The following is a 142,513-nucleotide window of genomic DNA, read 5'->3' on the forward strand; positions in this document are numbered from 1 at the left end:
AGACATTTTTCCAAAGAAAACATCCAGGTGGTCAATAATTGAAACCACAATGAGATATCACTTCCCACCTGCTAGATCGGCTAGTGTCAAAAAGACAAGAAATAACAAGTGTTGGTGAGGATGTGGAGCAAAGGGAACCCATGTGCACTGTTGGCGGGCCATTGTGGAGAACAGTATGGCAGTGCCTCAAAAATTAAAACGGAAATACCATAGGATCCATAGATTCCACTTCTAGGTATTTAACCAAAGAAAATGAAAGCACTGACTTAAAAAGATATCTGCACCCCCATGTTCATTGCAGCATTATTTACAATACCCAAGATATCGAAACAACCCCAGTGTCTATTGGTGGCTCAGTGGGTAAAGAACTCATGGTACACACACACACACACACACACACACACACGCCCACACACTGGAATATTATTCAGCCATGAGAAAGAAAGACAACCTGTCATTTGGGACAGCATGGATAGAACCAAAGAGCATTGCACTAAGTGAAAGAAGTCAGAGAGAAAGACAAATACCTTGTCATCTCTCTTATATGTGGAATCAAAAAAAAAAAAAAAAAGAAAAGAAAAAGACGCAAGCTCATAGATACAGAGAATAATGGTTGCAAGAGGCAGGAGATTGGGAGAGTAGAAATTGATGAGCTGTTCTGTTTTGTTTTTAGTTTAACTAAATTGAATGAAAATTTAAAAATAAATATATACATTTCACTGAAATTACCAAAAAAAAAAAAAAAATTCCCAAGACGCTGTTTCACCCTGAGTCACGCTGCTGGTGCTCATATGTGGCTGCCCTTCAGCAATTGGTCTAAATTGACATCACACCCAACACTTCTATTTCCTAAGGTTAAAGATAATAAGCCCAAGAGTGCCGGCAAAGAGCAGGTGCTGGTTAAGTGACTGTTAATGAAACGTGTGTTCACTAGACCTCTCTGCTGGGATGACTATTTCTGAGAGATAGCACGATACGTGTGTGAGATCTGGACCTGCTGACTTAGGATGGGTTCCGCAGGGGAGAAGCCAACAGCCTTGGCACCAGATTCTGCACTGGGATGGGACAGATTCCCCGGGGAAGCTGCAAAGATGCTCTCTCCAGTGGGAACACTATGTGGAAGGGACGCAAAGCTCTCCAGACATAGCTCAGGAAATCTGCAAGGTCACAGAGAGGGGCTTGTTGATGTGTGATGGGGAAAGGTCAGACATTGGGCAGGAAGTTAACATGGGTCCGAGTGGATGGAGGGGGCACAGGGATGTGTTAGGTTTCAGTCCCTGGGGTGAACGCAACCCCAGGAGGTCAGGGCCATAAGCAGAAGTGGGATAGACACTAGACTCAGTACTGAAATGAAAATAAGGCCCAAAGCCAAGATCCAGGTGGAATGACTCAAACCTGCAGCGGGTACAGAGTCTTGGAGCTCAGAAAGAAAGGAGGGTCATTTATAACAAGCCATCTAGTTGGTCAGACTAGTTGCAAAGGGCAAACCTAGCTAAGCCTCTCAGGTTTGGTCTGGCCACGTTTAGGTATCTGTCCAAGAAGGAAAATGGAGAGGGTCGCGGGGTGGGGGGAATGTCCTTGGGACACCAGTTAAAGGAAGAAGAGGAACTTGAGGCTGGGCTACAGAAGTGAGAACTGACACGGAAATTTGCCATTAGCCTGAAGTCATTCCACCAAGGCTATGCCGTCATCTACCTTGACCCAACGTGATTATAACACAGGGAGAAAGGGCAGGAGGCAATAATTAGGATTTGTCCCAAACCTAATTGCTTTTAAAATCAAATTTCTTGGTGTAGTGCATATATATATATAACCAAGTGGAGACAATTACAATGAGACTTTTGTTTAAAAACATGTTATATAGACTCAGTTCTCTTTTTGTAAAGACTTCATTTATTTACTTGACAGAGAGCGAGAACACGAGCAAGGGGAGCAGTAGACGGAGATGGAGAAACAGGCTCCCCTGCCAAGCAGGGAGCCTAATGCGGGACTCAATCCCAGTACCCCGGGATCACGACCTGAGCCAAAGGCAGATGCTTAACCATCTGAGCCTCCCAGGCGCCCCTAGACTCTGAATTCTTAAATCACACCTATCACTTCCTACCAGAGTTAGGAAAAATTTTGGAAGACTTTGAATTGGACAAAAAAGAAGATTGCTGTGTTAGCATATCTCTCCAAGGTCACTGTCTTTGAGCTATTTTACAACTCTGTAAGTTGTAGAAATGAAAACCAATGCAAAATTTTTTTGCCCGTAAAAATGAAAATTAGTTGTGTCTCCTGGAATGCAATTGATTGCCGATCCACTTGCATCTCTTTGTGAAATCAGTTCTGCATCTTGCCTGCCTTTATCTGTGTGGTCTTTGGAATTCTCCTTCCAACAGGTTGTAACATCTTAGTGGTTCCCCCATTCACTGATGAGCTGAATAAAATGTTGGGCATGTGTTCATTCTATAGCAGTATGAGAGTCATAATGAAAGCTTCCTTTGAAGATTCTCTGCTCATGCCACAAAAGGAGTGAGAATACTCAGCCAATTGGAAAGACGTATTTATGTGTATTGGAACAGAAATAAATAAAGTCAAAAGAAACAGCGTTTGTGACAGAAGTTCTGTGAACCAGTCATTGGAAGACCTGGCTCCCGTCCCAGGGCTGGCATCGATGGTGAGACCCTGGGGAAGTCCGTGCCTTCCTCTGGGACTCGGTTTCCCCCTCTGGGGAAATGAAGGTGAACGACACTCGCTCCAATTTCTGTGATCCCACACCATCAAATTCAACTTGATTTGTTTTTGAACATGTGGCTCATAGTCAAACACAAATGTAAAATTCTTTTGTATCCTAACTTATGAATCCAAATCATCAAATATTGCGTTGAGATGCAGTTTTCTAAATATAAAGCAAAAAATCTGTTTCCCATCACTGAATAGGGGTGCAGAGTGCTACCAGCAGCCAGACTTCAGTGCGGGCTCTCCTGAGCAAGAGCCACATAAGCAGCTGAGAGATGCTCAGAGGACTCGGGTCACTCGAAGGGGGGCACGTGGGAAGGGGGACCACACAGGCAGTGCCATAAGCCCAGGATTCAGTGGCTGGTGGTTACCACGTCCAGAAGAGAGGTCTTAACGCAATTACCCTACACTAGTCCCACAAATTATCATTAGTCAATTAAGTAATCAACAGACATAACAGCCCTGGCAATTTTTTTTTTCCCGAAGTGAAAGAGAGCACACATGCAAGCATGCACGCACGCACGTGAGCCGGGGGATCGGGGGGAGGGGCAGAGGGAGAGAGAAAATCTTCAGCACCGAGCCCAACACGGGGCTTCATCTCATGACCCATGAGATCATGACCTGAGCCGAAATCAAGAGGTGGACGGTTAACCAACTGAGCCATCCAGGGGCCCCAGCACCGGCAAATTTTAATTTGAAATAAAGGAGAGGGTATGACTGAAATGACAAACTGAAGTCCATTAGCTTGGAATATATTTGGAACTGCTAACAGTGAAATGTTCCAAATATCCATGAAATTTTTAAAAGTCATTCATTTGCAAATTTTTATTGAGTATTTATGGGCCCAGAGTTAACTGGGCAGAAAGGAGGAGAGTGGGTGTAAAGATGAGTCACCAGCTGGTCGCCGCTTTGGGACAGGCTGCCTGTCTCACAGGACAGCTTTAGAGACGTTTTCAGAGTGACTACAAATCCGAACTGTCCACCCACGGGGAGGAGAGGAGAATGGAGCTCCCAGCTTCCATCCCTATTAGTCAAAGCTACTCACCAGAGCACGCGGCCCTGAACTGGTGGGTTGGGTATGCAGGTGCCTGGTGGGTCCTACGGGGTCAAGCCTCGGTGACGACAGGGATGCCGGAGGCCAGAGACAAGAGACACGTGGAGTGAGTGTGAGGCAGGGCACTGTCAGGTTCTGCCCTCGGGCCACAGGGAGGACCCGGGCAGCCACCTTGCTAGGTCCCTAAGGTGCCTGTGGCCTGGCCCCCTGACACTGCCAAGGCCGCTCTGGTCAGAAACCGAGGCACACACACAGATGTGGGGAGGTGCACCCATGGTCCAAACACATGGTAACGTCCCCGTGGTCTTTATACCTAATTCTACTTGGCTTCGTTTGCTCTCTTCCTTTTTCCATGAGAAAAAATGTCTGATCACTCCCATATTCATGCCTCAAAGGAGAAGCCTCAGTTTTTTATCCCTCTCGCTTGGCTTCATGAACCAACATGAAATATATTTTAGAACAACTCTGTAAGGAGCGTCGCATTTTCAGCATGTTCACGAGCTAGGAAAAATCACCTCTTATACAGGGAAGTTCACTGTCATATAAGTTTAAATTGTCCCTAGAACCAGTCAGATCCTGTTCCTAGAACCTGTATATATTTTATGACTCGTATCCTGTTACCGGGGCCCTAAATCTTCTGTAAAGGAGTCATTAAAACAGAGGAATGCTAACCAGCAGATGGGCCTCATTCTCCAGTGTCTGGAGCAGTGCACGCTTATACTTGGATGCGTGGCAGTGGTTCTCACTCACCCCTTCCGGGTCCCGTTTGACACAAGTCTACAGCTGTGTGCAACAGAGGCCTGGCCTGATTTCTGAGTTATTCTTTCGGCAACATTTCCCAAGGATGTTATTTGTGGTCCCCAATTTTAGGTGTCATGCTTACGGTACTCCTCGTTGATGCAAAAATGTGTCCAAGAGCAAACATGAGCTTCCTGGCCTGTGTTCATTATAGCATAGCAGGTGACTCAGCATGACAAATGAAAAGTACCTGGTCAATTTTAAAGAGCTACGCGAGGTCAGTGGCCCAGGTAACACCACTCTGGAGATAAATTCAGTCGCAATAAATCATTCCCAGTGATTTTTTTTTTTTTTTTTTTTTTTTGGCCGCCATCTGCTCTGTGTGCTCCCAGCCCTTCCTTCCACCCACTTCACTACAGTCACGGCTGGGTATCTACCAGGGAAGCCTCACGTAGATCACGTGCAGAATCTTTTTTTTTTTTTTAAGATTGTATTTATTTATTTGACAGAGAGAGAGACACGGCGAGAGAGAAAGCACAAGCAGGGGGAGCGGGAGAGGGAGAAGCAGGCTTCCCGCTGAGCAGGGAGCCCGACGCGGGGCTCGATCCCAGGACCCTGGGATCATGACCTGAGCCAAAGGCAGACGCTTAACGACGGAGCCACCCAGGCGCCACCCCCCCCACATGCAGATTCTGATTTCTGTGCTGACCTGCAGCTGAGTGTCTAGTGTCATGGCGAACCCTCATGAAGTACCAATCACACTCACTAAAATACTTAAAATTATAAAGACTGACAGTAGCATGTGCTGGAGAGATGGTGGGGTGCTGGCATAGGGTCTGCTGTGCACCTTCTTTGGAAAACCAGCCAGCAGTGAGACATATACCACACTGCACCCCGCAATGCCATGGCTGGGATCCGTCCAAGATTAATGAAAGCATCCTTTCACAAGATGTGTGCAAGAATGTTCATAGCCCCCTTTTTTAGTTGTCAAAACCAAACTACAAAACTCAAGTATCCATTAACAGGAGAACTGAAAAAGAGAACACTGTGGCGTATTCATACACTGACTCCTACTTAGAGATAAAGTCCTGATTCACTACTGATTCACATAACATGGACCAGTCTCACAAGCATGTGAACCCAGATGCGTATTGCATAAAGCTGGAGAACCGGCAAATAATCCCTAGTTTCTAGGAATCAGCTGTGGTGCTTCTATTGGGCAGAGCACTGACCAACAGGTGGCAAGAGGGAAGCTTCCGGAGTGATTGAAATACTGTATATTTTGACTGGAATGTTGGTTTTGCAACTGTCAAACTCATCAAACCCAACACTTAGGATCTGAGCACTACATTGCACGTAAATTTCTCCAGATGATACGAAGGTATATTTTTAGGGATGCGAAAGTCAAAACAAAGAAAAGATTTCATCACAGAATGAGGGTAGCCCATGTGCTAGAGGGGAGGTAGGGAGCTGTTCTGGGCAAGAGACACATTTGGGGTCTTGGAGTCCTGGAGCTTGGAGCACTCTCATTCCCCACCTTGGACAGGATTTTTGGTTTCATAATCATTTGTTAAGACACGTATTAACATTTTATGCTGTTTTCTGTATGTATGTCACATTTCATAATTTTAGACATTTTAAAAAATATTTTATTTATTTATTTTTGCGAGAGAGAGAGAGCTAGCACGAGTGGGGGGAGAGGCAGAGGGAGAAGCAGACTCCCCACTGAGCAGGGAGCCCGACAAGGGACTTGATCCCATCCCAGGACCTTGGGATCATGACCTGAGCTGAAGGCAGATGCTTGACCAACTGAGCCACCCAGCCGCCCAACTTTAGACAATTTTTAAAAACTATAATGGCCAACACTCTGGTTCTTAGAGGTCCTTCATCTACTTGCACTGCTCACAGACTCCAGCAACACTGCTCTGAGCTGCCATCCCCGGTTACTGCTCTTCCCCACTCTCTTGTATATTTCAACAGGAAGCAGATTAGCTCCTAGCTTTTTGGTTTTTGTACCTCACCCTGTAACACCCTCAGGGTTTTAGATTTTCATCAAGTAGCTTATCACCGTACATTCTTAAATAAAGACAGCTCCCTGCCTAAGAATATCTAGGCATTAGATTCATACAATTGACACATTCCGACACAGATGAAAGACGATAGATGGGTAGATGGGGGAAGTGTAGATATAGACAAATATAGACATTCTTAAGAATACTGCATTTTCAGGATCCTAGGATAACACGATCCTAATTATTTCACTCTCTGTTAAAAAGCCCCAGTTTCTATGGCGATGTACTACCCCTTGCCATAACTGCCTTTTCCTGAGATTCCTTATAATTGGACTATGACATTTGGTATCAAATCCTTGATACACAGCTGAGTGAATAGTACATCATTTTTGACAATGCATTTTACCATGAAATGCAAATGTCTATGCATTCAGATTGTACATCACACACACTTGTAGGGTGTTAAATACTCAGAAAATGGACATGCTTAGTGCTCTTCAGAGCTCAGACCCAACCTCGGGAGAACAGGGGTAGGTATAAGCAGCCTCCATCTCTAAGTCCAGTTTAGAGGCAGATTCTTGGAAGTACCAGGGGACCCATAATTAAAACTTGCTTCCCAACATAACCCCAAATCATAGAGTCTGTTACTAGAACAGAAAGACTCCAATACACCGTGTTATGTTCAGCCTATTTTTTTTTTTTAGGACACAAAGTATGAGGAATCATGAGCATTTTGTATTTGTTCCTAATTTCTTTCCATCTCTCTATAGAAATTGCATTCATCCATATGATTTTAGTCCCTGAGTAATTAAAAAAAAGAAGACAAGAAAAAGCATGAAGCATGGGTCTCCACATCCGAAGGTGGCCTCACGACTTCTCAAGCTCAACCCCCAGGACTGAGTCAGTCACGCGGAGGAGCGGGTTCAGGAGTGTCATGCCAGATTTGGGAGGCCATTCTAGCACAACATGGTCTGTCATTCTGTGCAGAAACACCTGTGAAGCGCAGGTAGGGGCAGAGCCCCAGAAGGGCTGACTTAAGAAGGCAGCCCTTGCATCAGCATCCGTGGGCCAACTCTGCCCCATCTGCCTGGTCTGTCCGTACCCTGTCCTAGGACCATAGACAAGTGAAGAGCCCATCCTTCCAATGGTGCATTTTACAGCGATACCCCAGGGCTCACTGTTCTTCAGAGATGAACCAACAGAGACAGAGAACAGAGTTGCTTGGGATGAGCCAACAAGGAGCCATGCTCCAGCCCCCGATAAAGGAGGGCAGCATGGAGTGCCCAACCCCCCACTGCCCTGCGAGCCACGAATGTGTCGTCCCAGTGGCCCAGTCTTCGGCAACAGGGGCAACAACACACCTCCACCATCCTGACCCAGTCCTGTGGTCAATTCTCTGAGCATGAGAGCATGCCCTCTGCACCCCAGCTCCAGGGCGTGAGTCCTGCCTGTATAGAGCGGTAACGGTTGTCTGAACGCTCTCAACATGCCAGGTGGGACTCCATACTCCTGATTCTGATATTTGTTCAGGGCTGAATTGTGTCCCCTCAAAACGCAGACATTGAGTTCTGAGTACCTCAGAACATGAAGATGACCTCAAGAGTTCTATGAACATAAGATCTTAAAATCTGTTCTGTTGCTTTACGAGGAGAGTAGCCCATTGAATTGAAATTTACTGGAACTCTACTCCGGGTAGGCACAGTTCTTGGCACGTGAGAGGAGTGCCCTTAGTAAAAAACATAGTCCTTTTAATTGAAAAGATGAAAAGCAAGCATGCAAAAAATTGAATAATTAAATTTCTGACTAACAGCTAAAAGTAGCAGTTGGGCAGACAGCATATTACAGCTCAAGAACAATCTCCAGATGACCTAAAAGATAAAATTGCCATTTGAAGAATATCGAGTTTTAGAACAACTTCCCCAGACATCTAGGAAACATACTTTTCAGAGACCGAGTAATTAGAACCAAGATGTTAAGTGGTCAGTTTTGCAAAATTTGGGTGATTACCAGTCACCGTTAGGACTTTGATAAATTATGACATTTCTGTACTTGGACACAGTGTTGGTTTCTGTCTGTCTGTTTTTAACCAACACTCAACTCAGGGAGTGGGGATTATCCAATTTGTGGATTTCTAGTATAAATATTAGGTTCCAGTTTTTCTTCTCTAGCCACCTTGGAACGGTTTCCTGTGACTAGCTTGGGCTGGCTCAGCACAAAGAGGAATGTGCACTCAGCGTTAATACCCATGGAAGAAAATACAGTCGGGTGGGACGATCGGCTGGAGACACACAGAGACACGCTCTAACGCTGAAGGTAAAAACCATTAAGTTTTGTGCCCATTTTGCATTATCTTCTCATTACCTCCTCCATGAGCACAAATAATTTAGTTTTATAAAGTACATCAAAACTACTACACAAGCATGAATCTTATAACAAACCATCTCCTTAGCTCTGCTGAAAGGTTTCCACTTCCCAATCAGACATCAAGTGCTTTTCCCAGAACTGCCTCTCTCACCCCAGGGAGAAAGGAAAGAGCTGAAAGCATTGTTGGCAAACAAGTGACATAATGCAAGCCTTCTTCAGCTTGACTCCCCCAGTTACACTTGACCAGATGATGCTCACAGGCGTGACACAGCCCGGGGGCTTTGCCGGAGCAAAGGAGCAAGCCACTGCTTGCTGGCTGTCACTCAATTCTTCTCATTTTCCAATCAAGCAAAACGGATGCCAGTGAGTGAAGATGCTGCCTTGGAGGGAGCAGCTCTAATGTATTTGGAAGTAAAACATTAGCCAACTTTGGTCCTTTACGTATTGGTAATACACCAAATGTGTAAGAAACCCCTGTGGGTTGCAACACCCCTGATGAAAAGAGCTAACACAGAGGACAGACTAAAACAACCCCCATCATTTGAAGTAACACAGTCCAAAGAAAAACCAAGAGTGAAATTTATTTTGCAGACAACTGCATCCACAAAACTTTAGCCCAAAGCCTCAGAGAGTTGGGTGTAGACATGCTTAAGAGAACCCATTCTCTCTTACCAAGTAAAGTGCTGATGGCACCTGTTATGGAGGGTCGCAATTTTCACCCCAGAAATCGGAATACACCTGCTACACCCAGTCAGCAAACAGACTAAATATTAAAAATTGCAAATGGTCCTTTAAGGTCTAAGAGATGTCGTGAGGTCCGACAAGGGAAGGGCTGTGCTGTTTGGCCAATATGGGGACCAAAGTTGGACAATTAGAATGGAAGAAGTTCTGGAGAGGTAGCGGGGACCTGAGGGGCTGCCCCATCCATGTGAGCATGCGGGGTGCGCGTTGCACGCCCTGGCACCTAGCGCGGCCGCATTGGGCAGTGTCCACCCGCCACAGCTATGATCCAAGAATAGGAATCCCCTTCTGTGATTTTCAGGTGCCACTCTTCTCCATGGGACTCTGAGGAGGGCCCCTCCTGCAGACGTTTGCATGCGTCTATTCTTGGATAAGCATTTCTCCACATGAGAACCACTGCACAAAACATGACAGAACCGAATCTGTTGGTAAGATAGTGGGGATGCCAATGGCCAAACTTTCACTGCCATTGTTAAAACCACTCCAGGCCTGTGAAGTGATGTTGCCCTCACTTTCCCCTGGCAGTTTTATAAACTGAACTTTGCAAGGGGGGTCCTGAAAAGTAAATATTTAGAAGGCATGTTTGGTGATAAAAATACTCCATTAATAAATATTTAGGGAAATGGAAGTGTTTCTGTAAATGGTACCAAGATGAGAAATTCTTACAGCAAGAGGAAACATGTCTTAGGTTAGTAATAAATGGTGAGTCTGTTTTCCTTCTTTATTTGGGGAATCCAAACTTACTCAACAAAGTTGAAGAAATCCAAAATCTTAGGAAACTAACATGTACGCAAAGTTAAACCTTTGGGAGGCCAAAGAAAGGGATACAGACAAATTGAAAGGCAGTGGAGGGTTGTGAGGAGTGGAGGTGTTCCAGAATGATCTCTGTAGAAGCTGGCCAAATGGAACACACACACACACACACACATTTGCGTTTTGTCATTTTATACTGCTTTTTAAAATATATTTAAAGGAGCCGATTTTTGGAAGCTGCCTTGCTTATTCTGGTGCTGTTACGCAGCACAAGAAGGTTCCTGACTCTTATGCCATCATTCACGTGTTCTTTCGTTCAACCCGTACTGACTGAGCGGGAGACAGTGTGGGAGAGGGTGGAACACACCCGCAGACACCCCAAGCGCGGCCTTTATCCTGCTGGGCTTGGAGACAAAGGGAAACAAAGAATGGGCTCTCCAGGCCTGGAGTTACAATCTGTGGTGAGCCTCGCAGACGAAAGCAGCAGGACGTGGCCCTTCTCCGTGACGGAGGGACTCTGGCGGACCAACCCTCCTGGTGTGCCCGGGGCTGTCCGTCCAGTCTAGCACTCGAAGTCCCCGGCGACGCTGCGGTCCTGGATCAACTGGAACGGTCGGTCAGCTGGCAGGTCCTCGGGTCAGGCAGGGACGGGGTAGGGACATGACAGGATAGACCGAACCTGGGGTGTAAGTTGGGGATGGTCGGCGCACAGATGACAGGTGGACGGCCCCTCCCCCGGGGCACAGTGCGCATGCCTCTCGCACCCGCCTGAGCAGACCTCCGTTTTCCCGGGGATGCGATGCGGTTAACACACCCTTCCTCCCTTCCCTGCTCTCTCCTCGCTGGTGCCTATTTGCCTCTGCTCATCCCTTTCTCACCACGTTTTAGGCCTGCCCTTTGCGAGGAGCCTATCATTGGATGTTGTTGTTGTTGTTGTTTTAATTCAAATTTTTTCCTTTTGCTTCAAGAATGAACCCATTTGTACTCATCGTCATCATTTCTATTCGGTGATGCTTCTGCATCTTGGTTGATGCTCTTTTGTTTGTTTTCTGATCGGCTGCCTTCTATTCTATTTTGTTTGGGTGGGAGTTCCCCCTCCCCTTTCTTCTGTTGCTTCGTGATTTGTAGGGCAAATAGCCTTTCAAGTCCATGAATTGTTACATCATGGATTTTAAAAATGCATTCTTAACCTTAAGGGAAACCGGCCCTTAAAGTCAGCAAGAAAGCAGGCATTGTAATATCCTCAGAGGGAGCCAGTGGGTTTGTTTTAAAAGTGGCCTAGCTTTATCTTGGTGTGTTGACCTCTGCTTACTGCCTGCTCTTCCAGCCACGATTTCCTCAATTCTGAGGGCTAAATGAGGGTGATATATATTTGAATCCCCTATTTTTTTTTCTATTACCGACTTTGGTCCATGTCCATTCTGGACTCTTGCCTCTGAAATGCTATTGTACATAATCCTTAGAGCTGTCCCCCACAGTGTTCTTCCTTTCTTCCTTCCAGCCAGCTCGGTTGCTACCACAAACACCACAGACACTGATTGCTCACAGTTCCAGGGGGCTGGGAGTCCCAGATCGCCCGCTGGGTCCGCGCTGGTGGGAGTCCTCGCCCAGGTTTGCAGCCCGCCCCAGCCCCTCCGTGTCCTTATGTGGTGGGGAGCAGTGAGACAGGGAGCTCTCCGGGGTCTCTGGCTCAGGCACTAATCCCAGCAGGAGGACTCCACCCTCATGACCCAACACTTGGCAAAGACCCCACCTCCAAACACCATCACGCTGCAGTGGGGTTAGGATTTCAACATGCAAATTTGGGGAAAACACAAACATATACTTACGTCCTCCTCTATTAGACAGCGGGCTGTGGTCCTCCTATTTGCTTCTATCAGCACTCTCCCCAGCAGAAAACAGATATTTACCGAAGCCAATGTTCTCAGAATACCACTTAATGGGAATCAGGAGCAGTGCAGGGGATGAGGCAGGAGGGGAATCTCATCCAGACTCGACCTCAGACAGATGAATGGCTAAATACTGGGAAGAGAGAGAGAGGCAGAGCCACCATGAGAGTTCTCATCACCCCAACTTCACGGCCACACCTTGGTTCTTGCCACCATCGGAAAGGCCTCCAGCTCGGGAATCGTAGTCTCCAAACTCCCATTCAGACTGTGCCCCCTCATTTAGCTGAATATTGTACCCCAAACCAACACACAGCAAGCTGGGCAAAAAAAAAGTGGTCACCTTCTTGCTATTGTCTTCTTCGTCTTCACACATTCATAGCCAATTTCCTGAGAAAGTCCTCAATGCCGGTCATCCACCTACACCTCCCACGCCTAGCCCAGTCCACTGCCATCTGCCCTCTGCCCCGCTGTGCCTCTGCAAGGGCTCCAGCTAAAGGGATCCATTTTCCTACTGCCAATCCAATGGACGTTTTCCTACGTTTATCTTTTGAGCCACCTTGCCAACACCTGACCCCGCTGACCCGCTCTTATGCTTGAAATCTTTTCTCTGCCTGCCTTGAAAGGATCCTATCCATGCTGACTTCCTTCCTATTTCTTTACCGTCCCTTCTTAGTCTTCTTCCAACTCCTCTGTGGATGCTCATTTATTCACTCGGCAAACAGTAACGGAACACCAACTATTTGCGGGTGCATAAAGCAGTGACAGTAGCCTCTTTTCTTGAGGAACTTACAATCCAGCATGGCGGGGAGGAGGGAGGAAAAGCAAGGAATGAGTGATAACCAAGGAATGAATAAATATGTAATCTGCTGTCTAAGGATTATATGTGCTAGGCAGCAAAATAAAGCAAGGCAAAGTTGCTCAGGGGCAACACTTGAGGAGGTCTCTAAAAGGAGAGAGGTGATCAGAGAAGACCTCTTCAAGAAGGACACAGTTGGTCAGAGATGCAACAATGTGAGGACCTGGGCGGGGTGGGGGGGGGGGGCGGTCTGACAGAACAACAGGTCTGAAGATGCTGAGGCAGGTGCCTACTAGACCGGAGGGACCGTGAAAGTAAGGTACCAAGGTGTAAGTGACAAAGACCCCAGCACACCAAGGAAAGAATTCCAGTGTTCTCCAGGTTGCTGTCATGCCTTCTCTCTCTGTACATTTCATAAAGGGGCCTCAGCCCTCTTCAGTTAAGCTTCAGCTAAGCCCTTCATCCCGATGACTCCAGATCTACAACTTCAACCCGTACCTCTCAGTGAAGCATCAGACCCATAGTTAAGGCATCCAAGACATGACATGTCTAAACCTGACCTCAGCGTTTCCTCCAGAACCTCTGGGGTTCTCCATCCCTTGGAGGGAGGCACGGTCCACTAAGTCAGCTAGGCTGAAACTGAGGCCCTTCATTTGGCCACCAAACTGTAGCTTCTGTCCCCACAATCTTTACTGCTTTGGGGGGCATGCAATTCAGTCCATAACAGCTCATAAATATTCGTTAAATGAATAAATGGACTGGAGTCTTGGGGCTTGTGGGGACTTCAGAGATGATCTGGTCCCCCTGCTGATTTGACCCAAGCTGAGAGAAGAGCAGGGAGCTATCCAGGGTCATGCAGGCAGAGGGCCACGTAGGACTACATAGGTCTTACTTGTTAGCAAGCAGTAACAGGTGCAAGACTAGCTGTGAAGGACATCTGATGTTAAAGAGACCTGGGTTCAAGTCTCTGGTGCGCCACTTTCTAGATATACGTGATCTTGAGCAAACCTAATTAATCATTGAGAATGATTTCAGTAAAAATGAAAATAATATGAGGGAAAGTATTTAGCATAACTAGCATTTAGGCCCCCTGTCCTCTGACCTTCCCGAACCCTGATGTGGTCTTGTCCCGGGAGAGCAGCGGGGCCCCTCAGGCTGATACACTGAATAATCAGTTTAAAGGGTGGCCCCTGGAGAGGGATCACCCCAAGGCCAAGCCCAGAGCAGGCCACGTCCCAACATCATCCCCTCCTCCTGTGTAATGGTCCAGCGGATGCTCGGCACTCTGCTGACCAGAGCAGAAAGTCTACTGACAGCTTCTGGATTCATCTCTGGGACGGAGCTGCCTGCTTTCAGATAAGCAGTGAGGTCTGTTGGCAGCCAGAGGAGAATGAATCATGAGGTAAAGACCAAGATTACCTTAGAGTCACACCAAGCATGATCTCCCTTGATGCCAAGTGGACCAGAGAAGCGGGTCTCCAGGCACTGAACGGTGGCTGGAAATTCAGATCCTGGAGTGAGGCCGACCTGCAGTCAGCTTCTACCTCTGTTCTAGCTGTGGTCTCATCTGAATCATTCAAATTCTCTGAGCCTTCGTTTCTGTATAACCACAACTTTTATTTTCTGGATTCTGATACTTTGACATTTACATCCGCAAGATAGTGAACCACTTGCCTGCAAACACATTTTTCAATCAACCAGAGCTCATACGCATCCACATCCTTGACTGTGCGTTCCACTCCGAGCCACTATCTGGTGGCCCTAATCACCCCACGGCCAGGTACCAGACAGCTAGTGACAGCCCTTGGCCCCAGAGCCTGCTGCAATCACTCAAAATAGCAGATCCCAAGCCTGCTTGCCCTGCCTTGCTCCTTCTTTCCCGTTGCTGGCCCTGATCTCCCCACTCCCTCTGCCTCCCAGCTAACCCTAGTGCTTCCCCGAGAGGCCCTGTGGGTCACACCTCCCGTCTCTAGGGAACTGTAGGATAAGCTTCTTCCTTCGTGACAGTCACTTGCATGTCTGTGTGTCTTTCCATGCCTGATGGAAACAAGTCCTGGGGACTCTTAAAACAGTTCCGCTAACTTTGAAGTGGGGGTGATGAGGATTATGCCCACCTCAAAGAGTGGCTATGGGGATTGAGTATAGTTGCCCAGGTATGGTACTTGGCACAAGGTCCCTGCCAGGGACTATAAATCATGGCGATGATTATCATCTTTGTCACCTGGAAATCTCTATATCCTAGGGCTTCCCATGATGCTGCCAGAACATGTCTCTCTCCATCCCAAATTCCACCTTCCCTTCGAGGGCTGGAGCCCATTCTGGCAACAGCAAATGGTCACCATGTCTCCACACAGCTTCCCTCCCAACACACTTCCAGAAAAAGCCCGAAGTTTATGTCCCATTGGCTGACTTGAGTCACGTGTCCATCCCTAAGGTTTGGGGGTTCTGATTGTCAGAGCCTGAAGTTGGGGATGGGGTCATGACTCCCCAGAGGAAAACTGGGTCATGTACATGAATGAGGGGGTTCAGATGGCAGACCAGAATATTCCAAACACACTGGAAGCCAGCAATTCAATGCTTGTTGTTAACTTCTGGGGGGTTAAAAGCCACATGCTGACCAGAACTTTATCTTTGCCCAGTGAGAAGTGTGCTATTGAAATAATAATCTCAAGTCCCAGGAAAGGGCAATGAAGACAAAAATGTGACTAAGTTGACAAAGAGACCAAGAAAGCTTCTTATAGCACACAGAAGTAAGAGAGGAAGTAAGCGGGATGCCTGGGTGGCTCAGTCAGTTAAGCAGCTGCCTTCGGCTCAGGTCATGGTCCCAGGGTCCTGGGATCGAGCGCCACATTGGGCTCCCTGCTCAGCGGGGAGCCTGCTTCTCCCTCTCCCACTCCCCCTGCTTGTGTTCCTTCTCTCGCTTTGTTTCTCTCTGTCAAATAAATAAATAAAACCTTTAAAAAAAATAGGAGGGAAGGAAGGGAAAGAGGGAGAGAGGGAAGGAACAGGGGAGAAGAATGCTTTTCCTGACACATAGAAAAACCCATTCCACCAGTAGACACAACAGCCAAACGGAAGAAAAACTTAATGCCTTGCTAAGGAATCTCTGTCCTAGCATTTCTCAGTGCTCTGTCATTAGGAAGAGATTCAAATGCTGCCTGTGGCCATTCATCTTCCCTATAAAATAAAAAATTTACATTGGTAGTTAGTTTTTTTTAGAAGATTTTATTTATTTGACAGGAAGAGAGAGAGAGAACACGAGCAGGGGGAGTAGGAGAGGGAGAAGCAGGCTCTCTGCTGAACAGGGAGCCTGACGCAGGGCTCGATCCCAGGACCCTGAGATCAGGACCTGAGCTGAAAGGCAGATGCTTAACCGACTAAGCCACCCAGGTGCCCCTTGGTAGTTAGATTTTATCTAAGACATGGCTTTTGGACCAAGGTACTATTTTAAGGTATAATTCTCCTTCTCTTGCAAATAATTATTTTTTATAAACACTAATTTCTTCCTGCAAGACTGTAGACACTAGGATCCTAAAGGTTCCCCAGATTCTGCTTCCCACAGCATGGACATATCTGAAAACCACCTAACGGTCTTTCCTAACTGGCTCTGAACAGGAAGGGTAAGCAGCGTGCTTTGTGGTGAGGGCACTGCAGAAAGGAATTAGCATTCCCTACTACAGCATTTTGATGGTCTTCACAGGTTCTGAAAACCCTAACCCTAATTTAAACCCATATTTAAGCCCAATTTAAACCTACGTTGGCATGACCAGTAGTAACTGATTTTTTTTTTTTTTTAAAGAAATAAAGCTACTTACCCCGGGCCATGTGGAAAAGCCATGTGCTTACCGTTGAATAGATCCAGGTAAATATCAGACCTCCAGGCAGACTTTTCTGCTGTTCATGCTATTTTCTACTCACAAAATTGGCCATGGTTTGCAAAACTGTCATGTCTCCCGTCTATTCCCAAACTGACTGAGCACTTTTATTAAATTCTCACAGTTTGACATTGAAATACTCCCTGTGGGGAGGCCTGGCCTTGTGCAATTGGGGTCCCGGGCCCCACAGGACTCCCTGGTGTTGGAGCTAGCCTGTGTTTGTGTCCACAGACACGTCGTGCCCCATGCCACACGCGGCAAGCTGCTCCCTCCCTGCCCACAGACCCTCCAGCCTCCAAGCCTGGCACTGGCAGGCCCCTCCTGGATGCCGCCCCTCCTCCCGTTTCTATACCTGTAACAATTACACCCAGCCGTGAGGATGCCCACCCCCACCTGCATCTAGGCTGGGTCAGGTGGCTGTCCTGGCACGTGTTGGACCACTAACCATGCTATAACCTAATTGCTTGTTCCCCAGCTGTGTGCTTCTTAGATAGAAGGATCTAGAATATACCCATCTTCTTATCCCCAGCGTCTAGCACACCACCTGATGTACAGATGTACAGTAAGCATTCTAGACATAATCGTTAAATGAGTAATTGAATACATGAGTGAGAAAATGAATATTCACTTAGAAGTATTTCTAGAAGTTTCCTGAAAGTCACAGAACTCCCCTCAGCCGACTGTTTTCTCGACATCCCTTCTGGATTCTGCATGAGAGATTCGTGTGCTCCAGTGATGCCCTAGTTATGCCCCTGTGTGTATGGATTAATTAAGGACAACAGCAAGTTGGAGTGCTCAGTGTTACAGCATCTAAGGGCATGCAAGGATGGAGGCTTCCCAGAATGGCAAGCGGGTCACCCAACATTGCCTGACAACAGGCACTCTCACTTGTAAAGCTAGTGCCTGATAGAATTCTTAGCAAAGCAACTTTCTCTGAGCTGCTGTAGGAGTGGCAAAATATGGAGCAGCATCTGAACGCCCCACATCCCTACACAGGCAATGGGCTTTGGGGATCCAGCCCCCACCATCTGCCCGTCCTCACCTGTCCCCATTCTTCATCTCACTTTTTCACCCCAGGCACACAGGGCGGCATTTCAGTTTCCTAAAGGTGAAAAGCTCCTTCTGGCCTTGAAGCCTTTGTACCTGCTGTTCCCTCTGCCTGGCATGCCCCTCCCTGGCTCCTTTCACTTTGGGTCTGACGTCACCTCTCCTGAGAGGGCCCTGGCTGGCTGTCGTACCTAAGGCAGCTGTCTCCTTTCTCAGCCCCTGGCGCTTGCCTTTGGAGCACGTACCACCGGCAGGTTGGCCCCTCCCCTGTCTCAAATCACCGCTGGACTCTCGGCACCGGGAGACCCGAGCTGATTCTGTCTCTCCCAGCCTCAGATTCTCAGGGCCTGGCACACAGTAGGTGGTCAATAAATACTTCTCACATGCACAAATCTCATTCTTCAGGCTTATGAATCATGCGAGGACCACCTCCTCCCTCAACTTAAATCCACAGAAGGCGTTTATCCAGGCTACAGTTTTCACATTCTGAGCCACAGACAACAAATATGAAATTCCATTCAGCCACATTGATGATTCAGTGCCTGTTTTATGTTGCCCGCTAAAAAAATAATCCCAGGCTTTATGCTCTTCTTTTCGCCCATAGCTTTGTTTTGTATCTTTTTATTCTATTTTCCTCTTATCATGGGCATTTGGGCCACTACTGATTTCACTTCACCAAAAGAACATTACTCTTTTTATTTCCTCTTTGAGAATGCTCTTGTCCACAGAGAGACACTTTGATGATGGGTCCACATGCGATTTCAGAGTATTTCCACCCTAATGGGAAGTGTATCTGCTAGGTGGCCAGAATGCTATAGCCTGAGCAAGCTTGGTAGAGTTCAGTACAGTATGTGCCCCTAGGAGTTTTATTGTTCGAGCGGCTGTCTGGCCCCGCTGTGTCTATTTTGAGAAGCCCCTAGCATGAATCTTTGGTGGTGGCAGTTGGGGTGGATTAGCTTTAACCTATTGTTCATTGAAATAATAGAGGTGCATGTTGACAGAAATAATAGAGGTGCATGTTCCAAACCCACCCCACCCCCTTCCTCTAACCTACCTATGCATTTTACTTTCCTACTTACAAGAGACCTCCTAGAACAGCACTTGCCCTGCACATGGAGTGCATGCCTTTATAAAGGAGCCCACACTCAGGGAGAAACCTGGCAAGTCTGAAGTCTGAAGTTCACGTTCTCAGACTGTCTCATCAACCCTTCCGCCTCGGAGCAACGTGGTCGCCCCCTTGATAACTACTTGAGTTATCAAGGAGCCTTGAAAAAAAGATATTTCTATGTACAGCTGATGCAAAACTAGGATTGTTCTCTAGGGTTTTATGTGAATCAAAGAACAAGTTGTAAGTATGTGTGTGTATTAGTGATAATGACAATAGCGTATGTTTATAGACAATCTGCATGGATTGTCTCACTTAGTCCTTGCTAGCAAGTACTGCCCCCGTTCTCAATGTATTTGAGCATGTGTCTACAGATATGGGAGTGTGTATACACGTTCACATCACACTCATATATAAGATAGATACATGTACAAACACACTGACACATCTGTAAATGTTTAGGAAAAGTGTCCGGATGGACACATAATAACACACTGTTCACCATGGAATCTTGGGAGAGGGTATGAAATTGGGGATCGAGGCCCACTTGTTACACTACACACTTCTCTAATCATTTGTATCCTTTGAAACAAATGTGCATTAGTTTTGCACCTAAAACACTGTTACTGATTTTGCTGTATGTGTTCCCACTAGAAATGCTTACTAAGTAATTGAATGTTATGAATATCTTACGGTTTTTTCTTTTCTTTTGTCTTTGGAAGGACAAGTAATAAAAACTGGTGGAACGAGAAAGCGTACATTCAACTGGAAGCAACATCTTGAGACCTCCTTGCCTTCCAGAATAGGAAAGACGAAATGGTCCGCACACAACCTCCACCTAAATGTATAATGTCACCCAGCTCATACCAGGCTCAAGTGCAATTCAAACTATGGTAGTAAAAATATACATAGTATGCTCACATTTTTTCCTCCAGTTTTTAGACCTTCTGACCTCTGAGAATACCTCTCCTAAGAAGTGGGGTGGTGTAAAGATGCTGATGGCACCATGAAAGCAAGTCCCCTTCGAACAACTATGGACACCATCAGGCATGCTCTCTGCATGCCCCCAGGCAAAATGAGCAGGCATTTTGTTTTTTCACGCTGTATCCTGCATGTCCACAGTACTTTGTTCTTTGTGATTTTATTTTCTCTTCCTTACTGCTCATTCCTCAATGAGCTCAGCTTCTCCCAGACTGGACTCTGTCTTTCTTAATTGAATATCTTTGTGTGTTGCTTTTGGGCCCTGTATCAGTGTGGCTGCAGAGCTTTTCATGCTTTGGACCATTTGTGGCACCTCTGGGCATTGTCTTTTCATACCTTTTGTTTATTTTCTCATTTTCTACTGGTTTGTCTTTCCTATGCATTACAGACATTCTTTACACAGTAAGGATGTCATTCGGAATAGCAATAATAACAGTGGCTGAAACTTACTGAATGCTAATCTGTGCTTACCTGCTAAACACTTCACAGGCAGCATTGAATTTTCATACTCGTTTAGGAAACTGAGTCACAGAGAGGTAAAATAACTCTCCAGAGATTGGAACCCAGCAGGCTGCCTGCTGGGTCAGTGCTCCTCACACATCCCTATACTACTGAGAACTCCCTGGGCCCCCGCCATGCCCCCTGGACGTCCTCTTCCTCTCTGAGGCTCCTTTCAAAGCCTGCAGCATACATTTTAGGGCTAACTGTATCCATTTTCAGGAATTCAGTTGCCCACACCCAAATCAGAACCCCGATCTCCACCCTTCTTGAACCGCGTCTCTGTCTTCCTGTGAATCCTTCTGAAAATGTAGCGTGGGCTCAAATCAAGAAAACGATTCCCTAGGGAAAAGGGAGATCTCCAAGACAGAGGGAGCAGCAAAGGCTTGGGATTCGGAAAATCCAGGGTTTGAATTTAGATTCATGTGCCCCATGAGATCATGATACAGCACATAAGGTCTAAAGTCACCCATAAAATGAGAGTAAGAATATCTGCCTTGCTAGGTAATGGTGAGAAAAACCTCCAGGGATGTCTAGACCTGGATCAATAAATGAGAGCTTTTGTCCCAGGGAAGACCTGTGATTCCTCCAGGTCTCTGCATTGTAGGGGGCCTTCAGTCCTGCAGGGGGGACTCCAGCCCCGCAGTAAGGCAGCTGGTAGTCCCCCACGTGGTTAGGGCACAACCTCCAGAGTAGCCTCAGGTCAAATTCCGGTTCTACTACTTTCTTGCGGTCAAATCAACCCTCGGAGCTTCAGTCCACTCATGTGTGAAACGGACTAAAAAGAGTAGTCATGTACGGGCTTTTTTGAGGATTAAGTGTGTCATTCCATGGAAAGTGCTTGCCACATAGTAAGTGGTGGTTCAATTTTGTGAGCATTTATTGAGCATCTGTTGAGCTCTTCTTAGATGTCAGGCATAGGGACACAAGTGGAAATGGTTATGATGCTACGTATTCCTCCTGCACTCTGCTCAGCAGGAAGTTCTCCTTCTTTGTAATGTTCAATGTGACTGCCCTTCTTCTCGCCTTACTTACCACAGTCCTGCACTGCTTTCCTCCCACCGTGTGTTGGAAGCAGGATTCTCAGCATTAGGTACCACCCTCCGCGTCCTGGCCGACGCTCGCGGAGCCGTACCTCACCCAGGGGTCCCCGCGTGGGGTTCCCCGAGAAGGGATGGGAGGATGGGGGGGTGAAAGGAACACAGGAGCGCGACCAGAAGGTAACGAGGAAGCTGTCGTATCTAGATCTGCTTGTTCCAGGGACCACGACCCCGGGGACGCCCAGCGGCCGGGACCCCATTCCCCGGCTGGCGCCCGGAGGAGGAAGAAAACGAGGCACCGAGGCGGGGTCCCAACTGGGGCTCCGGGAGACGCGGCGCCACCCCCTGCCTGCGCGCTCGCTCCCGGGCGGGCCTCTCCGCGGCCCCGGCTCGGCCTCGCCCCTGCGCGCACGCCCAGCCCCAGAAAACCACACCCCGCCCCGGCCTCCGGATGGCCCCCGCTCGGCTCCGCCCCCTTCTCACTCGCCCCCCCCCCCACCCTCGGCCTACGGGCACCAAAGGCTGGGCCCCGCCCCCTAATTATTCACATTCCCCCCTCCTCGGCCTGTCGACGGCCTCAGCTAAGCCCCGCCCCTCCTTAGCCCTGCCCCCCTAATTATTCCCACCCCGCCCCGGTCTAGCAGCCTCCTTGGCTAAACCCCGCCCCCTCCGGCCTCGGCATTTTGCCCCCACACCCCCAAACCCCCGCAATTCGTCCACAGCCCGGGCCTCTGGGCCACCCCCGATCGGCCACGCCCCCTCCACGTTTGCCCCGCCCCCGCCCGGTCGGCCTCGGGGAGGCGGGCACTTGGTTCCCCCTCCGCGTCCCCCTTTCTCTCCCGCCCCCTGTCTCCCAAGTGGCCTCGGCTCAGGCTCCGCCCTGACCCCAGGCTCCACCCCCGCGGAGACCACCCCTGTCCTCCCGCCCTGGTCCCCGCCTCGCGCGCCCCGCCCCTCGCGCCCCGCCCCCGCCCCCGCGGCCCCGCCCCGGCGCGGGGACCACCCTCCGCCCCGGGAGGCGCGGGCCGAGCGCTTGGGGCACTCTCGGCTGTCCTGGCCGCTCGCCGCTGCCGCGCGGAGATTCGCGCGGAGATTCCCGCGGAGCCGCGCGCGCCCCCGGCCGGGCCGAGCTCCCAGACCGCGAGGAGAGCCGCAGGAGCCCGCGGGGACGCAATGCGAGCCAGGTAGGCAGGCGGCAGTCCGGCGGTCCCCTGCGGGCCGCTTCCGCCCAGTGGCCGGCCTCGCTCCCACGGCGCCTGCCGGGGCTTGGCGGGCTCGCACCCTCGTGGGCGCCGATCGTTCCCCCGCCGCCTGAGTTCGGGGCTCCGGGTGCCCGGGCACGGCTGGCGCCGGGCTCGGGAAGCCTCGCGCCCCTCGCCGCCGCCCGGGCGCCTGGGTCACCTAGGCGCAGGCGGGCGGGCCGGGGTTCCCGGCGCCGAGCCTCTGTCGGAGCCCCCGCGTGCGCCCGTGGAGCCCCCTCCTCCGGCCCTGGAGCCTCCCGGGCAGGCCCTGCGGGGTGGCCCGGCGCGGCGACCGCACGCGTCCCCGGGGCGCCCCCTTGCGCGGTTCTGGGGAGGGGAGGGGGGCGCGCGGTCCCGGGTTAAACTTGTTGGTGACAATGCAGATTTCAACTTAGGAGATGCCTGGTTTTAGGATGGTAATGCAAATCCCGGGTTCTGGCTGGGCCGTCCAGTGAGCGAGCAGCCGCGAGCTGACAGCGCGGGCTGCCGGCGGGTGGGGACGGCTGGAAGAGAGGCACGTTGTTCTCTAAGTGATGTTTCCCGGGAAGCCCGCTCCGCGCTGCGGATTGGTGGTGCCCGGGAGTGCGGGCGGCTCCTGGCCCCGGGCCGCTCCTGCAGCCGGGGAACCAGGCCGGCGCTGGCCGTGCCCCCGGGTGCGGGGAGGTGCGAGAGCGGCGGGCCCTCTACGGGCGGAGAGGCTTACGCAGCCTCACCATCAGTGAGATTTCGAAGGGGGACGCCGGGCTGGGCTGGATTTTATTCGTGCTTTTTCTTGGCAAGTTAGTGCTGCGTATTCGTACTGTATCCTTCATCAGTAATAAGTTCGTGTAACTTTTGTTTAGTCACAAAAGCAGTATATGCTTTGGGTAGAAAACGTGGTAATGAAGACAAATATAAACAGTAAGACAGAAGCCATCCGTGATCCCACTGTTCCTACCGGCCTTTAATATTTGCATTCTTGGGGTCACAGGCTCACCGATTTGATGAGTAAGTTACAACCGGAGCTTCTCTTGCCTAAATCAAAGTAATCCTTTATGCAACTCTCCCCTCCCCACCCTTCCAAGCGTGGTGGTCTCTGAACACCTAAGTTCAGCTTTATTGGCCTGGCTGCCTTCTCAGCTGGCTACCAGTTCCCTTTCTGTGGGCCTGAGGTGGAGAGAGAAGGAAGCAGTCAGCCTAGAACGTTGGGTAAGACTGCATTGGCCTGGTGCCTCTCCACCTTCCCCTGTGGTTTTGGTTCCTTGCCTTGTAAAAATGAAGGTAATGATTCTCAATGTGCTTCTCAGGCCACCATAAAAATTAATGGGTGGTTTGTGACGCGTTTTGACATCCTTGGGTGGACAGCGACTGTACTTTAAGGGGCTAGGGAGCATTTTACTCTTCCACGTTGTTGTCATCATCCAGTTAAACAGTCTACCTTCCCACCTGGCCATCCTGACCAGGAAACAGACTCCAGGAATGTCCGGTGGAGCCTGGAGAACGTTCCTGGTTCCCGGCTCTGTGCATTCTGCCCAACAAAGGGGGGTGGGCGTGGGTGGGGGCTTGGAAGGAGACCACACTCGCCCATGGGCCTCTCCCTTCTGCTTTCTGCATATGGGTGGACTTGGAGAGGGTAAGGGACGGGTCCCCCGTTGCCCAGGCCCGACGCTTGTCCATCTGTGGAATGCCAAGGCCATGCTGATCCAAGAGGGAACAGTTAGTTCTGGGAGGACTCGGAAAGTGAACAAACCTGGCTTCCTAGGGATTTGTCTTATGGCTCACTTGTTTACTAAATGAACAATGAGCAGCTCAGATCTGCGGTGCCCCAGAAGCTTCTGTGAGCTTTAATTTTTTCCTGTTGTTCCAGGACTCAGGCACCGCACTCTGTGGCCCTTTCCAACAATGAATAGGGACTCACACCATTTGTTAATGTCAGGTATGCAAAGCCCGAGTAGGGAGAGGAGCACACAGGTTGCCTTTTGTTCTCCTGGCATAGAAACCATGCTGGAAGAGCCTCTCCATAGCGGGTCTGTGGGGCTTCAGTCTGTCATTTGATAGTTTTCATTATTTTATTGTTGGATCCCACCGGCACTTTGATCTGCCCGAGGTCTAGTGGCTGATCCCAGCCCAGACACTGGGGGATTTCCAGAAGCACCCAGAAAGGGGGCTGGACAAGTTGCTGTTAAGTGTCCTTAACTGGGCTCTCTGCCAGTTAGTATTATGCTCTTAATTTTCTTGGTGGAGGGAGGAAGAGGGAGTCTTCCTGGATTTTCTCCCTTGCTGTTGTTTGCTAACTTGATTGCTGGTTACCCAGCAGCCTGGACGCGCTTTCCTGTGGCTGCTGGAACGGACTTTTTCTTATTCTAATGGTTTCTCTTCTGTTTGTGAGGTAACGCTAATGTGAATGGGGTTTACGCCCCTGGGTCCTGGGAGGCCACTCCCTCCCCCATTTAAATCTTCGGATCCCAGCCAGTTACTTGTGGGAGGAGGCCACCTGGCTTCCCTCAGCTTCTTAGGGGAGTCCTTGGCCCTAACAAGGTGAAGAGCCATGGAGCTCGACCCTTGCTGACCTCCTCTCTGGCTCCCTGTTTCGGGTATCAGCCTTGTTTTGACTGAGTAGAAGCTGCTGTTTTAGCAAGTGGGGCCTTGGGCCAGCCATGTGGGTTTTCCTTAGCTTTGTTATTTTTCAAGTTCAGCACCTGAATTTGGACCGTGGTGTGATTTCCCCTCTGAGAATTTGAGGCAGGCCCCTGGGATATTTCTGAAGGACGTGGAGCTGGGCACTAGGACTTCTTTGTCCTGAGGTCGCTGTCTGATGAGCCGGAACCGGGAAGGGTCACCAAACCCAAACAGCTACGGAGACTTCACCCAGAGTGCTCTGCCCAGCTTTGCTCCTGGCCTGGAGCGGAGCCCGGGGCCACCCAGTGTCGACCCGCAGCTCCCCATGCAGCGCAGGGCCGCCTGCCTTCCCAGCTGTTGGCACAACAGAAGCCCCACATTCCGCCATCACCCTCTGGAGGAGTGACAGAAAAATAATTCACCGAGTCCCCAAACACCCAGGGAACAATCCTGCTACTTATGCAGGATGTCTCAGGAAGCCTGAGCCTGCTTTTCAGTGGGCCCTGGGGGCATCCGCGTGTTATGTAACAGCACCTGATGCCATCTGGCGAGCATCTTAAGGGAAAGGTTGTCAGTATTCAGCCTTCCGAAGGCCAGAGCACACAGAAGGTATTTTAGAAATCCAGGGGTGGGTGGTATGTTTCAAGGACGGAAGGGTGAATCCCACAGAGTGCATCAGCGCCCCCCCCACCCCCATCCGCCAGGTGGACTAGTGCCTGCCCAGACCGAACTGTCAGTAAGCCAATAGGATGTCAGGAAGGAGAGCGATGTACTGAGTTCACCTAACTTAAGTTGAGATTTGAGGTGTTTTAGGGGTAGAAAAAGGTATCATTTGCTGAGGGCTTACGAAGCACCGGGACTGGCGTGCACACTTTAAGATCCTCACCCAAACCGTGCGGGGTTCCATCATACAGGAAAGCTATGAGGATTTAAGTAGTCCCCAGGCACAGTGGTCCCAAAGTGCTAGAGCCGGGAATTGAACCTGAAAGTGCCTGAGCCCAGCGCTCTTAATCACATCTCCCAGGGTGGTGAGATCAAAGAGGCTCCTGCATTCCGGTGGCATGAAGACAGGCGCGTGAAGCCTCCCCTACACAATTATAGAACTTGTACTCTGAAGGCGACAAAATCTTTAAAACCTGTAAAATGTTTGCAGCCTAAGGGGAAGGCAGCGGGTTGCACCTTTATTCCTGGGGGTCTGCTGTGTCCTCGCCCTGTCTGCAGGGTCCAGGTTGGTTTCTTTGGAAGACTGAGATGTTGCAGTTGGGGTAACTTGCACAGGAGCCCCCATGAAGTCTGTCCTTGTACCATGAAGTGAGGGTATTCGGGCAGACCGAGGTCACGAGAATAAGATAAAAATTATGGGAAGTCTCTCAACTAAGTGTAAGATAAGGATTCCACCTTCCACTTCACAATGAAATAAATGACACACTGAGGAGATTATTCTTATCTGCTCATTAAAAGCTCGTCTCTGGAGAAACTCTCTGCCGGTTCCTGTTAGCCCAGCGCTTTTGAACAAATTGAAAAGAATACTTCCTGTGGAAGGATTTTTGTGGTTCCAGACTCCTGTGATTCACCCTCTCCTCTCTCCCTCTTCCCCCTTCCCCCAGGCTCTGGGACTGAGGGAAACCCTGCCCCATTTTTAGGAACATGGAAGCCTGCTCTAGTCCCCAGGCCTGAAGGGAATATAGGTGTCCTTTCCTGGATTCCCAGTGTAGGAGGCCCGTGTGCTGATAAACCTGCTCGGAGGAAAGGAACAAAGAACCTTCACTGTTGCACCCGCTGGTTTCGGTGGTGTGGTCTAAACACCCGCACTGTGGCCACTGGGAAGCTCCCAGGGCCGGCATTGTTGAACCACCCTGGTGAGCCATTGAGAGCCGGCTGCAGCTCGCCCTGAGCCCACCAGCTGGCCCCCTTTACAGAGCGGGCCACATGGTTAACTGGCTTCTGCGGGGAACCACGCCTGCCCGGCAGCTGGGTGGGGAGAGGGTTCGGATGTCATTGGGTGCTATGCTTTGGCCAGTTTCAAAACATACTGTATGTTGAAATCACCTGGGAGGTTTTTAAAACTTTGCCAGCCTGATCCCCAGGGGAATGCAGATCTCTGAGGGCAGGGCCCAGACCCCGGCAGTTTCTAAAACCTCCCCGTCGGAATCCCTATTCTCATATGTATCCAGGTTCCTCTACGCTGAGGTAGGGAGTCTTTCAGAAGGAAACTGGAGGAGTGGTGTAGGACTAGGGACGGCAGATCCTATATTTGAGGCTGGGAGTTGCAACTTTCCCTTGAGGAGCCAAGGAAGGTTTTTAGGGCCAGATTCTTGGAAAGGCAGGCAGAGGCCCAGATCTTTCCAGTTGCCAACTGGAGACCTTACTCCATTGACCCTTTCCTTCCATGGGTGGTGATCGACGTACTTGTTCTGCCTTGGTTGCTCTTGCTGGTCTAGAACGGAGAAGGGTCTTCATGGAAGAAGGGGTCAGGATGAAGCCAGGAGCTCTGTCCTTGGGAAGACCGCTCCTTGGGTGGGTTTGATGAGCTGATCTCTGGTGTTAAAGCAGAGAGCCAGAGTCTAGAGGAGCTTCCTGGGACCACCCAAGTGAAGACAGGAGAAACTCACTGGTTAAGGGCTTTGTCAGTCTGAACTTGGTTGCACACATAACTCTGATTATTTTTTCTCTATCACAATTAGCAATAAAATTATTTTAAAATGTGAGAGCTCCTTGGGAGGCAGCAAGCACATGGGAAGGGGGGAGGGTCCTTAAACGTCTGAGCCAGCCTTGTTAGCAGGTCTGACACTAGCAAGAAGGAAGCCAGGCCCCTGGGGTGCAGAATTTAAGGAGGCATCCCTGGAGTTGTTCACCTGCGGGGTCTGCCTTACTGATACGAGGAGGGCCGAGAACCCTTTGAGAAGGCTGACTTGGGCCTCATTTCCTTACGGTTGAGCCCGTGAGCGTGCAAGAGCTCCCTGGAGACTCGAGCATGAACCGGGGGCCTGGGAGCATGCTTCTGGCTCACCTCATGAAGATGGGGCAGGAAGACCAAAGACGGAGTAGAGAAGCAGCTGGAGGAGGGAGAACAGGCAGGGTGTGTGTCCCTGAAGCTAGGCAGAAGGTGGGGGTGTAGAGGAAGGCAGTTGGGAGCCCAGTGCACACAGGACAGTTGTGGGGTTGATCAAAGAAGCAACAACGAGAAGACAGGAGGCCACTGCGTTTGGCTTGTTGGAACCGTGTGATTGTGGTAGTTGAAAGATTCTAGAAAAGGTAGAGAACATGGGAAAATATTAGTGGTAAAAGAAACGGGACTGTCATTTGATGGTGTTGAGACAGGAGGGACCCAGGGCTGGGTCAGACGGAGGGTCTGGGATGGGGGGGGGGCCAGCCCACAGTGGTGCAGGATGGGGAGTGCCCCCACGCCCTGTGAGGGAAGGAGATGGATGTGGGTGGTTGTCTTCAGGAAGAACAGATTAAAAGACTTCCCCAAATGCCTTTTCAGGCTGCTGTGGCTGGGGGAACTCCTTGGTCCCTAAGACCCAGTTCGTACTCTTTCTCAGGAAACCTTTCCTGAGTCCCCGAGGTCAGGAGCTGACCTGCTGCTTCCTGCATGTCCGCTGTCCTGCTAGGCTGGGTGCTGCTGGGCACCGGTTACATTTTACTGATGGCCACATCCTCAGTGCCAGACAGGACGTCCCATGGATGAGGGGATTGACAGGTGGAGACAGGGGCTGACCCAGGTGACCACTTCGGGTGGTGCCTTACCGTATAACCATTTGGAGGCAGCATCGATAGTCTCTTCTTAGACGTCTTAGTTCCAAATACACAATATGTGACAGAAGTAATTTCTGGCTTTTAAGAATTCTGGCCTGTGAATAGTAATCAGCTTACTCATAAATTCTGTCAAGTGGCACCCCCGTCGCTCTGACATTTAACATTTCATTCAGAGAGGCTCACCCCACCTCTGTTTACCCATTTTACGCCGCTGCCCACTTTGAAAGGATCCGAATTTTTAATAAGTTTTGGATAGAAAGAAGTAAATGGAATATCTGAAAAAATGCAGGTGCGTTCAAATATTTTTTATTACCCTGAGAATCGTCGCTTTGAGAAGTGGTGTCAGATGTGTGTATGTGTCCTTCGTGTGAATGGAAAATAAAAGCACTGGGTGGAAATTTCACTGAAAATAATTATTGGAGCTGATATAATACTTACAAATACTTCATGTAAAGTGCTGGGCCCGAGGCTTAAGACTAGAATCACTCAGTCGACGGTGGTGGGTAAACCAGGTCGTCGGCTCTGGTCTGGTCTTGCTGTTCCTCCCCGTGGCCCCTATCCCAATACCCCTCGCAGAAGTTGGGGTGTTTTTTTTCCCTTTGTGGTTTCAGAAATCAGTGTTCAAGATGTTCACAAGAGGAGAGCCCTATCCCTCAGGGTCCGCTCACCTTTGCAGGCCTTGTCAGAGGGTGCCGACGCTCGGGGATGTCACGGGAGACAAGACACTGGCTGCACATCAAAAATGAGCTCTGGTTTATGTAGTGCATGTAGTTGGCTTGCATTTTGTTAGAGTTTATGTAGTGCATGTAGTTGGCTTGCATTTTGTTAGAGTTTATGTAGTGCATGTAGTTGGCTTGCATTTTGTTAGAGCCACCTCTGATTTCGTGGCTGTTCATTTGGGGAAGAGCGTGCGTTCGTCTCAGAGACAGACGCTAGAACCTTCTCTGCTCCGTAATCCGTAATCCGGGCTGTGGCAGACACTGGCCCAGCCAGTCCCGGGGAGGGAGGGAAACGGCCCCCAGGAATTCCTTTTCTCCAGGCGGGAGCTTCGTTGGTTCCTTCACTTGGTATTTTATTTATAAATATTTTAAAAACGTGAGAAATTCAGTTTCAGGTAATTTGACGTTTAGATGCTCAGAATCTCTCAGATTCATTGTTACTATTTGAGGACATACGCGCACACACACTTGAAATACTCCTACCCACCTCTTCACATAGGAATTTTTCTGTGGCTTCATCCACTTATTGGGCTTTTCCTCGGTGTCAGGCACTGTGCCGGAGTCTTCTGTAAATGGCTCTTTCTTTTCAATCAGTCCATGATGAAACAGTCCGATTTGCACAACCAAAAGTCGTATGTGCTTCAAGGAAAATCCTTATTAAGAATTAAGTGGCTAGGGGCGCCTGGGTGGCTCAGTTGGTGAAGCATCTGCCTCCGGCTTGGGTCATGATTTCGGGGTCCTGGGATCGAGCCCCAAGTTGCACTGGGCTCTGCTCAGCAGGGAGTCAGCTTCTCCCTGCCTCTCTGCCTACTTGTGCTCTCTCTCTCTCAATCCCACGCACCAGTCTGTGTTCAAATCTTGGGCTTCTGTATACTTCCAGTTTTGACATTGGACAACTTTTTGGACTCCTTCAAGACCTGGTTTTCTCATTTGTAACATGGTGGCGATAGTACTTACTTCTGGGCCCTGGGAGATGTCAACGTGGAGATGTGGATTTTACTGCATCATCCCCCTGCGTTGGGCTTTGGGCCCCATACCCATCCTGGGGAGTTTTTTGTGAGTCCTGTGTGCACTGCGGATTTTTTCTTAAAAATTGAGTAAATATTTTTTTGGTGATGTTTCACCATCTGCATTAAACAGGAGTGCAGGGCTTTGATATTTTTAGGTGTTCAGTCTGACCTTTGAAATGTGTGCGGGCGCAGACTAGTTGCATGATGTATGGGTGAATGTCTCAATAAGGATTAGCTTCCCCAATCTTTGCCCCATTCCTCAGATTTCTGGGAGCAGGAGGAAATGCAAGGGATAGAGTCAGCAAGTTGTGCCCCAGGCTCACACGTTGGACTGACTGTGTGGGGACCAGCAGCCAATTGCTTGAGGCCACCGAGCCTGGGTCTTCCAAGGCCTGACCGTGAGCAGGGGATGAGAAGTGTGTTGGGTTCAATACAAGTACTTTCTAGATAAACGAATTGTTTAGGGAATATTTTCTTGTGATTTTTCCTTCTTTTTTCTTAAAAAAAAGAAAAAGAAAAGGAAAACCTTTCCACTTGAGTTTTTTCTAATTACCCAAGTAATTATATGTTCATCTTGGAAATATTAGAAAATGCAAAAGGAGAAAAAAGTTGACATCGCTGGAACTTTGCCACTCATGAGAACCAGTCTGGTCTGAACTGGATGTTTTTCTCTGAGTTTCCAGTGTTGTCACATGTAAGTCTAGAAACTTCCAAACAAAGCAGGATCATAGAGTGGGGACTTGTTCTGTGCATAGCAATTCTTTTTATATGGATCTTTCGAATGAATGCTATGCTTTTTAAAAACTGCTTTTTATCTAAAATTGTTGTTGACATATTTTCACACCAATAAACACAGATTCAGATCCTCAAATGACTGTCAGATGGTACCCGGATGCACCCTATTTAACAAATCCTTATTCATAGACAGTTTCCAGTCACTTTGAAATTATAAAGAGCTCTGCAGTGAATATCTTGATGCATACATCTTTCAAAACATGGAAGTTTTTCCTTCGAATGAAATTTTTTTTTTGCTACTATTGTGCTTAAAATCTACAAAGAACTTCTAATTATATTAATAGCTGGATGAATGTGTAATCGCTACTCAGAAAAGCATCTCCAAAGGCAGTGACCTTGGGAAGAGTTTCTAGGACTATGGTATACAACTGGCTGAACTTTAAGACCAGGTTTAGAAATGCCTGTACCGCATTTGCGGGGATTCTTTCCTGACTATCCAACTGCTCACGCTCTGCATTGTGAGCTTTTGGGGTGGGCTTGGGAAAGCACAGCTCAATTTTAGGATGTACACTTACACACCCAGTTTCTTTTCTTTTTTTAAAGATTTTATTTATTTGACACAGAGAGAGAGAGAGGGAGGGAGAAATAGCACAAGCAGGGGGAGTGGCAGAGGGGAAGGAGAAGCAGGCTCCCTCCCCACTGAGCTGGGAGCCAGACATGGAGCTCCATCCCAGGACCCTGAGATCATGATCTGGGCCGAAGGCAGACGCTCAACCGACTGAGCCACCCAGGCATCCCTACTTACGCACCAGTTTCAGAAACATCAACACATGGGGGAAGGTGTGTGTCTGAGAACGCAGGAAGTGTTTCTGTCCGAGGTCCTCAGGGCCCCCTCCCTCCCAGAGGTGAATGGCTGATGATTTCCCTTAGGTCAGCTGCATGCACGGTCACTATGCGCCCCTGGGGTCACGTCCTTCTGGGTGTCAGGAGTGCTGTGTGAGGTGGCGTCTTGGATCCGCTCTGGCGAGGTGGACTGCAGTTGGATCTGGCGCAGGGCCTCACCCCAGACTTGGTTTACAACTTCCAGGTTCATTAAGAGGAGAAAGTGCTTAATCCCTTCCCTGGACAGGGAGGCCATCTTTTTGATTTCTAACTGCGGTCTGCTGTCACAGGACTTCTTCATTCTGGCAAGAGAGGAAAACTAAATTATGGGTTGAATATATTTTGGCCCGCCTCCTGAGTGTGGCTTTGCAGAGGGGCCTGGCTGCCGCCTCTGGTCTTGGCACCACCGTGTCCATGAGTCACTGCTCACCTATTTTGACATGAGGCAGCACTTTGGGGGCTGCTGGGAAGGCCAGAGGACTGCTCATTCACACTGGTGGTTTGTTTTGGGGGGTGGGGAGCCCCTAAATTGGGTCTGAGAGCTGAGCCTTTTGTAACTGTCTGGGACGCTGTCCCTGGCCCTCTTCCCCTCCTGATGAGCTGTTGGACTCACAAGCCTTCATTCCCTCACTTGCACTGAGCCTGCTGTGTTCCGGGTGGGTGATGGAGAAACCACTGGGGAAGGTCTCTGCCCGGGCAAGTGGCCACCAGTACCCAGGAGGAGAGGTCAGGGTTCACGAGGTGTACTGGGGGGTCAGGACACACGTCGTGCAGGATTGGGCAGGCACCTGCAGGGGTTTTGGGGGGGGGGGACACTGGGTGGTTGAGTCAGTGCCAGGAACCAAACGAGGTGACAGCTTTCTGGAAGCACCTGTCAGGGGATGCGAGGGGCAGGTGGCTGGAGGGAACAGCCCTTCTGGGCTTCATTCAGCTTTGAACTTTCAGGCACTGGAAAAACTTGATTAAACGTGTAGTCATGACTTGAAAGGGACCAGGGAGGTGCCCTGACACCCCGCCCCTCATCCTGGACACCTCCTACTCCCTTCATCTCCCCTCCCCCTCCCCCCCTGGGGGGCTTCTGTGACCCCACCCTGTGACCCACACGGCTGCCTCTCCCTCCCGACTTACTAGGAGAATCTCATAAGATCATCTGATTGAATGACCCCTCTGCACAGTGGTAAGGGTTACCTTTGTTAGCAAAATGACACTGGAAACTAAGCCAGCCATCAGATGATTAGGAGAGCCACGGCATTTTTATATTCCAGAAAGGAAAAGGTATTGAGAAAGAAGGGGAGGTTTTCCAGTGAAAGCAGCACGGGAGGGACCCCGAGAGATAGATTGGAACACCTCTCCGGGGTCGGCTGTCTCGAATTGTGCCCCCGGCCCATGGCCCTCAGAGCGGCACACAGGATGATCCCCGGCCTTCCTTGTCAGGTTCTGAAACCCACCAGGCTGGGCCGTCCTTCCCCTCCTCAGAGCCCCTTCTCGGGCCGCAGGAGCCTGAGCTGCTGGGAGGTGGCGGCTTTGCTGGCCATCCAGCGGATTTCTGTGTTTAACCCACATTGACCCGGCTAATCCTGGTTCTACTTGGGAAGGACCTTCCATGCCGCCTTTTGCCCCGGGAGGACAACCAACTGTCCTCAACGTGCTCGGAGTAAAACCATACGTTTTTCAAGGTTAAAAGAACATATCTAAGAGCTGGAACATGATGTCATAAACACCACTTTTTTGTCATTAGTGGCATCGTCAAGAAATTGGCTGCTTGCTAAACTGGGAGCCTGATGATTTTTCTGGGAAGAAGCCGAGTTATTTCGATGAGCAGGAGCCCGGAGAAAATGGCAGGGACCCCCTCGGGGAGTGCGGTGTTGGAGGCCAGGAGTAACAGGTGAATGAGGCGTGCACGACAAAATGCCCATTTATGGCTTTGAGGAGGACTGTAAGTTAGGCACTACGGGGAAGACTTGAGCGAGTGTGACTTTGAATATGTCAGGTTGTTTGTGGTTGTCCTCTGCCTTCAGATTTTACCGCCGGGAATTGCAAGTAGGCAGCTCTGTGGAGCCCGAAGACAGGCCTGGAAGGGAGTGCACAGAAATCATGGTTGTTTGGATGTGAAAATTGGCGGGCGGGGATCGGGGTGGTCATCACCTGTCCACCCCCAGCCCCCGCCATTTTCTTCAATGAAACAAAGTCTTGTTTACATTTAAAATATTTGGGGAGAGAAGAGGAGACCCGGAAGCAGTAGCTAATACCGTCTGCGCCGGGGCCTCTCGCCCAGTGGACCCTTGTGGAAACCCAGGGGGTAAGTGGCTTCGTTCCTGTCTTACCGGTGCTGACACCGAAGCCAAGAGGCTCATGAATGTGTCCACGGACCTAGCGAGTATACGCAGTACCAGGGAGTAAAGACTATTACGCGGCGCTGATGCCTGGGTGTTCACTGACGGGAGGGATGTTTACCCAAACACTTGACCGTGAACCCGGGGCTTGCGCGTGCAGCAGTGGGCTGTGCATACGTAGACCGTCGGCGCGGAAGGACGAAGATCACCGCGAATGACTCCACCCCAGACGTGTCGTCGAAGGGCATTTGCTCGCAAGCACTGCAGCGGGGTTGACTCAGTTTGACGAGCGTCTCGTTTCCCATCTCGCTTCCCACGTTGCGGGGCTTCTGTGTCCTTGACCCCCGTGTCTGGCTTTGAACTGTAAGGATCCTCGGACACTTCGGAAATAAACTCATTTTCGTAGACAGCAAATAGTCCTGGTGTCAAATTAATGCGAACGTCGCCTGTCTGGCAGAGAAAGTATAAACAGCCTCTTTAATTAGGTGAACATTATACTTGATAAAAAAGTATTAAAAAACTATGGAATGCCACTTTGCTAACAAATCACGTTTCTGTAGTTCCTCTCTTCTTTGGATTTTTTCTGGGCGTCTTGCATAACGCAGATATGTGACGCTTATAATAGTAGTAATAGCTAATAGTGGTAGTTAAGACGCCACTGACATTTTGCTGTGTGCCATCCCATGGCTTTGTCCTTACAACCGGTGTGGGGAGGGACTCTTGCCATCCTTGTGGAACAGGGGGAGAACTAAGGCACCAGGACGGTAGGGGACTTGTCTGAGCTGTGTGCGCAGAAGCCAGATTTGAGTCCAGGCTATCAACCACTACACTGCTCTGCCCCACATTGGGCGTCGGGTCTCCCCCAGGGCAGAGGAACCCTGGGGCGAATGAGCTGCTAACCAGAACCCGACCCGGGAGCAGTGTGGGGGGCAGTGCCGTGAGCAGCCAGGCAAGGTGAGGTCTCAGCTGAGATGAGAAGGGGCAGGTGATGGCCGCATGGGTGGTCTGGATGATTCCAGTCCACCAGCAGGAGCCAAGGCTTGAGGGATTGGGAGGGGGTGGACGACACCCTAATGCCGGGAGGGTGAGGAGCTGGGCAGGAGAGAGCGTCCGTTCTCTCTCTCTCCCCACTGCACCCTCACACTTGGCAAGCACGCGTGATGTGGGGCTGTGTGATCACGTCCCCCTTGTTTCCATCCAAGCTGTCGTTTGTCAAGATGCACACTGCATCAGGCACTGTACGGTGCTCTTGTTTGAGATCATCTGGAATCACGGATCCTCACGACCCTGAGTGGTAGATGCTCAGAGATGAGTCTTTATACCTAAGAAGTTTGCCCTCAGATATCTCCCATTTTGTGGTGCCTTTCTGATTAGCCGCTATATACTGAACTAAGAATTAGTACAAGATGAGAAGCCCCACTGGGCCTTCCCTCCCTCAGGCCCAGGGCCACCTGGTCCTTCATAACCGGGCCATGGCTGATGGAATGAATGGCAGGCTGTAGTAGCCCCAGAAGGTCTGGAACTCAGGTTAGCTTTGTGGTAAAGGTGATGACCAATGGAAGGTTCCAGAATGTTTGAACCCAGAGGGTATAAACGGAAGGGGCAGCATCAGTAGAACCCTGGTGGGGATGCATGGTTACAGTTGTGTTTTCATAGTGGGGGCCCCCAGAAATGGTCATGTGATGACTACCTGGAGCCAGCAGGACCCTGAGCTTGCTCTTTCTGAGGAGTCCTTGGCTCCTATTTTAATATCCTCCTTTTTTTTTTAAGATTTTATTTATTTATTTGAGAGAGAGAGAATGAGAGATAGAGAGCACGAGAGGGAAGAGGGTCAGAGGGAGAAGCAGACTCCCTCCCGAGCAGGGACCCCGATGCGGGACTCGATCCCGGGACTCCGGGATCATGACCCGAACCGAAGGCAGTCGCTTAACCAACTGAGCCACCCAGGCGCCCTATTTTAATATCCTCCTTAACTGGGAGTTATTTTTTCAAGTATTTCATGTTTTTCCTTTTCTATTTTTCCCTCTTTCTTCCCCCTTATTTTCTGGTTAACTTCTGGTATGCCTGCACTGGGGCTCCATAAAGGCTTCAAGAATGCTTCCAGTGTTTTCGAGTATTCCTTGGATACTCGCACAGCAACTGCATTTTCTCCAGGGTAGGGAGTTTGATGTAGGTCGATTAAATTCAGCTCATCGGTGATGTTGTGTTTTGTGGTGGGTGCCATATGTTCTGGCTGTGGGACTATCGGATTTCGGGAGCTGGGCTCACGTTCCCTCACATGACTGCGGGGAACGTCCTTCTCTCCGGATCATCGCTAACCATGTCTTCAGCATGATAATCAGATCTTTTTGTCACTTTACAGTTTTTTCAGTGTAAAAATCCTCTCTAGTGTGTGTTCAACGTTTCTGGTCCCGTTTTCTGATACTCCACTGTCCCCCTTTGTGGGTCGTCTTGCTTTAGATGGATTTCATGATGTGTGTAAGCGATTCTTTTCACTGGCTGAAAGCCCCCTTTCTGGGCTGTTCTTCTTCAGTGTAATGATGCTACCATTGGTTTTGTCGCCACCTGATCTGAAGAGTTTGCTTCTCGGCCCTCTTGGTGAGCTCCTTCTCCTGGGTTTGGGGTTAGAACGGAGAGCATGCCCACTGGAGTCACGAGAGTTTCAAGAGTGTGTGTGGGGTTGGTTCTCATGGACTCTGTTCCCTGGGCCACGTGAGTCTCCTGGCCAGGCCACGTCCTCCATCCCTCCTCTTCCCACGGCCCAGTTTTCACTGATAAGTTTGACATGTGTGTTTTTGCGTCTGTTGTTACACGGTTTTTGTTGCGTGGGGATATCTAATTAGGTGGGTTTTGCGGTCTTGTGTGCATATGGTTTTGATTGTGTATGTTTAATGCTTTCATCTGGGGATGACTGTGGGCTCTGGTGAGGGTCTGGGTCCCCGCCCCCGCCCCAGTGCTCAAAGCCCCCCCTTTTCTGTACTGGGGATGTTGTGTGGTATGTGTACTGCTGGGTTTCTGTGGGACTCCACAGTCACGTCACGTCCCGTGTGTGCTGTGAGTGGAGTGGCTCTTTGACCCCGCCCCCCCTTGTTCTTGCCACCCATTCATTGATTGAGTTCTTCACGCACACCAGTGGCTTCAGCGTGCTGGACACGGTTCACCCGTGGCCTTTGCTCTTTCCCAAGTACTGAAAACACGATGTGGCCTGCAGACTTCTGAGGCCTTCCTGGCTTTGTAGAGTAAGCCTAAACTTTTCGGCGTGACATGCCTACAGGGACTGGCAGTCTCGCCTTTGAGCACTTCCACCTCCAGCCTGCTCTTCCCTGCATCCTCCAGGCCAGCCCCTGAGATTCCACCATGGTTCTGGAAGTGATGCATGTTTGTACCGCTGATCCTTGTTTTTGCTGCCTCCTGCCTGGTGGGACTCTCCTCCCAAGGCAGGCCTTAAGGCTAAATATCCCCCCTTCCCCGTGGCATCTGTCCGTCTGTCTCTCTCACTCACACAGCGACCCTCAGCATCCTGATGTCTCAGTTCTGGCTGCTCTGGGCAGAACTCCACATTTCCCCGCGCCCCCATCTGTCTGTCTGTCTGTCTGTCTGTCTCTCTCTCTCTCTCACACACACACACACACACACACACACACACACACACACAGAGTGAGCCTCAGCGTCCTGGTGTCTCAGTTCCGGCTGCTCTAGGCAGAACCCTGTAGTCTCCAGCATCAGTACTGAGACCTGGCACAGGCAGCATCCTTACTTTTCTTGTGACCATAGGGGAGGTCTTGGCGAATCTCTAAACCTCAGCAGGTTTAGAATATCACCTGTGAAGGTTAAAACTGATCGCACAGGTCCCTCCCCTAGAGAGTCAGTTGGCCTGGGGCTGGGGCCTCTGCATCTCTAAATTTAAGAGCGTCTTAAGGTGACTCTGCCCAGGCAAAACAGAAAATCACCAGGTTAGAGTGACCATCCCCCCAACCCATTGGAATACGCATCTCGGTTATCATTCCCAAGATGATGTTTTTCTAAGCTTTTGGGGTACCTAAATCCGTTTTATAAGAATAACGAGTGCTTTTGTAACAATTCCAAGTATTACAGACACATAGAGGGTGAAACGTGAGTCTCTCTTCTCCCCCTGGAGCGGGCCGTCTCCCAGGGTCTAGACCACTTTCCTTGGTTAGGTGACCTTGACTGACCTTGGCTTCTCAGGCTGATTCCTTTCATCTGAGGTGGATTCTGCTGACCTGTACCGCTCAGGGTTCCGTGTCTGTGTGTTCCCAGGTGGCGTGCGGGTTGAGTTGTCTTTTTTGTTTATTAGCTTAGGGGGAGCAGGGTCACTTTTTGCCACATCAAATAGTTGGGAGTGGAGGGTTTTTTTTTTTTAACTGCTTCAGACCTGTCTTGTGGGTACCAGGCTCGAATTGAAAACAGTGTGTGTGTGTGTGTGTGTGTGTGTGTGTGTGTGTGTGTGTGTGTGTGTGTGTGTGTGTGTGTTGCTGCAGGGCGCTGCCAGATACATATTTGTTCAGAAGCAACCTGAGCAAACACAGTAGGCTACGGTATATATGACCTCTCTCTCTCTTTTTTTTTTAATATTTTATTTATTTATTTGAGAGAGAGCACAAGATGGGGGAGGGGCAGAGGGAGAAGTACAAGCAGACTCCCCGTTGAGCTGGGAGCCCCACCCGGGGTTCAATGCCAGGACCCTGAGATCATGACCTGAGCCAAAGGCAGATGCTTCTCTGACTGAGCCACCCGGGCGCCCCTATGACCTCTCTCTCTTTTTAAAAATCTTAATGACTTATTTTTAATTGTAAACAACCACATAATACGAAATTTGCCATCTTGATGGTTTTTAAGTGCACAGTTCCGTAGTGTGAAGTGTATGTACCTTATTGTGCAACATCCCCCAACTTTCTTCGTCTTGCAAAACTGAAACTTACCCATCAAACCACGTGTCCGCATTCTTCCCTCTCCCCAGCCCCTGGTAACCACCTTTCTGCTTTCTGGCTCTATTATAAACGTGACTGTTTTAAATCCCTCCTACGGGTGGAATCGTGCAGTATTTGTCCTCTTGCGACTGCCTGCTTTCACTCAGCGTCATGCCCTCAAGGTGCGTCCATGGCAGAGTGGGTGACAGGACCTCCTTCCTTCCAAGACAGGATAATATTCCATTGTGAGGATAGACGCCGTGTTCTTTATGCGTTCAAGTACACACAGACATTCGGGTTGTACTTCTTGGCTCTTGTGAATAACGCTGCTATGAACGGGAGTGTGCAAATACCTTTTGAGACCCTGCTTTCAATGCTTTTGGATGTATACACCGAGAGGTGGGATCGCGGGGTCATATTGGTGGTTCTGTTGTTAATTTTTTGAGGCACTGCCATGCTGTTTGCACCAAGGTTGCACCTTTTTACATTCCTAGCTATAGGGCACGAGGGTCCCAGCTCCGCAGGGTCCCCAGCACCTGCTGTGTTCTGTCGGTTTGATAGTAGCCACTCTAATGCAGGTGAGGTGGTACCTCCTGGTGGTTTTGATTTGCCTTCAGGGATTATTGACGGTGAGTGTCTTTTCATGCTTGCGGGCAAGTCTGCTCCTTCTAAATGGCACTTAGTTTCTTAGATTTTCCATAAAGCATTGTCAACAAGCCTTTTTCTTTACTATATAGGTACAAACACGGCTTGGGGTAAAAATGAAAACTCTAGTGAATTGTTCTAGATGTTCGGGGTTTTCTCCTATCACACAGTTGCTGGGGGAGCTTATTTCTGGAATAGACCATTTAGAAGGAGACATTTCTTCATGAAGAGGGAACAAGCCCTCTCCCGGCATTACTCCCAGAAAGCCACCTTCCCCCTTGCAGATTGTTTAAAGAACCCATATAATGGAAGTCCAATGTGAGGAATAACATCTAAAACACCCACATCACCCTGGGGACCTGGAACCTGAGGCTCGAAGCTGCCCAGGGCCCATGAAGGCTGGCCGTTCATTGTCCGGTCTGTTTGTGTATGAACAATCCGTGCTTCTCGTAGACTCAGAAAATGCAGCCTGTAGGAGAAATTAAAAGTCACCTGACTGCCTATAGGTCTATCACTGTGAGATAAATATCACTTGGACATTATTTCGGAAATGGGGTCACTCGCGCTCAGTCCTGCAAACCTGCTTTTTCGCTCAGCAGTGGTGGGAAAGCGCTGGCTGGCCACACTGGCGTCCCCTGCACGTGTTCGGCGACATCGCCATCCCGGCATGAGGTGGAACGCTGTCTTCCCTGGGGACGTTGTTGGCGGTACCTCTTCGCGCCCCCCGTGGTGACCGAAAGCAGGAGCGCACCCACTCCTGCGCACTTGGGCCAGTCTTGCTTGTGATTTCGGCAAGCGACCCCAGCTCGATAGGCACCCTCGCTGGGCAGAAGCTGTGCAGTGCTCCCTCTGTTCTGAAAGCAAGCCAGTGAGGCATTATCAACCACCCTTCATGGGGTGGGCACCAGCCCAGCAGCTACTCCAGCTTTGGGGGAAGAAATACACGCTTCGGGCCCTCTGGAACAGACAGTGAGTGCTTTCTCTCACTTCCTTCCACCCTGCTCCTCTTTCTGAAGCCTGGATTTGGGGGGGGCTGCAGGTAGCACCGCCTGCATGGAATGTGAGCCCCTTTCGAAGGGCTTTTCTGAGCCTAGCTTGACAGGTGTTGTTGGGAAACTTCTCCTGAACCCCCGAGAAGGAATGTTTTCCTTATTGTGGGCCAGCTCCTCAGCAGCCATGGGAAAACTCGTTCAGAGATCCGTGAACTTGACCCCACGTGCTCCCTGTAAGATACTGTGCTGGGCGGATGGGGTAGGATGGCTCTAGGACACGGCTCTAGGCTAACCGCGATCCTGAGTCACGACTTTGAGGCGGGAGCTCCTGGAAGCTTCAGCCTGACTCGGCCCTGAGGCTCCTGCCTTAGTGATGGGCTTGCCCTTTCGGTGCTCAGGGAGACCGGGGGCTCCTGCCCTTGCTGGCATGGACGAGCTTTCCTAGCTCAGAAATAAGGGAGTCATTCCTGGGCACAGCTTCTCCGGCTTCTTGCTACTTCCTCCCTTCCCATGGCGCCCCGTGTGTTGACTGGGTGGTGTTCGGGTGCTTTTTGGCCAATGAGTGGGAGGAGGGAGGGAATTAGGTGGATCCGAGCCAGCTGGTTGCACCCACACTGGAGGGGGATACAGTTCATCTCGAACCACAGCAGGCCTGCCCAGCTGGGACACGTGGCAATTTGTAATGGGGATAATCATAAAACTTACCCTGATTACAGGCGCGTGTGACATGCGCCTGGTACACATCTTGGCCTTGCCCCTGGGAGCAGGTCAAGCGTGGCCCAGCCAGTAGCTGCCTGGCGCTTTGCAGAGTTCAGAGCCTGGACAGGTGAAGCCTGAGGTGCGGGGCAGGAATTGAACTGTCACAGCCACAAGGAGCCTCGGGAGACCGACTAAATTTCACGTGGTGTCCTGGATGGGATCCTGGAACCAAAGAAGGATAGCCGGGGTTGGGGGGGGGGGGAGCGCCAAGGAAATCTGGATAAAGAATGGACTTTAGTTTATTATAATGTGTCTGCATCTGTTCATCCTCTGGACAAATGTGTCATCCCAATGTGAGAGGTTAGTAATAGGGAAACTGGGTGTCGGAAGGTATATGGCAACTCCCTGCATTATCTTCACAACTTTTTTATAAATCTGCATCTATCCTAAAAGAAAGCTTATCTTTAAGAATAGACAAAAGAGTGTCAGGGAAGGCAGTGGGCAGTGGGGGCCCCCGGCGTGGCTCTCGGCTGGACTGGCCCTCTGCAGGCATGTCTCTGTTATGAGGCCCCACCCCTGCTGGTGTTAGGGTGCGGGTGGCCTGCTAATGCTGGCCAGTGGTACCAGGCGCCCCCTGCCAGGGGCAGCCCAGGGCCCCCACGCCCTGGCCAGAAACAGCCCTTCTCTACAAAGCCAAGTGCGGTAGGCCCGGTCCACTCCAGCTCGGGCTGTGGCCTGACTCTTTCCGTCAGCATGTTCTTTGTTCTCCCCTGGACCAGACCTTTAGAGGTGAGCCGCTCTCCTGGCCAATGAGCAAGCTGGCTTCCAAACACAAACACAGATCATCTTTTTGCCAGGTGAACTTGAGAAAGGGAGCAGAGCAGCAGGGACAATGGGCCCATTTATAAGCTGCTCTGACATTCAGAGTCCAGAATGTCGGGCTTCAGAGTGGGGCAGCAGGTGCTGGGGTGGCGTCCCAGGGCCCCACTAATCCTGTTAGCAACTCGAGATTGATGTATGGACAACAGGATGCGATTGTCTCCTCCGTAGATGGCCGATTAATGTATGTACAGAATACACACGGCTGCTTTGAGGCCTCTGTCCTTTAGATGTTTTTGGTTTATGCAGTGAGTCGGGGCACAGGGATTGAGCACTGTTACGTGCCCAGCACTGGGAAAGCCACCAGGGGCACGCATGCACACACTCACAGACACGGGGTTTGGAATCTCAGGCAAGAAGTCTTTCTTACAGGACCCGATGTGAGGAGAGTGTGTGGGCAAACACTGGTCTCCGGCTGCACCTGCCATCTCCCAGCCCAGCGCTTCTCAGATCTCTGTGCTCAGAGATCACCCGGGGGATCTTGTTAAAAGGAAGATTCTGGGGCACAGGAGGTCTGGGGGAGGTGCTTTTCTGACCTGAGACTGCACTTTGAGTGGCGGGGCCTCCGTGGTCGGCAGAGTTTCTGTTTGGGCTGGCGGTGGTGGTGCCCCCTGGGAGGAGAGGGCTCATGCTTCACAACTTGTCAGAAATTTTGTCTGAAGGATGAACTGAGAGATAAGGCTGAGCCTGAGTAAGGGGAGGAGATTGCAGAGAGACGAGGGGGTGGCGGGTGGGAGGAGCGGGAGAGCCGGGCGCGTCTGAGGTGGCCTGTGTGTGTGTGTGTGTGTGTGTGTGTGTGCGTGTGTGCGTGTGCGTGCACACGTGGGGTTCTGTCCTGTGAGCTCTGAGGTGGCTCTGACCATGGACGTGGCACTGTTCTAAGCACTCCACACCTATGATTCACTCCCCACAACAGCCCCGCAAGGTGGACACCGTTTTTGCCCCTTTCCAGAGAGGAGGGTGGTTCGCCTGCCTGCTCAAGGCCCTGCAGTTAGGCGAGGGTGGGAACCGGGTCCTGAACCCTGGGCAGTCCCAAGTGTGCACATCAGTGCTCAGGTGGGACAGGTGGCGTTTCCCGGGTGATGGGTTCGCACTCATGTGCGTCGAACCAGAGTTTACAGGCCCTGCCCTGGTGAGCACCCACCACTTGTGAGCCTCTGGGGTCCACCCTTCTCAGAGATGAGCCCCGGGGCCCCAAGGGCTCATGTGAGGTGACCCAGAGCTAGGATGGCCCCCTTTTCAGGGTCTGACTGCACCGCGCCCCCCACCATGGCCGGCGAGGCTCTCCAGCAGGTCCTCCCCCAGCCTCCCTTTGCTTCTCAAACCTGGTTGTCTATCTCTCCATCCCCAGCCAAGACTCACAACACATTTCAGTTAAAAACCACAACATTCCCCATACGGTCATGGAGGAAACTCGTCCAGATTCTTCACGTGCTTTAAGGTACCTTAGAGAAAACAGCTGCTGGTCCCTTCTCTAGTAGGAACAGGCTGTGTGGTTTGTGGAGGATTTTCCCAGGGAAGGCCTGGATTTTAGGGGGGCTGGACTTCCAGAGTTCTTTATTCCTTTGTGTTCCTTCCTCCCTTTCAACATGTTGCCTGGCCGTGGGACAGGAGTCAGGAGAGCGGGGTGGCTCCCGCCGCCACGGGCCTTGCGGGGGGTGGGGGGGTGGGCGGTGCTCTGCCGCCAGTGGTTTGGTCCCTCTCCGATGATCCATTCATAGTGTGCATTTCCTCACGTCATCTGGAGAGGTGCTTCGTTCACTCATTCACTCCACAGCTATTTGGGATCCTGCTACAACCAGGGTGTGCAGGGCCGGGCAAAATGCAAGGTCCCAGGCACTGTCCTCCCTCTCAGCCCATGGGCTCAGGGACCGATGCTCTGTCCCTGCTCCCCCAACCCCCCTCAAACCTTGGAGGCCTCGCTGGCCTGCCCTCGGGCTATTTGTGCCCACTGACCAGTGCAGGAACTCTGGCTGGGCTGGTTCCCTGCCGCTGACATCACGTCTCTCTTCTGTAAGTCTGCGTAGAAAGTTCTTTTGTTCGGCAATATTGGCATGATTGAATCAATGCTGTAGCCAAACAGGATGTGGTCTGGGTGACTCCCAGCTTGCAGCCACGGATGGTTCTTGTTTTTAGTTGTCTCAAGAGGTAACACCCACCGCCACCACCACCACTACCACCACCACCACCACCACCGTGGGCTCAGGGCACTTTGGGGCCCTGGAGGGGAGCCCCTGGCCTGAGGAAGCAGGGGGTGAACTCTGCAGGGCCTCTGACCCCACCTTTAACTGCAGGGAAGGGAGTCGGGGAAGAGGTGGGGCGGATTCTGAGTCATAATCCAGCCCTGGAGGAGAAGGCTTCCAGGTAAAGCTTGGAGGCCTTTGAACTTGGTTTGCTGGGAGGAGAGAGAAGGATTTCCAGGTGGGCCCTGCTTGCGGATGGAGGCTGGTCTGTTTTGTTTGCCGGGCAGGGTGCACGGGAGGCGGCGGCAGTGTGCAGGGTGCCTGTCCTCGCTCTTTCACGAAGTGCCGGAAGGCCAGCCCTGGGGTCCCTAAATGTTGAGTAGATACAAAGAACACTTTGGGGGGTGTGAACAGAAAAATCAGGAATACAATGAATGCCTGTAGAGGCTTGTGTAGCCACTACCCGGGCTGAGAAGTAGAACTTCACCTTTGAATTCCTGCCCCCCTCCATGCCCATGTCCTCTCACCCCGTCCCCAGTGTGTTTTACCCAGTCTAGCATAAGCTTTTAAGTAGCCCCTAACTTGAACTTGGTGGTTTTCCCCTGCTATTTATGGTTTCTCCACATAGCCAATAAACACTGGGTCCTTCAGCATTGTCCATTGTTTTTCATGTTTGCAACGTACATGTACATGGAAGCATGCACTTTCTGTTTGCGGCTGGCCAGCCCTGATGTGGTCCCCAGGGGTCCCCACCTGTTCCTCACACCCTTCAGTAATCCCTTCCCCTGCTGTGGCTAGCCTAGCATCCCACTTCTGAGAGGGTTCGCCCAACGATGGACATCCCTTCATGGTTAGGTTACGTAGGACGATAACTTCCTTCGTGAAGACAGACTCTGTCTCTTGCTTGTTTTGATCAAGCACGATGCCATAGCGAGAGTCCCACTTGGCAAGGACCTGAGGCCCGTGGTCCGATGGCCGGCAAGGGACTGAAAGCTGCCAGAAAGTACACGAGCCTGCAGATGAGGCCAGGCCTGGCTCAGGTCTTGACTGTAGCCTGAAGTAGAGGACCCAGCCAAGCTACATCTGGATCCCCGACCTACAGAAACCGTGAAGGAGGTGTGTTGTGTGTGGTCATTTGTTACAAAGCTCGGGGTTCCCTATGCGTAATCTTCTGAGAGTTCCTTTTTTGGCTGCACATCATGTTCCTGAGGTTCACCTTGTGTGGATGGGGTCTAGCTGTAGTTTATTGACTTTTACTACGGTGTGGTTTTCTACTGTATGCTCATACCTCTGTTTTCTTACTCCCTTTGCCCTCGAGGGCCAGAGCTTGTTCATAGCTCTTGCTGTTACCACCTGCACGCAGATGCCTGTCTAAGGGGATCCCGTCGCAGGGAGCCCCACAAATAACGTTTGGGTCATTCAGGTTGCTCTGCATCCCCGCCACCGTCCCTGTGGTCAGACTTGTCATTTTGGGAGGAGGTCTGATGGAAGGGAGAGGGTATCCTATTTGTTTTAATTTATGCTTTCTTCTGGACGAATCGCCATAAACTTAGTTTATCAGCTCTCCCAGTGTTTCCAAGGTAAAGGTCCTTTTCTTGGTTTTTAACTCCTTTTCATTATTGAATGGCAGGATTTCTTTGAATTTTCTGGAAAAAGAGCCTTTCTTGGCTTGAAGTGCTGCAAGCTTCCCCGTTTGTCATTTGGCCTTGCAGACTTTCACAGTCCCAATAAGTCATATGCCGAATCCTGTCGCAGGGGGCTCATTTGCAGAATTACTTTCGAGGGTGCCAGTTCTGGCCCGTCGAGGTCCCGTCTTTGGACGGCCTTGGCTGTCCCTGTGAAATTAGGCCCCTGCTTACTGTAATTATTTGACTCTGCATCCCTGTGGCGAGTCTGCCTGCTGGGTCTCCTGTGGGCCGCCCCTGTCCTGGGAGTACTTTCTGCTCAAGGAGCTGGTGTCAGCCTCCGTCATTTTGGAGAAATCCGTGAGTCAGCACTGGGCCTGGGGCTTGGGGTGCGCCCCGCCCGCCAGCCACTCTCAGTCTGCATTTTGTTCTGCAGTCTGGAGGTGATCCCTCCACTGATGGAATGTGGGTCCGGGGAGACTGTGCCCCGCATGTTTAGAACAAGTACGTTCCTAGAGAAAGTTAAAATTAGAAAAAGCGGTTCCATTTCCTGCCATTCAGTGGCAGTTGGCTTCTGTTTGTTTGCACAGGGATTTTTCTGGTAACAGTCTGTAGTCGGTTTCTGGTGGAATGTGAGGTGAAGTCATGATTTTCGGAATGGAGGTGCTCTGTTTCCATGGCGATCTTTGTTGTTGGAAAGTGGCTGCTTTGTTTGTGAGTTCTTGCAGATGATGCGGGAATGGAAAAATATTATCGAAACTACCTTTTTCTCCAGCCAGCAAGAATTGTTTTATTTATTTATTTTAAAGTTCTTTAGTGGGAAGTTACTATCTTTGTTAGTGAAGTCCAGAAGGAGTGGACCACAGTGGGCTTGGCAGTTGATCGCCCCTCCTCCTTCCTGGGAGACCACCCCCCACCCCTCCCCGGAGGTGAGGCACAGCCTGGGGTGCCCACCCTTGTACACCCCCACCCCCGTAGGGGTGTAGGCTTAGCAAATAAAAATGCACGACATCCAGGTGTATTTGACTATCTGGGACATATTTACATTAATACAGTTATTTGTCCTGCGTTTGAAATTCAAATTTAACCGGGTGTCCTGTATTTTCTCTGGAGAGCCAAGGCCCCCCTCAGCCCCGGGTGTTCTTTGCAGTCCTCATTCTGGGTCTCATGTGGTGCCTGGGCGTCTCCCAAGTGAGGAGGGGCATCGCCTGCTCTGGGCTGGCTGGCTGGCGGCACTCGGGGACACACCTGTGGCTTCCCCAGTTTTGTTCCATGTGGAGCATGGACACCTCCTGGTGCTGGCACGGGGCTGGCCATCTGGCAGAGCGCTGCAGGGCCCACAGCCTGTCCTGTGGCATGTAGCTCATAAATGCAGAGTGGGGGCTTGACCTGCCGGTCTGCCTGATGGAAGGTCCGGGAGCAGGAAGACACTGGAGAAATGTAGCATCATTCTCTGGAGAGCGCGAGTGCTCATCAGAAACTCACCCCCAGGCACCCGGAAGGAGCTCACCTGAGCTGGCTGGCCTGGAAGTGCCAGCCTCGAAGTGGGGGCAGGGCGTGCTGCCGAGAGCTGAAGTCACAGGCTTTGGGGGGAGAGATGGGTAGGAGCTGGACCTCGGGTCGTTTTTGCATGGGCAGGGAGGGGACTGAGGAGGCATTCCGTACAGGAGGGGGCGGGATGTGTGTGCAGGGGTTTCGGGGTTGGGCGGTTGACCTGGTCGGTGAAGGGAATTGGCCGTGGGTACTGAGGAGGCTGGAGATGGAATAGGCCAAACAGAGGAGAGCCTTGAAATGGTTCGGGGAAGCCAGGCCCCAGGTGGGCAGGTGGCAGGGGAAGCAGGTGAGCGGGAAGAGCAGGTGAGGCAGCAGGAGGGTGGGTTTGGTGGAAGAACAGGGCAGCTGGGACCCCCTAGGAATGGATGAGTTGCTCCAAAATCAAACTGCAGGTGGCAGGTATGTTCAGGAAACAGCTACTAGTAATGGAACATCTGACTATGTGCTAGGTGCAGGCTTGGGGCTGGGGACACAGCAGTGAGCGAGACGGATGGAGCAGGTTAGCTTGTTCCAGACACGGATGTGACTCCTGTGGGGGCTTTTGTAGTTCGTCTGAGCGAGCACCTGCTGTGCTCCAGGGGGTTGCAGCTGAACAGGACAATGTCCCTGCCCTCATGGAGCATTTTCTTCTAGTAGAAGAGAAAGGAAATAAAACGATCAACAGAGAATGTCAGGAGTGATAAGTCGCCTGAGGGACTGGGGGGCGGGGTGGAAGTGTGCGGGTTTGGATGGAATATGGGACGGCTGAATTATACACCCCCCCAGAGATATTCCCATCTTAATCCTAGAACCTGTGAATGTTACTTTATATGGAAGAAGGACTTTGCAGATATGATTCATTTAAGGAGAAATTACCCGGGATTATCCTAAATATAATGTAATGGCAAGTGTCATTTTAGGAGAGAGAGGCAAAGGGGATCCGACCCCAGGGAAGGCCTTGTGATGAAGGAGACAGGGATCAGGGTGGTGGGCTTTGAGGATGGAGGAGGGGCCACAAGCCAGTTAACACGGGTGGCCACTAGAAGCCAAAAAAGGCTGGGAAGCAGATTCTTTCCTTAGAGCCTCCAGAAGGAACCAGACCAGCCAGTATCTTGAGTTTAAGACTGGTTTCAGATTTCTGGCCTCCAGACTGAAAGAGAATGAGTTGGTGTTTCAGGCCACCAAGTTCCCGCGAGGGGTTGAGGAAGCGACATTTGAGCAGAGCCCTGAATGCAGGGAACTGAAGGTCATAGCTCCTGGCGCCTTCAGAAGGCTGCGGTGGGCTTCCCTGCTGACATGTGGCCTGCGACTGCGGGGCCTGAACTGGGTCCAGGCCCAACCTAAGGTCAGGAACTCCGTGGGAGTTATGAGCCCTGATGGCCTTGGCCTTCAGCCTGGACTCGAGCCAGGGCAAATGTATTTATTTTTAATGTAAAATATCTGTTGGAGTGTGAATACCCTTTGCTTTTCTCCAATTTAGCAGAGTATCTTATTATTATTATTATTATTAATTTTTTTTTTTTTTTAGAGAGAGAGTACACGTGAGTGACCAGGGGTCTAGAGAGGGAGAGAGAGAATCTCAAGCAGGCTCCATGCTCGGCACAGAGCCCAACCCGGGGCTCAATCCCACAACCCTGGGATCATGACCTGAGCCGAAATCAAGAGTCTGACGCCACCCGGGCACCCAATGTATCTAATTAATGGAACAAAATTATTTCCTTAGCTTTCTAAACTGGGAATTTCTGACACTATAGAATAGCCCACTGGCTCGGACCAGAGCTGCCTGAATGTGCTCATCCGTTTCACCCAGCTGTGTCTGTGCCTTGGCCAGAAGGCCCAGTGGTCAGCTGCCAGGTTCACATTTGTGAATCCATCTGTTTTGATTTGACCTCCGAATGCAGAGCCTGACATAAGGAGTTGGGGACTCCCACCTGCAGAGGGACTTCCGCCCGGTGCACCTGGCGTCCTCCCTGAGCACCTGCTGGCTGGCGCCTTCCCCGTCTAGAGCCCCCGCACCCGGTTCTGCACTCAGGCGAGCATTTTGTCCCTCGGTGTCTTCCGTTTCCAGGCTTGAATTTCTGTGCCTGCTCTCTCTTCCTTCCAGTTCCAGAACGTAGGTCCCGAGTTTCTTCCTTCCCTTGCTGTCCCTCTGTGCTTTACGAGGAGCAGAGGCCCATGGGGATTTGTGAGCCCATTGATACTCTAACCTCCTGCTGTCCCCCCGAACCAAACGGGCACCAGCCACAGAAGCTCGAGCTGCATTTATAGCCGTGTTCACTTCTCATGCTTAGTTTTCGGTTGCTTATGATGAAGGCAAACCTAAGTAAATACCTGGAGCCGGCATTCGGAGAGACGGGTCATGCAGGGGCAGATGGCTTTGTCGGGAAGAGAGATGGCAGACAGAACCCACCTTTCAGGCCCCATGATAACCACCTGGCCTGCTGTGTTCTCTCCAGGACCCGATTCCATGCGTTCACGCTGTAGCAGGAAGCTGGGGGGACCCCGAGGGAGGTGACTTTCCACGCAGCCTTGCTGGTGGCCAGGGGGATGGTAGTCCCCCAGCCCAGTGCCATCAGTGGAAACGTTTCCCGAGGCGCACACCACTCCAGTGGCTTTTTCCGGTTTGCAGGGTTTTTGTAACTTTTTTTTTTCTTTGAAGATTACATTTTTTAAAACGCCTTGGTTAAAAAGTAGGATATTCCCTGAGGTTGGGCACTGCTTTGCATTCCTGGATAACACTGTGCTTATCTCAACAAAGAGATTTAGAAACTGCAGATTCATTTTGGATAAATATTTAAAAATACAGAATGGTCCCCTTATTACTTTATTCAGGTCTTGGGCTTCAGAAAGTGTGTGTCCCAGCGATTCTGTTTCTGACCCAGTTTCTATATACGCTTTGCGGGTATGGCTTGTTCTCGGAGGCAGGGGGAGGGGAATGGTCTGTGATACGTAGTTGGATTAATGAATGAAGAATCATTTCACGCTCTTAGAAAGTAAGTATTCTGCCCTTTGCTCCACCACTTTGGCTGGGTTTTCTAAACCACAGTCCCATAGGGAGGCCGGTGCCTCTCCCCCTCAACAGCCCTTTTACAAAGCTGAATAGGGAGGGGAGGCTTCCCAGGGTCTTAGTTTGGGATGAGTCAGGCGTGGAGCTGCATGTCTCCCTCTCTTGCCTCTTAAACTGTTGCCCAGGTGACAGGTTGCCAGGGTGTCGATTTGACCCCAGGAAGGAGCATCCAAGAGGTCACCAGGCTGGTGGCCCTGGCCGAGGAGGGGCGAGCAGGTGGCCGTGGGGCTCTGGAAGAAGCAGCCAGCACTCACACCTGGGCCGGGTGGTTCCCTACCCTGCCCGCCACTGAGAAGAACATTCAGCACAGCATTCAGACAGAGCCAGGACTTGAGTCCCGGTCCTAACAGGGTCTGAGTCTTCAACACACCAAGTTGTCCGAAATATTCTCAGCCTTCTCGTCATTTGCTGTGTCTGTGGGGGGGGGGGGGGGGTGTGCTCTGGACTCTGTACCCTCTCCCAAGACTCACACCTGAACTCCTTTCACCTGGTACAGGCAGGGTACTTAATTTCCTCCTACTTTACAAGCCTTGGGAGGTTTTATAATTTATGTCTCAGAAGAAGGAAAGAAGGAAGGAAAGGTGATATTGGAGCCCAGTGTGGCATCTTTATGCCCTCACTTGGAGACATCTGGTCTTACCACAACCTGCTTTGTCTTCCTTCGTTCACTTTGCATTTGACCATCTTCTGTGTATCAGTCACTGGTGCTGGCCCAGCACCATGCCTGGTGACCCCGGCTCTCCACTTCCTGACCTCAGGTCAGTGGTCAAAAGTGTCTGGTCTCAGTGGTCTCATCTCGGAAATGGGCACAGCGATACCTGCTTGCCCACCTCATGGCGTCACTGTGGGAAACAGCCGGGAGGCCTAGCGGGAAAGTATGTTATCAACCATCATGCGTTGTACCAGTGGTTCTCAAAGTGTGGTTCAGGGACCAGGAACGTCGCCATCGCCTGGGAGCAAGGGAGAAGAGCAGGCTCTCAGGCCAGCCCCAACCCGCAGGGGTGGAGTCCAGCCGTCTGTTGTAATGAGGCCTCCAGGAGTCGGCCTGGCGCTAGGATGAGAACCACTACCTGATGCAAATGTTAGCAGTTAGGTTCTCAACCTTTTATTTATTCCCCAATCATTTTGTGGGGTTTCTGCTATGTAGTTGGCACACTAAGTATTTGGTCCTTCATGTTCCAAAGAAGAAAAAGAAAAGTCTAATTGGATGGACTCTTGCATGATATGGAGAGCCTGGTTTTACACTTGAGGAAACCAAGGCCCAGACTCGAGTTAGGCCATTTAATAACCAAGGCCATCGAGCTTGCGAAGGGCAGAGCTGAAATGGGAACCCACAGAAATCCTCCATTTACCTGGCTGCCTCCTGCCATACAGCCTGCTCCCAGACACAGCTCCCTGACTGGAGCCATCACCCATTTATCCACAGGCACAGTTAGAATGAAAAAGAATCAAAAGTCAGAATCAAAAGCCCAGGATGCCACCCTTGGGCAGCTCTCCTTCATTGTCCAGACACTGGACTCAAACTTCCGGTCTCACTGGGGAAGCCCAGGCTTGCGAGCAGGGTCAGATTGCGAACGTCCTTAAGTGACCACCCGGCTAGTTGGAAAAGTTAGTCGAATCTGGAAGAAGAATAAAGTTCCTTTTTTTTTTTTTAAATATTTTATTTATCTGGGGGGGTGGGGAGGAGCAGAGGGAGAGGAACAAGCAGACTCCCCCTGCTGAGCCCCACCCGGCTCCGTCCCACGACCCTGAAATCGTGACCTGAGCCGAAGTCAAGAGTCAGATGCTCAACCCACTGAGCCACCCAGGCGCCCCAAAACTTTGCTTTTTTTTTTTAATGCAAAAAGCCGTGTCCGTGAATCTTCACTGGGTGGAGGTCCCTTCTGAGTGTGAGTTGGAGAGCCACATGAGGCATGAATCACAGCACAGCCTCCTGATTTCCACCTTAAAGTCAAGTAACAACACAAGGACGCAAGTGAAGTCGTCTGTGTCCAGTTTTTTAAATTTTTCCTCAAAAGTTTAATGTCTCATTTAGCAGGCCATTTTTAAGTGATTCACCTCAATGAGTCTGCAAAGTGCTCTGCTTGATTGTTGTGGAAGCCGCTCTGGTTTCACGCATGGCCGTTTGTTTCTGTGATAATTAAATACTTACAGATTTCCAGAACAGGACCCACCAGCTGCAACCAGAGGGGGCGGAAACCCAGAGGAGGAGGAGAAACCGCATCTGGCTGCAGGTGTGAGCGTCCATGTGTCTAAGAAAGGGGACAGGTAGCACCGAGTCCCTCTGTCACACACAGAGACAAACAGAAGCCTCCACCCAGGGAGGAAGGACAGCCAGGAATGCCGGCCAGCCGCACAGTGACTAAGACCACCGGCTTGCTTCTGCATCAGGTGCCCCGTAGGAACCCATTCACGCCGGGGGCGTGAATGGACAGACACGTAAATAAACCACCACGGGTGCCTGGTTGTTCGTCTCAATAAACCCCTTTCCCTTTGTGTTCATATTCAGTACAGGTTTCATACAGGAGAGGGAAATGTATCACATACTCTCTAAATCACATACTCGGTAAAATTCGAAATGTTGTTTAATTATGGGAAACATCAGTGGATCAGCTCTGCGTTCTGGGCGAGAAAATGTCACCACCTAAATCAGGTGAGATTTCAGATACTTTGACTTGGCAGTAATCATCCACCACCTGCCTAAATAGGCCTTCAGTTTACGGTGTCATGTGTGTTGATGTTGATAACGTTAAATATAAGGGCCATTGCCAGCCTACCAGAGTGTTATTTATTTATTTCTTTTAGTTCTATTATTGGCTCTCTTATAGGGGACTGATTTTCTCCCATCACAATGAAGAACGCGGGGTGAAGTCAGGCCATGAGATCCCACTTTGTTCTGAGGGTCGCTCGCTACGAGACTCCTGGTGCTCAGCTGCTCTTGGGGGCGGGGCAGTGCCTCCCTGACTGAGGTCGGGGGTAGCCACTCTTGATGGCCATTGTGAGTTGATGGAGTTTGCCTTTGGGGCCATTCCTGTCTGTGTTTCTAGCCACGATGCCCATCGGCTTGGCCAGCACGGCTGGCATTTAACCAGGCACCTGTGGGTCCGTGCCCACTTCCCTTTGCCCCGAGCCGAATACGGCCTGGCCCTTTGCCCCATTGCATGGGTAGGGCTGGTATAGCAACGGGATCGGCAGACTCTCTCTGTAAAGGGTCAGACGGAATGTTTCCGGCGTGGCTCTGTTCAATACAACCTGACTTACGGACACTGCAATTTGAATTTCATATAATATTCATGTCACAGAACACTCTTATTTTTATCTCCCACCTCCAACTATTTAAAAATACGAAAACGTTCTTTGTTCATGGGCCATACAAAGACCGATGATGCACTAGATTTGGCCCTTGGGCCAAAGTTTGCCTCCGGTGGAGGGCACTAATTTATCTGGTTCTACTTTCTACCCTTGGTCTACTACTTTGGTGTCCTTCAGGATAAGGAGTAGGGATGAGGGAAAGCCAGTTCCTGGCTCAGACTCAGAGATCGGCAGACATAGGGTATGAGCGATCCTTTGGCTGTTGGAGCCATATGTGTCTGTCATGGTGGCTTGGAAACCTTAAAAAAACCTTAAAAACCTTAAAAAAAAAATCCGTCATACCCACAGCAGCCCCTGAGATGGGCAGGATCGTGAGAATTCCTTTTCCCATTTTGCAGATATAGCGTAAAATTTCCTAGGGCTGCCATAGCGAAGTACACGCTGGGTGGCTTGAGTACCAGAAATGTGTTGTCTCACCCGTCTGGAGGCTGGAAGTCTAAGGTCGAGTATCGGCAGGGCTGGTTCTTTCTGAGGCTATGAGGGAGCATCTGCTCCATGAGACTCTCCTGCTTCTGGTGATTTGCTGGCTACCCGTAGCATTCACTCCAATCTCTGCCTTCATCTTCACATGGCGTTCCTCTCTGTGTGTGTGTATACCCCTCCAAATTTCCCCCTTTGTAGACACCAGTCAGACAGGATCAGGGCCCACCCTAATGACCTCATTTTAATTCCATTACCTATTTCCAAATAAGGTCACATTCTGAGGTCCTGGGGGTTAGGGCAGGACTCCAACAAAAGAATTTGGGGGGACACAGTTCCATCTATTAATAGGGGATGTGAAAAGCCGGGCTGAGTGTCTTGTTGGTGACTGTCCCAGAGTGAGAATGTAGGACAGAGCTGTCACCTCTGTCTTTGTATGAATATAGTTTCCTGTCTCAATGTCAGGAACATTATGCACCCAGCCTCCCAGACCTCCTCAAGTAGGGTAAACCCTCTATAGTTGTGTCTTCAGCTGAGACTATAAACTGTTAAAACAGCTCCTGACAGATGCGCAGGGGACACTGGACTGTGGGTGAAGACATGTGTGTTCGGAGACTCCCCAAAACAACAGAATCTCGTGTTCTCCACATTGCTTTTTGACAGCTCAGTGGTTCTTGGAGGTTTCCCTTCATTTTGTCCAGTGACAGCAGTGATGTTTCTTGAAACAGTATCCGGGAGTTCGGCATCTTTTAGACTTTGGGACTTGATGCCAACTCGGTGAACCTACATGAAGTCCTGTGGTTTCTTCTGGGGGCCTTGGGGACTGGGGAGCCCACACAGGTATGTGGCCGCTCCCTGGGGACAGAAGTGCTTGGTCAGAAGATCATGCCCACTCTCCTCTCAGGAGCACTGGTCTTTGTGCAGAAACATAGGGCTTTCAGAGGTAGACCATGGAGCTAGGGGGTGGGAGCGGGCCGGCGGGTCCCGTCCACCTAATCCATGCACCCCAGACCTCACCAGCCGGACCGTCCGCAGCCAGAGCTCCCTCCCTCCCCTCCCAGCACCAGATTGCCGAAGGGTCCCGTGTGTGTGTGTGTGTGTGTGTGTGTGTGTGCGCCCCCGCACTCCTGTACCTGCCCAAAGTCCAGCATGGCCATCTCTGAGTCAGCTTGTTGGGCAACGTTGGGTCCTCCCATATTAGGTATGAGGTAGGAGTTGACCCAGCCACCCCCAGTCTGGGGAACCTGCCAGAGATTCACGTGATGAAATAAAACTCTCTGCCTAAATGATCCTCTGGAAGGAGTTGACAAGCCCCGGAGAGCTTGCAAGGCCCTTTCCCAAAAATGCTAAGTGACTCAGCCCTTAAAACAACAGTGAATACGAGTGTTGCGGTAAGCTCTTCAAAAAGAGAAAACCTGGCAACTCTTTGGAGTTTAGACGAGGTAGCCATCCGCAGTTTCTCAGCAAATGTGTATTTTCGTGGCTGCGAGATGGGCTTTGGGCAGCCTGGGGTAGGGTGAGCAGCAGTAAGGGTGCAGGGGGCCGAGGCAAGGGGCCCGCGCACGGACCAGAGCAGGGGCGCGAGGCCCAGCGGAGCTGGCACCCCGTCAGAATGAGGCGAGAGATTCCCACAACCCCAGCCAAGATTTGGGGGAGTGGTGGGGAACAGGAAAGGAGGCACCCCAGTTTCATATAGGCTGGTATTGTGACTTGGGAGGAATGACTCTTTAACAATGAGGAAGAAAGAAGTGCGTGCTCTGCTTAATGCTGTACTCACTGTAGAACAGATCAGCAAGAGTGGAGACGTCCGAGGATGCAGAAGCCCCCACCAACCCCGTTCTGAGAAGCCATGTCTGTTAATATTGTCACCGCCTCTTGTCCCTTTTCAGCACGTTTTCCCCTTTTTAACACGATGAGGGCTCTCAAGTGGCATGGATCTTCCGAGTACCCCGGGCACCTGGACGAACATTCGGGAGTCCTGCAAGTCTTCCTTGGACCCGCGGATAACGAGGCAGACCCGTCCATGATCAATGCGCCGGCTGGACATCGGTGTGTCTTGAGCATCCTGCCCCCAGCCCACATTTTCCTGTCTCCTTTGGGATCTAAATCTTTTCTCGTGTTTGAATAAATGTTCTCATGTTGGTGCCTTTTTCGTAGTGTTGGTTGACTTTGATGGAGCTCTTCCCTTTGCCTTTGCAACTTCAGATGCCACTTGCGCGAAGTTCTGTCTACCTGGAGATTAACTGTGTCCACGCCGCAGTTTTCTCTTGGCTTTGGGTTGATTTCTTTTCCTGTTTCCACACCTTTCTGAACATCTGGAGTTCGTTTTACTGTTGAAGCCCCAAGGCGGGGAGCTTGGGGGGACAGCATCCCGTAAACTAGTCAGCCATCCCAGGGAGCCCCACTGCTCACAGGGAGACTGGAATCGGCCGATAAGATTATTCTGTTGAACTGCCAGTATCTGCAGAAGTGACAGCAGATGAGTGATGACACGGCCCTGGGGGGAAAACAATCGCAAAGAGCCCGTGTTGCAGGCTGGGCTGCCCAGGGAGCCGACTCTGACACAGGTCTTTGCATGAGAGGTTTACTGGGGGCTCATGCTTGGGATCAGTGCCCCTGGAAGGCCAGGGTGGGCCTCCGAGACCCCACAGGAGCTCCGAGACCCTGGCGGCCCTGCATCATGTTATCAGCAGCAGGGAGTAGGGAGGGGGCAGCTTCTCACCCCTGCGCAGCTACCCGGGGTGGGGAGGGAGGGAGGGAAGGAGGGAGGGAAGGAAGGGCTGAGAGGGGTCTCCAGGGGGCAGTTCCAGGCCAGGGCCCTTCTACACACCTTGCCCAGCAGCGGGGATTGAAGGTGCATCTGGGGCCACATTGCAGCGCCCACCACTGTCCCCACCTTACCGTGTGAACGTGGCTCAGGGTACAGTTCACCCTAGACGTGGAAGAGGGAAAGCCACGTGGAGAGGTTTCGGTGACAGAGGCTCTGAAGCCTGTGTTCCCCTTTTGTCTTGCAGCATCTGCCTTCTATGGATGGGAGGCCGGGTCCTGGGACTTTCGCTCTGACGTCAGGAAGCTGGTGACCTGTTGGAGGTAAGCCGTGCAGCCTGGGTGCTGGGATGAGCAGCTGGTCGCGGCCTGCTGTGTGGAGACCACTGTCGTGGCCAACGTGCACGGGCCCCGGTGGGGAGATGGGCCCCGTACGGCTGCAGAGCAGCTCTGGAGGGAAGGAGTCACTTCCAGAAGTTTCCTGGCCTTTTACAGTTCTGCAAACATCTCCCTCACGGCTCTGTCTTCATATCCTCGTCAGCTCTGTGTCCCCAACCCGGGAAGGTCAGGTGGCACTGGGGACTTCCCTTTCTGGCGCCACCAAAGGAACACTCTACCCAGAAACCAGACAGGCAGCTCATCCTCTGCCCTGACAGCCACAGGGCAGAGCCCGGGTTGGCCGTCCACAGAGGAGTTATTCTTACAACGCAAGAACTTATGAGCTCCCAAACAATGGCCACCAGTGACGAGGTGCGGGTTGAGAGAGCTCCGTGTGGCTGCGGTCACAGCTCACCCACGCTGGGGCTCGGGGAGGGGCTCAGGGAGGGCGTCTGTCCTGGGAACACATTGGCAGAACGGGCATTCTGCAGCAGCCAGGACAGAATGAATGGTCTCCTCGTAGGAGGTTCTCGAGTTTTTTCTTGGCTGTTCTTTTTTTTCTTCTCCTTCTTTTATTATTGAAGCGCAGTCAACATACAGCCTTATGTTAGTTTCAGGTGTACAGCACAGTGATGGGACGAGTCTGTACAGGGCTCGGTGCTCCCAGGATCAGTGTGGTCCCCATCTCGTTTCACCCAGAGATGGGATCTTAGTGGCTCTTGATTCTTACTCCCTTGGCCAGCAATAGAACAGTCACTTCAGTGGGGACATCTACATGGCCTTCCTGGGTTGGAAAGCCACACTTGTGTCCTTACCAGGTGAAAGGATCTGGGAGAATTAAATGGGTCCTCTGCATACACCGGGTGGTAGAAGGGAGTCCATGAGGAGCCACTCAGAGGCTGCTTCCTTCCTGATCACGTTTGAATAATAAAAACCCTTCCATATAAAGGGACAGCTGCCTGGATTATTCCAGGCTTTTCCCTAAGTCTTCTGCATCCTCTGTTCAACTTGGGGTATGGATGATTGGATTTTGTTCCAATGTTCTTCTCTCCCCACCTTTTCTATCGGGTCTCATTGTTTTCCAGTATCTGCTTTCAGACAGAAAGAATGTTTGGGATGCTTGCACGTTACGCCCCGGGGGCTTTCAATGATGTGAGGAATTCGGGAGCTCTGTGGTCCTAGGGTCAGTGCTCCCCACACTGAGGTCTCAGGACTTAAAATACTTCTGCCTTGCCTTATAAGTACAGTCCCTGGTCCTGGAGGCTGTGGTCTGTTTGGGTTGCGGGGAAACCCAGCGAAAGGCATCCAAATTCCTCGCATTCTTTTGGCCTGGCACAGGCCGGAATGCCAGGGTTTCTGAAATCAACCAGCAAATACGTGGCTCAGTTCTTTTCTCTAGATAAACTTGATAGACACCAGTGGGTTGTACAACATGACTCGCTGTCTGACCCCTCACGTGGTCTCCCCTCTGGGTTTGGATTTCGGGTGCAGCTTGGCAAGTGGGGCCACCCCGTCCTGAATAAGGCCAGAGGAGGTAAATGGGGGCCTCTGCCTGGGACCCCTCGCTTGCTCCAGCAGTAACCTGAGCAGTATTTATGTGGCTTGCTTTCTCTGGCACTGAACCAGGGTTCTTGGGGGCAGCAAGATGTCTAGGAAGAGGAAGCAGGTTGGTGGGACAGAGCCTTCCATCCGGAGGTGAGCCAGAGTGGTCCCTGTTGCCCCCATCTTGGTGTAAAGTTCCTAGGAGCCTGGGAAGGGAGGCTCAGCCTGCCTGTTTTGGGGGGTGGCAGACGTGCCATCAGGCTGAGATTTTTGGGGAGTGGACGTGTGTCCTACAGCATTTAGAGAAATCATCCACTGGCTGTGGCAAAAAAAGGGATCGTGACACATCCCCGCCCAGGAACATAAATGCAGTTTTCTCTGTGCATCTTTAATATTCAAGATCTGATTTATCTCAAGTTCATCATGAGGTGGCGCTTCCCAGGGTTTCAATGTGTATGTCCAGAGTTCTGCTCCTGCCTCGTGGTGTGATTGGTGCGTGTCATCCCAGCAAGTCCCGGGTAGCGTCTCAAGCTTTTAGTGACCCCCCCCTTGTTAGCACCACCAGAAATAGTTTATTAAAGCACCTGCTCCAAGTCTACTGCTCAAGATGATGGACCAAGTGAGGGAGCAGAAATGAGCCCCGACTCTCCTTCTCTTTACTTAAAGACCCGTGTGAATGACTGTGTAACCGGCAGATACCAGAACTTGGTCCCACAGCTCCTCGGGGAGCGTGCCAGCCAAGGACGGAGCCCCGTCCCTCCTCTGGGGGAGGCCGTGGCTCATTCCCACGGTTCTGCCAGTGCCTGGGAAGGCTTCAGCTAACCACCTGCCCCTGTTTTGTTCCCTCCAGCCCTGGAGGAGGGCCCTGTCCTGCCCATTTTACAGATAAGAGGCGAGGCTCATGCCCTAAGCCACCCCTTTCTGGCCCACCCCCCCCTTTACCTGGTTCCTGGGAAGGACACATCCCTCACGCAGGCAAGGATCCCCGAGTCCGGTGCTAACCAATAGGAACAAATGACAAACCACAAATGTGAGCCGCAGAGCTAATTTTTAGAGGTGAAACCAACTTTTTCTCATAGACCTGTCCATTTACTTGAAAGTTAAGAATACAATTCAGGAATGAGTTGATCTTAAAGGAAGCTACCCTTCGGCTACCTGGACCCCTCTTCTGTCTCGGTGTAGGGCCCACTCTGGCCAGGCACCCTCGGCCTGAACCACATGGAGAAGCACCAATGAATTCTTCTTTTCAGGGGCTACTTTTCAGACCAGGCATCTCCAGGCCTTTCTGATGGGGTGGGGTTTTGGGTCTTTTGTTTTGTTCCGAGGTGAAACTCACATAACATCCAATGAACCATTTTAAAGTGTGCCATTTCCTGGCATCGAGTGCCTTCAGAGCGTTGCATAGCCACCAGCTCTACCTGCTGTACCACTTTCTCATCACCCCAGAAGAATCCCCGGTACCCATGAGGTAATTATTCCCATCGCCCCTGCCCCCATCCCCTGGCAACTACTAAGCAGTGACTCTTGAGGATGGAACTGGGCTCCAGTCTGTATGTAGGGGGTTCCCACTTCACATGTCCTCAAGACAGAGCTCAGTCCGGCATCCTTCACGGCAGGACACCCAGGCCTGCTGGGACTGTCGCTGGCCAGATGACCCAGGGCCACCGCGATTCTGCACCTGCTGAGGCCTGCACAGACACCCCCGGGGGCAAGGTCTGACCTCACATTGTCCTAGAGGGCAGCCCCCCAGCCATGCATCAGACCTGAGACATGGCTCAGCTTCTTTCAAAACCTCTGCCTGCAAATGTCTCCCATCAGTGCTGCCTCATTAAGAGTGCGGTTGAATCTGAGGGAGGCCATGAGCTGGCTCAGTGGAACCTGGGGAATGCGGACAGATGAGAGAGCCGAGCGTCACTCCAGGTGCTGAGTTACACTCAGAACGGCACCTGCGTTCTTAAAAGCCGTGTGTGTTAGCCTTGCCCCCGGCCCGCGCTCTTCAGCCTCCTTCAAGCAGGGAAGTCTTGAGGACAGATAAGAAATTTTTAACATACTTGGTTTGGAGATAAAGGTGTGAGTGAAGGAAGACTCCACCATCGTTTATTTCAAGAGCCTCCCAATCTCTTGCTGAAACCCGCTCAGACTACAAAGAACTCCCCAAGCTAATCAGAAAACCCCACATTACCCTATCTCTCCGGCCTGAGTTTTCCCCTTTGTTAGTTCGTTATTTAAAGCTCATGGGGCATTGGGAAGGGCAGAGTGAATGTAGTCTCTTCTTGGGTCAGAAAAGTGTCTCTGCAAAGAGCTTAGCACTTTCCTCTTTTCTAAGTGTAGACGAATTTCAGTCACGAGTCCATGAGCATTTTGCATAAATTAATTCCTTTGGACCTCGGTTTTCTTGTCTGTAAGAATGGAACCAGTGTCTAGAAAGTTCTTACAGATGAAAAGGAATTAAATATGCTCTCAGACTTGGTCAAGAGAAATAGGAGGTTGATTGGAAGGATCCAGACCAAGCACAGCGGGTCGAGGCGGACCTGAGAACCAGGATCTGAGAAATGAAGCTGCTTTTCAGGAATTGCACGTCCCGTGTCAGCCGCCCCCACACCCCCCCCCCCCCGACGCACACCTGTGCTTCTGCCCTGTCACCTGGTCTGTGCCGCTCACCCAGCATGCACCTGGCCCAGGGATGGCTGCGAGCCAGCGCACAGCAGTCCTTGGCCAGACCTGCCCCCGGGGCTGCTTTTGCTTTTCCCAGCTTCCAGTGCTCAGAAGCGGCTTAGGCCAGCTCAGCCTTTTGAGCCAGTCCTCAGTGGTTGGGTCAGCAGACGGGCTGCGGATTGGCTTCCCTGTAGAGGTGTCCATTGCTGATCCATCAGGGGGAGCGTGCAGGGCTGTGGGGGCGTCCCTGGGCCAGGCAGTGACGGCTGGTGGTACTCCTGGGCCGTCGAGGAGGTGACCTGCATTCATCCTCACCTGGGCTTATTTATGTGCGGTTTCCTTTCCCTCCTTCCCTACTTCCTTGCTGCCCTCTCCCTCCCCCATACCTTCTTTTGGAATTTGGCATCACCCCATCATTTTGGGCAAGCCCTTTAGCTTCTCTGGACCTTCCTTTTCTTGTGTCTGTATTGAGGGTCCCCTGGAGCATCCATCATGGGGCTTCTCTGAACATGGGGGGGATGTGGTCAGGGCGGGCTGCCCTCCCCTGACATTGCAGTTCATGCTGTTTGTCAAGCCCCTTGCCTTCCCCACCTCATGCCGTCCCGGGGGTCCCAAAGGTCAGAAGAGGGATTAACATGACCCACTGGCCAGAGTGAATGACATGGGGCCCCTCTTTCCAAGAAGTGAGCAGCTGGCCTGCAGGAGGACCGCTCAGAGGGACCAGCTGGATCTTCCTGGCACACTCTGGTCGTGTTTTGTAGGCTCCATCATCATCGGGCAGACGCAGGTCCCGAGTTGCACTTGTGATGCATCCGAAACCTCCTTTCCACTCTGTCGACAGCAGGAAAGCTTTGCATTTGGCAGAAGAGGAAGCAGAGACTTTAGAAAAAAAGCCAGCGTCAGTCTGAGCTCAGCATTTTCCCAAGGTCACACACAGTGTCTTCCCAAGGTCACGGTGTCTTCCCTGTACAACCCAGCCATCCTCTGTCCCAGCAGGTCGGGGGTTCGCCCGCTCCGCTGTCCACCCCCAGTGAGGATCCACCATGCTCAGCACCTGTGTTGTGTGCCTGTTGCCCTGGCTTCTTGTGAACAGGGACCCCCGCCCCCACCCCCATCCACCCCTGGGCTGCCCTGGACCCTGCTCAGTAAACACAACTTGATCCTTTTTCCTTTCTTCCCTGTCGTCACCATAAATCTGTTTACCCTCGCTGTTCCCCGTGGGAGCTGGAATATGCAGCCCCCTCTCTGCCTTCAGTTGTCGGTGAAATTAATGATCATCGATGGGTGCTTTAGGTTGGCCTGCAGTGTCCTTGGATCGTGTCCACCCTCTGTTTTGGGTCTTGTTCTGTTGAACATCATTTTTATCAAGTGAGCAGGTGTGTTTAACCCGGGGCCCGTGACCTCCTAGCATGGTCCTTCTAGGGGGTCTGCAGCAGAACTTTACAGGTACAGGTGGTTTTCTGCAGAGAAAGCCTGTCACCCTTACCGCATTTCTCAAAGTATCGGCACCCTCAAAAAAGGCAACAGCTCCTGACTCGGAAGAAGGCCGAAGACAGGCTTGGGGATGAGGAGGAGGTAATAGGAGCGGGGGTAGAGTCCGACGGGCACCGAATGTCTCCCCTGGGCTGGAGTGCTCAGCTGAAATCAACGTCCAACTGGACAGAAACCAATTCAATCTCTTCTTTCCTTTATCTCCTCATTAATTCTCTTGCTTTTTGTTAAATCCAGATATTAAATTTGCAGAATGAGAGAGACTTGGCTTATGGAAATTCTTTGGATTTTAGTTGAACTCGGGCTTACTCAGAACAACATCTGAAAACGAAAGGTGCTCTGCAGGTGGTTAATGGGAACCTAGCATCCAGGTCAAGGGGCAGTGTCCACATTATTACCAGGCCGTCCACGGGTCCTCCCAAGTTGTTCAGGCTACACGGTATTGAGGTCTCAAAGCTGCATTTGAAGAGGAGGTCATGAATTGGCTTCCAAAGGAGGCTGGTTTTTTATTTTTATTTTATTTTTTTTTTAAAGATTTTATTTATTTATTCATGAGAGACAGAGAGAGAGAGAGAGAGAGGCAGAGGGAGAAGCAGGCTCCCAAGGAGCAGGGAGCCCGATGCGGGACTTGATCCCAGGACCCTGGGATCATGACCTGAGCCGAAGGCAGACGCTTAACCATCTGAGCCACCCAGGCGCCCAGGAGGCTGGTTTTTTAATGAATGGTGCACCAGGTTCCGGGGCCCAAGTCAGACCTGGCAAAGAGGAAGCTCCAGGGAGAGAAATGTTACTGTGCAGCGTTTGAAGAGGTCCTCTGTAGCTTCGTTTTATATTTAAATTTTGCACGGCACTTTACAGTTTGCAAAGCTCTCTTGAGATTTGTTCTTGATCTTCTCAGGGAGAGGTAGGGCGAGCTGGATATTAATTACTAACCTCATCGTACAGGTGCCTCAGAGAAGCTGAACAGTGATTAAAGCGAGGTCAGACAGAAGCTTCCGAACTCAGCACCATCACACAGGGGCCCCATAGCAGGAGATCTGCGGTCAGATGGTGGAAGGCCAAGCAGGGTGCTAGAATTGTCCAGGGGCCCCTGGATGGACCTGACAGGTGTGTCACTCACCAGATTGCCACCTGGCTTGGATCACTTGATTTCAGAGGGATTTAATGTAACTTCAGAATCAGGCCTCCGTCTGCCGGGCCCTAAATATTTGTCAGGGGGCAGGTTTGGGTATAAGTCACTAGAAATCCGTTTGCCCACCTTGGGATGCCAAGTTACTGTGGAAGTTCTTCAGGGTACCACATGTGAATGGGCGTCAGAGTGAATCTGAATGAGCCTGTGGGTGGCCCAGCGAGGGGCCCTGTGGACAGGGTAGGGCTGGGCGGCAGGAGCCGACAGCACCCCCACTTTGCAGTCCTCCAGTGAGACTGGGCCAACGTGACCCAGGCAGTTTCTCCTGGCCAGGGTCTGGCCCCCAAACACTGGACTCGGGAGTGGGCTTAGATCCTATAGACCCAGGCCTCAGAGGCCAGGCTACCAGTTCATCAATCTCGATATGTGAGAAAAGCAGACACTTTGGTGAGCGCATCCTGGCTGTGCGGAACGGGGCCCTCCTGGGGGGAACCTTTTACTCCCACTTGACCAGTGTGGCTCTGGAGGGGTGTGGCCTGGACTCTGGAGCAAACCTGTCTGGGTGACTAACAGCGATGAGGCCCCACTAACCGACCGTCTGTTGTGCTTCAATTTGCTCATATGTAAAATGGGAACGAGAAGCTGCAGTTGCACGTGAGTGGCCCCTTCACGGCTCTGACTGCGCTCCCACATTGTGCAGAAGTGCATCTGTGGCTAGAGCTGAGCCCGTAGGGGTGGGGACTCAGCTGGAGGCTGGGAGGCACTGAGTGTCTGCATCCACACCCCTGGCCTCCCTTGGCTTGCTTGTGGGAGTCGGTTCCTGTTTTTGCTTTAGTGAGTTGGAGTTGGGTCTTTAGAGCCCTAAAACGCACCCGGGGTGGTCCCAGCCCGTCCCTGTGCGGGGTCACTGCTGCGGCGGGGTTGCGTGCTCCAGGCTCTCGGTCAGCGCCTCTGACCAGTACAGCCTCCATCCCTCCTGTCCGTAGCTTCTTCCTTCGCCCGCTTTTCCTTTGACGCCTCCTTTCCTTTTTCCTGACCGCACATACGTTCCTTTTGTCCTTTAGGGGTTTATTGCTGATTAGAACTAAGATAGGTCTCACTGTGTACCAGTTTTTTGGCAAAGGTATGTCTTCCGACTCTTCACTCTGCACACACACATTTTAGAAACCCGAATGGGTTTCTGATGGGCACATTTTAAAGTGTCGCGATTCCGTGATATTTAGCAGATTCACAAAGTTGTGCAACCACCCCCTCTATCTGGTTCCAAAACATTTTACCCAAAAAGAGACCTGTGAGCAGTCACTCCACACCCCCCTGCCCCCGGCTGCCGGCAACCACCAACCTGCTCTTGGTCTCTCTGGATATGTCTGTTCTGGAACCCTACGATATGTGACCTTTTATGACCGTCTTCTGCATTTACCATGTTTTCAGGGGCCATCCATGGTGTGGCACGGGTCAGAATTTCCTCCTTTTTATGGAGAGTAAGACTCCATTGTGTGTATGGCTAGACATGTTTTGTTGGCCTGTTCCTCCGTTCGTGGACACTGGACTGTTTCTGCCTTTTGGCGATTGCTCGTAGTGCTAAGACTGATTTATTTTGATGTTCTAACTAAAATTCTAAGAGCTGTCTTCTCTGGTCTCCTGGTTCCTGCAGAGACCCCTGGCTTTGGGTTCCGGCTCCCCCACCCGGCCCCCATGCCAGTCCCCAGTATTTATTAAAATTCCAAGAGCCAGGACTTGACCTAATTGCCTCTTGATGAAAGTCCCCTCAAATGATGCTGATCTGAGTACACCGTCGCCTTTCTGGCGGGACTCTGGAGTGACAGCTCAGCCTGTCCCCACCCACGAAGCACCAGGGCAGGGCCCAGGAAACTGCACTTCACAGACCTGACTGATGGTGGGTCCCCACCATCGCTGGCTGCCTTGTGTCCCCACTGGTCCTTCTCCGCCTTTTGGAGGACCCCTCAGGAGCAGCAGGTGTTTACTGAACACTTCCTGACAACCGTTTTTTGCAGGTTGAACACACACCTTACTGGCCTCACGTGGTGGGGGTGGAAAGGAAGAAGGGGGACCCAGAGCCTGTTGGCTTTCGGAACAATGCCCTACCACGGGGTCCCCACGTGCCCGAGCACTTAGCTTCTGTTAAGCAGCTGTGCTGGGCATCCCAAGGTCGCATCCCCGTGCCCTCAGCGGTGGAGGTTTGATCCCTGGGGGGTGGGGAGCAGGCAGAGCCCCTGCAGCTGTCTTGCTCTCCCCTGCTGGCTCCAGGCACTAATCCTGTCCTGGGCTTGCTGGATGGAGGAAACCAGAGAATGCTGCCCTCTCTGTCCTGGGAGTGCGCTGCGCACCAGCTCTTCCCACCCACGGTACAGGTGCACATGGAGACGGGACGACAGGTGGGCAATGTGGCCTTGGACTTGGCCTCCTTTTTCTCTTCCCACTGTGTGCCAACAGGGCTTTTTCCTTTCCTTCCCTTTCCTTTCCCTTCCTTTCCTTTTCTTTCTCCTTTGGGGATGTCTGTGTCCAAGGAAATCTCAGAAGGGCTCCTTGCTGCTTTGGGCAGTATCCTACCTAACATTCTCAGGTTTTGGTAAAGAATAGATCAATCAGAAATCTGCACAGTAGCATTTCTATGGGAAACAATGCGTATTCCCTTTTATTTTTAATGGGTTTTTAAGTGTGATACTAAAACATCCCAGAAAGGAACCTGTAGGATGAAGGCAGCCAGTCCTGTAGGATTCTCAGGACCAGCAGTCTCTGCAGTCAGGGCTCACCTCACTCTACTTTACCCCGGGGGACCGCCAGCCGGGGTTTCTGCTCCACCAGCGAGCAGACCTCCTCTGAGGATGGGCGTGTTGGTCTGAGGCTTCCAGGATCACCCCTCCATCCTGTGACTGTGCCCGGGGCCCAGAGAAGGGCAGAGACAGGGAGGTAGTGGGGGTGGGGGGCGGCTCTGGGCAGGTGCAGTGACAGCAGCAAATAGCCTGCGTGCTGTCATGGTGAGGGTGAAGGTTTGGGGTACCATGCGACACTTGCGTGTCCTGGGATGAGTCAGTTTTCCAAATCAGTTTCATCATCTGTACTCATTGGACCTGCTTTGGAGATTTAAATTCACTGTTAAGGCTCTTTTCACCGGGCCTGACTGGTGATACAGTCTTCCTAGTTAGAATTGACATGATCTCTGCTTTCCCGGGGCCAGGGTGAACCCATACCCAGTGGGGGCCAGACTGCAGGCCGTCGGGGGTGGGGGTCCAGGTGAGACGTGCGGAGTGGCTGAGGAAGGCCAGCGGCAGGGGAAGGAGAGGGAGTTGGCTGGAGAACAGGCAGAGTCTAGAGCAGTGACCAGCAACGTGTGGCTCCGGGGCAGGGGGGCCAAACCCTGCGGGCACCCCGTTTTTGTAAAGGAGGTTTTATTGGAGCCCAGCCATGCCCACTTGTTCGGTGTCTGCACTGTGTTGGCCTTTCAGAGGTGGAGCTGATAAGTGGTGGCAGTAGATAGACACCCACAAAGCCTGAAAAACTCGCCTTCCGGCCCTTTACAGCGATGCTGGCTTGGGGACATGCAACAGTGTCTGGAGACATTACCGGTGGTCTCAGCTGGGTTTGGGGCTGCTACCGGCATCTGGCGGGTAGAGGCTGGGAGGCTGCCCCACAGCAAAACATGACCAGACCCCAAATGGCAGTAGTGAGGTTGAGAAACACTGCCTTCCAGAGACAGTTTTCTGGTCCAACTGGAGAACCGACTGGTTGGGGGTGGGGGAATCTAGGGTGGGTGATTTCCGGGTGGTGCCGTTTGCCAGGATGGGGATGCAGGGGTGGGCGGCAGGCCTGCCTGGGTGGGGGCAGAGGAGGCCAGCATGATGCCTTGAAGGTGGTTGTGGGCCGTCCTGAGTGGGCATGGGAAGCAGCTGTCCATGCAAGACATGAGTTTGGGCACCCCATGGCAAGGGGGCAGCTAGCCCCCCTAAAGAGAATTCCCCAAGGGACAAGAGCAGAGGGACAGAGACAGACAGTGGGGACGTTGGGCACTCTGGGCAGGCGGAGGAGGAGATGCTGGGAAGGAAGGAGGGGGAACCAGCCGTGGCGGCGGGGGGGGGGTGCTGGGGAGACAAGACACACCCTCAAAGGCCAGCCCAGAAAGAAAGGAGAAAGTGGGCACACGTGTGGGAGGCCGCTGAGCGGTCAGCGGTTAGAAGGCTGCCCGATGAGACACACACACAAGAAAGCACCCTTAGGACCTGGGCTCCGTGTGGCCTGCACTGCCAGCCCCAGTGAAAACGGTGTCTGAGCTTGGGGGCGGTAGCGTCTTCCCGGGGGGAGGGAGAGAGGGGGAGGAGGGCCACCGCGGGGAGCCCAGGGCAGGGTGGGGGCTGCACCAGGGTTTCCAAGCCCAAAGGAGGGAGGCCCATTTGCAGCCCCATCCCCCAGCGCCAGCCAGCGTGGAGCCTTGTCATGGGCCAGCAATCCTGCAGGAGGGGAGACGCCGGTGCTGCGCGGGGCTCTGGGATAGTGGACAGCACAGCCCCCCTGCAGAGGACAGCGAGGGCCGGGGAGGACAGGCCATCAAGCATCAGCTCGCCGTCTGGGCACGAACCATGACAAACAAAAGCCGAGGACAGGGCATCCCCGGTGGTGCCCTTTCTACCAGGGAGTGGCTTCTTTCTTCCCCCGACCCTCTTTCTGAGCTTCTGTATGGAATAATCAGCCTCAGGTCCGTTTTATTTTTAGTGGGAAGCAGAAGAAAAGCTGCTCCCAGCTGCCTTTGGCTCCAGGTCACCTGCTCCCCGTCCAGGTGCCTCTCCTTGTGCCCCCATCAGAATGGCTGGGAAAACAAGCCGTGAATTACCAAAGGGGCGTGGTCCTGGCTTCCAGACCCTCTGCTGAGTTCTCTCTCCACGGAAACTGTCAGGTCAGTTGAGGTCCATTTTATCTGTGCCTGGTACAGACTTGTAGCAGAGGCTGTATGGAGAGATAGGGAATGATTCACGAGAGGTTTGCTAATGTATGCTTTGATTTAAAAAAAAAAGAAAAGTTTTAAAAAATAAAACATGGGAGCAACCATCTGACCACCCCCTTAGCTGTATCACAACAGCGGGACGTCGGGGTCCTGCTCTGGTCTCCAGGAGCTGGGCTGCTGTTTGCCCAGTGGGGCAGGTGGAGAGACAGTTCATGTTCTTGGAATTGTCTAGAAATGAGCTGATCCCTCCGGTCCTGGCGCTAGGCTCATGCCGGCCTCAGGAGGAGGGTCTTGCTGATCATTGGCCGGCGGCTGTGTCTCTGCTCCGTCTCTGTCTTCATGTGGCCGGCTGCCCTCTGTGTGTGTCTGGGTCCCATGTCCAGATTTCCCTTCTCTCATGGGGACACCCGTGATTGGATCTAGGGCCCACCCTCAGCCAGAATAACCTTACTTTAACTTGATCACGCCTGCAGATTCCCTGCTTCCCGTTGTCAAATTCGCGGACACCGGGAGTCAGGATTGAATGTAGCCTTTGGAGGGACAGACCGTTTAGCGGGCGACAGTGGGCGTTACGTGTGTTTCGGCCTCTGTTGCAGCCCCGGTCCTTGTCGTCGGCGCTCCTGTGAGCCGGCTCCGAGCGGGAACGGTCTTCTCTGCGCTGTGTTCTTGAAGCAGCTGCCCTGACACGGGGCAGATGCCCTGTACCTACATGGTTGACTTAAGGAAGACACCCCCTCGCATAACCTTTATTGTTTTCAGAACAGCATTCTGCGCCAGGCAGACATCAGGAAGGCTGTGAACGGAAGAAGTCTTGCTTTGGGGAAGCAGCCACATTCCCGAACGGTGAGGTGGGGACGGCCCCCAGGCCCTTCACTCGTCCGGGTATTTGCTGAGTGATCATTACCGTGTGCAGGGAGCTGCAGGGGCCGCTGAAGGACACTGTCCTTGCTGACCCAGAGGGACAGCCTGGCTGGAGAGGCACACAATCAAATATAGGCACCCTCAGTGATTAGGTCCTATTGTAGGGGAGCCCGGGGCGCCAGGGCTGCTGACCGCAGATGTGGCATTGACTCGGAGAGATGCTTACTGGCTTAAGCAGCCTGGACATCCCCGGCAGCTTCCTTGGGCCCTGGGATGGGCTCACAGAGCCCTGGCAGGTGCCGGCCTGGGACGGCTGGCTGGAAGAGACAGCAAGGACAGCGGGCGGGACGGGAATGTTCCTTGGCCTCTGCAGACGGGGCCCGCGGTGCCCCCTGCATCACAGCACAGCTCAGGGACTGAGGACCAGGGTGGATGACCCGGTTTGCAGGACAGGCGGTCGTCAGAATGGGGCTCTGTTTGCGCCGGTTGAGAAGGGTGCCGGTTAGGAGCAGGCTCCCTAAAGTTCTTTTCATGGAGGCTGAAGGAGAAACCAGAGTTACCTGTCAGGTGTCACCTTTTACTGTATTCCCCAACATGTGTGTCCTACATGAAGAACGCTCCAAGATGGGTTTACACCTCGTGTGTCTGAGTAGGGCGGGTGAGGCACTTCGCTAGGAAAGCAGGCTCTTGCTTACTCGAAGCGACCCCTGTGCGCACGAGGCCTGGCCTGGTCCCAAGCTACACGGGGATTTCCTCTGTCACCTGCCCCGCCTGCTGGACCCAGGTGCTCACGTGGCTGCTCCAACAAGAGCCAACCTGAGGCCCCCTCTCTCACCATGTTCCTCCATGTACACAGCGCACTGGTGTCCCTCAAAAAGCCTGTCCATCAGGAACCTCAAAATGGGAACTTGCTGGAAATAGGGCCTTTGAGAGGTGATCTGTTCAGTTAAGAGGAGGTCCTGCGGGAGTCGGGTGGGCCCTAGTCCCATGAGTGGTGCCCTTAGAAGGCAGCCGTGTGAAGACAGGGAAGAAGGCCACGTGGTTGCAGAACCAGAGATAGAACATAAGCCAAGGAGACACACTTGCCCCTGACACCTCACGCCGGGAGGGAGGCCTGGAACAGTCTTCTCTAGAGTTTTTGAGAGCACGTGGCCCCCTGACACCTTGCGTACAGTAAGACCACCAGCATCCACTGGGAGAGAGCAGTTCCTTTGTTTTAAGCCACCGTGGTGGCTTAACGTGGTGATTTGTTCCAGACTCATCTGCCGTGTCCCAGCCTCGCTGAGCCCAGGCCGCCACCAGGAGGCACGAGACAGCGTGGGCTGTGGGGCTCGGGGAGTGGGCCGTGTGGGGGTGTGGGGTGCAAACAGTGCTGGCCAGGTAAGTCTTTGTGGTTAGGAAGCCTTCACCCCTCAACCTTGACTGGGAGGAAGGCCCGTCATCGGCTTCCCTTGATGAATGTGGGCAAGTCGGGTCCAGGCTCGGGGCATCAGCTGCAGATGATTCTAGGTGATACCAGAGGAAACTCTCCCGGCTTTGGAGGTGCCATGGGGGGATGTAGCTCCCTCTGAAAGAGCCCCATCCTGGGGCCCGGAGCCCCATGTTCTCCACCCAGCTCTGCATGATTCATTAGCTCTCTGACTTTGGGCAGAAGCTCCATGTTTCTTCATTACAGGCTGAGAGAGGCACGCTGTTGTTACTGTCCTTACACGTGTCGTGCATAGGTCCTAAGTGCGCGAGTTTTGACACAGGCTACCATCTGCGTGATCTGCTCCCATCAAGCTGTATTCCCATCAGCGGAGAGCCTTCTCGGGGCCCCTTCCCTGCCGATCCTGCCTCCTCCCTTCAGCCACTATTCCGGTTCCTTGCATGTCATGTGAAAACATCATGTGATGTGTGCTTTCTCGTGTTTGGCATTTTGTTCGCCGTCATGCCTGTGGGCTTCCTCTGTGTTGTTGCTTGGTTGAGCGTTCCCTATCAGTGGCACCGTGGGACGTCCCACCATCGGTTTTGTGCATTCTCCTATTGGTGGACACAAGGGTTGTTTCCAGTTTGGGGCTATTATGAATAAAATCAATGCAAATATTCTTCTACAAGCCTCTCTATGGACAGACCTTCCTTTTCTCTTGGGCATGCGTGCCTAGCGGTGGAATTGCTGTGTGGAGCGTGTGAAGTGTTCCAGCGTGGTGGTTCTGCTTCATACTCCCGGTCGGGTGGATCTTCCGTGATTCCTCCATCGGGAGTGGAGTGGGTGGCAGCAGGCAGGGGCAGCAGGTGGGCAAATGGGTGGGACCCAGCTCCTCCTGCAGACCCATTCCTGTGCCCCCTTTCCACCATCAAGTAGAGCTGCTTCATATTTACCTCGCCGCTGCTTGGGTTTCTGCAAAGACCCGAAGAGTGTGTTCTACTTCTAAAAATGAATCGCTGTGTGCTTCAGGGTCCTCCGGGCCTCTTGATACACTGTTTTCCCAACTGTCGACAGTGTATTTATACAGTCTGCGTCAGCTCAGACTCACACCCAGGGAGGTTTGGCTCGCTCTCTTCTGCAGGTGGATGGCAAGGCTTATCTGAACATAGCAATAACCACAGAAGCAGAGGCACCCCGGATTCCCAGGGCCACACGGACTGCTCTGCTGGGGCCCAGTGTGTCACTTAGCTCTGAGGATGCACCTTGATCTTTTCAAGGTCAAAGTGTTCTTTAAGACAAAGTTGCCCATTGATCTGTGGAGCTCACATCACCTGGGCATTCGGGGTCTGCAGCCTATGGGGCACCAGTCATTTCAAGAGTCCTGTGTGTGTCTTGTGCACGACTGCAAAAGAAGTTCACCTCCGAGCGTTTGCCGAATCAGGACCGGTGTGTAACACCCAGAAGTGCAGCTGTTTTCCAGTGCCTTCTTGGTGGGGGTTGGGGGGGGGGTCAGTGACAGCAGAGCCGTTTACGGAGCATCGGTTGAAGGGTTTGGCCAGCAGAGGCAGGGAGAACCTTCCAGGCGGGGGAAACAGCGCACCCGGCTGGGTGTCAGAGGGTAGACCGAGGCAGGCAGCGTCAAACATGAGGACTGTCACAGTTGAGAGGCCAGGTGGGGGCTGGTGGGGATGAAGATGGTATCTTGGGGGTTGAACTGGTGTGGATTTTTTCCCAATAATGTCACGTAGATGGGGGGTTGAGAGGGCATTGGAGAAGGGCCAGGTTCTTTCAGGTAGCGTTTGCTGGGGCCTCGAGGAGGCCAGGCGGGGGACCCACCCCCTGCAGTCGAGGCTGGGGGAATGGGATCTGGGGTCTGTGTGGAGGGCCTGCTGGCGATTCTTTGGTGAGTGGGTGCTTGGGTCCAGGCTGTGCAGCAATTACCTGTCCTGTCTGTGCATCGGGGTTACCTGAGAACCTTAACACATCTCCGGACGGGCACAGGCTGCTGCAGGGAGCCGTTTGGGGCACAGGCGTGTGGGCGTGGGCTGACACTCCCAGCTTCTGGCGGGGAAATGCCAGGGATGCTGCTGAATGTCCTGTCGCACATGTGACAAGAGTGTGATCCCGCCCAAGATGCTAATGTGCCAGGACTGGGGACCCCGAGCTAGAGGAGCTGGTACTTGGCACATAAGAGCGGATTTTATCCACACCCCCCAGGGGAGGTGGATAGTATTATTCCCCTTTTATAGAAAGGAACTGGAAGCACCAGGAAGCTAAGTAACTTGCCCAAACTGAGCGGTTTCAGGCTCAGGGACACCACTGATGACAGGGGAGGTCATCAAAGGTGGGAAAGTGGTGACTTCGGTTTTGAATAAATGAAGACATCTCCAAGTGGAAATGCAGAGAGTGTGTGGTTTGTGGGAGACCATGAATTTGAGTCCCGGGTTCAGAGCCATCAGGGGGGTACCACTGCTGTGCCCACTCGTCTTCATTCTCCCGGGAGGACCATGAGGAACGATAGTCATTGAGTGCCTACTGTGTGCTCATCTGGCAGAGCAGGTTTACTGCCCTGCAGGTGACAGAGGCTCACAGAGGTTAAGTAACTACAGCTAGAGCCAGCGTTCATACACTCAGATCGACCCTAGGGCCCTGTGTTTCCTCCTCTGTGCCACGCCTTCTCTGCAGTTCAGCCCGCACTGTGGTCCAAGGGCGAGGAGGAAGACATGGGTGATCATTTCACAGTTTCCCCAGCACCAGGTGAGGAGACCATGGCCCACGGCAAAAGACCAAGCAGGGACTCAGCAGGGCTTGCGCCTGCCGGCCATGACACTGAAGGCCAGGGGCTCAGCGTGCACACTGCAGTCTCGCTCAGAGACAGAGGGCAGGAAAGGACCTGCTTCTCTCCCAGGCTGCAGGCGAGGGGGGGGCCTCCAGGGAGAAGGCAAGGGCAGATTAACTCACCAGAACAGCAGATGCTCCAGAACAGCCTTTTCTTCCCTGGTCTTTTTCCAGAATTACTTTCTCTGGATGCATCCATAAGGGTGAGATCCAGTTTGGGCCAGGAGACATTCAAACCCTCAATGCCGACTCGCTACACGGTGCGCCCTCCGGGCCTCTGCTCTCCCCACCTGCGCGTGCATGCGTGCGGCTGCCCCCCCCTTCTCCTTCCCGGGCGGCGGGCCCCAGAGCATCTTCGCCACTGTCCGGGGCAAGCTGGGTTCTCCTGCCCGGTCCAGCTCCGTGTCTCTGGGGGGAGCTCCAGTGGCCCCCGCTGCCTTATCTCCCGCCCTCAGCTACTGTTGCACTCGGCTCTTAGCAGCTGCTGGAAACTTCTGTACGGGGTTTTGCCTCCATGTTTGGTTTCAGTGCTGAGTCCCTGGGTGTTGATTTGTACTCCTGATGTTGTCTCAGTTGGTGCGGTGGACTCCTCCAGACTGGCCGGGCCCACCAGAAGGCACCTGACACCGGCCGCCAGCTCCAGGGTGGCACCCTGGGTTGGGGGGAGCCTTCCCCAGCCTTGCCCGCGGCCGAGGGGCCACCATTCTGCTCCGGCCTATTATTTCTTCCCTCGCCTCCTGTTTTCCAATGGTCCGAGCCTGTTCTCGGTTAACCGCGATGCCCAGACCCCTCCGGTGTCTTAATGTGAGCAGCTTGTTCCAAAGCCTCGATTACTTGGTTGCCACTTAGAAATGCCTTTGCAAGCCTCCTGGGGTGACTTGGCAAGAATTTTACAGTAACACTTAGGACGTCAAAGTCTAGTTGCCCGTTGCCTGCCTACATCAGACTCCTTCAAGACTGCGCTGAGCGGTCATCAGCGATGGCCTGGTAGTTGGGATCCCAGGATGGAATGTTCTGGAAGTGTGGAGACAAGGTCACATTTTTCAGTAGGGTCCGTGACTCTCTGTTTTGGGAACTTGACTTTTGTTTGTGTCTTGGCATGCCAGTGATATTAGATGTGAAGAGGGAGACACAAAGAGAGGTACGCCAGGGATGTGTATTTTCCTGGGGCTGCCATAGCCAAGTACCACAAACCGAGCGGCTGAAAACAACAAAAATTCACTCTTGCGGTTCTGGAGGCCAGAAGCCCGAGATCTTGGTGTCCGCAGGGCTGGTTCCCTCTGAGGCTGTGGGGGAGAAGCTGTTCCAGGCCTCTCTCCTCGGCCTGTGGACGGCTGCCTTCTCCCTGTGTCCTCACATGGTCTCCCCTCGGTGCCCAAATTTCCCCTTTTTATAAGGACCCCAGTCATAGTGGGCGAGGGCCCACCCTAATCACTTCATCCGAACTCGATCATCCACAAAGATCCTATTTCCAAATCAGGCCCTATCTGCAGGCATGAGAGGGGAGCAGCATCTTGCAGGGGCGGCTACGCAGTTCAGGCTCCTTACAGAGGGTATTAGAAAAATGGGAACGTAGGTGGCTCCACAATATCATCCCCTCCCTGGCCTGGCGGCATTTAGGTTTTCACCAAAAGACATTCGTTTCTGTGCATGACTTGCTGTGTTATCCTAAAACCCAGACTCACGGTTGGGCCTGCAGTGGCTGCATAAGGTGCAATGAGTACTGTCAAACCTTCACTCCACGGAACCTGGGGTTCTAACAATGGAGGTAGAGTTCACGAAGGGATTAGTGGCTTACAGAGAAATTATACTGGCTCATTTAATAAAGCACCTATGAAGCCAACTAGGTGCAGTTCTTTGCTGCGGCAAAATTACAGCGTTCCGGACCATGGTGGTGCCGTTAGGAAGCAGCGAGGCCAGGTAAAAAATAAAAATTAAAAAAGGATGTGTCTTGCACAGACTCAGAGCACTTGCTGATGGAAAGTACGAGGCTTGTGTGGACGCTGGGTCATGATAACAGCATCACTTCTTACCTCTGTGTACCGTTTACCGTGCCCCAGGCCCTGTGCACTGTGTATGGGCATCGTCTGTTGTGCGAGCTCTCAATACCGTTGTCCCTTTCTCTTGTGGGTGGGGACAGTAGGGCACAGAGAGGTCAGGGTGAGTATAGCTGTGGTGGTGAGTGGTTAGACTGGGGCCTTTCTGAAGCCATGAGCGAGACCTGAGTGGCAAAAGCGGTCAGCAAAGTGAAGTTTGCGGGGACAGAGCTTGCCTGCCAGAGAGAACTGTCAGTGCAAGGGTCCTGGGGCAGAAATGAGTTACATTTGAAAAATGAATGTACCGAGAAGGAAATGGAGGTCATGGAGGGCTGGACGGGGCCAGATCGTCCAGTCCCCCTAAGGAGGCTAGATTTCATGGAGTCCCAGTAGGTCGGATAGATTTATTCTAAGTGCACGGAGTTGCTGCTGGAGAGACTTAATTTGTAAAGAGGCCCCCAGCTCTTCTAAGGAGGGTGGCTTAGCTCTGTGTGTTTGGGGCTAGGGGGGTGCAGGGAAGGGAATAGGATGTGGGCGACCAACCAGGTGGGAGACTGCTGCAGGGAATCCGGGTGAGAGATCAAGTGCTCAGCTAGAAGCAGATGATAGAGAGAAGGGGTCAGATCAACTCCCTTTGAAGGCAGAATTGCCTGGATTTGAGAGCAGAGTTGAGTCTTTGTGACAGAGAATGTGTGGTCCCCAAAGTTTAATTTATTCTCTGTTCCTTTACAGAAAGAGTTTGCCAGCCTTTGATCTATACTGCCCTGGGACTCATTTTTAAATAAATGAGCCCTACCGCTTTTCTGGAAGAAAAGAATAAAATATATAAAGGTGTCCCTTCTTACCAATGCTACACCAACAGAATCCCAGCGGGGCTCCCTTTGTGAGGGAAGATGAGGTGGGAAGACGTCTTATTAAATTATTTTAAAGTTCATTTGGAAGAAAAAAATAGGTAACAATAGCTGATAAGAGACTTTGAGATAGAAAAGTGCTAGTCCTTACAGGTACCCAGATGTGATCAGACTACCGGAGTACATAAGGCCAATGTGATTCTAAAAATATGCAGACTAGTGACGCAGAATAGACCAGATTCAAACCCTAGCATCTGCACGCATTCAGAATGCATTGAAATGACATCACACCAGTCAGGAGGGGATGAATTGTTCAGGACCTGACAGAGGGGTGATTGCTTAGCCTTTCGGTAATGAATTTCATAAAGTTCCTCACTGGGCAGCAAAATAAATTTTGTACATTAATGTCAGCAGACAGACCATTTTTTTAAATAAAGGAAAATAGATGTGAATGTTTATCAGATTTTTCATGAAGGTAGGCCTCTCTGTGTTTCCAGGCAAAATCACGAAGGAAAGATTGATAGGGCTGCATAATTGAGACTTGGTCACAAGTTAGCAAATGGATCTGAGCGTGTGCAAGCGACAGGGTGGGGAAATACTTGCAGCGGAGGTGATGAAATGTTAGACTCTCACTGAGCAAAGGATACAAAATAATAGTCCTAAAACAGGAAGTAAGAAGTGGTAGTTTTGAGAAATTTCTGACTGTCACGGTCCCAGGAATATGAATTTGAACTTTGGTATTCTGTTCCCCGCTTGTCCTATTTAGCAAGGCTTTTTTCTGAACTGCCGGCAGTGGGGGGAGGGGTGCCGAGGGGGTTTACTGGGCACCCACCACTGTCCAAAGTCTCAGTTGCTACAACTTTCCAGGAAAGTGTTTGGCAGTGCTTCATACTGTACTAGAAAGTCGTCCTAAGAGGGTAATCCAAAATGCTGAGGAAGATGAGTTATAAAGATGGTTACTACCACGGGGGCCGTTCACAGCAGTAAGAATCTGGCTCCCGCCGGGAGAAGCAAAGTCAGGCTGTTCCCCAGCTGCTGGCCGGCTCGGAGCTGGCCCATTCATGAACCTGTGTTGACTTTCCCTTCTCACGCTCCTTTCCATCCGGCAGCCCGTGTTTGTTGGCTAGCTACAGCATGGAGGCGAGCAGGATTGCGCTGGACCAGTATGTCTGGCATCTGCGTGCATTTGGGGCTGTCTTCCAGCTGGGCTCTCCAGGGGACTCGGCCCCGTTCTTCTGCCCGTGGAGTTGTGCAAACACCGTCACTCATCCCCACGACCCCTTTGGTGTCCGCGGCTGCTGCCATGTCTTCAGGGCATGAAATCCCTGTGTTGAACTCGAGCCTCAGACGTGGCATCTGTAGGTCATTAGTGAGCGCGCTCAGTCGGATCGGCCGAGCACGAAACCCTGGAAGCTGCGTCCCGTCTCCTCCTTGTCTGAGTCTGGCATTTTAATCTGAGTCTCAGGGAAACAAAACAAAACAAAACAAAAAAACCCTCCGGAGAACAGCCCTCTCACTAACACCAAATAAGCCTCAGTTTACCCATCTGTAAAATGAGTGGCACCGGCCAGATGTTCTCGTCCCAGAGTGGTATCTAAGATGAACCTTTTTTTTTAAAGATTTTATTTATTTGAGAGAGAGAGAGAGAGAGAGAGAGAGAGAGAGAGAGAGAACGAGCAGAGAGTGGGAGAGGAAGAAGCAGGCTCCCCGCCGAGCAGGGAGCCCAATGCGAGACTTGATCCCAGGACCCTGGGATCATGACCCAAGCTGAAGGCAGATGCTTCACCGACTGAGCGCCCCTGACATGAACTTTTACAAACTTTTTAAAGTTAATGTATACTAGAAAAGATCCCAGTGTATCTAAGGAAAATCTTTTTAAAGGATAGACTGGCTTCCTTTTTAAAGCAATCAAAAGCTGCCTTTTTTTTTTTTTTTTTAAAGATTTATTTATTTTGAGAGAGTGAGAATGAGAGAGAGCACATGAGAGGGGGGAGGGTTAGAGGGAGAAGCAGGCTCTTCACTGAGCAGGGAGCCCGATGTGGGACTCGATCTCGGGACTCCGGGACCATGACCTGAGCCGAAGGCAGTCGCTTAACCAACTGAGCCACCCAGGCGCCCCTCAAAAGCTGCCTTCTTTAAAATAACTTCCTTAAATAAACTTCAGTTATAAAAAGTGTGTTGCTCCAAAGAGAAGTATCCATTTGATTTTTATTTTTTTAAGAAGACAGTGAATCAATGACTAACATTTACAAACCACATCCCCTTTGAGTGCTGCTGTTTTGCCACTTTGATGAGTGTGTTGGACGGGAGCCTTGCCCCCCTGACCAGCAGCCCCAGGCCAGTGAGTGGGCCTCTCTTCTCACTGCTGTTCGAACAGTTCAGAGAGCATTACACTCGTTCCTCCTGGTCCCTGGCTGGGGACCGGGGTTGGTAAGTATTTCTCATCTGGGCTGGTCACAAAGAGCCCCCCTCACAGCCCGTCTGCCGCCAGCCATGTCACACAGTGGGCTGGCCTTCCCATGTGACTCCGGGAGGCAGACCACAAACCACCAGACCTCCTGAACCCCATGCTGAGGGAGCACTCAATGTGCCACATGTGGGTTACTCTCTGAACTATCAGCAGCAGCAGGGTCACGGGACAAAGGCCAGCCATCAGAGCCTGCATGGTGTGACGGGCAAACCGAACAGTCCGTGAGCTTCGGGTCTCGTGCTGGCCAGGAAGATGTGGCCAAACCCACCCCCTTCTCCTCGTGCTGTCGGTGACATGTATGTGCCCAACAGCTGCATGATCAGCAGCGGAGGGCAGGGACCAGGTCCTCCATCCGCTGTGCACAGTGGTGCTCAGAAATGGGTCCACTGAGACATCTGTCCATTCAGCAGGTTGCACCAGACACAACGCGGGCCAAGCACTGTGTGTAGCGCGGGGAATTAGAGACCACGTATCCAGCTTTCGAGGAAATGAGTGTAGTTGTTAGGGAACAAAGAAATCCCGCACATCCTAACAGCTGTGGTGCTCAGGATCAAAGCGGTGAGCGCCCAGAGAGGCCGGTGGGGGAATCCCCGCAGAGCTCGGAACAGAGATGGAATTCTATCAGCAAAGGCGCTGTTGGACGGGGGTCCCTCTCAGATGGGCAGGTTTTAATGGAGGAGAAAGTAGGAGCCCTGTTGGGTCTTCAGGAATGGGGTTGGGTGGAAAGCCGGCAGAGTCCAGGAGCTGGCTGGGAGGGGTCTTGGAGCCAGATGAAGGCACAGCAGCTGGGTTTGGCGAGAGTACTGGAAAGACAAAGGGAGGTGTGATGCACATGTGGTGGGCAGGTGAGCGTGTGGAGGGTCTGGAAGGACGAGCCCGGGGGCCGGGCGGGGGGGTGTCTTCTACAGACTGTGGAGAGAAGAGCCTGAGACTGTGGTTTTTACCCAAAGAAACGGTGGGATGGATCCTGCATGCCAGGAGGGGTCGTCCCCCGGCTGGGCAGCAGGTCTCTGGCAGGAGGAGACCCGGCCCTGACGCTCCAGACCCGGAGTGTCCTCTTTGTCACTGGCCGGTGAAACACCACGCGGTGTTGCCGGCTCCCCGGGCCCTCACTCCTCGGATGATAGAAGCAGTGAGTGAGACGTACAGACGTGCATGGGCACCCTACAACCGCAGGGCCCCCCTACCGCCCATGGGGCCCGGGTGGTGGTTCTTGAGCTTCGGAGGATGCGATAAGGGCTTGAGTGCAGCATGTCCCCCAACCCAGTGCCTGGCGCACAGAACCTTCGCTCTCCAAGCTTCAGGCTCTCCGTGTTGTCTCAGCACAGCTTCCCTGAACGCATCTGCTCTTAGCTTTCCTTCTGCTGAGCGCCCAGCCTTGTTCCTAGAAGCTGAGTGCAGCAGATCTTCACGGAGGCAACAGGGCCCCCTGCCTAGAAGATGCCCACGATTCTCGGACGGACTCAGGGCTGGGGTGCATGACCCTCACAGCTGGCCTGCCAGCGGCTCTGAATGGCAGCAGGCCACTGCCCTAAATTTGGTTGTTGGACTTGAAGCGAAGCACACTCGGATGCTGGTGAATGATGCTAGTTCCCCGGGGTCCCCTCCAGCAGAGCCATGCTCTTTGCACCCCCAGAAGGAGGCAGCCCTCCTCAGAGGCCACAGGACAGTGTTTTCATCTCATGCTACAGGTGCCCACAGCAGGGATGGTTCTAGAGATGAGACTCCTGACGTAGGAAGCCTCCTGCCACCGTGGTGCGAAAGGTTGGGTTTCGCTGGGCCCGGCTGGTCCTCTCTTGTAACTGGATCCTGCGCTGTCCCTGCCCACAGAGGGAGAGCCTGGAAAGGGGACACCAGTCACGTGTTGGCTTTCCACTTGGGTTATTGCCCAGACCAGTCGGGTCAAGGGTCAAGATGCAGAGAGCTGGGGAGCTGGTTTGCAGGCTGAGGAATCGGCCTCCAGGGCCTCTGGCTTCGGCGGGAAGAAGTGTTGCAGACGTTTGCAGGCAGACAAACAGAGGCTCCCTCTGGCCTCACTGGGTCACCGCCAGCCCCACCTTACGGTGTCCTCAGTGTGACTGTGTGAGAGCCAGGAGTCCCCACTGGCCCCCGCAAGCCCTGCAGGCTCACTGGCATGCCTGTGGGCTTCTCTGCAGCCGGCCCGGGGGGGTCAAGTGCCCGGGGTGTTGGGGCTCCAGGCAGCTGCTTACAGGGAGACAGGTTAGCCGGGGAGGGTGTCTTCGAATTGTTTCGATTCTCCGGAGCTCCCTGTTGTTTGGGGAGTGGGCAAGGTGAGCAGAAGGGATGGAGTCTTCTGTCGACAGTCTGGTGACTGAAATCACCTAGAGCCGGTTGGAACTCATGCTTTCTTTTTAACCCGGAGGAAATCTGATGCAATCAACACGATACTCTTACTCCAGAAATTAAAATCAAATGTGGGGTGAGTCATCTCAAATGAGGCTCGAACCAAACTCGCTAGGGAAGAATCCAGAGCAGGCTGCGTACCCTGTTCCTCCTGCACCTTCGGGTCAGGGCCCCCGGGGGAACATGGGGGGGGTCACTGTGCACACCCTGGGGCCCTGAGTAAGGGACCCCACAGATGCTCAGGTTCCTCGGTTATTCTTGGTGGCTTTGTATTTTGAAACGTTCTTGAGCAGGACATTGGCAGATCGGCCCCCACAAACGTTCTGTGATTCTGGAGTCCGAGGCGAGTGGCGGGTCACACGGGTGGCTGAGGGCTTGTGTGTAGGTTCCCGAGTCTGCCACCAGAGTCTGTAAATAATTCTATGCATGTACAACACTGTTGTCTGTTTGGAGGCCGGCCTCCTCGTTCCTGGGGAGGAGCCAGGAGCAGGCTCTTTTCTCCCCTTATGAATCAGCCTTTATGCTCAAGCAAAGAAAAACTCATTAGTTGTGAGTCAGACACAAGTAAGCTTTAATGCCCCTTCCTGTCTTCCCAGACCTGACTTCTACCAAGGGGGGTGGAGGGTGGCTTCCCGGGTATAGGCGTGGTGTGGGGAGGATGGGGGGTTGGGGGTTGGAGTGGTTGCCCCCTGCCCTTCAGAAAGCTGTGGAGGTCCTGGGCGAGCCACCCTGGGCACGGGTGCACACAGCTGCAGGCTGTCCTGGAGAAGTGACCCACCTTAGTGGAGGGTGGCCGGACTTGAACGCCAGGCCATCTGGGCACGTCTGAGGTGCCCCCCAGGGAACCCATCAGTGATTAGGAATGCATAGCTGAGATTTCCAGAATAGGCTAGGATTCCTAAATTCACCCTGCCTTGTATAATCAAGTCACAAGGCCATCCGGGGGACACTAGACATTCACTGGGGATTTTGACTCTTTAAAAAGAGAGGTTATCTCAGGGATACCTGTCAAAATATCTCTGAAGCCTTTTTCTTTATTTTTTTAAATATTTTATTTGTTTATTTAGAGAGAGCAAGAGCAGGGGGAGAGGCAGAGGGAGAGAACCTCAAGCAGACTGCACGCTGAGCGCAGACCCCGATGCAGGGCTCGATCCCACGACCCTGAGATCGCGACCCGAGCTGAAATCAAGAGTTGGATGCTTAACTGACTGCGCCATCCAGGCGCCCCTGGCTATTAAAATAGAATTCATTCATTCGTGGTCAGTGCAGGTCTCTTACAGCAGAGTGAGGATGGAAGCAGAGCGAGTCCTGTGGCCTCCTGGAGCTTACATTCTCTTGGAGAAACCGGGCTGGACACAGGAAAGCACTTGATACGTCGCGTTGATAAGAAAAGTAGGGGAAAAGGGTGGAGTTAGGGATGTTGCTGCCACAGACGCCTGTCCCTGCTGATTAGGTGACACTTGAGCAGGATTGAATTGAAGGATCAAGTCTGGTGAATATCTAGGCATGGGCCTCCCGGGTGAGGGTATAGCAAGTGCAAAGGCCCTGAGGAAGCACTTCAGGAAAAGGGTCCACAGAGCTAGCGAGGATCTTGAGGGCCCTGTAAGCACGCTAAGAAGCTTTCAAAGTGTTGTGAACGGAGTTCTGACTTTTAAAAACATTCTGACTGTTAACTGAGGGGCAGGCTCCTGGAGAGCAGAGTTGGACACGGTGGACTTGGTGGAAAGGAGCTGATTGCTGTCATTGTGGAGGTGCTGAGGTCAGGCAGAGGTCATGTTCTGACCGGGGTGTGTGTGTGTGGCGAGGGGTGTATGCATATTGGCACGCACAGCGCCCCTCCTCGGAGGGAGGGAGGGCTGCTGGTGGGGGAGACCGGGCTTTTGGCTGCATGAATGTGCCATTTAGCCATGACTGAGTTGGTGAAGCCTGGAGGGGGCTTGGGGCAGCCCCCGAGCTGAGTTTGGACCTGGGAGGTTCAGGATGGACACCCCTCAGTCCTAAGGGGACCTCTGGCCATGTCTCCTTGTGCTGTGAGGGGGCCCAGCTGCTCGGGCGTTTGGCCCTAGAGGTTTTCCTAGTCAGAGGGAGATGCATGTATATCATTCCTGACCCGTGTCTGGGAAGGCAGGTGATAAATGTTCCCTAATACTACTTTCCTAGGGCTTTTTGGTTTGATTGCAGGCATTTTAAAACATGTACGTAAATGGGAAAATAGCAAAAATAAAGTAATAAATAAAACTAATAAAATAGGGAAATAGTAGGAAATACATTGGGTAGACAGTATAATGTATAGTAAATATAGTAATAGGTGGCAGTCATATTATGTACCATAAAATAGAGTTTCACACCTTCACGAACTCATTATAAAGCAAATCCAAGCATTGTGTCATTTTCCCCCCAACATGACTTTTCTGGTACAGCAGGGACTAATTCAAGGGGCCTGCTCCTTGAACCCCAGCGACGTGTACTTGGAGCTCGGGGACGTTGACTGCAGATCTGAGGCCAGCGCACGAGTCACTGGAGAAGCGTGCAGGCCTGTGGGCAGGAGGGTGGAGCGGCAAGGGTGGAGAGGGAGGACCGTTTTCCTGGAGGCGCAGGTGAGGGGCGTGTGTTCGGGGAGCAGGCGCTGAAGAGCACCAGGCACACCTGAGAGGCAGCAGGCCCGCGTGTGGTCACCAACTCACCTGGGTGTGGAGGTGAGTGACAAGCCTGGAAGGGCAGGTGGAGACCGAGTCGTGGAGGGCCCTGAATGCCGGGGCAGGGAAGTCGAACGTTTGCTGATTTAAAAGCAGCGAGCAACACTGCAGAGTTTTGAGCTGGGCAGTGGCCTGACCTCGAAGGACAGCTTTTCGAGCCAAGGGCCCGCTCTGGCAGGGACGGCGGGCGGAATCAGTGATCCCACGGCGGCCGGCAGCCAAGGCCCAGTGCACTCTGGGTTTGGAAAGAAGTGGTTAGCAAGGGGGTAGAGCACGGAGCGTTTTGCCGGCCGCTGCCTCCTGGGCAGTTTCCTCCAGAGATCGCTGCACGCCCGGCTGGAGGTGCAGAGCTGCTCTGTGAACCCTTACCCTGCTGGTTATCTGGTCAGAGAAGGTTCCAGATTCCAGGGAGTGAGAGTCTGCCAGGCTTGCCCGGCGGGGGCTTGCTGCCCGCTTTGCTGTACAATAACATCCCCGAGGGGCAGGGGTGAGGGTCAGGCCTTGTCCGAGGACCGTCTCCCACTGCCCCTGAAGGAAAGTGGCCATTCTGGGCTTCACACAGGGCACTGAGCTCCACGGGACAAATGCTCCGCGGCCGGTGGAAGGGGCAGCGTGAATAGTGCATTGAGGCTCGGTGGCTGTCTCGTAATCACTTGGGTGCCTTGGCGTCATTCTGGCTCATGAAGTGAGGTTGTCAGAACGGTACAGTTAGTGGCTTATCTGCTCCTTGAATGGCACCCTCTGTGAGGGTCTCCGTGTTTTTAAAAGGACTGCAGATCTCTTTATGTAACTGCTAACATGCTTTTAGGCTCTCCACTGGCTCAGGGTAAAAACTATGTCCCCATCCACAGTAAACAAAAACAGTGATCAGTCTCCAAAAATTCCAGGGGCATCCGGTGATGCTTTCGCCTCTGCCCACCGCTAAGGCCCTGATTCACCCCCAAGCTACCTTCTCAGTCGTGATAGGGAATGCAAGAATCCAGCCGCTCTTAGCATGTTTATCTCTAGTGTTATCTGCCAGCCTCCAGGTTCTTCCAGGTGCTCATTGGGAAGCTATGTCCTGTTCTGTAGGTGCCTCAGGTGAGCTGCTGGCTCCCGCTGTCCCCGCCCTGGATAAAATCAGCCCTATCTGACCCCACCAACTTGCCCTACGGGACTTCGAGGGAGGTGGGGCTCATCCAGGGGCCCCCTGCCCATCGCTATGTGCACCTGCATCCCAGCCCCCCTCACCGGGCCTCCACCATGTAGCTAGTCAGGCTCTCCGGACCCTCAGTGTTACAGCACGGGCTCCCCCAGCCAGCCTCGGGGTCCTCGGGGCCGCACCAGCGTGGGAGCGAGCACACCACTTTGCAGTAATGTCTCATGACGGTGCCCATTTTGGCTTTTCCTTTAAACCCTCTATGAAATAATTTCTTCTGGCTGTTAGCGGAAAATCCGCTAATATGCATTGGCAAGGAAGTGGGATGGCAGGTGCACAACCCCTTTCTCGTTCTGGGTCTGTCTTGACGCTCGGGCAGAATGGACCGTCCTGGGAAAGGCCTGGACCCCCTTTCCTAAAGCACACCGGTGCTGGGGGTCCGTGTGTCCTGAACAGGAACACCAGAATGAGGAGTGTGGGGGGGTGCAGGGACGTGGGGTGGGTGCCACAGGAAGAGCATCCTTGGGCGCAGGTACGGTCCAGAGCACTTGCTCTCGTGCGCACCCAGTCCTTGGAGCAGCTCTGCACTTGGTGGGGGGCCCCTCACAGGATTTCACAGCTAACTGGCTTTACCCTCCACCCGACCCCCGGTTTCTTTGGCTGTGTCTGTCTGTCTGCTCTTTCCCCAGGAGGCACAGTCAGACTGAGAACCTTGGGTAGGACTCATCATTAAATTTGAAAGTCCACTCTGCAAACAGGTTATGGGCTCAAAACCGTCCTATAGCTCCCCCTATAGCTCCCCCCTGTGCTGCCTGTCCTCCCCAAGCCACACTTCCCGTATACGAGTCCCGTTTCCGGCCAGTGAGACTCGTCTTTCAGATCCGAAGGATTTTCACATTCTCTCATCTCAGTGATGTAGCTTAATGTCACGGTTCCTTTTTGGAGCTGGGCTGCCCAGAGGTGGGCTTCGCTTGCATTCCGGTGCCCACCGTCTCTGGCCCGGGAACCGGTCTCTGCGTCCAGCTCCGTGCCACCTTCCCTCCAGGAGCATTCCAGTGAGGAATGTGGTGTTCTGTGGGAGAGAAGGAAAGAAATCCTCCCTGCGACCACTGCCAGCGATCATCCTGAGCCAGGATGGGGACTGCTGAGGCCCTGGCTGTGGTGGTCAAGCCTCGGGGCTCGACATTGAGCCTCTGCTCCTTGTTGCATGCACCTTACACGGATTATCATATTTATTCTTCACAGCAATCAATCAGGACGGTGCTGTCGTCACCGCATGTGACAAGTACAGAAACTGAGGCGTAGTGGAGTTAAACGTTGAACACCAGACATCCCCACGACTGGTGGCATTTGGAGGCAAGGCTGGGTGTGCCCCTTGCACGGTGGCACTCAGCCTCGGCTGCTGCATGTGGAGCATGGGGGAAGGGCGGCCGTGGACCGACTTAAGTCACCCCCCCAGTGCAGAAGGCGGTGTTGGACCCTCCAGGTCCCTCTGATGAGGAAAGGTGACACACCTGGGCCAGAGGCCACCTTTCCAGCCATCTCTGGACAGCACAGTCAAGGAACAACCCGAGACCGGGTTAAGTGAGCCACGTTACAATGGCGTGAAGTTCACCTGCCCTCAGGTTGCTCTCTGCCCGTTTCCCTTGAAGGGCAAGGGGAATTCGCTCCTGCCTGCGGGCTGGTGAGGGTCTGCCCACAGCCAGTCATGTCACCATCTCCAGAGCCCCCCTCTATGCCCCTTCCAGAAAGAAACAGGCCTTGGAGCAATGTTCATGTACTCCGTCCACAGAACCTTCCTCCGCGGCTGCACCTGCGCATGGTACCCAGGGATGACCTAGAGGCAGAAAGGGCAGCGTGTTTACTTTCCTTAGGCTTGTTGTTTGTTAGGGCTCCAGGGAGGATTTCAGGGGAGTGTGGGCAGGGAGCAGTCCCCTCTGACCCCGCCGAGGCTGGGCCGCAAGAGGCTCAGGGCTGAGCGCCCCTCTTCCGAGTGTGGGAGCCGCAGCTGGGGCTATACCTGTAACGGGACCAGCAGACAGATTTAGTTCTTCTTTCCTGAACCCTGAAACTGTACGGATCCTGTTTGTTCTCCTTTTTCACTGTGATGAGCAGGCTGGCCAGGTGCTGGTACAAGGTTCCCAAGCCCCATGGTGCCCCAGGGAGAAGGGGTGCAGACAGCAGGCCAGGAAAAGCGGCCTGGCTCTGTGCACCAGCAGAACTGATGGGATGAGCATGAGGTGCATAGAGACTCCGGGGAGCGAGCCCTACTCTGCTCTCCTGGGCCAGGATAAGTGTCGTTATTGGAACAGCCTCTGGAAGAAAGAGGAGTCCCACTTCCTATAAAATTGCTGTTCAACCCATGTTTCACTTGCTCATGGGAAATTCTCGTTTTCTTCCCCCACTTTCAGGAAGAAGCACATTGCCAAGTTGACCCCATCGTGCAGCATGTTTGCCTGAGAAGAACTTCAGCAAGCACTGGGGTACCTGGAGGAAGAGAGATGAAACCTTAACCATCCTTCCAGGAAGAGAGTTCAAGATGGCAGCTCAACGGATCCGAGCTGCCAACTCCAGTGGCCTCCCTCGGTGCAAGTCCGAGGGGACCCTGATTGACCTGAGTGAAGGGTTTTCAGAAGCGAGCTTTAATGATGTCAAAGGTGAGCTCGCGGGGCGCCTGGGTGGCTCAGTCTTTAAGCGTCTGCCTTCGGCTCAGGTCGTGATCCCAGGGTGCTGGGATCGAGCCCTGTATTGGGCTTCCTGCTCAGTGGGGAGCTGCTTCTCCCTCTCCTTCTGCTGCTCCCCCTGCTTGTGCACACACACTCGCTCTCGCTCTCTCTCTCTCTCTCTCTAATAAATAAAATCTTTAAAAAAAAAGGTGAACTGGCAGGGACAGAACTGTGGCTGGGGGGCAGGGGGGTGGCCTGCAGCAGATCGGGATTTGCAAGTGCTCTGAGCCCGAAGGGCTTCTCCACCTTAAAGGCTGCCAAGTTCCCAGTTAAACTTCAGCTCTCTAAACATCATTGACGACAAATCCAGCCCTAGAACAATAACCACTTGTCTTGTTTTGTTTTTTTGGTGTGTTGGGAGCTTTTGAATATTCCCCTTGGTAATGCAACTTCATACAGAATGTGTTTGTGTTTTCTCTTTTTGAGAGTTTTGGTGACACTAAAGTAGGGAGCTGGGTGCTCAGGATACTAGGGGGAAGGAGAGAGTGTGGTCAGCCAATGAAATATTGAGAACCGCTAGAGAGGAAAAGGTGGTCTGAGAGTGGGGTCAGCAAGCTTCTCGTGTAAAGGGTCACCCAGGAAATATTGTAATTCTTGCAGGCCCTGAGGGTTCCATCACAGCCATTCCTCTGTGCTGGTGCAGCTCGAGAGCAGTCAGAGAAGACAGTAAGCAGTGGACACGGCTGTGTTCCAATAAAACTTTATTTACAAAAACAGCAAAGGGGCCGTTGTTTGCTGACCCCTGCTTTAGAGGTGGCCCTGGGGTGAATCACCCTGAGCCTCTGGTTTTCTGTAACAGCCACATACAGCTAGGTCAGTGAGATGGGTGACGGGTACCGGTGGGTCGTTTTCTTCCTAGAAGTCCCCTCTGACCTTAGTAGGTGCTTACTGGTGCCCCGTGATTGATGTAGCAGCAGCATCCGGCAGCTTCCCTATGGCGTTTACTGCAATGTTGTTGAAGTTAACAGCTGGGCCATCCAGAGTACAAAGCTGAGCAGTGGGAACTGCTCTTGACCTTTGTATCTTGAGCCCCTGGCAGGACGTCAGTGCTGAATTAATAGTCCTTGAACCAAACTGCTCTCTCCCAGGTAACGTTGTGCCCCTCTTCCCCGTTGTCCTAAAAACCATATGCACCCCGTTTGTCTCTTCCGAATCTCTTCTCCCGTCACTGTATCCTAACTTCTTCCTTTTCCTGTCTGTGCTTTATGCTTGGAGCCCTGAGCATTGCGTTAAATGTTCTTCACACAAACGGACTTGGCAAAGGAGGTCATGAGATTTTACTAATAAGAGAAGCAGAGTTACCAGGTATTGCCATAAATAATGGGACCCTTCGTTTTTGACAGTCCGGTAATGGGCATCGTTTTCTTACTTTATAGCCCAGCTAATTACGGTTAAAGCTGGAAAATGGGAGCATCATTTATGGGATTCAGGCTGCGGTCTTTTTAAGTAATGATGATGATCTGAGAGGTGTTAGGGTACTAACAGAACACCACAGTTTCCCACAGTTGTGGGAAAAAGACAAATGAGATCACCTGGGATGCGAGCTGGGGCTGATTAGCCGAGGGCGCGATGCCCACAGAGCCCCTGGACCCACTCGCCAAGGCAGCTCTCCAGCCAGGCAGCTGCATGCATGACCTGATGGTCAAAAGGCTTTAAGGTGGGGATTTATTCCAGCCAAAACATCCGCTGCAAAGTCCTCCGCCCCCCCTCATTAGCATTCCACCTGCAGCAGAACTGAGGCGAAGGGGTAAAAATTGTATTACTCAGTGCACTCAACTTCCTGACACGCAGGGATTTTCTTTGTATTAAAATCCAGGATAGCTGTAAATCTGGGCAGCACTCCCCAGAATTCATTAAGATGGGATTTGATAAGGATCCTCCTGCATTTGATTGGATGGATGCCCTGCCTGGTGTCCCCAGGTGCCCAGTGACAGGTGACTGATGGAGGGACCCATCTGGAAGGAGCTCACACTAGAGTCCTCTTCCACGGGGTGGCCCGGCAGGGAGGAGTGCCATTTCCCATTGGATGAGCCTGATCCTTGAGTGAAATGAGTTAACTGCTTCTCTGCTAAGGAAGTGCTTAGAATTTTAAGTGAAACCATTTTTATTCTTCAGTCTGGTGAAACTGAAGTGGTAATTTGCATTGATACATTTTCGTGGGCTATATACAAAGCCTGCTTAATAGCTTTGGGTTTTTAATTTTAAAAATATCCCTCTAAGGGAATTGTTCCGGGGAACATAATAGGGATATAACTTCTGAGGGATTCTAACAAGATTTTAATAGCTGGCAAGCTCTCTGATTTTCATTTGGTTTTAATTTTTATGTGACATTATCATTAGATGTGTCAAAGAAACAAAAAGTGGTTTATATTACTGGAGACAGTGCCTGGAAAACAAAGCAAGAAAGATCTTGTCGTCCCCTGACCCCAGCCTGACCCATCCGCCTCCCCCCGCCCACCTCTCCCTCAAAAGCATTCTCTTTTTCTTGGTTGTTTTATTCACTCCCCTCCCTTCACTGTAAATGATTTCTCTTTGGGGCATAGCCAGGGAGAACACCTTGACCCCATAACATGGATATGGCCTCTCTCTCATGAACGAACATTTATTCCAAGAATATTTGTTGAACACCTGCTATGTGACAGGCTGTCTTCCAGGATTACCACTGTGAGCAAAACAGACATATGAATATCGGTTAATGATAAGTGCCGTGGAGAAAATAAAATTAGGAGGGGGGTGGAGAGGTCCACTTTAACATAACCCTCTGTGAGTCCTTACCTGGGGCTCAGCATCATTATGCTAAGGACACGATCAGAACCTTATCTTCAGCAGCGCCCGCTGGGGAAAGAGTCTCAGGCTCCTGAGGCCACACGGCTTCCAAAGGCCTGGATCACAGCCCAGGCCCAGTGAACCCAGGGCCAGATTCCACCCCCCAACAGCCCACACGGAAGGTGGGAGGTGACAGCCTTCACGGCCCAGGTGAGCTTTCCGCCAAGCATATCCCTCTTAACCTGGTTCATGGAAATAAAGAGAAACTTCCTGCTTTATTTTCCAAGACTACACTAAGGAACTATAATTCAATTTGCATTATTTCTTTTCAAAGGAAAAAGAAACTGGCAGATGGTGTTTTTGGAGGGCCAGTTTGATAGAACAGAATGCGTATTGACTTAATCACGTATTAGAGACGAAGTGGGGGTAGTCCCACTAAAAACACGGTCCTTTCTTACAGTTGTTAGTTACAGGACCCCAGAATAGTCACAAATTCTGTGAAACAAGGCACAGTTGGGGTGGGGGCTTATTCTTCTCTGAAGGAAATTTCTTCTTCTTCTGGATATACTTTGTCATGTATGAGAGGGAGAAAAAACACTTAGGTATTTAATTATCCGTTACTTTTCAAAACACACACCCCCTGGTTGAGATGACTAACTTTGGCCTCTCTGACCGCTGTCTACATGGGTAACATAGCTGAACGCCACAAACCATAAATTACCTCGAGTCACTGTTTACAGCGTTGGGGTTTTTCAGACTTGAACGTTGGCTCAGAAATAATGTGAATGACACCAGACGTAAAACAGTTGCTTTTCAAGGTACGCGGGGGAGGTGGTTTCCAAGTCGTCATCCTGAGTGATCATTTAAAGGAGGCTGGAAGAGGCTAGCCTCAAAAGGCTTATTTTGGTGAAGACTGGGTTCAGCTTGTCAAGGGAACCTTCCCCCACCCCGTTCGCATGTTCTGTGTTGAGGGCAGAGCGTGGCACCAGCTCAGAAACACTGAGAGCTGCTTTGGAAGCTCTTCATTGCCCATGCCCGGCTACAGGCAGTGGGTCACACTGCTCAGAACGTCACTGTGGCTGAGTCGGTCACACTCAGCTTGTCTCTCTACCCGGCAGCAGCTCTGGGAAGTTAGGTACAGTAGTAAAGAGAGGGCCAGTCAAAATGAGATGGTATTTGGGGTGCCTGGCTGGCTCAGTCGGTGGACCTTGAGACTCTCGATCTCAAGTTTGTGAGTTAGAGCCCCACGTTGGGTGTAGAGATGACTTAAAAATAAAGTCTTTAAAAATGGAAAAATTTTAAAAATGAGATGGCATCTTCGTGGTCCCGGGGAAACAGGGTCCGATGAACTCCCCCGCTGTGCTAAGTTAGAGGGCTGCCGTGCTGGCCCTGCTGAGTGAAGCCGGAGTTTGCTTCGGCTGGTTTCTGCTGATTGCCTGGTGCCCTGTGCACCTCTCGAAGAGCGCCCTCCTCCCTCGCTCTGCTCAGTGCTCTGCACGCCCGTGGGCCTCGCCCTCACCACCTGTCTCTTTGTGTTTTGTGCAGTGCCTTCTCCCAGTGCCTTGCTAGTAGACAATCCCACACCTTTTGGAAATGCAAAGGAAGTGATCGCAATCAAGGACTACTGCCCTACCAACTTCACCACCCTGAAGTTCTCCAAGGGGGACCACCTCTACGTCCTGGACACGTCCGGCGGGGAGTGGTGGTATGCGCACAACACCACGGAGATGGGCTACATCCCCTCCTCCTACGTGCAGCCCTTAAACTACCGGAACTCCACTCTGAGCGACAGCGGGGTGATTGACAATCTTCCAGACAGCCCAGACGAGGTGGCCAAGGAGTTAGACCTGCTCGGGGGGTGGACGGATGACAAAGGATGCAGCAAAACCTACAGCAATAACCCTTTCTGGACCGGGGCCCAGACAAACCCATTTCTGAATGGGAACGTGCCGGTGGCACCCAGCGTGGACGAGCTGGCTCCCAAAAGTACTGTGGATCTGCTCCTTTTTGATACAGGTGCGTCTTCTTTCACGGAGTCCAGCTCCGCCACCACGAACAGCACCGGCAACATCTTCGACGAGATGCCGGCCGCGAGCCACCTCCAGGCAGAGGCACCGGGCAAGCGGGACAACCCATTCTTCAGGAGCAAGCGCTCCTACAGCCTGTCGGAGCTGTCGGTCCTCCAGGCCAAGTCGGACGCTCCCGACTCATCGGGGTTCTTCACAGGCTTGAAATCCCCGGCCCCGGAGCAGTTCCAGAGCCGGGAGGACTTCCGCGCCGCCTGGCTGAGCCACCGGAAGCTGGCCCGCTCTTGCCACGATCTGGACTTGCTGGGCCAGAGCCCCGGCTGGGGCCAGACCCAGGCGGTGGAGACGAGCATCGCGTGCAAGCTGGACAGTTCCGGGGGTGCTGTGCAGCTGCCTGATACCAACATCAGCATCCACGTGCCTGAAGGCCACGTGGCCCCTGGCGAGACGCAGCAGATCTCGATGAAAGCGCTGCTGGACCCCCCGCTGGAGCTCAACAGTGACCGGTGCAGCAGCGTCAGCCCGGTGCTGGAGGTGAAGCTGAGCACCCTGGAGGTGAAAACCTACATCATCTTGGAGATGAAAGTGTCAGCCGAGGTGAAAAATGACATTTTTAGCAAAAGCACAGTGGGCCTCCAGTGCCTGAGGAGCGACTTGAAGGAAGGGCCCTATGTCCCCATCCCGCTCACCTACAGCTATGGGGACACAGTCCAGGTACAGCTAGACAACCTGGAGCCCTGTATGTACCTGGCCATCGTTGCCCATGGCCCGAACATTCTCTACCCTTCCACGGTGTGGGACTTCATCAATAAAAAGATCACCGTGGGGCTCTACGGCCCCAAACACATTCACCCGTCCTTCAAGACCGTGGTGACCGTTTTTGGGCACGATTGTGCCCCAAAGACACTACTGGTCAGCGAGGTCACCCGTCAGGCCCCCAGCCCCGCCCCAGTGGCCCTGCAGCTCTGGGGTAAGCACCAGTTCGTCCTGTCCAGGCCCCAGGACCTCCACGTCTGCATGTTTTCCAACATGACCAACTACGAGGTCAGAGGCAATGAGCAGGCCAAAGTGGTGAGGGGATTCCAGATGAAGCTGGGCAAGGTGAGCCGCCTCATCTTTCCCATCACCTGCCAGAACCCCAGCGAGCTGTCTGACTTCACCCTGCGGGTTCAGGTGAGAGGCGACCAGGAGGCCATCCTGACGCAGTTCTGTGTCCAGACTCCCCAGCCACCCCCTAAAAGTACCATCAAGCCTTCCGGGCAAAGACGATTCCTCAAGAAGAACGAGGTCGGAAAGATCATTTTGTCCCCGTTTGCTGCCACTACCAAGTACCCGACTTTTCAGGACCGCCCAGTGGCCAGCCTCAAGTTCGGCAAATTGCTCAAGACCGTGGTGCGGCAGAGCAAGAACCACTACCTGCTGGAGTACAAGAAGGGCGACACGATCGCTCTGCTCAGCGAGGAGAAGATTCGGCTCAAGGGGCAGCTGTGGACCAAGGAGTGGTACATCGGCTACCACCAGGGCAAGGTCGGCCTCGTGCACGCCAAGAACGTGCTGGTGGTGGGCAAGGCCAGGCCGAGCCTCCTCTCGGGGCCCGAGCTGAGCACGTCGGTGCTGCTCGAGCAGATCCTGCGGCCGTGTAAGTTCCTCACCTACATCTACGCCTCTGTCAGGACCCTGCTCATGGAGAACATCGGCAGCTGGCGCTCCTTCGCCGACGCCCTGGGCTACGGGAATCTGCCGCTCACCTTTTTCTGCCGGGCAGAGCTGGACAGCGAGCCCGAGCGGGTGGCCTCTGTCCTGGAGAAGCTGAAGGAGGATTGTAACAACACGGAGAACAAAGACCGAAAATCCTTCCAGAAGGAGCTCATGATGGTAAGTGTTCAGCAGGGGCCTGGAGCCAAGTCCAGTCTCACTGCCTCTCCCTGCACACTCGGGCGTGCGTCTGTTGAATCACCAGACCAGCGTCCGGGCACATCTTCGCTCCCCGAAATGCACGGGGTGTAAGCATGCCCGTGCACCCAGGCATTTGTGTGGGGCCTTTCGGGAGCCCCAAGCAGCTCAAGATCCACCACGGAGAGCACCGTTCGGGTGGCTTCCTGCTGGATTCTCGAGCTCCTCAGAGGTCTCCGATGGATCCCTGAGGGCCCGGTGGGGGTGGGGGGCACAGCGAGACTTGCACTCCAGTCGCTTCTGTTTTGATCTCTTGGGAGAAGTTCCATGTTTCATCAGATTCCCACCAGGAACTAGGACTCCGACGTTTTTCAGAACTGCCGCCCCAAAGTCTAGCTTTACCTTGATACGAGTCTTCCTCTCCTCGAGGCCTCCATGTTTCTTCCTCTGCCTCCTTTTTGTGTGTGTGAGTAGGGGTTGAGGACAGCCTCTGTTTCTCCAGCACGACTGGGAATTGCGATCCTGAGAGGCAGAAAGGGGGAGGTCAGTGTCACACTACAGGATATGCCCGGGCCACTAGCCGACGGGGAAACATTTTCTGGACCCCGAATGGCCCCCCACGGCCTGGGCTCTGCCACCCTCTCCCAGCTGTTCGTGTGCTTCCGGTGGCCTGTCTTGGAGAAACCTGATAACGTTCTTCTCTTGGCGCCCTGCTTTGCCTCTGGTGGATGTCCCGTCTATGGCAGAAGCCACCTCTGTTCCCTTCCCCATCTTCCCGATAGGGACACGTCACTGGGCTTCTTCCTACGGAAACCCGTGTGATTTGGTCATAGGCATTCCTTCCTTGCTCCACCAGGCTCCACACAGCCTTTTTGCCTCCTGACTTTTGTAAGAGGTGAGCCTCGGCACCCCCAGAGTTTCTGCCACTTGTACTATTCCCTCTTCTACCCGGCACCCGCCATGTGGGGAGAGCGCCTCTAGGACCGGAAGAGCCAGGTATGCGCGTGCCTGCGCATGCACGTGTTGACATGGGCGTGCAGCTGAGGTCCGTCCGTGGCACACGCAGCTCTCGACTGCCCTGGGAGCCAGGAGCCAGAAGGAATGCAGTCCACTGCAGGGAGAAGGCATGGCAGCCTGCTAGTGGCTCCCGGGAATACAAAATGCCAGGTGCATGCAGCAGAATGAGGCCCGATGTTGCCCAGGAGAAGGAGGTGGGAACTGGAAGTGGCGAGTAGAGGGGCGATCTTGGCAACTGGGGGGGGGCGCCTGGTGATGGCAGCATCAGGGGGGAGGACGCTGGACTGTCATGGCTGGGGAGGGGCAGAGGTAGCAGGGGAGCGTCCCCGCCCTCTCCCTGCAGGTTGCCCCTCCCCTCGCTGGCCCTGCGGCTATGGATGCACCCCCTGAGCTGTGACAAGCCCGCAAGACCCAGTGTCCCCTCGGATGGACCCAGCGCAGTGGGCCGGGGCACAGGTCCCTCTCCAGGTCCTCAAGCTGGGATTCGCTATGGATTATAGAATCGGGTGCTTTCATGGGACATAAACAGTATTGATGGTTCCTTCATTACAGCCCAAGAAACCCTCACCTCCAGTGGGTAGAGGAGAGAAATGGGACAGTGGGCGCGGCCCTTCCCCGCTGTGGAAGAGTGGTGACTAAGGAGGCCGTTTGCTTACCCACGTTCCCTCACTTCCTTTCAGGTCTTTCCAGACTTAAATGGTGACTCTTTCTCTTCCACATGGGGGGCTTCTCTGACAGCACATGTTTTGGGGGCCATCCCTGGGTTCCTTTCATGAGGGGTGGGGGGGGTCTCTCCGGCCCCAGCCAGGTCTGTTCGGAGGTTTGCAGTGTTTCGCTCGGTTCCTGGACTAAATCCGTCACCATCCTGAGAGTGGGCAGATTAGAATGTTGGCTAAATCTCTAGAAACCACAGGCTAATTTGTCCCCGCGTGTTTCAGGGGTCGCTGGAAGCCGGGTTTCATTTCTCCCCATGCTCAAATCTCTGAGCGGTGGCTTCCCACAGCCTCGGTGCGTCCGCCAGCCCTGCAGCCATCTCAGTCCCTCGCGTGATGATGACAGTTTTCTGATCAGATGGGACTCCCTGGTCTGGAAACAGTGAACGCACTTGAAGGGGTAAAGTTTTAGGACAGTGGCTCTGCAGGGAGATGGGAAGGGAGAACAGAGTCGTTCAGTCCTCCCGTCGGAGTGGGGTCAGGCCTGTGCCCGCACTGCTCCCGCAGCCCGGAACTCTGCCCCGTGGACTCGGGAGGGAGGCTCTTCCTGTCCCTCGGCGCCAGCCCACAGGTCGTGCCCTCAGACCTTTCCCACAGCCTGGTGCTCGGGGTCACTGCCCTTCATCGGCCCAGATCGCTATCTGCATGGTGCTTTCCCCAATCCCAGATGGCCTTGGTGCCTGGCGTTTGTGTCTCCTGCTCTTGTCCTCATCGGATTGAAACGTCGCAAGAGAAAGGAGCGGGAAACACTGACGTCAGAGGAATGAAAGCAAGCACGAGTCCCGAGAATCTGAGCCGCATGCCGCGTCCTGCGGGCAGACTGTGCCGTGTCCTGAGGGCAGACTGTGCCGCGTCCTGAGGGCAGACTGTGCCGCGTCCTGCGGGCAGACTGTGCCGCGTCCTGCGGGCAGACTGTGCCGCGTCCTGAGGGCAGACTGTGCCGCGTCCTGCTGGCAGACTGTGCCGCGTCCTGCAGGCAGACTGTGCCGCGTCCTGCGGGCAGACCATGCTTCTGCTCTGGGTCTCCATTTCCATCCCCTTCTTCCATCGTTGCTTCGAGGGGCATCTTGAACAAGGACGTGGGCTTCCTGGCGTGCCCCTGCCTGCCCTTTCCCACCCAGACGGTGTGCGACCACTGTCAGAGGATGCCCCTCCTGCCCCCGGCTTGCCTAGCCCTGCGCTGGAAGCCGCGACCGTCCCTGGCAGAGGACGGCCAGCCCGCCGACCGCGCCCCCCAGGCCGGATTGAACGCGGCAGGGAGGGTAGGGGCGATGCAGGAGTGCTACAGGGAGCGGGCGTGACTGGCACTGACCGAGGCAAGTAGCCAGGGTGGACGGAGCCCCCGGGGACCTCTGCCAGTAGGACTTGCGGGCGGGCCCGGGAGATGTCAGAATGGGCACTCAAGGATTACTGAGTGGAAGGTACGGGACCGAAGCTTCCGACACAGAGCAGGGAAGAGCGGCCACGGACCCCCGGAGCGAGTGTTTGTACTCGAAGTTCACTCGCCATTTCTGAGCTGCCTACCATGTGCTCGGGGGCGATGCCAGCTGCTGGGCTCCCAAAAACGCGGGCCCTTGACTTGAGCAAGGCACGGAGTGAACACGAGTGCAGGACACACTTGCTGTGAGCCCCAAAGAGAAGGGCCCCCGGGTAGACCAGAGAAAGGCGAGCAGGCCTGGGGGTGGGGGCTGGTACTGATGAGGGAAGGAAGTGCAGGCGCCCACTTGATGGGCGCGGGGGGCTGTCAGGTAGGACCCTCAGCACGGGCAAGGGCCAGGGTTTGGAAGAGCCGAGATGGGGGCAGACCAGAGGCTGCAAGTGACCCAAGAAGTTGGTACGTGTGGGGCCACCTGGCCCCAATAACACCTGTGCTTTGATCTGTAGGCACGGGAGAGGTACAGTGTTTTAGGGGAATCAAAGGGGAGCCAAGCTGGGTCCAGGTGTGTCCCTGACCCTTGTCATGCCTCACAGTCCCTGAGCCCCTCAAAAGCTGCCGTCAGTGGGATACCCCACTCTGAATGTCATTCCTGCGGAACATCAGGAGGACGGCTGGGGGTGGAGGACCTAACTTTCTAGATACTCATTTCTAGATATACTCAGTGAAGGAAACGAACTGGCAACTGCGTTTTATCAGAGGTGAGCAGTGCGGCCAAATCCGAGGACTGCCGGGGGCGATACCCTTCCAGGTTTGCAAAGATCCCCTTGGCCACTTAGCCTCCATCTGAATCTCATACTTGGCAGCCACGCAAAAGGGCACCTTCTGCAGCCGGGCCTTTCATTTGTGGCTGCCACATGCTCTTCTCCCGCTCCCCTGGCAGGTCAGCGTCAGGTGGCTGGCGGGTCCCGGGGCCTGCGGCCACTCTCCCCAAGTCATGGGTGACAGGCTCTGTTCTCTTGCCGCGTGCACAGTGGGGTGGACCTTCACAGCTTTGGGGGCTTGCGTTTGCACAGCTGTCTGGGCTCATCCCAGGTTTTGTTGGGTCCTGAATGGAAAATGATTTTGTCCCTGGGGAGTGCACAGCTGGGAGTGACAGGAAGCGAGTGCAGGTGCTGTTACTGTAGCGACGGACTCCCGGGAGACCCCGCCTCCCCTTGCCAACCTTGGGTCCCCCGTGGGGCCTCTTGTTTTCTTCACGAAGGGGAGAAACCAGAGCCTGCTCTTCGCTCTTGGCACGGTGAAGTTCTTTCCTGCGTCTTCCGGTGCACGTGATGGCAAACACGAGCTTGTGTGTATTTGTCCCGGGAACTATGACAGCACTGAAGGAGAGGGCTTGGCTCAAGCTGGAGACGGGAGTAGATCTGGGTGGCCACGCCCCGGGAGTATGTGCGTGGAGGGTGGCGGACGGAACCCCGAGGGACCCGTTTGTCTAACAGCGGGAGGTATCTTGGTTCAGCCACGTGCTTCCCCAACGAGAGGTTATTCCTGATAGCCGGGATTCCCTCAGGCACAAGACACAGGGTCCCTCCTCATGGTGGGGAGGGACGGGGGGGGTCAGCTGGGGTGGGGAGGGAACCGTCAGGGGCGTGGGCAGGCCTCCCCGAAGGGGCCAAGGCCGGCGCTCAAGAGCGTGGCAACCAGGGGTCATTTGAGTCCAGGGCAGGCTTTTTGGAGAAGGTTCTCTGAGAAAGAGAAAGTTACTCTAGGATACAAATCAAGGGAAGGGCAGCTGTTTGCAGGAGTGGAATAAACCCCAAGCTGATGGAAATGAGGGGCGAACGGGGAGGTTCCGGGGGGGGGTGGTTGGAGAGGACCGTGTGGAGTGATTCTCCGAGAGTCGGGAGAAAAGCCTCCTTATCCCCCCCCTCCCCAGAGAGGGGGCAGTTAGCTAAGCACTGCACGTTTGGGCGGTTCCTGGGGTTCCTGCCGGGCGGCCCCAAAGCAGGAGGCTCTGCTACCCTCAGCTCATACGGGGGAGGGTGGCTCTTCTGATGTTTGCACATCTTGGGAATAGAAGCACGGGTGGGATTAACATACAGCGAAACCCAAACGATACCTCGTTGTCTTTTAATAAGAATATCTCCTAAAACAGGGTCTGGCGGACTGGCTTCGGGGCCGCCTGCTTTTTTGTAAGTGAAGTCACACCGGACTGAGCCCGTGCCCGTCGCTTCATAGGCCGTCGGTGCTGTTTCACCCCACACCGGCTGATTCGGGGGCTTGCGACAGAGACCGCGGGGCCCACGGAGCCAAAACCTCTGCCCTGTCTAGCCGTGTCGAACAGGTTTGGTCACCTGGCTCAAATTCCCATTCCCTCTGCGGGATTGCTGCCAGAGTCAGCCTCGTTTCAAATGGGATTTTCTGGGATTACCTGTGGGTGTTAGTGTGTGTGCGAAAATTAAAGAGGAAGCTACAGGGAAGGGAGCCGGAACCTCCTGCTGGAAGCTGTCTACTACTAGGACCCGCTGGCACCCAAAACGTGCCCTTAAAAAAATGCCTAAATACCCCTTGGGTGGTGTGGCCGCTCTGTGACCGTTGAAACCCGTACTGGCCGATCCAAGTGTGAGCAGAGCTGATGTCAGTAAATGAAGGCGCCCCCGTCCCAGTGTTCACCATGCTTCTTGCGATGGAGCCCCGGTCCTTGCCCAGTGCCCCTGGGGACAGAGCCGCTGTCATCGCTCCTGCCAGGGGTGACCCCAATCAGAAGCGTGATTCTGGAGCGTTCTGTCGCCTAGAAAAGGAGACCGCCTCTGGAGCTTTCTCTTTGTGTGCGCTGGGAAGCCGTGGGCGAAAGCTGAGCGGGGACACATTGGGGCTGACCGTCCACCCTGAGGAGCAGGGGACTCCACCAGCCGCAGTGCGTTCGGGACTTCAGCCCCACCACACCGCAAAAATTTAAATCCAGAATTCAACCAATGGATCACATGTCCCTCTGCCATACATGGGGACGTAGGTGTATTTATAGCTTCTGAAAGACGGATCTACTAAACATTGATTTTTTTTTAAGCAATTTCACTTGAATACATCAAAATTCAAGTGAAAACAGACCCTTTTCTGAAATACATAGAGTTGAAATGTCACGTCATCCAGATCCGTGTTTTGTTTGGTTCCATCCCTGATGTCGAGGAGTGAGTGCCTGCAGAACTTTTGCAAAGGCTTGCCTGCACCTCTGTCACCTCGAGGGATCCTGGACAGGCCGCCTGCAGGTGTGGGAGCTTCTCCATCACTCTCTCGGCCTAATCTGCAAACTGGGGTGAGCTCGGCACCTTCCTCATGGGGGTTCTGAGGAGTGGATGAGCCCATGCCCGGCTCACAGTAAGTGCTCAGTCGTAGTAGCTTATTCCAGAACACAACAAAACAAACCAGACAGGACCACGAGATCCTCAAGCTCCCTTCCGGCTAACCGTAGTTCCAGCTAGCTGCCAACCCTCAGACCTGGGACAGAACCAGATTGACCCATCACCCCTGTTGCAAATTGCAGAAATTGACCTGCTGGGACATCCAGCTAATACATTCAGCAAATTGCCAAAAAAGTCACCATTCCTCTGTGTTGTTAAGCTCCCCCAATATAAACATGGACTGTAGATGAGGATACTCAGTCTCAGTAAGGGACCCAGCAGACTGTAACTGCACGCAGCCAAGGCCACCCGCCATCTTCATGGAATAGTGGACAGAGTTCTCACAAGGAGCTGCGTGTTTGGCTCAGTCAGGAAGGGGCTGGTGGGGTGGGGTTTTTTTAGCACGTGCTCTTGCAGTCTTGGAGTGACAGCAGGTGCCTGGATAGAGCTTAGAAGGACAAAAAGAACACCAGGTGATTTTTTTTCCGCTTCTAGCCTCTTCGGTCTTAGGCTCACGTGTCCAAGGGCCTGGGAAACTGACTCCAGGGTGCCTCTGAGGCCCACTTGTTGCACTGTTGGGGTACAGTCTGAGACAGCTGGGCGGCAGAGCCTTCGTGGATGGTGCCAGGCCCACGTGCACCCAGCAGGGATCACGAAAGTTGGGTGGCAAGCCTTTTGCATCTCACGGTGGGCAGACCTGGGGGCCTGCTGGTTTGTGCTAGCTGGTCTGACTTTGTTTCTTTAAGACCCCAGCCCAGGGTCTTACAGAATACACTGGACTGTTGAGCTTTATGTTGGAAGCCTGCGTGATCTGGCCCCTTTCCTGGGAGGGAAGCGAGTCCCAAGGTGGCCACCTGCTGGCTCGGGGCCAGGTGGGCATTTGGGCCGGGCTCGGTCCCCTTGCCTCCTTCCTTCCCAGGGTGGTGGGCATTCCTTTCCCTCCTGTCTCTCCACAGTTGGTGACTCCTGTCCTGAAGACACACTAGAAAGTTCTTTCAGCTTTGGCAAGCGAGCAATCAAATTGATTCCAGAAAATGTTCTGATGGGCTTTTCGGGTTCAGCCTTGGGCCTCTCCATTCTCCTTATCCTCCGCATGGGGTCCTCACCTTGCCCCCAAAACCTGAGAGCCCAGATGTCAGTGTGCGCCTCAGCCCCCACCTGAGTGCTTCTGCCCGTGGAGCTCTGTGCCCGGCCTATGCCCACAGCACCTTACCTCAGCCCAGCTCCCGGTCCGGGCCCCTGAGCCCCGGGCGCCCGGTCCGTCTCAGCGAAGCCTCACTATGTCCAGCAGCTCCAAGGGAGCGAGAACAGGGCCAACAGGCAGCATCCACCCTCACCCCGTGGGTCAGCATCCAGGGCCGCCAAGACGACGCGCCACGGACGGGGTGGCCCAGGACAACAGAGGCGGGTTCTCTCCCAGTGCTGGAGGTGTTGGCAGGCAGCTTGCCCCTGTAGCTCTGAGGGACGCTCTGGTCCTCGCTTATGGCTCCCGGTTGCGCCGACAGTCCTTGGCCGTCCTTGCCTTGTGGCTGCCTCACCCCCGTCTCTGCCTCCGTCCTGACATGGATTTCTTCTCTCTGTCTCTGTCTCTGTCCTTATAATGACAGCTAGTCATTGGACGAGGGGCTGCCCTCGTCCACAATGACCCGGTTTTAACTAGTGACATCCGCAAAGACCCTATTGCCGAATACAGTCATTCAGAGTTTCCAGGTGGACAGGACTTAGGGGAGAGAGCACTGGCAAACCCAGTCCATCCTGCAAAACTCATTGTTTTCCCTCCATCCTGTGGGTGTCGGCCATGCTGGAGTTCAGGGGGCACTCTCTAGGCCTTAGAACTTTCTGGGTAAAGAGCGCGTTGCCTCCGCATGAAATTCCAACGTGAAACCAGAGCTGCCCTCTGACTGCCTTATGCTCTGCTCCTTCCTCCTCAGGCCTTACTGAAAATGGACTGCCAGGGCCTGGTGGTCAGGCTCATCCAGGACTTCGTGCTCCTGACCACGGCCGTCGAGGTGGCGCAGCGCTGGAGGGAGCTGGCCGAGAAGCTCGCCAAGGTGTCCAAGCAGCAGATGGACGCATACGAGTCTCCGCACCGGGACAGGAATGGGGTCGTGGACAGCGAGGTGAGCCTGGGCTCTGAGGTTCCGTCACAGGACTGTCTACTTGAGAGCATGTGGATGGGGATGAGTGAGTTGACGTGAGAAAGCGTGCGCCCGGCACACAGTAGGCTCTCCCTGAGTGGGGCAAGTCTCCCCCTTCCCGGGACTGTTGGCTGCGCGTCCCAAACTTCAGTGACCTTCCGTCAGACAGAGCAGCGCATCAACGGAGCCCTTTGTGGCCACTTCTGCTCGGCCTCTGGCCAGGTCTGTGTTGGCTAAATACCTGGTATGTCGTGGAACTTTGGCCAGAGCCGGTTGGGTTCCTGCTAAAAGGCTCTTTGTAGTCTCACTGGTTGGCGGAGGTTGCTTTAAGCTTCCAGAAAGCTGGTTCGGGCCTGGGAGACCTAGGAAGGAGGAAATCCCAGAATAAGGGTGTCCTTTATTAATGCAGCGAATTTCTAAAGAAATGGCCCACCTAGAAAGTGCTGCAGGGGTTGTAGGGATTGTAAGGAGGGCAGTCCTTCCTGTTTGCTCAGGCACCCTTTGCTATGTACCTGCTCTTGCACAAAACACCTTCTTGCCTCAGAAATGTGCTGGCTCTGGACAGAGTCCGTTCCACCGGTTTCTCTGGGTTTGTCTCGCTCTCCGCTGAGAAGCACAAACAATGAGCAAAGGGACTGCAGTTAATAGGCTCGAATAATAGGACCAAATCTCTTACTGTCCCTAATCTTCTCTCCCCCCCTTTTATTTTGGGTGACTCCACCACGCAGGCCATGTGGAAACCTGCCTATGACTTTTTATTAACCTGGAGCCACCAGATTGGGGACAGTTACCGAGATGTCATCCAGGAGCTACACATAGGCCTGGACAAGATGAAAAACCCCATCACCAGGCGCTGGAAACACCTCACGGGGACCCTGATCCTGGTGAACTCCCTGGACATTCTGAGAGCTGCCGCCTTCAGTCCCATGGACCACGACGACTTCGTGATTTGAGCGGGTGCCCTGGCAGCCGCCACTGCTCTGGGCCATGCGCCCCCCGTCGGTCCTGGGTGCCCGCGCCGCCACGTGGAGCTAGGGTGGGAGGAAGGGCCGCTGCTCACACACGCCTGGGGTCCTTCAAGGGCCGGACCCACACCCGAGGACCAAGCACACACAATGCTCCACCACCCTCCTCCATCTCAGTGGGGGGGGCCTGAAGGGGATTTCTACCACAGGTCGTTGCCAATCAAATAGCTTTCTATTTGTTAGGTATAAATTTAAATTTAAAATCACTTTTTTTAAAGTATGGGGGGGCAGGCATATGAGAAAGGTGGTATCTCATTTTTTTTAATGGACCATAAAGGTGAAAAACACACACAAAAAAACCACACCTTAATAGGGGAGGATGCTGTTGAGGTTTTTATGTTCTAGGAGACCTTCTTAAATTATGTTACAGATGTATATATGTATTTAGAGGTCACTGGGGGCATTTGCGATTCCCAGCCACACTTTGCATTTCAACAGCGCGCGGAGAGACGCTTGTTCAAGTGTTGGACCTCTCTTGCTCTCTGCTTGTGAAAAGGGTAAATCAAATAGGAATGTGGTTTTTTGGTAGATGAGTCCAGCTCTTGCCCATCCTTTCTGAGAGCGTCCAGGCTCCTGCTGTCCCCTCTCGACTTCATTCTCTTCTGTACCTTTGCCTCGTGTTACCGTGAATAATCAGCGACAGCACATGCGGACCGTCTTCGAGCTTTAGTGGACCAAGTCAACTCCTACGTGAGCAAGCAGTCACCCTAGAGATGAAAAGGCAGCTGGGAGCTGGCGTTCTTCATGGCCCCCACCTGTGTGCAGTCGGTCCTTCCAGAGAACAGTGCCATTTGCCATGTGGTGGTTCCCGCAGCCACCAACCACCGCTGTCTTGTTTCTCCCCGGGGGCGGGGGAGGGGTGCCCTGTGCTACCGTGTGCGCAGAGGTGCCTGTTGCGACTGGCCAAGTCCTGCTTCCTTCCATGTGAAATCAACCCCTCTCCCTTCCTGGTAGGCCCCCATGGCCTAGGAAATAGCACAGGGGACACCATCTTTTTTGTGTACAATAGAAAGATTATGTAAGCAGGATGAACATTTTCCAAAAATGAAAATGTTTCCCACCTAAAGTCAGGGACTTGGCAGAGCGTTGCGTTGGTGACCTTACAGTTGTAGATCGGTGTGGCAATTGTGTGGGCACGCAGTGCTGGGCTCCAGGATCACACTGTGGCGGTGGCAGCTTGGGAGGGTGGAAGGGGCAGGGCGGGAGAATTGTCTGGCAAGTCAAGAGAGTTGATCCCCGGGAACGTGCCAGGACACGCAGCATGCTTGTATGAAATGATGTGGGGATTCCTGGACCGTGTTCTCCAAATCTGCTGTCTTGAAACATGTTATGTTAATTACCTAGTGTAATCAGTGGATGATCCCTATTGGGCTGAAACATTCTTATGTATCTATTGATTCAGATCCTGAAGACCAACTGGCTAGGGGAAAAAAAAAAACAAAAAAACCCACACAGGAAAACACTATGTTTCTTATGCTGCAAGAACCAGGACACACAGTTCCCCAATCATCCCACGAAGTAACCTTAAATTCCGCTTCTCATTTCCACCTTCATTCTTTCCGGAGATCATCTTTCACCTTCTCCCCAAAGAAGAAGCAAAACCAGTTGCACCTTAAACCATGGATATTTTTCCTCAGGGGCTTTAAATAGTTTCCTATGCAACATGTCTTGTAGCACAAATTAAATTCTACAAAAGTTGCAGTAAATTTTATTTGGATATTTTAACCTATTAAGTGTGTGTGTGTGTGTTTTTCTGTACCCAACCAAACATTAAATAAAACAATAAAACCTAGTGAAAGCATCCGTGAATAATGGCTCCCTCCCCCAAGAGCCACCTCTAGATGACAGTGTGACTGTTGGTTTAGCAGATAACTTTTATATTTTTACTGACTGCTCTGTAGTCCGGTCCAAGAAGCTCGGTTAAAATCTCCAGTTCTCAGGGCGCCTGGGTGACTCAGTCGGTTAGGCATCTACTCTTGATTTTAGCTCAGGCCTTAATCTCACAGTTGTGAGTTCAGGCTCGACGTTGGGCTCCACCCCGGGCATGGAGTCTACTTAAAATTAAAAAAAAAAAAAAAAAAGGAAAAAAAATCTCCAGTTCTTTATCGATGTTCATTCTGATATTCAAAATAATAGTCATTTGCATATAAAATTATGGTGTTTGCAGGTGTTTTTTGAGGACCAAATATTCAGGAAAAGGATTTGGCTGGAAAAAAAAAAAAAAAACAATTTCCCAAGAAGACAACAATTTTGTCCCTAATAAATTCCCACCTTGGTCCTCACTTGACCATCATACAGTCATGTCACATGGGGCAGGTAGGTGCCACATTGTTGTGATCACCAAGGCGCCACCCCCTGTGTCACCTGGTACAGCAGCCAAGCCCAGGCTTGGTCCTGGGACCCTCCCCACAGTGATCACCAGATCCCAGCACCTTGTAGGTTCCCAAACATTCCTATTGCCACATCAGGACTACAACCTTTGCCTTCTCTCCCTTTGCTCTCCTTACTCCTCTCAACACCCTAGCCCCCACCTCGGCCACCTGGCCCCTCTTCCCTCCCCCGCCAGGCCACCTGGCCACTTTCCCCTCCTGCTTCCCTCTTTACTGCGGTCTGCTCTGGGCTCATGCTCACCCTTGGCTGCGCATCCCACACACCATCAGTGGCAGAGCTCCTGGACCATCCCCCACACTCATCCCTCCCTGCCTTTGAGCTGCTTCACCACGCTGGAACACCTCTCCTTTCTTCTCCATCAGCCCACTGAGCTCCTTGAGGTCATCGAGGCTCTGAACTCGTCGCTGAATCCCCAGAGCCTGGTGCCACGAATGTATTGCGGGAAGGAATTGACCATGACTGATAGAAACGCATCCCTGAATGCAGATAGCTTGGCTATTGGAGGGGTTAGAACGGGCTTTGCACTGGGTTTACAACCAATATAAAACCTATTCAGCCAGTGATGAGGGCATCAGACCCAGCTCAGTTTTCGAAGCGTTCGAAGGGGAGAACATGGTAGATGGAACTCAAGTATACACCAAAAGCAATTACCTTCCCTAAAATAGTTCATTTCTGGGCATGAGGGAAACTGTCAGTTTGGTCCATGATTTATGTTGCAATAAAATTCAGTTTTATGTAAAATAGATTGAAATGGCATCATCTGAAACAGTAACCTGAATTGGCGGGGGGGGAAAGACTGCTGCCAAGTGCCCAGGCTTTGCTTCGCACCTGTAGTCTATGAAGGGTTTGCCCCAATTAATCTTTGTGAGGACCTTGGTTTAAGAGAAGGAAAGCAGCTGGGGGTGGGGGGGATGGCAAACGCCCAGCTGGTACAGTCGCCAATGCGAGCTCTGTCCACCCCCAGCTGGGCACCCTCCCTCCGCATCAGAAGCAGAGAGAAACCCAACAGCACACAGGCCATTGTCTGAGAAGCAGGTGCCCCCGAGCGGGGCGTGCCTCTGACGGGTGGGCCCCAGGGAGGGGCCTGGGGGACCAGCCAGCCGGGTTGTCCCTCCACCCCTCACAGGCCTCTGCTGGAATGTGTGTGCACAGTAGTTAAACCTTATGATTAGGGGTCCATTTCCCTAAAACCTCAAGTATTTAAAATATTTGCACTTAGCCCAAATTTTTCTTTTTTAAAAAATCTCGGCTTGATTGAGGTGTACTTGACCTAGAAACAAACATCTTCCGCCTTTAAGACCCTGGCTTTTTTTTTTTTTTTTAAGATTTTATTTATGTATTTGACAGAGAGAGACACAGCGAGAGAGGGAACACAAGCAGGGGGAGTGGGAGAGGGAGAAGCAGGCCTCCCGCCGAGCAGGGAGCCCGACGTGGGACTTGATCCCAGGACCCTGGGATCAGGACCTGAGCTGTTATGTGTTTTTGCCACATTTTTTTTAAGTGAAGAAAGAAACCCTGTTGCTGGCAAGCCCAGCGTCCTGTTACGGAAACCAGGGAGCGGATCGGGGCGGGTACGATGCAGCTTAAACCCCTTCTGTGTCATGGACCCCTTTGGCAGTTGAATAAAGCTGTAGAGTCCTTAAAATTAAGTAAATGCATAAAATAAGGAAACCAGGGGCTCACAAATGAAAGCGATTATATTTACATACAGTTAGCAAAAGATTTTTTAAATTGTTGTGAGGATATATATGCTATTTTATGCACTAGATAACAACCTAGTAGCAGGTCTCATCCACCATAAACTCACAGAATAGTGATGAGCATTGAGAGTATCTGAGATTGAGAAATCATTGACAAAATCACAGGGATTTCTAATACAGGTCCCTTGCCTCCACGCATGCCCGGAGGAGATGCTAATGTTCAGTTAGAGGTTAATGAAAATGGAGATGTAATCTTTTTTCCTTATTTAAGAAACAAGGAGCTCATCCTAAGGAAACTGAAATCAGATTTGCTTTGCCAGTTGCTTTGAAGGGTTTGCATGATGTTTTCTGCTCCAGCTTAGCCAAAGTAGTGTTTTTAAAGCTTTGCTTCTCTGAGCCAATATACTACCTAATGAGGGAGAAGGGGATCGGAGAAATGCATCGGTCGTGTCTGAGACTTTTTAAATATCTGAAGTCATTTTTCTTAATTTCCCAATTCAGTTGGTTTGCTTTTTAGAAGAATATCTGTGTACTCATGTCCTACGTATGCAGCACAACTCTCTGTGTAATCTTCACTCCAGGGGGGTCAGCAAGAGACGGCCAGAACAGAGTGTGAATGCAGCCTAAGCCTCGTGAGATGTGGGCAGCTTGGCGGGAGGGCTGACCAGAGGGCTGGTCATCCGGTGTGTGCCTGGAAGCCAGGCTTGGGCACACAGAGCATCAAGGGAGAGAAGAGCCAGCTCCTGGCGCTCTGGGATCTGTGTTCCAATAAGGAAGGTGCAGACCTTTGAAGTTGAAGGAAGATGGAAGCATTCTTATCAGGGCAGACCAAGAGAGGATTTGAGAAGCCACAGTGCTTCTCCCCTGCCCCCTCCCCACACACCCACTCCCATTATATCGGTCATTAATGAAGGCTTCTGATTCAACCCCTTCCATTTCTCTCAGGGGGTTTCTCCTTTAACCCTGGCCACCGCCATGTCTCCCCCGGACCCGCAACCCCATGCTGGTCCTCTCAAAGCATCCTCCACATGGCCACCCAGACGGTCCTTCTAAAACAGAAATCCATGCCCCTTTCTGCTTAAAGCCCACCTTCAGTAGCCTCAGTGTTTGAAGCAGATGAACGGGGGTTACCCCCACGCCCGCCCATGGGTCATATTTGGCCCAGACGAAGCTTCCACCTGTCCACTCAAAATGAGAAAAATAAGCACAATGGACTGAGAATTTCCATTCAGCCAAATTTTATGCAAATCAAATCATCGCTCCTGGTCCTGAGATTAAGCCCCCCATTCCTTTTTGGTGTTAAAATGTCCTTTATTTTGGTAACTGATAATGATAGTAAATTGTAGGAGTTGTGGTTCTAATGCCTTTCTTGGCAAAGTGAAATGTTGGCTGATGACAAATATCCAGGCATTTTTTAAGGCTTGAAGTTTTGGACAAATAAGGGAGAAACAACACAAGACTGTCTATTTCCTCGGCCCTTTGCCCTTGTGGCTGTTTTTCCTCAACCACCCTCCTCACTGTGGTAACAATGGCTTTATCACATTTTCTAGGTACTCGGCATCTTGAGAACTCTTTCGCTATATTTGGAACCCAGACAACACTAATTCACAGCTTCTCTCGCAGCTAAATGCAGGCACGTGACTACTGGATCTCTGACTCAGAGACCAGCAACTTGCAGAAGGAAGTGAGGGGTGTGGTGGAACATTCGGGAGAGCAGTGGTCCTGGGTCCTTGACCCGCCATGACATAGGGGGTACCGTCCTCATCAGGCCTGTTCTGGACATCAGCGTAGAGCATGGCTCCTCTCCCAGCCCTCTGGTGAATGACTCAGTTATCTTTTAATAATCCCCTTTCCAGAAGAATCGGCCAGGGCCAGTTTCTGTTGCTTGCAAACAAGCACCTGGGCTTCTGATGAATTTTATTCCTTCAGGGTTCTGCTCTGATCACCAGACTTCCCTGGGAGGTCTTCTTGGATGCACCAAGAAAAAACCCCACCTCTGTCTTCCAGCAGCCCTCTGCCCTTACCGCAAATATGATCCGAATCTTTCCGTGCATTTGCAAGTTGTGCCCCACAGACCATAAACTGAGTGAGGAAGATGCCACAGTGCCCAACTCACACTCAGTACGTTCAAGCTCACACTCAGTAAGTTCTCGGGTGCATGGCTGGCTGGATGAAGAACTCCCAGGGTTCACTGCAGACCATCCAGGGGAAGGGAGACTAGCACTAGAGCCCGAATAGCTTTGTGTGTAATTGTAGGGATTTCTTTTTATCAAACAAAAGCAAGTTTTATGGGGAGTCTATTCTGGATATTTTTCTAGAAATTTTTGTCTCTACTCATTTTAGTTCACCAGTCTTCCCGCTGTAACATCACATGTGTTCAGCTCAGCCGAAGCTCACACTTGGAATAATAAGAGTTAGCTTTGTTGTTCGCACATCCGCGTCTTTCTCTACGTTCCAAATGCAAAATCATTTCACGCCCCAGGTGTGGAAGATCGCACCTGGGTAAGAATAGCAGACGTGGAGACACTTGGTGAATATCTGTAGCTCCCGGGGAGCGGTCTCGTCAAGCCTCCCTGGACACCTGAGCAAGCAGCGGGCAGGTGGCCGAGCAAGCAGGGTGGTTGCCTGGCAACTCCAGCACTCCCAGGGCCAGCCTTCTCCTGGAGAAGTGAAGGGATCTGGAGAAGTGACTTACTTTCATTTTTGACTCTGAGCCTGGTTAGAATCAACATCTACAGAATAAAGACTTTATAGTAAGATCCAGGCTGATGAGTCAGCTTCATGCCTTGACACACTGAAATATACAAACACAATGCTGTGTGTGGACAGACGTGCCGGATGCAGGTCTGTTCTTTGTGCAACTAGTAAATTCATAAGGATACATTGATGTGTTAAAAAAAAAAAAAAAAAAAAAAACTCTTTGGAAAATCAGATTCCAGTTCTCCAAGTCATTTTGCAAAACGCCTTTGCGTATACCTAGTTATCACATTTTCCATGTGAGAGATGAGTTGAGAAATTAAAGACAGAAAAGGTAATGGATATGGGTGAGGGACGCACACACTTGACCTAGTTAGAAATAACTTATACAGACCTTGGAGATTTATGTCTTTTTCCCAGGCCCTGGGAGATAGCATTCATTTTTCAAATATGAGGTTTGTGCAAAATACACGGAGAGGTACCAATGGCCGGTGTCATGACGCCATACACAGGATATCCGGGGCTATCAAAACAAAAATAAATCTGCTTTGCATTCAGAAATTCATACCCAAGTAAAAGCAACTCCGTTTTCTCTTTGTGAGATGTAATATATTCCAAAATTATGCTTAAAAGGTTACTGGATATCTTTGATGCATTCAGGCAGCATTTCTTCCTGAATGGAAGAGCTTTGCACGGCGCTCGCACTGCCCTTCCAAAAAGGCAGGCAATTAGCATCATTTTTTTCGAAATGTCTTCAAAACATAAAACTTTACTTTGTGTTATTCCAATGTTTTTAATATTCACTCCTATTTGGTTATTTTGCAAGTCAATCAGATTATAACAGAGGTCTGGTTAAAATATCATTCCTATTTTGGATTCCTATATGTCTTCTTCCGCCCAGAGCTCTGGGAGGAAGTGAGGTGGGTACCAGCCTAGGGATCCTGAGAAAAAAGTCAGCTATATAAGATCATTTTTTAAACTGTAATTGCCGTGACCACTCGCCTGATTTTTTTTTTAAGTGAAGTCCATGGACCACCTGAAGGGGACTCACCAGGAGGAAGCATATTTAAAAATGCAGGTTCCAAGGCCTTCCCGGACCTTCAGAATCAGATGTTTGTGGGGGCCCGGGAATCTACATTTCCCCAGGCTTTCCATCTGAGTCTGAGGTGTGCTGAAGTGTGAGAGCAGGCTCAAGTTTTAATTGTATGGCAAAACGCTAGGCAGAAAAGAAATGGAAGTGATTTCCATTTTCTGGATAGGAGCCGAGGGGCGCGGAGTCTGTGTTGTGACGTCCATGTATCTCTGCAGCCACAGCTCCAGATTCCTGAGCCACCTGGCCTCCCCGCACTGTCCCGCTTTCATCGCCTCCTGCTGAACTTTAATTAAAATCCAGGCAATTGTTTTCAGGGAGGCTTCTCTATACGAACCGTGTCTCAGGCACCTGTTGGGCTGTCCCCACCCCGAGAGGCCTTAAGGAGCCGCCGGCTGGTGCTTAGCGGGCATGCGCTCCTAGCCCTGGGCCTCTTCGGGCTTCCTGTTCGGCAGACAGGGCCTCCTACCCCCTGCTGGAGACCGAGCTCCACAGACCAGCCTGAGGTTTGGGCCTTACCTAGTGTTCCGAATTCAGGGGCTAACGTTCACGGCCAGGCGTGGGGATTTCCAGCTGCCTCCTATCTCCGTGGGAGGCCCTGTGTGGCAGAAGCAAGTCCTCTCATTTGGTTAATGCTGGTCCTTAGGCAAGGACTGTGGAGAAGTCCCTCCTGCTGGCCAGTGCGGGCTGAATGGGCTCAGAGTTACCCGGGAGGTGTGGGGCGTTCTTCTATGTGTGCACCTGTGCATGAGCGTGTGAGCATGGGGGTTGTATCTGCACAGATGTCCAAGATGGGTCTCTGAGGCCTGGAGATCGGCATTTGGGGGAAGAACTTTCTGTTGCATATCTTTTTTGTGCCTTTTGATTTCTTACCTTGGAATGCTGATATTTTCATAATTCCATATATTTTTTGCTACAGATAATAATGTATGAAATGAGAGTAATTTAGAATTGGCTCTGGGGAGAGAACAAATACCTCAATTTGCAAAATTAAAAAATCAAACAAGTACCTAATTTGCATATTGTTAATCAGTAAAGTGGGTATAGATAGATAATCAAAATTGATTTCTATGCTTAGAACTGGATGTTTTCAGGCAGGGTACCTCGATGGGTTTCCGGGGGTGTCTAGGAGACCCTCAAATAGTGTGCTGAGTTTTTGTTCATTTTACTCTGTGCATTCCCTGAGGAGGATATCTCGAGTTTTTAATAGATTGTCGTACAGGTTGGTAATCCACAAAAGTGCAACAACCACTGGCCTAGAAGCCATGGGAAAAGATGATGTCCCTGTAAAAGACTATACTATTCAGAGTTTTAATGCGTATCCCAGAGGGATCCAGCAGCGTAAAGCTAAGGAGGGGTAAGGGAGAAGAGGCCAGCACACTGGCCATGTTTCCCGTGCAGCTTGCCAGCCTACACCTGGGGCACACTCCACCCAGAGGCTCTCAATAACCACACACCATGCATACCTTACATACGACAAGCATCATTCTGCCCATCTGCTGGGACTGCACTTGGCTGCATGCCACAGAAACTAAGAGCGGCTATATCGAGGAAAGTGTTCGTTTTTCTCACTGATAAATTGACCAGGGTGGGTGAGTGTTTGGGGGCTGATGCACTTGCTCAGGGAGCCAGCCTCCTTCTCTCCCCTCACAGCCATCCTTAACGTGGCTTTGTGCCCTGGTCAAGACTGCTCACAGATGTCTAGGTGCCGGGTCCATTTTCCAGGCAGTCCTAAGGGGAGAGGGCAAAGGGCATGGGGGTCATCCGATGAAGCTTGTCTCCTTTTACAAAGGAAACGAGAACTTTCCTGGCAGTAGCTCTCAGTAGAATTCCCTTGCATTTCGTTAGCCAGTACACTGGAGGAGGGAGGCTGGGGGTGGTCCGATAGTTGGTTGCAATAACCATAAACCATCCAGAAATCCTGTTAGGAAGAGGCACAGATGCCAGTGGAGATCCCAAGTGGATGGACCGATTTTTCTGCCGTGAGCTGGCAAAAAAAAAAAAAAAAAAAAAAAAAAAAAACTGGCCTAATAGCCTCATTGTGAACATGCAGTCAGATATAACTGACACACAGCACTGTACACATGTAAGCCTTATGAGTTTAATGAGTTAAGTTTAATGCCAAATGCATTTTAGTAAAACAAGCATACGTCGAAACAGCCAACAGGGTTTGGTTCACTCGGAGTCACAACCAGCACTCCAGTTCAGACTAAACTGAGTGCACCTGTTATCAACCGAACATTCTAGGAGCCTGGCCCATTTGCAGATGCTGCGCGCATTCTCCGCCGTGAAAAAGAGCAAGGATGCCTTTTATCTGTGTTCTTTCCCTATTAACCACCAAATACCAGAGCTCTTCCTAACTGAGGGCAGGAGGCCTGGGGTTGCAGCTGCAGCAGAGAATGAGCCTGTGAACAGTGAGGTGGTTTGACTGGAGAAAGTGGGAGCTGGAAGTGACGTGATGTAGTTTTGAACCAGGTGACCAAACAGGTCTTTAGAGGTATGGACAGTGATGGTCCACAGAAGCAATAGATCCCCATTCACACAGGATTAGAGTCTAATGAAGTGATCCTGACTTATCATTATCGTGATGTGGTCTTGAGTTCTAACTAGAAGCATCTTCCTTCTGGACTAGCAGCCGGCCTCCTGGGATCACACCTCCCACCCCCATCCCTCTCTGGACCCCAGCCGCCTACATTCAGTGCAAGCTGCACCATCAAACAGCCAGAGAACTTCTCAGCTGAGCTGTGTTTTGGGGATGTTTTGCTAAGCAATGTCTGCTACGTGGTATTTCTCCAGAGGCCAAGAACCCACTGATGAACAATGACATCTCACCAGAAACTAAGTATGAATATAAGCTGAAGACCCTCCTCCACCTTGGAAATCTTCCATTTTCTTTACAGTCACTCTGAAGCTTTAATGTGAAAACCTTGTATTTTAAAGGGATGCAACAGGAAAGCCAAGTCTTCAGATTTTCCCTCCTGTCCTGTTACAATGCAATATTTGTCCTAAACGTGAAGGGTTTGTCTGGATCCGGATTTAATATGGGAGGAAAAATTATTTGGGTTTATCTTTGCCGAAATACCTACAGTGTAGGAAAAAGAATGAGATTTTCGTTTCCAAAAGAGAAAATACACTCTCAATTACATGGTACTTGCTCCGCCTTCTGGGGAAATGATTGAAGAATGAGTTCAGATTGAGCTCCTCTTTCATGGTCACACATGATGTTATTTTTTAAATCATACAAAGCACCTTTGATTTATGTTTTCTTCACACCCAAAGGAATAACAGTAGGGTGATCCAAAAGCTGTCATTTGGGGAAATATCCGTTCTTTCATTTAGTTTCATTTAGTTTCATTTCATTTAGTTTCTGAAGATAAATTTAAATCTGTGTTTCTCTAACATAAATATTCTTTGTTTATCACAGCTCTAAAATATGTTAAAGAGGTAGATTTCATGTAGTCTGATTCTTTCGAGTATTTTGAAACATTCTCTGACAGCTTGTGAATCTTTAAAATGTCCCTGTGGGAGCTGCATGAAAAATTAAAGAGACAACCGATAAAAAAATGTAGGGAGCTGTAAGTGCTCTTGCACAAACGTTTACTGGGGGTTCTGCACGGCCCCTCCTCACGGGCTCTACTCGCTCTGAGAAGAGATAGCCAGAACTCTCTTCTCTGGATAGATGAGAGAAGACCAAAATGGCATCTGGTCAACCCGGAGAAGACTAAACCTTAGCAGAGATCTCCTGAGGACAAGAGGAACAGGAGGGTCATGCGTGAGATCTGCTTTCAGTTCTCTGACCCCTCCTAGGCACAAGCAGGCTCCCCTTTTTGGAGATGGCTCTCTCCCTTGTGCCCCTCCAGGCTCTCCCCTGGGAGACTCCTTCTCCAGCACCTCCCCCGGGTTCCCGTCCAATCCCTGGCCTTGGCCGGGTTCCTTCATGTAGATCCATGACCCTTCCCACCTCCCCCTACCCCCGAGAACTTATCCCACTTTGTAATTTACACGTTTTTAATGTAACTACTTCCCTGACGTCCTCCTTTCCTACAGGACTCTGGGCAGGTGCCTTGTCTGGCTCTGCTCCCCATTGTGCCCCAGTGGCCAGCGTTGGGCAGCACAAAACACTTATAGGAAGGGAAGGGGAGAGGATGAGAGGATCCCACTGCCGAGTCGCTCAAATTCTCACAGGGATGGTCTGACAACTCCACAGAGCCTGAAACTGAAGCTGAGCACAGTATTTAATTTGTTGGTCCCTTTGATTCTATCCACACAGTGAGAATCTCCCTCATTTGAAGAACTCAGCCCACCGCCTTGCTGCTCATCCACTTTTAAGTGGCATCCTCTATTGTACTTAGAATTGCTTGAAGGAACAAAACTGCCATCATCTTTTATAAAACCATTCCATACCCAGAGATCTCAATGTATGGTAGGCTCCTGAAAACTACCTGCAGGCGTCTGGTTCTAATATCATTACCTGTGGCTTTATAGCTCAACTTTGTCAAAATGAAGGGCTGCTATCCATAAACAGGAACTCAGTAGAAGTTCCTTTTAGTCTCCTGGGAAAACTTATGGCCTTTAGCTGCACTTAACCACTTTTTGCTTTGCAACACACATTTTCCACTGCCACTTTTGCTTCCCAAGTTATCCATACATTATCCAGAGTTAAATGAAGAAAGACAAAATAAGGTCTAACTTCTGCAAAGTCAACCTAAACCGCACATCAAGGGAAATATGATCCTCTATGTTGCAAGTGGAAATCAATGAGGAGGCCCATCTCCGAATGCTGGAGATACAGCTACATCCGTGAATGTGAGTGGTTGCTGATGGCTGGCATCCTGCTTGCGCTGCATCGTGGAATACCCCCTTTTACTCAGAAGGGTCAGATGTGACCTCGACCAGGCCAACCACTCCAGCAGCACACAGAGAAGCCTGCTCTGCTCTGGACCTGAAGGCCTGAGAGAGCAGGGTGGACAGTTGTGAAGAGAAAATGTATGGGAACTCTACTGCCCCTCCTCTCTGTCCTTGTTCTCGAATAAGCTCATCTGTTTTGAACTCACACTCATAATAAATGTGATTTATACCAACATCTGTTCACTCAAGGACTGTTATTGGAAATTCAAAGCTTTGTGCATGCCACTGAGACCAGAAATGGTGAAGTTGGACTCTTGCTTCCAGCCATGAGATGTAACCAATATGGAACTTGCCATCCTACCATAAACTAAACAACTATAAAACTGGACAAAATGTAGGTGACAACAGTGTTCAGACATTGGACCAAAGTCAGTGCAGGATTTTCAGAGAAGAAAAACAAATAAGGTGAATGCCACCATTGCCCCAGATTTCTGCCTGGAGCTACTCTCCAGAGCACAGCACAAGAAAAGATATCCAAGTGAATCACAAAGATCCCACTGAGTTAAGGGTCAGGGACTGGAGTTCAGAGAGTTCAGGATTTGTGGAGCAGAGCACTGGAGTGGAATAAGCTACCCAGAAAAATTGCCCTTTGGAAGCTCTCCTTCAGTGTCCTTGTGTCTTTGGGCGAACACTATATTGTGTACATGAAGACCCCCTCTCCAAGTTGAAAGTTGAGCTTTCAGGGAAAGAAAAACTACAGAGTCTCACCCAGGCCCCATCCTTAATTTGTGGCCTTAGACTCCCATTTGCTCCTCCCTAGAAATATCACCAACAAAGTGATACTAGCAGTTATGTCTCCAGTAGAGCCACATAAAAAAACCTTTTTTAAAGAGCAACTCTGGAGACTTGTAAGCCAAATAATTTCCAGGGCTCACCCAGTTCCCAGCAGTCAAGTGGAGAGGCCTCACTGAAGATACAGGGCTTTCAGAAAGGTCATGCTTTAGTCACAGACAAAACTAGCCACAGAATAAAGACGACTCTAAATCTGTTACCAAAAAAATTAAAAACAAGACTCAAAAAGATCAATTTGATGCAAAAATAATTTAAATGCCTGCCAAAAAAACAAACAAAAAAACCCTGGAATACTATTTAAAGGAAGACAACAAAATCTGGACACTCAATAATGTAATGCGCACAATGTCCAATACCCAATCAAAACTTACTAGACATACAAAGGTGTGAGAAAATGTGACACATAGTCAGGATAAAATCAGTCATAGAGACAGACCCAGAAATGCTACAGATGATGAAGAGATGATGGACTTAGCAGGGAACAGTTTTAAAACAGTTATTATAAATATGCCCCAACATTTTAAGGAAAGCAGGAATATAACGAGGAGAGAAATAGAACGTAGAACCATAGGAAACTGATAAGCTGGATAATAAAATATCTGAAATAAAAAATTCTCTACACCTTTGCTAATCCAGGGGAACAATTTTTTTATCTTTTGATATGAAAACATTTCAAACACACAAAAATTAGAGAAAAATATAGCGAACTTGGGCACCCATCACCTATTTTGATAATCACCCACACTCTGTTCTTTGTGTTTATCTGTCTTCCTAAAACCTTTTTTTTTTTCTGGAACAATTAAGATAAATCCCAGATATCATATCATTTCACTCATAAATACTCCAATATTTATGTCTAACAAATAAATGATCAAAGCTTAAATGTACACACAATACCATTATCCTACTGAGAAGATTACCAGTAATTTGTTCCTGTAACCTAATAACTAATCTCTCTTCGACTTTCCTGATTCTTAGGAAATTGGAATTTGCCTTTATGGTTCATTTGCTCTATTTATTGCTTTCAGCTGATGTGTCTCTTAATTCTCTTGTAATCTTAACGGTTTTGCCTCCTCCTCTGGTTTTTCCATGCCAGTTATTTGTTGGAAACAAGCTGATCATTTTCGAGGTCATTTGCCTGACAGAATGTCTCACTTCCCGATTTGGCTGGCTGAATCATTGGGGCATCATTTAAATTTATTCTAAACCTCATATTTTCTGTGAATGGGTAGATCTAGAGGCTTGATTGGGTTCAAGTTCAATTTATGGGTAATAATACTTCACAGGTGGTGCTGCAAACTTCTCACTGCAGAGCTTTGGGAGGCACAGGATGTATGGCTGTCCCTCCTTTGGTGACATTAAGTTAGATGAGAGGCATCAGCTGTTGCCAGCCTGATCCATCCATTATAAAGTTCCCCATTGACTTTGGTTTTAGATCTCCCTTGGAATTATAACTCTAAAATATCTTTGACAATCTAATAGCTGAGAAATTGGACCTGTTTTAGTTGGTCAATGTTGATTCATTGCCTGTTTTTTTGACTTGGAGACCTCCTCCTTGATTCAGCTCCCCACCCGCTTGCTAGGCCTCCTCACTGGATCTTCGTCATCTCCGGGCCACTCTTTGTCTTGCCCATCTCATCAGGCCCTTTGGGCTACTTGATGTGGAAATCATTCTGTGCTCAGCTGCTGGGAATTGTCTCCACGTCCCAGGCCACAGGTAGGAATGAGATGCCAGGCCCTGATTCCAGCTGTACAAGTGGGGGTCAGTAATGTCTTTGAAGCCAATGGTGCTGCAAGAGAACCACTGAGGTCACCATGAAACGTCCTTGGGCAGGCTGCCAAGCCACCAACTGCACACCCTTTCCCCACCATGGTCAATACTGCGGAGTGGGGGAAGTTTAATGAAGCAGCAAGTCTGTTCATTCCTAGCCACTTTTTAATTTGCAGATCCTCTTCCTAAGATGCAGGTATGAGTCTGCACAGGCTGGGCCATGGACCAGTTTGTGGGACAGATGCTGTCCTGAATCGGAATGGGCCTCCCCTCCCCAGCTGGGTCATTGGGTTTGGGCCACTCTGTATTCTTCTACTCTCCTTCATCTTAAGATGAGTTTTTTCCAAATGTGTCTTTGGTGGGCTCACTCCAGAGGCCATATACACGGGCCACAGAGACATGCCAAGATTTAACAGAATCCTAGGATGAGCACAGGTTAGGCCTGCCTGCGGGAGTCCTGCCTCTGCCTACACAGTAACAGGAAGCAATGAGGTCATTACCCACAGAAAGATGCAATGTGCTGCCAAAAGAATGCTTTTCCAAAAGGTTTTCTTTTTCTTTTTTTTTTTTTAAAGAAGACAATGTAAAAAATCTTTTTAATAATCCAGGCAACTCTGTGAAAAATGTTGAACCCCGCCCCCCCGGAATTCCTATGAATCTCCCTAGGAAGCCTGCAAGGCTCAAGGAGTGCTCTCCTCTGGGACCCTGCAGGACACCCACAAGGCAATTGCTCCTGTTTTCCCCCATGGGAAATTCCCTCAAGCCTCAGGTCCTGATCAAAGACATGCTTTGAGTTTGTTGCATTTTTTACCTGTTTGTGTCATCCACTACTTTGGGGAAATTCCAATGCAGAGTCGCGGTTGGAATGGTGGGGGCGCCAGGATGGACCCAAGGTTGCTTGCTGCCATGACCACAGTCGCGGTGACATTTAAGCATTCATAGAGCATCCTGGGGGAGAGTGGCAAGATCAGCCCACCTTTAAGGCAGAATTTTGTCCCCAGCCCAGCCTTGGGTCACAGATACCTCTCTCAAAAGGGTATAGGACGCCAGGCTCTGATTCCAGCCACCCCGTGCCAAGGGGTAAATGTTCACACCTTGGAAACCCATCAAGTGAAGAATACAGGACTCTCTTACTAGTCATTCACATAAGACTTTATTTTATCTTTGGAATAGTAGAGACATTCATTTCCGTCTTAGCAACAGAGACCATCAGTTCCCACTGTGCTCCTGGCCCCACAAGCTTCATCAAGACCACCGGACACCTCCTTCCTCAGTCTGATTTACCCATGGCCAGTGCCCGGGGCTGCTTCCTTTCTGCAGCTAAAAAGCCAGTGGATCCCAAATACTATTTTACTATAGCTGGCATAGAGTCTCCTCTTCTTCATTAGAATGAATTTATTCCAGTTGAATCTCAGCTCGTTTTATCTCACTCAGGGAAGAGTTGCCAAGCCCAAATGACAGTTGGTGAGGACATCTGAAGAGTATGAGCCACGGACCGATGAGCAATTTTGTGTCTGGATGGTCGGCCCTTCACCATATGTAGCTGGATTGGGGCGCTATGCAGCTCCCCAGCTCTTGTCTTCTGGGAGAACATGACCATGGGCGCCAAGTCTTCAAGTTCCCCAGATCACGCTACCACATCCCATCTCCATCCCACTACAGCTGCTCTCTCCTGGACTTCCAGAATGGCCGAGCTACCCTTTCTCCCAGATTCGGTTTCCTCCCCTCCCTAGCTCTCCGCAGTTTGTCAAGTGGCCCTTTGCCATTGCTCCCATGCAGACGTGCATTCTCGGCACCTGCCCCCTGGCACTGCAAGGACAGTGACTGCTTCAGTCAGTAGAATATGGCAAAGGGAGGCTGTGTGGCAGCTGAGACCAGGACAAGAGGCCACGTGGTTTTTGGAACATTTGCTCTTGAAGTCCTGACTGCCATGTAAAAAGTCCTATTATTCTGTTATTCTGAGCACCCGCCCCCCATGCTCTGAGCAGGCCCACGTGACAAGGAGGCCATGAGGAAGCGTTCTGGTCAACAGTCCCCGCTCAGCCCAGCCTTCTGGACACCCCGGCCCAAGCACCAGACAGGTGAGTGAACAACACTCCAGAAGGTTCCGGTCACTCAAGCTTTTCGCATTGTGGAACAGGGGCAAGCCTTCCTGACTGTGCCCCGCATGCATTCCTGATCCACAAAATCCAAGAACATAATAAAGTGGCTGTTGTCTTCCACCTTGCTGTCTTGAGAGTTTTGTTCTATGGCACCCAATAACGAGAACACCGCTCGCTGGACGGCTCTGCTCCTTGGTCTCCACATATTTGGGGACAGTCTTTCCCTTTTATCTTCTCCTCCAGTGTCTTCCCTCTCTTTCACCCAAGATCCGTTATGTCTACAGAAATCCTGAACTCTTCCAGTCCCTTCTAGAAAAGCCAAAGGAACATCTCTCAATTGTTTAACAATAAATCGTCAATCTTTTACAAATCTGTAGAAATACACCAAAGAGCGAGCCCACAGGGGCACAGGTAGTTGGTGGGGGAAGGGAGGTCCATGTGTGGCCATTTGCTTCCCTGACCCTCGTTTTCGATGATCTGAGATGATATAGAAGAAAAGAAGAAATGAATCTGAACATGAGGGAAGTTATGCCTTCAGGACGCTCACGGTGGATTTATCTGCTTCCTCCCTGAGTCATGCATAGAGGCAGCTGTTAGCGAAATGGCTTCGTCCATGCGACAGAGTTTGCAACCACTTATAATGATGGCGTGGGGACAGCAGAGTCTGTGGTGGGACGTTGCATTGTGCACTTCCCGAGCAAACCAGCCACGTGTGCGTTGAAAATAGTTCTGAGAACAATTTTAGAAGAAGAGAGACAAACCCGGGACACAGTGCTCACGTACCACAGGAAACCTAGACTAGAATATTCCCTGCAGCCCTGGGGGCCTTAGCAAAGCCATGGAAACAACCCCAGGCCAGCGAAAGAAGAGCAGACAGGTGAACTCGATTAGTCCATAGCACTGTGGTAAAGCTATGCAGAAAGCAAAAGCAAGATTCGGATGATGATCACAATAGTCAAACTGTGGAAAAAGCCAAGATGTTCACTGACAGATGAATGGATAAAGAAGATGTGGTCTATATATATATATATATACACAATAGAATATCATGCAGCCATCAAAAGGAATGAGATCTTGCCATTTGCAAGGATGTGGATGGGACTGGAGGGTGTTATGCTAAGTGAAATAAGTCAATCAGAGAAAGACATGTATCCTATGACCTCACTGATATGAGGAATTCTTAATCTCAGGAAACAAACTGAGGGTTGCTGGAGTGGTGGGGGGTGGGAGCGATGGGGTGGCTGGGTGATAGACATTGGGGAGGGTATGTGCTATGGTGAGCGCTGTGAATTATGCAAGACTGTTGAATCACAGACCTGTACCTCTGAAACAAATAATACATTATATGTTAAAAAAAAAAAAAAAGAAGAAGAAGAAAATAGCAGGAGGAGAAGAATGAAGTGGGGGAAATCGGAGGGGGAGATGAACCATGAGAGACGATGGACTCCGAAAAACAAACTGAGGGTTCTAGAGGGGAGGGGGTGGGGGGATGGGTTAGCCCGGTGACGGGTATTAAAGAGGGCACGTACTGCGTGGAGCACTGGGTGTTATACGCAAACAATGAATCATGGAACACTACATCAAAAACTAATGATGTAATGTATGGTGATTATCATAACATAATAATAATAAAAAGAAAAGATTCGGATGATGATCAGCCTCTGGTGGACGAAGGCAGCTGGATGTGAAGGGCAGCAAAACTACAGGCTACGTGTAGGTCATTGCTAATGCACCAGCTGCTGAGTACCCAGGTACTTACAAATACCTAAATAAGCAAATAACTGAGGGTGGGTAGCCCACGGGCCAAGGCTGAGTGTGTGTCCGGGAGCAAGGATGAGGCTTTATCCACTTCTGGCTGCGTGAGGCCCAACAGAGCAAAGAGAGAGAGCATGACTGTGGCAGGAGGGAAGGCTGGAGAGCAGGTCGGGACAACTCTTCCCGGAGGCTGAGCCCTGGAGGCGGGGATAAAACAAGGACGGTCACCAGAGAAGTGGACAAGTTCACAAGGTGCTTCTGCGGGTGTCCGTGTTTAGTCTGTGGGCTAACGGGAATAATCGAGCAGCTAGAAAAACGGTTGATGCTGGAGAGAGGGAGGTCGGGGACCGGCATCCTTGAGGAGGCAAGAGGGAATGTGACCTGGTGCCAGGTGAGTATCCCTCTTTGGAGCAAATTCTTCTCCTTCTCCCTGACCTGGCAGGGCATTGGCTCCAGCAGGAGGAGTGTTAACTGAGACTTTTCCCCTTGTGCCCATGCAGCTCAGCTTACAGGCCGACCGTTCTCACAGGAGGCATTTTCTTGTTTGCACGGATCTGAAAAGCCACAGACCCAAACTCTCCCCCGCCACCTGCCTGCCGTGCCTCCAAATCCTGCCTTTGTCCTCCTTCCTTCCTGGGAGAAGGAAGATATGCCCCGTGTCCAAGGGGAGCATGCTCAACAGCCATTAAGCCGCCACCCGGCTTGTGGGCTTCCAGGTCTGTGAACAAAGGGGGCCCCAGGCTCCCTGTAACCTGCGCAGACCCACCTGCAGCCTCCCCCTTCACACACCCTGAGCTCCAGACAGCTGAGCATTCAGCTGTCTCCACCATGCTGCTCCCGGAAGATCTCGCTTCCTTCTCATTTGTAAGAAACAGTACACACCATTTTAGGCTTCGTTCAAAAGCTGCCTCCCACATGAAGCATCCCCCACCTCCCTGCCCCAGCCCGCCCGGCCTCTCCCCTCCCCGGCCGCCCATGGCTCATGTGTCCTGGCCAGTAGCCAGACTCCCAAAGCCCTCTTCTGCCCTCCCAAGAAGCGGGGGTCCTGATGCTCCCCCTCAGAGAGAGGCTGGGGGAGCCGGGAATCAGGCCTAACTAACCCTGAGTCAAAGTCATCAGTCAGAACTGAGCCTGAGTGACCTATGGTTTTACTTTCCTGAAAATCTTTGTTCTTTAAAAAGTGGACTTCCCTGTTTGCGAGGCGGTTCTGAACCCGAAGCTGGAAACGGATACCTATGACTCCTTCTGGAACATTCCTCCAGGGCTCATCCTGGGAACGCCCTCCTCAGCTCCCTCTCCCGCCTCCTCCCGCACGGAGCCTCCTGCCAGTGGGGGCTGGGCTCCCCTGCTTCAGGCCTCACCTTACCCTCGCCCAACGCCCAATTATGCCCATGCCTGGATCCAGGTGGGCATCCCCCCTGTTCCCTGCACTCCCCCCTTGCCCCCTCCCCGGTGATAGGCGCCCCCCACCCAGCCCTAGCAGCCCCCCTGCACCATATGCCCAGACCAGGGGTGGAGGCTGACCCCGGCACTGCACTCCCTTCTGCTTCCTGGGGAACTGGGCACAAGAATGAACCCTGGCTGGAGGGGATAGGAAAGGCTTCTAATTGATTTTCCTCTCTCCAGGCCAGCTTCCATTTCCTCCCTGCTTCCCACCCCAGACCTTCCCCACACCCAGGAAGGTGGGCTGGAGCAGCAGGAGAAGATGGGACCTGGTTTTAGATGCTTGGTTTCTATGAAGGATCTGGAGAGTGACCAGAAACCCAGCAGAGGGACCCAGCAGTGTACTGCATGCTACAACACCCATACATTTCCCCAAAGTTTGCATCTCTAGCTGTGCAGGGGGAGTTGAGGCAGCAGGGCTGGGGCCTTCAGAGCAGAGATCTCTCACAGCGTTCCCAGCCTGGGGCATGCGTGGGGGCCCCCGCGGGAGGGCGGGAGACCACATCCCGTGGGCGGAGGGATGGAAACTTCTGAGGGCCCTCGTACTCAGGGCTGATGCTCCTCTCAGGAATTTTTAGATCCCTCTCTGCTCCCAGCATAAGAATCTCCCTTCCCTCCACTCCCAAGCCAAAATAAGAGATGGGTTTCCTCAGCAACCGAGGAAACATCTCAAGAGAGCGGCTATGTTGTTTTGAAGTGTTTTGAAATCTTATCAATGGTTTCCAGGGAACCGGGGATGAGGAATCAAGGCTCTGCTAGGTAAGTTGAAGATGAGGCGCGGGGCAGCATACCTGAAGTCACAGTATGCAAGCACTCAGCTGTTCACTAAGGCAGAAAACTGTAGATCTCACTCACCTCTGACATTTTAATTTTATTGCCAGCTCAGGCTTATGTGAAGTAACTCCTTGGGGAGGTCAGCATCATTTGGACCATGGTGTAAGAAATTATGCAAAGTTTAAAAATCATGAAATTTGTGAATCACATGGGACTTGAAATTTAATTAACAGTATATAGTACACTTTGGGAAAATAAAGATCAAAAGTTAGCAACTCAGCTGCCAAATTTGGGGCAGAACCCTCTGTAAATCCAATGGTGCAATGACCAGTTGGCTCAGGGCAAAATGACCACAACCCTTGATGTTTCCTCCCAGACTGTCCAGGCTGTGACTCTGTCTTACGCATCCCTCCTACCCTACTCACCAGTCAAAACCATGTCTGGCAAGTCTGGCTCCCTCATGGATATTGGGCTTTAATGCACTTTTGGTTTTGGTTTTGCATCCACTGAGATTGCTGGGTGCCTTTGCATTCCCGCGGCAAGCAACGTCTTTCCCTTGGTCCTTGAGCATCTCTCTTACCATCCCACTTCCACCTCTCAAATTCACCTTTGCCCTTATTTACTGGGTGAATATTTAGGAAGTCTCCCTAGCTCTCCGAAGGCTGCTCAAAGGAACCAGGATGGAAAAGCAAAGTGCCAACATGCTCTAGGTCTGGGCAACCTCATATCACCACCTCTCTTGAGAATTATCTTCTGTGTAATTAAAATTAAAATTTATTTTTTAATTTCCTAAGTAATATTTTTCATTGTCATGGGGCTATGTACATTCTTTACATAAAGTGACCATCTTCTATTTTCCCTGGCTTTTCTTATTGGAATCAAATTCAATGACTATGGAGAAGAAACAGATGAATCTAACTATATATCAAATTAATATCAGAAGCACGCAGACAAATAATAACTTAAGTAACTTTTGAAAAATTTACTTTGGCTGTACACCCACCGGTGGGATATATTTTGAGGACAAAAATGCTGCAAAGAAATCTTAAAATTTATATAATACGTTTGTTTTCAGTGGTGATCCTGGTGTCGTAATTACAAAATACTATTTTATGTGTATTCTAAGATTGAGCAAATGAGTCAATATGCAAATGCTGGAAACAAGGAATCTTGCTATGGGAGGGGATAAACTAATATGAGTTGTGGGGATGTGAGCAAGAACCCTCTGATGTTGGGCTGGAGGTAAAGACATCATCAGCTCAAACTCATAATTTAAAAATATATATATTTTGAATCTCTCTCCACCAACAAGATACAGAAACAAGGACACTCGGCTGCCATGAGCACACTCGATGCCCAGAACTTGGTTTCTAAATTCCTTTCTCCACCAAAGGGAAAGGTGACTGACTCTAGGCATGCAGCAAGGAAAGTACAAAGTCAGCCTGGAATATCTTACAGGGTCAGAAAGAAGGAGGTGCCCAAAGACTGATGTGGGCATGCAAAAACAGCTTTCTTGAGGGGCCTCTCCCTGTACAAATTTGGGCTGATTTGAGTTTTTAAAAAAATTTGATTGTAAACCCAGTGAATTTTTTAGAAAGGTATTCATGAATCCAAAATAATACTTTAAAAAGTGGCGAGGGGACAGGTCCTCTTTATGAAATAATATACTCATAAATAGAGAAGAAACAATAGAATAGAATAGAAAAATCACAGATTTAATTACGCAGGTGGACATCATACTTGATGTTTAAAATCATTAGGTGGAAGGCTTTTGTGGAACATAGTCACGTGGGCTCAAAATGTCACTCCACAGATTAAAGGATAATATAAATTTAAAAATGGTAACTTCTCATCCCCCATAATGGGATAAAGTCATGTTTGTCATGTGTGTCTCTTTTAAGATTTATTTACTTATTTGGTGTGGGAGGAGGGGCAGAGGGAGAGAATCTCAAGCAGACTCCCCACTGAGCCCAGAGCCTGACATGGGGCTGGATCCCGTGACCCTGAGATCATGACCTGAGCTGAGAAACAAAGAGCCGGATGTTTAACTGACTGAGCCACCCAGGTGCCCCAGTCATGTGTGTGTGTCTCTTAATGGGGGGCGCTGATCCACACATCACACATGTGACATTCCTGCCAAAATGTCTATCCTCAAGTCTACCTTGAGCAGACAGTGAGACAAATCAGAGCCAAATTAGGGGACACTGGAAAAAAAAACAAAAAGCTGGCCTGGACTCTGAAAATATCAGTCATGAAAGACAGGAAACGGATTGGCTGCTTAAGAATAAAGATGAAGAAAAAACCAGGACAACGGAACGCAATTGGTGGCTCTTGATCACAGCCTCTTTTTTAAAACAATCACAGGGCGCCTGGGTGGCTCAGTTGGTTGAGCGACTGCCTTCGGCTCAGGTCATGATCCCGGAGTGCCAGGATCGAGTCCCACATCGGGCTCCCAGCTCAGCAGGAAGCCTGCTTCTCCCTCTGACCCTCTCCCCTCTCATGCTGCTTCTCTCTCGCTCGCTCTCTAATAAATAAATAAAATCTTAAAAAAATAAAAAAATGAAACAATCAGGAAGGATGTAATTGGGAAGATTTGAATATGGATTGACTATTAGGTCATATGATATATTAAAGTTAAGTTTCTTGGATACAATAGTGGTAGAGATGCTTATAAAAGACAATGACCTCATTCTTAGTACTTAAGAGTGAAGCATCAGAACACTTGCAACTTCCAAATGGTCAAGTAGCTCCAGGGGGAGGTCACGGACACGGACACGTATGTACGTAGATATATAATACGGGCCATATTCCAGTTCACACACAGAGAGAAAGAACAAATGGGGCTAACTGTTAATTGATGGATCAACAGGTGGATTATTCGTTCAGCTTCGCTGCAAGTGTGAACATTTTCAATACAAAATTTTGGGGTAAAGTTAAAAACTAGGTTATCTTTCTTATATTTCCCCGAACTAGGTGGCTTGAAACAGCAGGTTTTCATCTCTCACGGTTCTGCAGGGCAACAACAGTTGGAAATCAAGGGATCGGCAGGGCCAGGCTCCTTCTGAAAACTCTGGGCGAGAATCCTCGTCTCTTCCAGCCTCAGGCGATTCCGGCTTCCTTGGCTGGTGGCTGCGTCACTCCTGTCTCTGCCTCTGTCCCCACGTGGCTGTGGGGGAAACTGACCTCTTGCTACTATTGGCCTTGCTCCCAAATCCTCGGGCAGAGGTGCGGGGAAAGTTCTGACTGGGTCTCCTGGGGCCGGGTGCCCTCGCCACCATGGCCAGCACGAAGGGTCACTCTTCACAGGCCTGGCCAGGGCCCTGCAGAACGCCGCCGTCTGAGGGGCTCCCTGGGAGCTGGGCGGGCATCTCACAATGTATCAGTCACAGAAGTCCTTAAAGCGCCTTATGCTCAGTCCAATGAACTTAGGAAAGCCGTAGAATTAACCACGTTTTCTTCTTCTGTTTTCCAACATTACGTTTTAGAAAAACTATCGGCAAAAGGAGCTGAATGCAAACATTTAGATTGGCTTTGATGCAACCAAAAAACTAAATGAACCAGAGCATCCGGTCCCCACGTCCTCTCAGAATCAGTTTTATTTTAGTATGAAATCCTGATCTAGACAAATAAAAGTCATTCTTTTGTGGATTTATAGTGATTGCTCCCTTACAATACCTTAAACTTTCTAAAACCATTGCCGATTATTCTGGTAAAACTTATCTGGCAACAGTTTGCGGTAGAATAGCTTTTCAATGCCAGGCCATTTTTCTTTAACGGAGAAATATGGCTTCCTCGCGGGACGGACGCAGACGTAAGCTGCCAGTGGTCGTTCTCTGGAAGTCTGCTGGGACCAGTTGGGTTGTCAGCTGCAGATCACGTGGCACCAGCATGTGGGGCTGGGGACCGGTGGTAAGCATCAAAGGAACGCCTACGACACCGGGGCAGGAAAGTAGACTTTTCTTTCCTTCTCTTGTTTGAAAGTAAAAGCAAACCTTCTGGGAGAAGGATTTCCCCTCCTGTGTTGGTGTTTATGGAGCCAAGTCCCAAACACCACACATCTGAATAAATAAATAGGTCTGCTTCCTAGATTTGGGATTTGTTGGTTTAATCCCACAGTTCTGCCTCCTGGTGATTCTTCATTAATTACACACTCTAGAAACAAAAGAACTTTGTATTCTTTAATCATGGAATTTCCAAAACATCGAAGTGGACAAAGAAGTTTAGCACTGCTTTTTGGTTCCCTCCATCTTCCTCCCCCTCTGGGTTCTACCAGTGAAGGGGGCTAAAGGTCAACCCCAGAGGAGGGGGCTCCCGGTGAGCAGGGAGGACAGTCTAGTGCTTTCAGGGACGGTGGTTCTGGCAAATGTGGTTGAAAGGGTTTTTTTGTTTTGGTTTGTTTTTTGTTTTTTTTTTTTTAAATAAGAGCTTTGAGCAGCCCCGAGAGCTATCTCTGCCAGGGCTGGCAGCTGGATGATACAAAACGAAATCACATTCCAAACATGCCGTTTCTGGTGGGGAGTAAATACGTTCAGTAAGAACCAGCTTCAAAGAAGGGTCTGCGTAGTAAATGCATGAAATCTCGTTAAAGAGCAGGGGACACTCTAGAAGTTGACTGGGAGGTCTTCACAAATATGTAAGCAGAAGTTTCTCTCAGAAATCATGTAAGAATTGAACTAAAAACAATCCCAATGCGACGCAGTGGAAAAGAGTGTGTAGGATAGGTGTGTGGGAGAGAATTCTAAGGTGGTCCCCGAGATTCCAGCCCCCACCGTGTGGGTGCTGTGTGTAGTCCCCTTCTGGGACATGAAGGGGTCTACGAACCGCAGGGGCTATTCGCTCTTAGGATGAGGTTACATCACGTGACCAGGTGATGGCATAGTCACTCCTGTGAGTATGTGACCTTATCCAAGACTCCGTCACACTGAGGGGCCTTGAAGAAGCAGACAGTTGTGGGGTGAGCTGCCATGTCTGTCTTATGATGGCCACATCTCTAGCACCCCTAGGAGACTAAGAGTGACTCCAGGAGCTAAGAGTGACCCTGGCTGGCAGCCAGCAAGAGCCGGGGGCCTCCAGGCTGCAGACACCTGCTTCTGCACACTGCCATCAACCAGGTGAAGTTGGAAGTGGACCCGGAGCCTTTGATGAGAACCACGAGTTTTTCAGCCGCACCTTGAGTTCAGCCCGTGGAGACCCCAGGTGGAGAACCCTGTTAACCCATCCAGGGACTCTTGACGCACAGCAACTATGAGATAAAAAATGCGTGTTGCTTTAAGCTGCGGGGTTTGGGCCAATTTGTGACACCACATGGAAAACTAATATAGATCATATCAGAAAGTCAGTATCATTTATCTTAGGAAGAACTTTAAACAAGAATTTTACCCATCTATCATAGAAGAGAGGATTACTGGCGCTTGATTAAAAACTTGAGAAACCTCAGCGCATCCCTTAAAGCAAAGAGCACCGTGTTGAGAGTCAAAAAATGTGATTCTGGCCCTGTCTTTACTGGCAGGTGAACTGGGACCAATAACTTCATTGGTGAAATGTATCAAAAGTGCTCCCTAAGTTTTCTTTTGTCTTGAAAACACATGCCAGTCATTCCCAAGTCTGTCTCTTTGAATTATTAAAATAACGTATAGGAGCATTTATTTATCTGCTTAAACCCCCATAGCAGTTGGCCTCCCTGGTACATTGTAAAAGTCCACGTTGTATAGCCTCATCAGTATGCCCAGCTTGTATTTTGTCCCTCCCTTGCCACCTAACATGCCAGCTCAGCCAACAGCTTTTGGAGGGTCCCCCTTCTAATACAGGTGTGTGCACCTACACATACCTGTGCATCCACCACCCGGCCCTGGCCAGGGCAAGCTACCTAAACTCTTTGGGTCTCATGTATCTTGTCTATGAAATGCAGGTGATAATACTGTCTTGTCTTCCTTAGAAATTGTTCATTGATTCAACAATGATCAGTTGAGGACCTACACTGTGCCCTTCCCTCGTTAGGTGCCCAGGTTATAACAATTAACACCCCATACAAAACCCCCTGCCCTCTGGAGCTTATGTTCTGTAAAGGGTGGTCCACGAAGGCCTCTCTGATAAGACGAAATTGGGACAAGTCCTGAATGAAGTGAGCTCACAGCCGTGCAAGTATCTGGGGTGAGGGCATCAGGCACAGGGAGTGGTGAGGATGGAGGCTGGGTTGTGCGTGTTGGAGCAGCGGGAGGCTGGGCTGGGGTAGGTGAGAAGCCCCTGTGATTTGTAGAAACCAGGATGGCTCTGGCAGGCCTGAGCACTGGGGGGGACTGTTCCTGGGGAAAGCGCCATCACCCGAAAGGAAAGAAGTAATGAGTAGCTCATCCTGTTGAGAGAGGCAAAGAAGGTTTACTCTTCCAAAGGGGGAGTCAGAGAGCTTTGCTAGATCACGGGGTGTGGTTTGGGGATGACAGTCCTGGCCCATTCTTGGTGAGCTGTAGCCATTGCCACTGGCTTGCTGGGCGACCCTGAGGAAGCTACGTTGAGTCCTTCATGCGAGGAAGGAGTTGGATTCAGCCAGTGATTTCCAACCAGCACTTGGAGCTCTGAGGGGCACAAACTGAACAGTGCAGGAAAGAGAGCCGCGTCCTGAAGAGCTGTGTTGCTCTGATCATTTGCCTGAGCCCCGGGTAGAGCAGAGGTCCTTTCAGAGTTTCACGGCAGTTTGTATAATTGAGAGGGTGATTGGGGTGAGGCCGGCATTGACCCCTGGCGCACAGGTAGCTGCCCCGCAGCCCCTGCGAGGTCTGAGGCCTGAGGAAGAGAAAGGTCGATCAGTTCTGCATAATGAGATGGAGCGCTGCCTCTGTGGGGGAGATACTCAGCATTCCTTCTGCCTTTAGAAGAGCATTCCTCTTCTTAAATGGAACTGGAGACTGCCCTGTCTCTGAGAGTTACGGCTCTCCTGAGATGTGTGTGTGCACACACATCCGTGGATGCACACGTGTGTATATGTGTGTAAGTATTGTATGCATGGTAATGGACCTATGCATATATGTGTGTGCGTGCATGAGTGTGTGTGCTGTATGTGCATGTGTGTGCATGTAATTATATGTACATGCGTCGTGTGTGGGTGTATTGTGGTGTTGTGTGTGCATGTGTGCAATTGTGGGTACATGTGTGGTCTGTGTGCATGTGCTATATGTAATTCTGTGTACATGTGTGTGTTCATGTGTAGTGTGTATGTATACTGTGCACATGTGTGGTATGCGTGCATATGAGTGGCTGTATAGTGTAGTGCGTGTGCATGTGTCGTATGTGTGCACGTGTTTGAGTGTGTGTTCCTACAGTTGCCCACAGAAGACAGGGAAACCAGAAGAAGAGGAGGGGGCTTGGTAAAACTCACAGGACATAGGCATGGAGGGCCCAGCCCCTGGGAAGGTCTGCAGTAGGAAGATGCCATATTAAAATGTTACATGTCACTAATGAATTGCTGAACTCTGCTTCTGAAACTAAGGATGTACTATATGTTGGCTAATTGAATTTAAATAAAATTTTAAAAAGAAAAATAGTTAAAAAAATAAAATGTTACATGTCAAATGTTAAAATGTCCACACTACCTAAAGCAATCTACAGATTTAATGCAATCCTTTTCAAAATACAAACAGCATTTTTCACAGAGCTAGAATAAACAATTCTAAAATACATATGGACCCATAGAAGACCCTGGATAGCCAAAACAATCTTGAAAAAGAAAAACAAAGCTGGAAAAAAAATAAAATAAACAAAGCTGGAGGTATCAGAATTCCAGATTCCAGGTTATACTGCAAAGCCGTAGTAATTAAAACAGTATGGTATTGGCACAAAAATAGGCACATAGGTCAGTGGGATAAAATAGAAAGCCGAGAAATAAACCCACATTTTTGTGGTCAGCTAATCTTTGACAAAGGAGGCAAGAATATGCAATGGGAAAGACAGTCTCTTCAATAAATGGTGTTGGGAAAACTGAACAGCTACAAGCAAAAGAATGAAACTGGATCACTCTCTTATACCATATACAAACATAAATTCAAAATAGATTAAGGACCTAAATGTGAGACCAGAAACTATAAAAATCTTAGAAGAGAGCACAGACGGTAATTTCTCTGACATTAGCTGTAGCAACATTTTTCTAGAGATGTCTCCCGAGGCACGGGAAACAAAAGGAATAAACTATCGGGACTACATCAAAACAGAAAGCTTCTGCACAGCAAAGGAAACAATCAATACAACTAAAAGACAACCTACAGAATGGGAGAAGACGTTTGCAAATGACATCTCTGATAAAGGGTTAGTACTGAAAGTATATAAAGAATTCATACAACTCATTACCCAAAAAACAAATAATCCAATTTAAAAAAGGGGAGAAGACATGAACAGCTCTTTCTCCAAAAAAGCAATACAGATGGCCAACAGACCCATGAAAAGATGCTCAACATCATTCTTCATCAGGGAAATGCAAATCAAAACCACATGAGATACCACCTCACACCCGTCAGAATGGCTAAAATCAACATCACAAGAAACAACAGCTGTTGGCGGGGATGTGGAGAAAGGGGAACCCTCCTACACTGTTGGTGGGAACGCAAGCTGGTGTGGCCACTGTGGAAAACAGTGTGGAGCTTCCTCAAAAGTTAAAAATAGAGCTACCCTATGATCCCGCAATTGCACTACTAGGTATTTACCCAAAGAATACAAAATATTTACCCAAAGAATACAAAATATTAATTGGAAGGGCATATGCGCCCCGATGTTTATAGCAGCATTATTTACAATAGCCAAACTATGGACACAGCCTAAGTGTCCACTGACTGATGAACAGATAAAGGAGATGTGGTATGTGTGTGTGTGTGTGTGTGTGTGTGTGTGTATACAATGGAATATTATTCATCCATAAAAAAGAATGAAATATTTTGCCATTTGCAACAATATGGATGGAGCTAGAGAGTATTATGCTAAGTGAAATAAATCAGAGAAAGACAAATATACGATTTCATTCATATGTGGAATTTAAGAAACAAAACAAACAAGCAAAGGAAACAAAAGAGAGAGACAAACCAAGAAACAGACTCTTAACTCTAGAGAGCACATTGATGGTTACTAGTAGGGAGGTGGGGAAAGAGGGGGGAAACCAGTGATGGGGATTCAGGAGCGCACTTGTGGTCAGCACCAGCGGATGTAAGGAAGTGTTGAATCACTTGGAGCTGGAGGACCCACCTCTGTCCTCGGAGGCTCCGCTGCCTGAATTCATGCTCCCCAAGGACGCGCAGGGCTCAGTCCTTCTGCGCCCTCCTGTGATGTTTCATGGGGCAATTTTCCAGCTGTCATTACTCTGGAACAGGCCTCACACCAGCCTGCTCTCTGGCTTTCTCTTGTCTTTATTTTGTTTTACCCTGACCGATAAACAGGAGAAGATCTAATCAGGGTATGTCAAGTTACTTGAAACGGTCACCTAATTATGGGCCGAGTATCATTCAGCTATTTCCTTGGCCCTCAACAATGGGCAATCAGGTTTAAGCCAATATTCGCTGAAATTTGGGCACAGATAAGTGTTTTCTATTTAAAGGACAGGGATGTGGATGGTACCAACTCATACGGATGGGAAAGGAAAATTATGTCCTGGGAAAACTCACTTCAGAGCGAGCAGCCCATGTGCCTGGCTGCCCTGGGCTGCTGTGGGGAGGCCGGGCCATAGGCTGCTGGCCCACGGCCCAGAGGATGGCTCGCCACTGACCCACTGCCCCTGCCCTTCTGACGGGTCACCCAACACCGCACCTGCTCCAAGGAGCCTCTGGGCTCTTAGGATTTCTGTGGTTGAATGAGCACCATCAAATATGGTCACTCTACTTTCTCCCTCTCTTCATTTCTTGCTAATTGTTTTTCCAACGGCATTTTTCGTCAATGAACCCCTGGCTGATAATTCTACCACTGCAGCCTGTCTTGGGCACAGAAGGGAGCCAGGTCTGGTGTGGCCCCTCTCACAATATGCTGCTGGGAATCTCACGAGTGTGGTGACAGCTTCTGGGCAGTAGAATCCAGCAAAGATTCACACTAGTCAATCATTTGGATGGTACCGCCCTCCCCTTCCCATTAAGAAGCCTGCCCCTCCGTGCTCCTCGGTTCGGAGTGCAGAGCGGGCGCCACCTGCCGGCCCCGGAAATTCTTTTTTTTTTTTTTTCAATCAGTCTCTGCTTAGGGACCCGCGTCCTAAGATCCCGCCCCTCTGGTTCTCTAGCAAAATTGCTGATGGATTCTGCCTCTGATGGAGGTAAGGGGAGCAGGTCCTTGGATCCCCAGCTATAAAGGGCCGCAATTATTACAAACACTCCTCCCGACCCAGTAAATATAGTAAAGAACACACAAGCTCCCCTTTTGTTCAGACACTGGCGCTCGGCTCTGGCACAGAGCGACCCTAAGCCCTAAACATCTCTTCTTGTGAATAGTGCCATCCAGGTCCCAGGGAATTGCTTCTCAAGACCAAAGATGACTTTATCCCAAAGTGGTGAAGGTTTGTGGGTTGTGCAGATGAGCTGTCACAGACGGTGAGTGCGGGGAGCCCTGTGAGCACTGAGGAGAGAAAATACAAGATAAATCCCCTGTCACGTTCTCCCCTGTAGAAGCAGTGATCCAAGCGCCTCTTGCATAACCAAGTATCATTTCCAACCTTTCGAACATCCGTTTTCTTACTTCCCTGTGTTCCTGTTGGTGCTTCTGGAAATATTCCTGGATAAGCAGGTGCTCAGAGCACTTACATATGGCAGCAGGGGAACAATTTTCAATACCAAACCATTTGTTTCACTTTTCATTTGCCCACACGAGTCCTTGATGGAACACATGTGAAGCTAAAACCACTTCTTTTTCTTTCTCTATGAAGCTTGATAGTGCTTGAAGGGGTGGTGGAAATAATGTGATTGACATGATAATTTATATGATCAGATTAAAACATTTTGCAATGTTTTATGCTATAATGGTGATCTATTTTATAAAGCCCTGTTACGATGTCTGAACAAAATGTAAATTCCCGGTACGTTCCTGAAAGTGAAGTATTGCTTTAAGACTTTTAGTGACAATTCCAGTTGCTACACTTTAGCAGATGGAAGTTTCCTAAAAATCAAGCTAATAAAAAAAGATCTGAGAACCCCAGTGACTCAAGAACATCTGTCTGCTTTGTCATTACTATCAATAAAATGCAGAATATATGAAAATATTGATTATAACGGCATAATTAGTGTGTTTTGCTGAACTGAAAAGATAGAAATGTATGGACAATATATGACTTATGAATTGTGTATGTTGTTACTTAATTACTTATTCCAACAGCATAACCTAGCTACAGGACATTCAGACACACAATACTCAGACGTCCCATACTTCACCAGGTTTCAGTCATTTTTTTTTAATTTCATTTATTTATTTGACAGATAGAGTGTGTGCACACAAGCAGGGGGAGAAGCGAGCAGAGGGAGAGAGAGAAGCAGGCTCCCCGCTGAGTAGGGAGCCTGATGTGGGGTTCGATCCCAGGACCCTGGGATCATGACCTGAGCCAAAGGCAGACGCTTAACTGACTGAGCCAGTCAGGCGCCCCAGCTTTCAGTCATTCCAAATCACAGCTTTACATATATGCTCAGGAGGTCAGGGCAGACTGGCGAGACAGTGCAATGTGGCTAAGTACTTCAAGAGAAAGGAGGCTGGCTCAGTCAGCGAGGAGTCCTTGAGAAGAAGAGGCTCTGTTTGGGTGTGATGCAGAGGTGACATGAGCTTTGCCGTAGAGGCTTGATTGACTCCAGGGATTCCCGAATGAGCTTCTGGAAAGCCTCCTCCTCTTCTCCTAGCAGAAATGTGGAAACTATGGTTGACAATGACAACCGTCATGCGTCACACTCCAAGGTTACAAGAGATGGGGGCTTTGTCCTCCCGGTGAAGGACTCTTAGGGTCTAGCTTTACAGAGGAATGCCCCCTCACAGAATAGTTTTAGTTCAAAGCCACTAGCCACAAACAGTATGGCAGTGCCTCAAAAAATTAAAAATAGAAGTATCACATGACCCAGCCAGTCCACCTTTAGGCATATACCCAAACGAACTGAACGCAGGGTCTTGAAGAGATATTTGTACAATTGTGTTCGTAGCAGTATTATTCACAACAGCCAAAAGGGGGAAACAACTGAAGTGTTCATCAGATGACAAGTGGATAAACCAAGTGTGATATATACATACAACAGAGTATTATCCAGTCTTTAAAAAGAAGGAAATTCTATAACACAGAAACTTGGAGACATTAACCTTAAGTGAAATAAGCCAGACATAAAAGAACAACACTCTGATGCCATTTCCATGAGGCGCCTAGAGTAATCAGATTCGTAGATACAGATGTTGCAGGGCAAGGTGTATTGGGGGGGGGCACTATGATACAGAGTTTCAGTTTTGCAAGATGAAAAATTCTGGAGATGGATTGTGGTGACGGTTGCACAACAGTGTGAATGTACTTCGAGCCTGTGAATTGCACACTTAAAAATGGTGAAGTCGGTACGTTTTCCGGAAGGTCACATAGTTGGGATCATACAGCATGTAGCCTTTTCAGACTGTCTTCTTCCACTCAGCAACATGCATGGAAGTTTCCTCCGGGTCTTTTCACGCCTTGATGCTCCATTTCTTTTGAGGGTTGAGTAATATCCGTTCATCTCCTGAAGGACATCTTGGTTGCTTCCAAGTTTTGTGTAGCTGTGAATAAGGCTACTGGTTACTATAAACATCAGTGTGCATGTGTTACTATAAACATCAGTAAGTTTTCAAGTCCTTTGAGTAAACACTAAGGAGCACCGTTGCTGAATCATACAGTAAAAGTATGTGTAGTTTTGTAAGAAACCCTCAAACTGTCTTCCAAAGTGGCTGTGCCACTTTGCTTTACCACCTACAGTGTGGGGGCATTCCCCCTTGCTCCACATCCTTGTCAGCATTTGACGTTGTCACTGTTCTAGATTTTGGCTATTTTAAGAGGTACACAGTAGTAGTTTTTATATTTTTCTGTAAAGCTTTCCTTCCTATGTTGTGGTCAATGTGCTTGTCAGTGGAGAAGTAAACATCATCCTGTGGAATGTCCAGTGAAATGAGGTCTTCCGATTTCTCGGGAAGAACTCTAGCCGGCAGGTGGGGGAACGATGTGCAGTGATAACCCAGGGCAGGCGGACCCACTCGCTTCTTGGACACAAAGCCCCGCAGAGAGTGCTCAGATGCTGAAACTCTGTTAATTACACGGCAGCCTTTCTCTCGCGAGTCCCATTTCCAGCTCCGTAGCAGAAAGCCATTTCACGGTGAAGCTACCATTTCAGCCTAGGCCGCCAGCATAGATTTGTGATATTAATAAAACCAAGACTGGCCTTTTATTCTCTGGAGGTGGCAGAGCTTTTATGGTATGCAGTATAAAAATGCAAATGGATCCTTTATATCCTTTTGAACTAGAAATCTGGGAAACATACCAGCAGGCCATAGCTGGGGGCAGGCTCATCTTAAAGTGCCCTGACCCTCCTGGTCCTTTCCAAAATTCTTTACTCATATCCTCCCAAAGTGAAAGCTGTGAACATTCAGACAGGGAATATGTGACTCACTAGATTAAAAAGTACCCCAAAGTGACTGGCTTGGTGTGATGGTTAATTCCATGCGTCAACTTGGCTCGGTTATGGTACCCAGATGTTTGGTCAAACACTAATCTAAGTGTTGTTCTGAAGGTACTTTTTAGATGCGATTGATACTGAAATCAACAGACTTTGAGGGAAGCAGATTCCTCTCCATGACGTGGGTGGGCCTCGTCCAGTTGAAGGCCTTAAGCAAAAACACGGAGATCCCCTGAAGATGAAGGAATTCTGCCTCCAGACGGCCTTTGGGCTTGAGCTGCAACTCTTGCCAGAACTTCCAGCCTGCTGGCCCCTCCTGAGAATTTCAGACCTGCCAGCCCCCAGCATTGTGTGAGGAAATTCCTTAAAATAAGTACCTGTTAATTTCAGTCAATCTTAGAGCCGGGATATCTCTGGGCAGGGAGCTGTGGGAAGGATGGCCCAGCACCCCCTCCTGGCCCATCCCTGCTCCCACTGTAGGCAGGGAATGATGGTGACAGGAGGTGAGGATTCTGCCCCAGGCACTCAGCACTCCCCGCTGGGCCTTCTCTTGGTTCCCCAACCTGGGCAGAGCCCACACCTCCACCCGGCCCCCCATGTTGTGGGTCATCGTTGGGATCAGATTTCAGATTTCTTTAGGCTTTGTCCAGCCCATCCTCACCTGTTTCCACCACCCGCTTTATGCTTCCAAGGCAAAGCCGTCTATGCAGGGCTCTTTTGGTATTCGAATTATGGGAAGCACAAACAAAGGATATAGAAAGGAGGGATAAAATCCCACTCCAAGTGAGAGCGATCCTCCCCAAATGTAAAAAAAAAAAAATAAAATTTAAATTAAAAAATCACTGAGAATTGCCCTCTGTAATTCCAAAGCTGGCAAGCAGAGTGAATTCTAGCTTGTCTTCGGGCTATTGTCATACGGTAGGGACACTTTAACTGTCAACAGCAATCCTATAAAAATTGCGAGGACCACATTGCTGTTCATTTGCATCTGAACCTCCGTGATTCTCATGTTGTTGTTATTTCCTCTTGGAATGCCGTCTGAGCCATCCAGTGGTGACACCGGTGCTGAAAGATACAGGAGACAATCCATGCCCTTAGAACAAGACATGGGGGTACCGGCAATTAAGGAAGCTAAAACATCCCTGTATGCCTTGCTACTATTTTAGGAGAGGCCACTGCCAAGATTAGGGATGGTGCTGGGAAAATAAAAGTTGTGTTGAGATAGGTGATGCTTTACATTTAAAATATATAACCCAGGAAGGGCAGTGAAAGATATGAATAGCATCAGCTGCAGGGCAGATGCCGTGCTTGCCTTGAGCCGGATCCACAGTCCCGTCAGTGGTGGAGAAGCTGGTGACGCTCACAGAGGGAAGCTAAGAGAAAGCAGGAAGACTAAGCTGAGTCTTAAAGGGCTGAAGAATGCAGGAGAGAAGAGCAGAAAGGCAGATGCGGTGGGTGTTTGAGAAGTTTTGGGGTTTATAGAGAGGGAGAGCACACAGAAAAGAAGAAAGGAAGTGCTGGAGTGGGTGAGATGTATGACCTCGCATGCTCTTCCCTTGGAGGACACCACAGGTGGTCGGACAGG

General features: G+C 51.1%; 1 protein-coding gene across 4 annotated transcripts; it reads left to right on the top strand.

The window, feature by feature from the left end:
* The first annotated feature begins 22,619 nt into the window (after positions 1-22,619).
* On the top strand, positions 22,620-107,330 carry SH3BP4 (SH3 domain binding protein 4). Of its 4 annotated transcripts, XM_027590709.2 has the most exons (8): positions 22,620-22,798; positions 53,952-54,095; positions 57,124-57,283; positions 58,249-58,324; positions 89,226-89,471; positions 93,852-96,208; positions 104,661-104,849; positions 105,596-107,330. In XM_027590709.2, the coding sequence occupies exons 5-8, from the start codon at positions 89,354-89,356 to the stop codon at positions 105,818-105,820; spliced, it is 2,889 nt and encodes a 962-aa protein (XP_027446510.1). In that variant the 5' UTR covers positions 22,620-22,798; positions 53,952-54,095; positions 57,124-57,283; positions 58,249-58,324; positions 89,226-89,353; the 3' UTR covers positions 105,821-107,330. The 4 variants fall into 4 exon arrangements, with proteins under 4 accessions (XP_027446510.1, XP_027446508.1, XP_027446509.1 ...); XM_027590707.2 differs by lacking the exon at positions 53,952-54,095; XM_027590710.2 differs by lacking the exons at positions 22,620-22,798; positions 53,952-54,095 and adding an exon at positions 56,535-56,625.
* The last annotated feature ends 35,183 nt before the right edge of the window (positions 107,331-142,513 follow it).

This window comes from Zalophus californianus, chromosome 3 (assembly GCF_009762305.2).
Source record: "Zalophus californianus isolate mZalCal1 chromosome 3, mZalCal1.pri.v2, whole genome shotgun sequence".
In the NCBI taxonomy this organism is placed as follows: domain Eukaryota; kingdom Metazoa; phylum Chordata; class Mammalia; order Carnivora; family Otariidae; genus Zalophus; species Zalophus californianus.

Excerpts from the sequence above, each read along its gene's own strand:
- SH3BP4 (XM_027590709.2), top strand. The coding sequence starts at position 89,354 with ATGGCAGCTCAACGGATCCGAGCTGCCAACTCCAGTGGCCTCCCTCGG. Across the intron at positions 96,209-104,660 it reads TCCAGAAGGAGCTCATGATG|GCCTTACTGAAAATGGACTG; the intron begins GTAAGTGTTCAG and ends CTTCCTCCTCAG. Across the intron at positions 104,850-105,595 it reads ATGGGGTCGTGGACAGCGAG|GCCATGTGGAAACCTGCCTA; the intron begins GTGAGCCTGGGC and ends TCCACCACGCAG.